This window comes from Xiphophorus maculatus, chromosome 20 (genome assembly GCF_002775205.1).
Source record: "Xiphophorus maculatus strain JP 163 A chromosome 20, X_maculatus-5.0-male, whole genome shotgun sequence".
Taxonomy (NCBI): Eukaryota; Metazoa; Chordata; class Actinopteri; order Cyprinodontiformes; family Poeciliidae; genus Xiphophorus; species Xiphophorus maculatus.
Window position 1 is genome coordinate 28,373,542 of NC_036462.1, and position 144,179 is coordinate 28,517,720.

At 40.1% G+C, this 144,179-nt stretch overlaps 1 protein-coding gene and 1 long non-coding RNA gene across 2 annotated transcripts; both read left to right on the forward strand.

Moving 5' to 3' along the window:
* The first annotated feature begins 23,134 nt into the window (after positions 1–23,134).
* Positions 23,135–90,906, forward strand: suclg2 (succinate-CoA ligase GDP-forming beta subunit). Its single transcript, XM_023324616.1, has 9 exons — positions 23,135–23,262; positions 49,914–50,055; positions 75,815–75,914; positions 77,498–77,588; positions 79,785–79,937; positions 82,909–82,998; positions 84,908–85,004; positions 88,788–88,949; positions 90,683–90,906. The coding sequence occupies exons 1-9, from the start codon at positions 23,179–23,181 to the stop codon at positions 90,904–90,906; spliced, it is 1,143 nt and encodes a 380-aa protein (XP_023180384.1). The 5' UTR covers positions 23,135–23,178.
* A 35,632-nt stretch (positions 90,907–126,538) lies between these two features.
* Positions 126,539–138,043, forward strand: LOC111605849. Its single transcript, XR_002751857.1, has 2 exons — positions 126,539–126,994; positions 137,112–138,043. It is a non-coding gene; the product is annotated as an uncharacterized LOC111605849 (long non-coding RNA).
* The last annotated feature ends 6,136 nt before the right edge of the window (positions 138,044–144,179 follow it).

The following is a 144,179-nucleotide window of genomic DNA, read 5'->3' on the forward strand; positions in this document are numbered from 1 at the left end:
CCCAACCACCGATATTCCTGACTCAATACAAAGAAATAAATACAGTAAGTCACGTGATGTCCAATCCACTAGATCACTGAGCGGAATTGCCATTTCCATTTTACAAAGGAATTTTAAAAAGCATTACCTGGCTGTTAATGCTTTGAATACAGCGTGCAGCTGCTGCTGAGTTACTGTACGCAAATACGTAGATGCAGGCACATAAAGAAAAAAAAGGTGCAGATAATATTGGTAGGAACTGTCCCCGTCAGGCCAAAGTTGGTGGGAACATGTCCACACCAGGCGTAACTTCAGGAAGTTACCTCCTGCTCACAGCGATACCGCCTGTGAGCAGGAGGTATCGCTGAATTCAACAGTGACCAAACGGGATCCTTTCACAATAAGTTTGGTTTGTGATGTTCCAAAAGCACCACTGTGGTCAGATCCAGCACATACGATCATCAGTATCAGCCAGTGTTTGTAGTCGACCTTAAAAAATATTAAGTCGTTCAACCCCTGTTTCTGTGCTGTGGATGGACCGACTGGGGTTTCAGTTTTCTTCTGACTTTGGGGAGCGCTGTTGGACCTACCTCACTAGTCTTGAGCTGCTGTCGGTCTGAACTGAGCGATCGGGGATAACAGTCAGGAAGGTGACCAAGAACCTGACGGTCACTCTGTCAGAACTTCAGTATGCCTCTGTGGGGAGAGGAGAACCAGTTGAGTAGAGCACACAATCCTATGTTCATAACTACAATCACTTAGCAATTAGGATAAGAATAGAAGTACATTTATCAGAATCTTAAATCAAGACTGATTTAAGATTCTTTGTGATTCTCAAAAGAGAAAATGTGATAATGATTCACCTGGATGTGGATTTTTAGACCACATACAGTAAAACTTGTTAAAACTGTAGAAACTGTCTACTTGTCAATTTCATCACCTACTTTCTTTTCAAAACTGTATAGAAGTTATAACTCAGATTATCAGAAGAGATGAAAAGGACATATAATTTACATTCACAGTAAAACCAAAGATTATGCAGGCTTCTTTGCATTTGCTGGTGTTTTTCTGTCAGTATTAAAGCTGAGCTGTCGCGCTTTTAATCGTTCCCCTTGAGCCGACCAAGCGCTGTGGCTTTTACACTTCACACAGCATTCTACGAAAATTAGCCTTCATAGAGGAATAATATAAATTATGGTACAGGCAAACCCTCTCGCAAAAGCAACATCCAGATAGACCATTTACTTCCTTTCATTTCTACAGCCTAAACCTTACTGTTAACTTTACCCTAACCCTAACCAAAACTCAATTCACACCTTAGTCTTAAATCTGACCCCTGACCCAAAAACAGCGCTTCAAGGAGCAGTGTGTCCCCACAACGTAGTATCTGTCAGGAAAATGGCCCCCACAAGGTATTAGAAACAAACGCACACGCCTCTGCCGCCACCTCTCCTCCCGCATATTTTTAAAGTACATAATCAATAAACATCGATAATAGCAAACTGATAGAAAAAAATCCTTACCTGATAATATTTTTGAGATAATTGGCAACGTAAATTCACGGTGAAAGGGACTTCAAACTGGGAAAGTGTCGGGCTCACGACTGTGGTCTTCGGATGAACGTCCAGACTTAATCCGGTTCAAACTGGTTTTTCTTTTAGTGCAGTTTTATTGTTGCATTACTGCCCCCTTAAGGCCAAGAGAGGTATCGGTGTGCTAAATTCACTTAACTAAATTTTGTTGCGTTCACACAAAACAAAATAGTTTCGTTAGGTTAACATGTGACAAAATCGTGTTATCTTTACTAGAATTAATTCATTAATCACAACAAGCACATTTTGTATGTGTTAACGTGAAATGAAATATTAACATAATGTGAAGAACTGCCCTGTTTCACTTCTATGAGGGCATGACAGCACGCTTGGCTTGTTCAGCTGCTGACCCCGCTCATCATCTAGCTTCAGGCTCTTCCTCTTCGAAACAAACAATGGCATCTTTCACCCTGCCTCTTCAAGCGGTGGGCTGCGGACTGGCAGCTGTCCTGAAAAAAAAAGGGGGGGGGGAAATCCAGGTCTAATAAAGCATTATGTGTGTGGGAGGGCTGGCGAGTTTAGGCGAAATAAAAAAGCACGAAGTGATAAATTTAGCCTCATGAAAGCTGGAGCTTTCAGATGGTGGGACGCTGTGGGTGTTTACGAGAGAGGGATGTTTTCATTATACCTCCGTTACACGTTATTGTAGTGACTGTGCCATTTTCCAATTTATTAGTACATTTATTTTTAGAAAGGCCATTCGTGGGAGAAGGAGCTATCTGATAGCGGGGGCCAATGTTTACAGTAGTGTTTGATATGGTGCTGGCAATCGCCATATGTTAGAAACTGTGCCTGAAATAGAATCATTGAAGCGCAATATTGTTCTAAATTATGAATGCTCAAGTACAAAGAAACACATTAGAAGCACTTAACTGAAGATTAAAAATAAATCATCGTGTGGGCTGCTGCTGCTGTTGAGTTCATGGTCTCCAGAAAGCCTTCCTAAAGAATGTGATCCGAAAGATTCATTTCTAAGATTTTATCGGATGCAGCACCCCTTGCTTTTATTTGCAGCTCTTAGAGAAATATAACCAAATGTTGCGACACAGAGTTGTTTTGGACCTTTGCTTCAGCTACTTTCTGTTTTGATTGCTTCATTGTTTCATTATATCTTGCAGCATCCTGTGTTAGCTCAGTTATTATTGCTGGTGATTTTTTGATTTGTTCTGTTAGATTCAATATTTATTTCTATTTCCCTTCAATTCTCTGTTTTTGTTCTCGCACTCAGCCTTACTTTGCTCCCCTTCCCAACTCTGTTGATCGTTTTCCTCATCAAGCAAATCATTTCGTCGAGTTCAGTTAAACAATTGACGTCATTTATTTTGTAACATTTGACACAAATCTTTACCAGGGGTAAGACAAGATTCAAAAAATGTTTTATAACAGGAGAAGGATGTCTAAAAGAAAGAAAAAAAAACAATGTGTAAGAACAACCAAAAAGAGTTTTTGTATATCAGCATGTTAGTACATTTTTGGAATTGCTGATGTTAATAATGTGAAAATAATTGCACAGTCAATGATGAGAATTTTTAGCGTCATTTAATGTGGAAATACTGTAAGGCTTCATCTGGTGTTGGGGAAACTTAAATGATTGTTGGTGTGTACGAGAGAGGCAGGAAATGAAAACATCTTTTATCTTCTACCTGCTCCTTTTCAAACATATTGTGTAAAATTGCATGACAATTTGTCCTATTATTATTCATTTCTATTTTCACTTTTTATCGTCTGTTCGGAATAAATAAATCATATTCGTGGAGCCCCATAAACAATAAAGGGATTTGTACAAATAAAGAAAAGAGGTATTGATCAGCATTATGTAGTACACTGTGTTACTTTCTCTACTGCTATCACTGCATTTGCTAGAAGAAGCAAAAAAAAAAAAAAAAAAAATCATCATTATCATACAATAGCAAGAAATGCTTTGTGTCATCACATTATCAGTCCTCTGTGCCGTATGCGGTTCAGTAACAAAAGCTGACTTTGGAGGTGCACAAAAAGGAGCAAATCTGAGGAAGACCCAGTGAGAGGTGAAGCATGAGCAGCAGGAAGAGAAACTCACGGACTGCATAAACACTCACAAAAAAATAATAAACAAAAAAGAAAGAAGAAAAATATGATAGCAAGGAACTGGAATCCAATTTAGTGACCTAATCAGAGCAGTGCTGTAGCAGAGAGACGGACGGAGCGGATCTGAAAAGGTGTCTGATGGAATTCAGCGAGCGAACATCAGCACCCGTCTGTCCCCACGTCACCGAGGAAACCGAGATGGAGACGGTACACTGGGCTCTGAAAAATCTTCAAAGAGATGGATGTAGTTTTTTTTTTTTTTTTTTAAAGGATAAGGTCCATGGCTGACAATCATGCACCGTTAAAGAAAAGACATCTATAAAATGACCACTTTTCAGTGTCTAAAGCTACTCTTTTCAATTTCCCAAAGCATGCAGCCACTGGTTTTATGCCAGCGTGAAACAGAGAACTAATGTTTTTTATTTTATTTTATGTCTATTAAGCCAATGAAAGGTTCGAGCTTTAACAATAACAGCAACAGGCACATGTGGTTTAGCTCAAGAGCACTAAAAGCAATTGTTTTCTTTAAATTATTTCACTGATATTGCTGGATTCTCAGCATACTTCGTTTCGCCGGTGCGATTTTATAGAATCCACCAAACACCAGTCGCTATAGTACAGAAGTGAAGGCAGAGACAAGACTGAACTTGTTTTGATGAGCCATCTTCCGGTGATGAGATGTCTTCAGGTTTGACATCGGCTGGTGTTTCATTAGATCAGCGGGAGGGACGCCGCGTTGGGTTGTTTTCCTGCTAACTGGCTCTCATCATTGAGATTCAGAAACATTAATTTCGCGATCCGAGCAGGTCCCAACAAGCTCACGCTTCACTCTCTGAGACCGCTCATATTTTCTTCCTCTCTTCCTTCTTCTGTTGTTTTTGTAGGTCAACACTCAGCTCACAGAACCCAGACAGCAGGTATCTGCTTGTCCAGCGTGAAGTGGTTTGGTCGGCCGACTGAAGCCTTTCCAAGTTACACCGAGCTGAGGTCCAGCCAGGCAGCTCTCTGACCCCCAAGATTCAAATCACACCTCTTCGAACATGTACAAAAATGATTCCTGACAGAAGGGGATGTGCTCACTTAATGGAGACGCTAAAGTTTGACCAGGTCTCTGTCTAACATAGCGACCGTCATGCTTTTCGAGTGTTGTCGTGTCGCAGCCGCAAATTTCAATGTATTTAAACAGACACAAAGTAGTGCTTATTTGTAAAGTGGCCAGAAATTAGTATTAATACTTTTTTTAAAATGTAGGTAAGGCAAGGTAAGGTAATTTTTTTTATATAGCACATTTTCAGCAACAAGGCAGTTCAAAGTGCTTTACATAAAGTCGAAGGAAATACAAACAAAACAATAAACCAAAGGAATGAGAAAAAATAAAAATAAAGTATAAATTACATTTTGGTTCTCCGTGTTTGGTAAGATTAGTGAGGCATTAAACTATGTTGATCTAAGGTAGTTTCTCTAGATAAAAGTATTAGGAGTTTCTCTGGATTCTAAGTTTGTTCTATTTCCTGTTCTGGGTTGTGTGAAGTATATGAACTAGATGCTCCTGTTCTGGGTTGCTAGGCAGAATAAGAATAGGTACGCCAGGATTTTCTCTGTACAAACTAAACTGAGTTCCTCTGGATCTCTTTGTTCTAGGTTTGATTCCTGTTCTGGGTTGAGTTTACAACTAGAAATCTGGAAACTTTCTAGAACCATTTTTTTTTTGTTATTGTTGCTTTTCAATCTGAGTCTTTTTTTTTTTGTTTGTTTTGGTGTGTCTTTACCAGGCTTGACTGAAACCTTTTTCTGTTACTTTTTGTAAAGTTGTTGGAGATCATCCCTGACTTTGACAAAGATTCTCAGTGAAATTATGAAAAAAGGGCGTGAAAGATCATGCCTAAAACTGTGCCAGTATTACATCTAATTTCAGCACAGTTATGTGTCAAATCCTCACCTCCATTAAATAATTATTTTACATTTTACTATGCTGTGGATCTCTGTGGGTCTAACAATTTCCTCTTTGATCAATGCTCTCTTTCCCTGCCTGGCCTATCAAGTTGGGTGGGGAGCCATATCTTTTTTTAACCATTTTTTAAATAATGAAACAGTGCAATGTGAGATGCTCACGGCTGCTTTTAGAATCTTAACACCCTGCTTCAATCTTTTCCACAACTGAAACTGTGGTTTGTTACAAACATTTCTGCAAGGCACTCATCTGGAAGTGGGAATGTTCATCTCACTGATAAATCCGTTTTAATGTTGTAGCGCAGATGAACATTAGATGACACAGAAATCCGGTTTCTGGGGTACCTTCACGTACAATTAATCTTTTCTTCTATTAGTTTTGCTTATCTGCGGCCCTTTATGCTAAGAAGCCATGTGCATAATAAGTGTTCGGTTCCGTAAATACGAAGGACGCTTATTTGGAAGTGTGCCTGTACTTATAAATTTATTTATTACGCTTTTAATCAGGGTCTGCATTTTCTGGCTTTCTGGTGTTATTAAAACTGACCTACTCCCCCGACTATCCTGAATTCGCTGTGATTCTCCCCTTCATTAATCAAACCAGCACGGTGTATTTTCAGGTTGCTTTGAACAAAAGGTTTTGGTCCAACACACTCCGACTTATATATCCCTCCCTCATATTTCAGCTGCCGCATGACACTTTTTTTACATTTGGACTTTATGGTTATGACTCCCTTCGTCCGTGACAGGGGTGATTCACCGTCTAAGTGCAACAGCGAGTTCAACCTGGTTTGTTGTCTTGGGGCTGAGTGTTGAGAGAAGAAGTCAACTTAAGCAGCCGTCGAACGATGCTGGACACGACCAACCCCGAGGAGGCGGGTGAGCTCTTGGCTGTATTCGCTGATCATCTTTGAAATGCAAGCAATCAGAAACTGGAGGTGGAACAATATTGTACTTTGATCCATGAAGCGCCTTTGTACCTGGATGACGGCTGAAAGAGCCTGCTTGTTGTCGTGCATCCATTTCTCCCTGTTTTCAATTAGTTTCGAATGTCAATAGATGGACGGAGGTTTTACCCGCTATATGTCCAGTTTTATCGCTTCTTATCGTCTGTTACTGATTTCTCTCATGGGTTATTATTATAAAATAAACCTCGTCAATGCCAAAAAAGCAACAATGATGGATCTGTAGGAATTTCCAGCAAGTACTGGTCATGTTTTATGCATTAACAATGTCTGTAACTCTCCGTTTATAAATAAGAACAGATTCAAGTTTGTATTTTCTTCCAAAAAGTGCATTCAAGACTGGTTAAAATCTCCCAAAACACTTTCTGGGAAAACATGTTGAAGATTTAGGACCTATTTCAAAAAAAGATATAAGTAGAATAAAAAATAAAAGCCTACAGCGAAACACAGTAGTGGCAGGATCATGCTCTGGGTTCACATTTCTTCAGATGGCCCTGGGTTTTTATCAAGATGAATGGAAATATGAGCAGTTCCAAATAGCTGTCAGTTTGGCCTCAAAACTGTAATATTTAATATTAGCTTAAGGGTATCTAAAGGATCCACAGTATAAATGCGAGTTTTCACACCAGATCCAATCAATCCATTTTTAATACGTAAAAGTTTCCACATCTGTCCTTACGCTTGCATGCCACTCTTACCAACAAATCTGAAAGCGTAATCGTTTGATTCGGAGCCCGTCTCGTCCCTGCGCCAGAACTTCCGGGAACGCTTCATATTAATGTTCTTGTAAGCAGCTTTCAGCTATCATGAAACCAGATCATATTTCATGATTTTATTGAAAAGAGAGCCCATTTGAGTTCATAATTACCTGTGCATTGCGCCTGGGGTCCCTTTTTCCTTTCCCCACTTTTCTGATTTATGTTCCACTAATCTTCTGCGCGGGGTGTGAAGGCAGCCAGTGGCTGACCTGGATATCACCGAGCATTATAAAGCACTACAGGGAGTCTCAGGCTTTGAGAAATTGCGCCAATGGGGCCAGTGCTGTGAGCATACATCTATTGTTAATACGTCTTCTGCCCTCGGGGCCCCCCTATAAGGGCACGTTAGGGACGGCGGCAATCTATTCACTCCAACTTACTGTCAGTGACAGAGCAAACAAACAAACTTTTAAAAGCCGGAGCTGTCTTGAATTCTCAGTTGACTTTTTGTTATAACACCACCTTTCAAAAAGGGTCCAGTTAGCCAGTGGATAAATTGCTAATATTTCTTTTTTGAGGGGGTGGGGGAAGGGGTGAGATTTTATGTGACAGACCAATAAATAATAGCGCTTAATTATGAAAGGGGGGGGAAACTATATATGGTTTTCAAATAATAATAGATAAAACTAGTCTAGCAAGCTTTTGTGCTCCTCATTAAATAAAATCCAATGCAACAACCTGCTTAATAAATGACCTCATATAAGTAAATAGACTCTGCCTGTTTGTAATTTAACCACAGTAATCACAGCAGGGCTTCAATATCCCAAGGTCTGAACATTTTACAGAACACTGTTCAATCGACAGAAAGACATTTGTAAATCTACCAGTATTGTCCAAAACACCTCCACATGTTCACTCTGGAGGAGCTGCAGAGATCCACTGCAAGAATCCACAGTCTTACCAAGTATTTTTGTCTACACTGTAAAACATTTGAAGGCGGTTTATTTTGAAAATGAAAGTACACCTGCTGCCTTGAAAATGAAATTTAAGTCAACAAGAAAATTGTGTTGGTTTTAACTCAGAAATTAAAGTTCATGAAGTTCATTTAACAACAAGAGACAAGTTGACTAGACATTGTTTTTTTTTAGTTCACTAACTTTGTTTTGTGAGTTTTAACTTTTTATTTATTTTATTATTTCACCATATGCAAGGACAAAACTTCCCGTCTTAGTTAAAGAGCACACATTTCTCTATTATTTTCGCTCACAATATCAAGTTAAAATAACTTCTTATTTTACTTTATAATTTTATCATTTAAATTCTTGTTTCAAACTGAATGAACAACATTTGAATTTTGAACAACATAATGAATTTTATTGAACATTACAATAAATTCTGCTCAAAAACATTTAGTGTGAACAGGACATTATCCTCAAGCTTCGCAAATTGAGAATTGCATTAAAATTAACATTTGTCTTAATAAAACACAAGAGTCAGATCAGTGTAACGCACTTCCATCTCAGGATGCTGCTAAGCATTCTGGGAAATAGTTCAAATCCATCCATCTACTTTCTGTACACCCTATTCCCTTAGAGGGATTGGGAGGTGCTGGTGCCTTTCTCCAGCTAACGTTCCGGGCGAGAGACAGGGTTCACCCTGGGCAGGTCGCCAGTCTGTCGCAGGGCAACACAGAAACAGACAGGACAAACAACCATACACACACACACACACACACACACACACGCACACACACACACACACACCTAGGGAGAATTTGGAGAGACCAATTAACCTGATAGTCATGTTTTTGGGCTGTGGGAGGAACACGGAGAGAACCCACCATGCACAGGCAGAACATGCAAACTCCGTGCAGAAAGACCCCAGGCCGGGAATCAAACCCAGGACCTTCTTGCTGCAAGGCAACAGCTTTACCGGAAATAGTTCCCACTCCTGTCTTTTTCTTCTTTCATTTTTTTTAAGCGTTAAACTGAAAACTCCGGTTTATTCAACTCTTGTAGTTCTAACAAATCTTTTTTTTAAAAAGTTAACACAACTTACTACTGTAAGTTTATCTTTCACAAACTTAGGTCCAAAATCTAAAATCGCTAAATTTATTTCACTTAAAGAGTAGAAGATAGCAGACACAATTAAAAGTGGCTCAAATGTTTTACAGTGTCGTTTATGGTGCAAATATCTTAGTGCACTTGAAATAAGATAAAACTAACTTTAAAGTAACGCCTCAGCGAGATGTTTAAGTTTGTTTTAAGTTAATAATTGAGGTTTTTTTAAAATCATTCAACTGGTAGGTAATTATTATTTATTTATAACAAGACGTTTTCCCTGTTTTACGTGAAAGAAATCTGCCAGTGGATCTAGTGCTTTTTCATGCGTGTGTTTTTGCAGTGTTTACAGCTCGTCTGGGAGATTACTTTGACAAGACAACTCCTTGAATTTGACCTTTATGAGAGAAAGGCAGGATTAAAGCCATTGTTGAGAGAAAGAATTAAGAAGTCCCATTTGCGGTTTCCTACCATAGGGACAAAGCAACCATGTGGAGCGAGGCGTTCTGGTGAGATGACACCAAAATGTGACTTTTTCAATCATCCAGAGGGGCACTTTTCTCCAGCAGGGACAGGAAATCTGGTCATTGTAAAGAAAACCTGCTGGAGGTTGCAGAAGATTTGATACAGGGGCAGAGTTTCCCCTTCCTCCAGGAGATTGAGTCATAGCTACATTGTTAAGTTTAGAATCAATGCAGTTTCATGTTAGAATGACCCAGTCAAAGTCTTGATGAAGATTAAAAAAATGAAAAGGGGGGAAAGGGAGTGCAAAACTTGAGTATAGATGTTTCTCATCTGACCTGGTAGAGCTTGAACAATGATTTGGCAGAATTTCCAGTCTCTAGATTTGCAAAAAAAAAAAAAGTCTAGCCATGCCCCTAAACACTTGTGAGTGTAACTTTACAACTAAATGTGGTTGCACCAGGAGGCTGATATATTGATGCACACCACACTTTTAAGATTTGCATTTCTAAAAAATATTTGAAAACCACAAGTACGATTCTGGTGTGAAAAAATATGAAAACGTTCCACCTTGAAAAAAGAAAATATTTGAACCAACTTAATTGAATTGCTTCAATTGGTAAAAAGCAGCTCAATTAAATTTATCCAACTTAATCAATTAAGTTTATTTTATTATTTTATTTTAATTAACTTGACAAATTTAAGTCAGTCCCACTCAAATCATCTAGTTTATGTCAAATAAAGCCTCTTTTATTTAAGTTTTTTTATGACTCAGACAGCCTTTATTTGAGAGTCATTAAACAGGAAAGTGGGTAACGAAAGAGCGGGAAGACTTAAAGGTCAGCAGGCCGGGAATTGAACCTGCGACGTCCGGGTCAAAGACTAAGGCTTCCTTGTGTGTGCTGTTTGAACCCCTGCGCCACAGTCAGTGCAGGATCTGTCCCTGGTGAAGCTTTCATCATGGAGTCAGACGAGATACGAACACGGCATTGAACTTGAATGTTTCAAGTAAAGTCAAAGTAAAAAGTTTCTCTAAGTTAAAATTTTGTAACTTTTAAGTTAATTCAGCACAACAAAAAGTACCACTAAACCAAAAGACGTAAGTGAGATTAATGGAAATAAGTCCACAACATGAACTACAGCCCAAATACACATCTTAGCGTGCAGGGGTGGGGGAAGTTTCCAAATGGACTGTACAGAGTTTACTAGCGTTGTAGTTTTGACACATAAAACTATTTGATGGTTTGGAGTCTGGGTTAAAGTGGAGCATCTTTACTTGGGATCTAATTGTTTTCCTCAGAGTAATTTGCACATGAGGGAGAGAGTTCCAGCTGTGATGAAAGGGAAGTGATTCATAATTCATGGGGCTATAAATGCGGGGAGCAACGGGCTAATGGGCAATATGACGTTATGCAATGAAACTGTGCATAATGAAATTTGGGAATATTTTGTGACCCCTGTAATGAGAAGCAGGATTTTCTAACGAATGCGGAAGTCAGCCTACATGTGTCGAGTTTATTTAATTTCGCTTAACGACGTGCCGCGCGACTGCAGAGGCAATTATCGCGACGCTCGCCAAGACGTGAACACAAAGCGAGAAATAGCTATTCTCCGCTCGTCATCGTCGGGGGGCTGCGATAGAAGGGGTTGACTTGAAAAGCTCCATTGATGTGACACTTAAGACACCGGTCAGATATCCTTTGCTAAAGAAATCATTAAAACCAAGAGATAAAAGCAAGGTAGAGGGACAGATTGGAGAAAATAAGGGGAAGACAAACAGCAAAAGAACAGGGCAGGGCGGGTGAACGACGGGAAGAGCATCCTAAGGAAGCACAGCTGCTTTGTTCTCATGCCACACACAAGAAAGGGCCACATCAGTGATGCTGCCTGTTTCCAGCAAATCGCATAAAAGTGAGGGGGGCGGAGGAGGGAGAACTCAGTAGAGAAACGGGGAGAAACTGAACATAATCCATTTGGGATTCTGGAAGGGACTCAGTCCTTGCTGTCATCCGTCCATCGTTTCCAGGAAACACAAAGAGCATTATGCATGAAGCCCAGAAGGTCTCGGAGCGCGAGCCGTGCTGTCGCGCTGCTCTACCTTGCAAAGTTGCTCCGACACAATTGCTCCAGGATCTCACAATGCCGCCATAACACAATGAATTACATCCAGATCAATGACGGGGTAAGAGGTGATCATTTGCACGGCTTTTCATCCTCGACCCAACAGCCTCCCCCCACTTAAAACTTTTATTAAAGAGTGAAAATGTAAGTCACCTTTCAGGTGCCACATTGCTGTTCTCAAGGGTTTGAGTTAAAAAAAAAAAAAAAGAAGAGAAAAGAATACGACATGGGGAGAAAGTTATATAAGATATTCAAATGTGCTGTGTCCTTTTTCTTTTGAAGTCTTAAAGTGCTTGTCTGAGATATTTTAAATTTCTGTGGGTTTTCTCTTGAGTGGAAGTGCAAAAACTTCTGATTCTGCTGTAAAGTTTAGCAAAGAGATACAAAATCAGGACGTGGCAATCGTCCAAACGTTGTTCCGGTGTGTTTTGCAGATAGTGTAAAACTCACAGCAGCGAGGGAAACTATAAGGAAAAGATAAAGGCTAAGTCAGATTACATTGTGAAAAAGCAGTGTGATAGAGCTGATGGTGAAACAGAGTCACTTTCACCTTCACATGTGTTTTTATAAAATGGTCCCTTGCAGAAATCCCAAGGTTTTAGAGAAGCCTGGAGAAAACCAGTCAAGGCTTCGAGCTCTTCCTGGCATGGTCAGGCTGACATGTCTTAAATCTTAAAGGGACATATTTTGTCTCCTTTATTCTGCATTCATCTGTACGGTTAAGATATGCAGAATGAAAAATGACTCATGTCCAGGTCCAAACAGAGCCAAGAACTCTGATTTATGCAAAAGTGCATTTACATACCGTACGGACCTATATTTAAGGTTCAGCGAGATGCCTCATGAAGGAAGAGTAAAATTACATGAAAAGCATCTGGTCTAATATAGTTTCATAGCTAATAGCAGTGCATCACTCCATGTCATGGTAATCACCATAATAGAGAACAAATACAAATGTAGCAACATTTGTTTGACCACAAAACATAAACGGTATTTCAATCCAAGCTTTTAAAAAAAATGCAGTTTTCTACTTGAATCCTTTCACCAACATGAGTGCCAACGTCTCACTGTCAGATTTAAGGGCGAAATACTTACTACGCGAGTAATAAAAAGTCACTTTTGACATCTTACATTAGCGCCAATATTGTAAAAAAAATCTTTGCAAACATTTCTAAATTAGCACCACAAAATCTGTAATTTTGAGTGCAAAAAACCCCCAAAAACAACTGCCAAATTCTGGAGAGACTGATCAGTGTGGAAAGAAGTTCAATATTATTTAATTTTAAGAAACACTTATTGAAGGCTGAAACAAACAGCTGTTTATTAATATTTTAACAGTTTGATGGGTTTTATCAATACATTCTGGCACAACCGGCCACTTAAGAGCATCCAGATTTTTATTATGGCTCAAAATGAAAATGATTTTGACACGTCTAATGTGTTTGAAGGCAAAAAAAAAATTCTTTTTCCTCTTCTATCAGTTTCTAGTATTAAAAAAACAGTACTATTGAAGTTTGAAATGATAACCATATGGACTGTAGTTGGTCTCTGGAGGTGATTGTAACCTTGTTTTAGCACCCAGCATTGTGCTGTGGGCTTCGTTAAAGTTACTGCAGTACATTTCTCTGCTTGTGTCCTTGTTTGTGAAAACATGTTTGTCTGTTTAGAATGACTTCCCCTCCACAGTCCAGACATGCAGGCCAAGAGAATTAATGAACCAAAGTTGCCCTGTAGGTGTGGCCGTAGATATGCTATTCCCACTCTTTGTTGCTTTCACATTCAGATACAATGCAAAGCTTTGAATTTGTTCTGATGGCCAAAAAGTTTAAAACACGACAGTTAATTGTGTTCCCACTTTGCATCTTTTGGTTAAAAGTAGATGTAAGAGATGTGAACTAGATGGAAACTACACTAAATGTTATTGGCATACAGAGTGTGAATGCATGCTACTTGAAATACAACATCCTAGTGTAATCAAGCGGCCTTTGTGGCTGTAATATTGCAAACCCTGAAATTGCAATGAAGATTGGGATTTGATTCGTTGTGCAGCTGGAACCTAAACTCTGGTTCCCATTAAGGCTGCAGTCAGGTTGTATTTAGTCTGAAAAGTGTAGATTTAGCGTATTACCAAAATCAGGTCCACATATTCATTTGAGGTGCAAACGTAGACGTGAGTTAGCTGAGACCGGGAAGTGTGTATTACTTCTCAAGCTGCAGAAATGAGCCTTCTCATTATGTCGTCTAAGTCTGTGACAAAGCCATACGTCAGCTTTTAGGCTTTTTCTCCTAATGTGTTGTTGTCACTGTAGCTTCGTTTCAGTGTTACGAAAGTAATTTGCATTATTCTGAGTGTTGCACATAGGGAAACTGCCGCCGCTAAGCGAATGCTAATTCGTGATGGAATATGTGATTCACTCAGAACAATCACCATTTTTCTTTTATAAATCCACCTTTAATGTCACATTATTAGAAAATGAAAAAGGTGCAATAAGCTGCTTACATATCTGCGCATAACCTTAAACTAATACTTTGATAAACTACTGTTTGTTTTATGTCAGCATTAACACTTCTTATATAGAAGTGAGAACATCTCGACTAGGTAACATCTGCCCACTCCCACAGAGGCCTTTCAAATCAATAGTATTGTGAAAACATCTTTTTTTCCACGGTCACGTTTAGGTGACCTCAGAGACTTTATGTCAGACCTCGCAACGCTGATGTGGCCATTGCAGAACTTCACAATTCATCTGGTGATACAAAGGGTCAGGAGGTCGAAAGCATCACTGAAAGAGCTACAAAATTTTCTGGCAAGTACTAGTTGTGCTGTACTACTACTGATAATAACTTGCTGAATCCTCCATATGACTAGACGATGGTTACAAAGGCCATATAAGCGTGGCTCAAACACTTGTAGAAGTTGTTTGGCTTGATGGTCTGAAGGAACAAGCTAGAATGTTTGGGACAAAATTTCAAAAAGCATGTTTGGCATTAAAACAAAGAGCAAACCTTGGTGTTGGCCACTGTGAAACACAGAGGTGACAGTGTTATATTCTGGGGTTGCGAGTTTTGGAATGGACTAACGGGGGTCCAGAACAAAATCTGACAGCAAATCGGACACTAAATGTTCTCACGGTTTGTTAGGGTTGGAAAACACCTGCATTTTGGAGTGGGCGAACATGAATTTCCTGATAGCACGTGTCTCATCAAAGGTGAAAAAGGCTAGAAACTATCTATGATCGTTTCAGCAGATATGAATATGTACAGGGCTGTGCCCACTTTTGAGAAGCATTGTGCATTTGTTTGCGATGATCTTGAGCAACTTTAAAGATATAAAAACGTGTTTAACGGCCGAGCTTCACAAGAGGCTACCTTACAGGTGTCGCTTAGCATTCAGCCCTGTCCCACCACAATGCAAACCAGCGAAAGCGAATATTGGCTTTGTGTCAAAAAGCTACTTTAAAGTTGGATGTTTTAATCTTCTCGCTATTGGCCTGGTGAAGCCTTCCTCATTATTCCGGTCCCAGCCTCCATCTACTGAGGGTATTTCCACAAGGTTAATTAGTGTAGGGTCCCTTGAGGTTCCCTCACTTGATGTGGGCTTAGGATAGTGGAGGTGCCTCAAACAAAAACAAGGTTACTGGAGCCGTAGAGAGCACCCTCCTCCTTGTTCCCCCTTCCACCTATATCCACACAGACAACCTTACCATTCCTGCTGTAAACTTCTGGAGGGATAGTTGTTTATCTTGGAAGCAGGAACTGGAGGTATAAGCTATGAAGGAGACATTTGCATCAGCTTGAGGTCAATCCATAATTTAGGTAATGGTTCAGCTGGCGATGGGAAATGGAGTTATGGTAAATAAGCAGCTGCTTTTCTCAGCAGTGCTACGAGATGAAAACCAAGAAGTTGAATCATTGTGTGTCAGTGTGCAGAAAGAGCAACAACGGGAAACATTCTCGCGACCGAAAAATACATTTGGATGTCATTTTGCTCCGGAAAAACCATTTCGGCAACTATCATCCATCAGCGATCTTGCAGTGTATGGGAGCTTTTCTGATATGGGCAATAATGTTCTATTGAGCTAATCTGAGGCCCACGGGTGCATCTGTCATCCTCTCCCAAGAGAAAGTGACAGTAACATAAGGCTTAAATCAAAGAAATAACACATGGAGTAGATGGGGGGGCCCTCCGAAGGTCATCGTGTCACAAATGACTTTGCATCAAGAGTCACACTCTGAATCACACCCTTGAATAAAGTGTATCTTCGAGCCAGTCCCCACGGCCTGCAGCTGAGCGCACTGCGCCTCGCCATTTATGCCCCTGCTATTTCTGCCTCTTCTTTCCCTCCACCTCTGTGACCTTCGTCAGGAGGAACATGATTTATCACACCAATATCCCCTTCGGTAGCATCCTGATTGCTTTGATTTCTCTATTGACATCTTCCCACCATTCTGGCCGCATGCATTTTTCACACTTGTGAGCGAGCATCTGCAAATAGTGTCAAGAATGCACTCTAAAATAACACCTGGCATGCCAGCGCACGCCCTGAGCCTAATGGGCAGCTATCGTGTTTGCTTTACATGCTGCAGATTCAAAGGCTGACCCAGGCCGGCTACTTGAAGAAACGGCCTTCAGAGGGACTGAGATAAGAGGCATCTCGCAGCACCTGTAGGTTCGCAGGCGGAGAGGTGTTGAGGTGTCAGGGGTTTGTTGCGGGGAGGAAAAAAATGAAAGGTGGGAGAGGAGCGGCTGAGACTTTTAAAGCCTGACCCGGTTTTCCTTTGGTGACCAAGGTGGCGCGCAGCATGGACTGAGAGGCTTGTGAAGGAATGCAGCTCCTCTTACCCTCATATGCACATCTAAGCACTCTCCCATCCCCTTTTCCCAGCATTGCCATGACGCCTCAGACTGTTTGCATTCATGTGTAGAGGGGGCTTGTGCGGGTGCGTGTAGGTGTGTGTGTGTGTGTGTCTGTGGGTTTCCGCGTTATCAATTCAGTCCTCGCCTGTGCAATGAGCCATGCTGTGTGATACGGAAGCCTGGAGAAAGGAAAAAAGTAAAATCCACGATTGAAGCCAACATTTCAGATGTCACCTATGCTCATCCTGTTGAAGTTGAGAGTGTGTCAGCATTTGTTTTCCTTTGCGAGAACACAAGAAAGCCTCTAAACCCCTCTCCTGCTGCAGTGCGCCAAAGCCCCCTTAAAGCTCAAGATCTGCATGGTGTTGCGGCTTTGCAGGAGCTTCCAAGGGGCCAACCGTAGTGAGTTCAACTCACACGCATGCGTGATTAACAGATCAGTCGCCTCCATTAAAAGCTCCTTTCATGTGATATCATGTTATTATATCACGCCTCCTTTGATCCGAGATGTCAATTTCCATCTGGGGGAAACTGCTGCAAAAACCTGAAGAAACATCACACGGTCGTACACCCGGTACTTCACAAGCTCCGTTTGATGCGTCTGTCTCCAAGCATGGGACTCGTCGTGTTATTCCACAGCACATTAATGGAAGGCCTCCAGCTGAGCGTGGCTGACAGGCATCTGGGAGGAGAGAGATAGCGAAGATGTGGCAGCTTCTGTCATTGTATTGATTCGATCTCAACCACTGACATTCAGAGCAGACACAAGCGAAGCTCAAGCAATTTTCTGTTCTCTTGCCGGTATGGATTTTAGGATGGAAAAGTGAAAGTTACGTTGAGGTAATGCCTCGCCCTTCTGGTTAAAAATTAGGTTTATGCCCTGCACAAACCCTCTGGAAAGTAATAGGAGAAAAAAGATAAAGAGATATTCTAGGCTTATGCATATGCATGGTGATGACATTGTCAATTTAAAGGGCTAGCACGGAAAAATGATGACTGATAATGTTGGCCGTCTGTCAAAGCAGAAGATGTGCTGAGCGCAGGGTGGCAATGACCCTTCTTCCCTTCTTCCCTCCCTCCCACCTTCACGTTCCTCCTCCTGTCCGATCTCTCTCTGCTCTTGGTGCTGGTGTCTTTGTCGCCCATTTCAATTTCCTTGTCATGCTGTCTGCTTTCTGTCTCTGTAAGCTGCTACATTTCTTTGCTTGTTGACTCAGCAGTAAAGTGCTGTAATTCCTCATCCCCTCCATTAATTTTCTGTTACTTTAGACAGAAATATAGGACTTTTGTCGGTTAGCAAAAGCCCTGTAAATCTATGTGCAAACACGCAGTTAATGCAGAAACACCCATGCTTCCTAAACTTCTTTTTTTTTTTACTATTTGGACATGTTGCAAGCCTCTGTGCATATTAGTGGGATTTCATGGGGACAAGCCAACACACAGTAATGATTATTGTGAAGTAGAAGAAAAAAATTATTTTTTTCCCCACTGGATGTGTTTTACTTTACCACTTTGGCTCACTTCCTGTCTCACTCATCACATTTTCACCGAAAATCCAAACAAAATAGACTTGGGATCTATTCCTTATCGGACCGAGACGCAGATAAAAATGTGAAGAAGTACCTTTTGTCACTATCGTAGGTGGGGGTTTTTTCCTGTGCTCGTATTATTTTTTTGTTACAGTTGTGTTACGTTAAATTTTTCATTTCCTTAGATCCATGTTTGTTCCTGTTACTTGTCCTGTTTTCCATTGGCAAGCATTACATTTATTTTAATTAAAAGTAATTTTTACTAACATCATGCCTGAAACGGCCTCTGCATCGGAAACATGATTGGTACCTCCTGTCTGAATTCATTTGCTTTCACATGCACGCGTGGATGTGCCCTCAATCTTGCATGCGCTGCATGTACTTTCATCGTTTTGACCTTTTGCTTTAGTTCCTGTGGCCCATGCATTATATGTGCATATATTCACAGAGGTCAAAACCTGGAAAGCCGCTGTTTGGCCCCTTCTGCTCTTTTTAGAACATGAAATATCAGTCCACGCTGAATAAAATAGACCCACTGGTGCGCATAGAAAACTTGTGAATTCCTCTCTGTATGGTGACCTTCTCCGCTGTCCAGTCAGTTCTCTTAATGAGACGGGCCAAACCTTAATTTCCTTCTCTCAGTGACATTTGACGGGGTTCCTACGGTCAGGAGGTTCTGTACAGGAGTTTCAGCTGAGCTCATAAATGGGGTGTGTGGCTAACAGACGAGCCAAGGAAAGCAAAACCTCCCACACAAAGGGAGGGGAACCAGCAATGAGGACACAGCAAAGAAACTAGAAGAACCTACAATTAGAATTAAAGTTAAAAAAAGAAAAGAAAAAGTGACAGAGAGCGATGGTACAGCCATCAACACTGCAGTCTGTAAGCGCCAAGCTGTGAGTCCTGTGAGCTGTTAGCCAAGCCTCCTGCTGCTGTGAAGGTGAGAGCGAGGAGGCGGAGTTCGCCACACAGTCTGCAGGGATCAGTGGCTCTTATTCTCTGCTGCTTTGATGACTTGCGGCTTTGCCTGGGACTCGCAGTGGATTATTGGCAGGAAACCGCAAATTAGTTGCTCTGCCACCACATTAGCTCATGTTCCTTTGGAGAGAGGAGCGAGTGGAGGACAAGATAGGACAAGTGGGAGTTAGTGGATGTATGCTGTTGTATTCAGCGGGGGCCACCTGAGAACGGCTGCGATTGGCTAAGCAGTGACGATGCAACCAGGCATGAAAAAGATGCTATTTTGTTCTGTACAAGTCAGAACAATATATAGCTCTGTGGCACTTTGCTCATTTTCTTAAAACAATGTGCTATGCTGGAATCTGAGTCAGCCTCTGCTTTCTTTATAGATATTTTAATAATAAAAAAGAAGTAATATTCAAGCAAGGCAATCAGAGGAAGTAGTTCTTTAGGATTTCTTTAAGGCTTTCAGATCTGGACAGAACTTGAATGTTATTTTGGTTAATTTTTAAGATTGTTGTGGTTGAAACCTGGAGAAAAGTCTGTGATTTGAGGTTATATCAGACTTTCCTGGAACCTAAGAGGTCTTCACCCTGTTTTGAAATCTTTTATATAAATAAAAATTTGAAGCGTGCATTTGCATTTGTAAGGATTTGGTTGTTTCTGTGTGTTGATTGTTCCCAGCTGTGTCTCGTTTCCCTGATTACCCTCTGCGTATTTAATCCCACCTGTGTTCCTCGTTGGGTCCTTGTCTAATCTGTCTAGTGTCTAGACTCTAGACTGTCTAGTGTTTGTATCAAGTCTGTTAGATGTCCTTTGTTTCCAGTTGCTACCAGTTTTGAGCCTTAGCCTTCTGTTCATTATGTGCTGCCTGGATTTTGGACTTTGTGTATCCGGATTATCATTAAATCATCAATTTCTTCATTCTAACCTGGGTCCACAGCGTCTTCCTCACCACCTCTTCACCGCAAATCATGACAGTATTCTGCCCCCTCTACCACCAATACACCTAATAAAATCCAGAGTGTAGTTTTATCTCGGTACAAATCCAGCTGATCTGTGAAGGCCTTAGAGGCTTGGTAGACAAAGTTAGTGAGTAAGGCAAATCATGAAGACCAAGAAGCACAGCAGACGAATCAACAACATTACATAGAGGTTTGTTGCCTCTTTTATATCTGAAGATTTAAAATTATGTAATTCACATTGGACAATAAAACATTGTTCTATAAGCTTCAAATATCTGAGTTTGAGCCGTTTCTCCAAGATGAATGGCCAAAAGTTTGTCTATAGATCTGCAACGATGATGAAAAGATTTGTGGCTATTGATGGTTTGAAAAGTTAGTGCACTAATTACATTCAAATTAATTAGAAATGCATGCCATGCGCGCCATATTTGTGATAGCAAAAATATTTTATGCATCATTTCACTGAATTTTTCACACACAAAATTCAGGTTGACCAACTTTGTGTTGGTCAACCTCCTTAATTCCTAATGGGTTAGAATTGATAGTCACAACATGCCAAACAGGGGTATGAAGACTTTTTTTTGCCGTTATATATCAATAAATATAGAATGCCACATATACAGTCATATTCAATAAATTAGAGTTATGCATTTGGGTGAAGCTTATTTGTCTGACAATCTTTAAGCAGGTATTAAACATAGCTTATGCTGTTTTTAATAGTTTGATGTTATATTCTAATTTTAAATGTCTGTAAGTAACTGTAAGCTGAAAATCATCAGAATTAACACAAATAAAGGCCTTCAAACATCCAACCGTGTGTAGCTAATCTATATAATGAGTTTCACTTGGTGATAAGAGTTCCTGAAACAAATGAACTTTTCAATAATTTTCTTATTTATTGAATGAGCCTGTACATATGAGTAAAGTGAAGCGGAACAGAGGAACAAAAACTCTTGAGATTCTGAAATAAACCCTCGGCTGGCGAATCGCTTTGGCTTCAGCTCAGAGACTCGCTTTATTCTTATGCAGAGCCTGCTACTCTTCACTGGCACACCGAGCAGTTTATGCATTCAACAGGATTTGTTAACATGCTGAAATATTATGCCACAGCAGCACTTTTCACTTCATTTGTGCTCGTACAGTGATTATGTTAAACAGGCTTGCAGCCAAAAGAATTTTTTTTTTTTCCTCTCACGGAATATGGATCACCAAGTGTCAAAATGCACTCGCCCTAAAAGAGGAGAGTCGAGAGTAAGAAGATCAAACAAACAAATTCTCTCCCGCCTGCTGTTAGACTGGCTCCCATCTGCGCACGTTGTCGAACTTTCCTAAGGTTTTATCATCTGGGCTTTGTTGTTTGATCATGAAGAGGCTCAGAGACAGATCTCCTGGATGTAGCTGTTCATCATCGTCTCCTCCCCTCCATCTTGTCCTCTGTAGCCTGCTGACACTGATGGTTTCTGGGCAAGTATCTCTCTCTCTCTGTCATAATCACTGCTCTTTATGATCGCTTTGCCCTCTCTGCCCTTTCAAGATGCGGCATGTAATGAGGGCTCTGGAGGACTATGTGAGTGGGCTATTTAGCTATTCAGACAAGATCGCCTCACACATCCCACGCTCTCCAACTCGACTCCCTACCAAACACCTTTCAGCTGAGCGCAGTGATTGTTTGTCCTGAACACAAGGTCACACGCCGGACGGAGCCGGAACGGCTCCAGAGCGGCTCCAGAGCACCAACATCCATGACGGGGCCCTTTCAGTACCTATTTACTTTATGTAAATTAACGTCAGTGATGAAAATGGACGCTTTGGATGTTTCAAAACCGTTATAGATGCAGAAATATTCAATTTTATTGCTGCAGAGACAAAATAAAGGTCGCCTACCTCAAATACAATGTGGTAAAATAGCAACATTTTGCCGTTTTGTATTTTATGTTTAGAAATGTGATAAATACATGAACCTTGTCTTCATAATCAATGTTTATACATTTCTTTTGTGGATGTTTGCATACGCAGCATAAAAGGACACATTATTTGTATTGTATTGCTGTCGGGGATGAAATCAGACTAAAGTTTTCCTGTGATATGTCGACAAAAAGTGCCAAAGCTGTCTCTCTGCTAAATACCAGAATAATAAAAGACAGATTTTCTTTGTTAAATGTTTTTTCTCAAAACGTCTAGAAACAAAATCTTGCTGGAATTCTGACTCATTCCTCCTGATGGAACTGAGTCAAGTTTGAGGGTTTGCGCTTTGCCCTCACACATTTTCTGCTTCTTTTTCGGGGAGGAATTTGGGTTTATATAAGCAATATTGAGCTTTTTCCAAAATCTTTTGAAATTAACCTCTGTTCAATAATGTGTTATTTGGAAAAATTACAACTTTTAAGCAGATTTTAAACTTACTTTTTATTAAGCCCACATTTCTGCTTTAAACACCCCCCCACCCCCCAACATTTTTAATTGGCAAATGTAATATTTTAATCATTAGTTGTTTGCGTGAAACCCTCATCATTTATAGTCTCTATATAATGGACTTTTCAGGATAATGTATAACATATTACATTATATTATATTATATTTAACATATTGAAAATGACTGTATATCAAATTTTTTCCCCAAAGCAAACTATTAGCGATATTGCCAGCATTTGCTTACTCAAATGACTAACAAAAGTGACAACATTTTGTTAGCAAAAAGCAAACTATACTAGACAAATACTCTCACTTTTTCATCACTTTACAGCAACATATAACCCACTACACCACAGCGTGCACATTTCAAATACCTAAGCTTACAGTACATTGGCAGTATTTACCAGTGTTGTCACGTCAGACCTGCGTGAAAGCGGTTCCCTCCATAGGTTCTCTCTGCTTGAAGCCCCGCCCACATCTTCCGGTTGCCCTATGAACGGCTCCTTGTTGACGCACACGTGGTTTCGACGTCACTCCTGTCTCCGGTATTGCGTGTCAACATGGCGGCTTCCATGGCTTCCCAGGCTGCAGTTAGAGGACTGAGGACAACTGCGACAAAGCGCGTCCTGCTGGACAAGCTACAGGTAGCAGTGCGGCTTGTGCTTGTGACGGCGCGGGTCTGTGCTCCCGCAGGTTGTGCGTGGCGTGTAGGGAACGTGGGGTTGCGGGGTTATGCCTCTTCAGCAGAGTGACAGACAGTAAAGGCTCTCTTTTCCCTGCAGACTCCTGTAATCGCTGTAATTATGCATGTCCTGTTACAAGTACTGTACCGCTTGACAGTATCATAGTCATTTGACTCGAGCTTGTCTGAAGAAAGTCTGAGTCCGTCCCCGAAAGTTGGAAAATTGTAGGCGTGTGTAAGACTAAATTAGCATCTTAAATGCGTTGAAAATTTCATCCAATTAACTTAGACCTTTTATTTTGAATAGAGGCAGTACACATTTAGATATGCATAAGACTAGAGCTTTTAAATTGAGCTGAAGATACAAAGTGTACCTGCACCCTGCTTCCAGAACAAAGGTCAGAGTGGTGGACTATAACCTCATTTCAGATAAACCTGGAGTACAAAGGTTACCTTTGGTCTTCCGCCTGTGAACGGCAGGAAGCAGATAGGCCTAAATCACTAATGCTGTCAACACTGCTGAACAGAGCAACAAACTAGCTGCAGTCTATTGACTTGCAAAGAAACAGTAGAGAACAAAGTTGTATTTCTGCTGTTTTCTATAAGTTTAGATTAGAGGGCTAAAAGTATCAGAATTTTCAGCTACAAACCTCTCCAAGTTTAACTTTTCCCGCTGTAGCTGTCATTTCATCTATAGTAGACATGGCATGGTATTATGAGTTTCACTTCATATATCACAGTGTAAATGGTGTTAGAAAAAATTAAGACGTTCATCTCTCTTAATTGGTCCATGTACAATCATGTTGTCTAACATTTATTTATTTTTAATCAGCTGTATTTTTCCAAGTGCTTCGTACAACATAATACGCACAATTATACCAACAGCAGAGTTCTAGAAATTGATCTTCTAGAGCATTTATCAGTTGCAGAGAAAATCCTGCAATGGGTAGTTGAGAGGCATTTTCCAGTGATTTATTGGTTGGGCGAGAGTGGCAGATACCCTCTACAACCATGTTTGGATTCTTATATATAAAGAAAATGTCTCAAGTTAACATCAATATCAGCCAATTTTAGTAATTTTTCTTAACAAATCGGTTTATTAGTAAATCTGAGCCGATATCAAAAAACAGTGTTTATTTCTTGCTCGTGTTTCTGAAGGAGAGAGAGTTGGACATGTGGTATTTGTTTGTTCATGTGGTAGTGACGCAACGCAGGATTTAAAGGTGTTTATCTGGCGCAGTGTGGTTGTCTTTTTTTTTTTTTTTCAGTGCTAAATGGTTACGTTAAGTGTAGCGGTTTTTGGCCACTGCCATCATTGTTAATATTGGCCCAAATTTTGAGATTGGTGCATCCTTATCTTAAGTAATGGACAAAGTAAATCAATGTCCAGAATCAGGCAAATTCCAAGTTGTGTGTGTGTCGTGAGACCTTTAATGTGGATAACTGCACATTTACTTTGTAAGCGAATCATTACATAAACTCTGTCAGGTCACCTCTGTAATGTCTTGTTGTCTGTTAAGGAGGAAAACTCCTCACAGTCCACACCTCCACGTTACATCTTCCTGGCTCATCTGCCGGCTGACTGCTAAGGAAGTGTTGTTTGTGGCTGTAAATATTTCCAGATTTGAGTTTCCTTTAAGTGACGGAAAAATATTGTAACTGCTTTTTTTCCCCCACAGCCAACGGATTGACAGTGCAGTTAGGTTGGAAATCGGCAGCACTCTTACTTCATGCTCCATACAGCTGGAGAAAACTACTCCAGTCCTGTTTTTCTATCTTGATAAAAATACTTTAAACTGCTGAAATGCTATGGCAGAATTAAAACTGAATGACCTGCCCATATCTTGTTTGTTTTACAGCTTTAGTGTGTCTGAGTCAGTGCAGAAGTCTTCAAGACAATACAGCGAAGCACTACTTTTTCCACTCTAAGAAGAATCAAATGTTATGTTTATTTTTAATGAAATGGTAGGCAATTATTATTAATTTTGCCCACAAATATATATGAAGGCAAAGCATTTATTTTCAAATTGAAAAGAAAAGTCCCGTGTTGTTGTGGCTCCTGGAGTATCTCCTCTCGTGCCCTTCTTGACTGCCTCTGCTCCTTCCTGCTTGCCAAACACAGCGCTCTGAGCTGTCCCAGGGTGTGTTCTTACAAACAGCATGCTGCTGTTGCTGAATCAGAAGAGCGAGAAGGAGGTGGTTGTGTGGTGCAGTGGCTTTCACTGTGCCAGGATATCCCTTACACGCAGGTGTTGATTCAGCTCTCACGCTGCCCCTGATGCTGGCTCATGAATGTAACTCGGAATGGGTCTGTTGCATTATTAAGAAAACAGCGCAGCACCTTGAAGAGGCAACGGTTGCACCTCGTTCAGAATGTGCGGCAGGAGATATTATTATGATTACTCCTATATATATTCATATAGTGACAATTTTTATTTTGAAAATGAAAATTTTAAGTTTTCATCTTCAAGTTTTAAATGAAAACTTAAAATTTATATGTTTGAGTAAAATGAACATTGCTCTTTTATTCTATGAACTACTGACAACATGTCTCCGAAATTCCAAGCAAAAATTTTTTTTTATTTACTTACAGGAAATGAGAAATGGTCAAAATAACACAAAAGATCCAGCGCTTTCAGATCTTAAATAATGCAAAGGAAACAAGTTCATATTGATTTAGAAACAACAATACTAATCTTTTAACTCGGGAAGAGTTCAGAAATCAATATTTGGTGGAATAACCAAGAGGATTTCTATGGGGTTCAGTGCAGTGGGCTCTTAATATTTTGATATATATATATATATATATATATATATATATATATATATATATATATATATATATATTGTTATATACTGTATATGACATGTACTTAATTTCCCTGTGTTTACAATATCTAGTTGTGGTGTAGAGCTCTTGATGATGTTGATTTTCACGTATTTCCAGACTTTTTTGTGAATAACGCTGAATTATTCTTGATAAATTTGACTTTTTGTGGATTGTTTTGTAGAGCATATCTAAAATATTCAAAAGTAAATGCTGCTTGGGAAGCAGAAATACGTTGACGCAATGCTACTTGACAGGCTATTGGCTGGCATTTGTAAAGCAGCCAATCCAGAGGCACCAATCTTGGCACTGATTGGCTGTACTACCAGGAGTGGAGCTAAGGAAAACTGTAGACGTTAGCTTCTGTGGTAGTGCTGCTAGCACAGTTTCCACTGCGTGTATAAATGTATATTTGGTGGTTAAATTGTTAAAATGGGAAGTTGCAAACGGTTTTAGAGAGGATCTCAAGTATTTGTGGATTTTATCTATTGTGGCCGACTCTGGTCCCTAACCTCAGTCAACACAGGAGGTCAGCTGCATCTAGCTCCATCCATCTTCCTATAAACTCTAACCTTGTTTGTCCTCAAAAACAAGCACGTTGTCACTTCCATAGGATATATGGAATATATGTTTAATTTATGTCTATGTGGCAAAAATAATATACTAATACACGTGATGAATAATTATTACAACTTAAATAAACAATACGTATATTATGTTGGCAGCAGGATGAGTAATTTTCACTCTGGTTTTTAAAAAGCTGTTGTGTTTTCACAATTGATTTATATGTTAGATAATTTACATAATTCTATGAACCCTGCTGTTTTAACTTAAGGTTATTGTTCCATTAGAATCTCATACTGGCTCTTGCTTTTAAAAACTGCAACTTAGTACTCTTCATGAATCTGCGGCGTATGACGCATTACTCTTATGTGTGCACTCGCAGCTTCATCCTTGGATTTGTTTTGTGGTCGTGCTCCGTCTTGAAACTCAGCCTCAACAAATTCCATCCAAATTTTAAAACCTTTGTTAAAAAAAAACTGATAAGGGAGCCTGACTTCAGCTATTATGTGGAAATTGAGCCACTCCAGTTGCTACTCGTGTATTGCTAAACTATTTTTGTCGGGTGGCAGAGTTATCCAGTGACTGCTGTTGAAGAAGCTGCAGCTCAAGGCTTCACTCTCAGAAGACATACTTCTGAATAAAAGCGAAATGGAGGGGGTAACGATTTCTGTCTTGACTCGATAAAACATGCTGTTACATCAGTTCTGTCACTAGCAATGGGCCAGAATTACAGTAAACTAGGGATGCACGACATTGGATTTTTTGGCTGATATTCCATATGCTGACATGCTAAAACTCATTTGACCAATAACTGATATCAATACCAATATTTTTTTTTATATACCTACTTACTGAAACTATGGCTTTCTCTATTGTGAAATTAAAGTACTGCATTATCTTTGTTAATTTAGCCTGCTAACAAATGCAAATGCTAAAGACAAAGACAATATATGTACTGTAAACTTTTAACTTTAAAGAAACTAATAAAACCTCATAAAAATGTGGCATTATTCTGGTTTTGAGCTAATATATATATATTTTTCACCTAGCAAAAAGAAGAAACATATATCTAGTTCCAACTAAATATTAGGTTGTCCTCAGATTCTAAATTACCTTTAGCTGTGATTGTGTCCAGATGTCTCTGTGTTGTCCTGTGATGGACTGGCGAACCCTCCAAATTGTACCCTGCCTCTCACTCTGAAGATAAGGCCCCAACTCCACACAAAGAGAAAGCAGTTATGGAAAATGGATAGATGTATGTATGCCCATGCTTATCACCATGCTATGGACAAGTTTGAATATCTGACATTTAAAACCACATCCTTTTGCAGCAAGATGCGGCTCAAAAGTAACTCTCGCAAAACTTTTAATCTCACTTCTGCCACCTTTTTGTAGCTGCTTGTCTCCTGAAAAGAAAGGAAGTCCTTTTGTCTCTGTCTCTTTCCCCAGTTTCTCTTTTTTCCACATCTCTTACTCTCTCTCTCTCTCTTTCTCTCTTTTTATCTCTATCTCTCTCTCATGGGGAAGGTGATAACGGTAATGCTGAGGATTTCTCTTTGGTCCACAGCACAGTGTCGCAGCCGCAAATGATTGGCAGCCAGGTATCACCACAATAGAATCAAATCAGCTCTGACAGTATGTCAACTCAACTGAGAAATTCAATTTGTGATGATTTGTAAACAGCAATGCCTGGAACCCGTCAGTATCCAAACAGTTAGGCTGCAGAGTACTCTTAAAGGAGTGGTGAGATGTTGTTGTCTTTCTCCAAACTCATAAATCAAACCTCCCCAATTCTTCGGTGCTGGGTGAGACAAACCTCAAGCTGTTTTTCCCCTGTTCCCCGCGCAGCTGGGACTATGTAAATATTTATAGTTTTTACTTTATGTAAGGTGTTCATGTCTGCTAATAATCCAGCGGCGTCGAAGTCCAGCCCGGTCTGACGGGGGTGCACGGGGAAAAGAGGCAGCTCGGGGGACTTAGCCCTGAATATTTCATGGAGGGGGTGGAGAGCCCTCTGCTCGCAACAACTTCTTTAGCTGGAACTTCAAACGGCGGCCGGTTTCCCCATCTGTTTCAGCTCGAACACATTTACATTTCCGCCCCGCAAGGGACACTAGAGGCCGTAGTTAGCTCTTACTGGATTTGAATATCACTCTCCAAGGTTAATAGCCGTTTCTGTAGCTGATGTGGTGCTTTGGCTCTCTCAATTATTTAGACTGGCTGCAGTCATTAGGAACTGTAACCAGCCTCCGAAATGAGGAATGCAGTTAGTGAATATGGCTGTACTACCTGCAGAACGTCTACTCTTATTCTGGTTTAGGAGCAAAGGGAAAAACCTGATTTAGATTGAGAAGTCATTCAACTCTACTTACGCTAGGTGTTTAACCACTTACTGTTTTAGTGGCCTGATGTTAGACCATCTGCTGTTTAATCTAATTCCAGCGTGTGTGGAAAAGTGTTGTATAGAAGTAGATGTTCATCCAAATCTCTGTTAGAAATTCTTGAATTTTAGTTGATTTCAAACCACACAGGGGCGGTATGAGAATCTATATAGCATGTTATTTTCATGCTATGTACGGTACTTTATACCCTGGCTATTGCCTTCCTACACAACTCTGATCGATTCTCATCTCCATTTAGTACTCTGTCTGGGATTTCTCCCATTGATCTCGATATTTCCAAGTTTCCGTGCTGCTGTAGAATTGTAGTCTGCTGTAGTTGTAGTTTTAGCAATGCTACCAGATATTGAGTTAACATTAACAGCTGTTTTGTTCGACGGGGCACTTGTCTATTCACAGTTGAGGATGGCTGTTCGCAGTGCAGGCAATTTCTGGTAAGCAGCATAGCGTCAAACTGGCGCATTGCATACTTCTCTGGCAAAAGTTAGCGATTGGGTAAAATGTCCACATCTCCAGCAAGCAATTGTTTCTCAATAGACGAAGGTTCAGACCCTCTGAATGAAGTAAAGTGTAGAAGAAGAGCCTGGTTTTTACCAGGCTGAGTACTTCAGTTTCCTCCCTTATTCGCACATTACATGCTTTGTCAGTCAGTCTCTCTTAAAGACCTTCAGTGGTGTACGTGTATATTTTTCCTATGTTTTTCATGTGTTACCCTTGTGGACCATCATTTCAGACTGACTTAATTTAAATCACTTTTCTACATTCTAGATATGGCAATTACTAATGAGAGCCACGTTTGTGGGTTAGGAGCTGCAGGACATCAGCAATTTTACATAATTGGGATTTTTATCACAACATATAATACAGTTTTGCTAATTGTGCATATGAAAATTCAGTGCTGTGAAAAAGTAGTTGCCCTCCAACCTTCATAATTTCTGGTCATCAAAAAACATTGGTGTCAAAGACAACAAGTAAATATTAAAATCAGTTTAAATATGTGTTAATTTTTAAGGGGAAAAAACCTACCTAAATCAACCTAGAATTGTGTACCATAGAAACTGACACTGAAACCTAACGATTGGATGTGCCAGCATTGGTGGCAATTACAGGCAATGAGTCTTTACTTTCCTCAGAAGCAATTTTTGCCCAAGCATTTTTGCTAAATAGTTTTAATTCAGTCACACTGGAGGGTTTTAAGCATGAACAGCCTTTTTACACAGCAGTGTTTGTACATTTACCTAAGTTGTACATAGACGGCTGAACTTTGACATAGTTACGATTCCTGCAAAAACCTTGTCCTTACCACCTCTTATCTCCCTTATTCACTTGACACTCTTCAATACAACTGTTTACACCCTTTCTCTTATTAGCTATGCTAATTGCTAAAATCCATATCTATAGAGACTCAACAGTCAGGTTTTCCTTTCTTAAGCCTGTCTGCAAGAGATTATGCCTGCCTTACCCAAAGACCTGCCAACGATGCAAATCTGGTTGATCTAAATCCCGGAGCCATGCTCTGCTGCTCTCGCCTCTATCTCTGCTCTTGTTCTATCCCCAGCTCTTTACCCGGCAGATGTCAAATCTCTCTGTACACTACGATGCTCCGGGCATGACCTTTAACTTAGAAGGCAAAGACAGAGGAAACTTGGCAACCTTTTGTCAGCGTGTCCTTGAGCAAACCACTAAACCGTCACTGCGACGTTTTTTTCTTACACATGCGTTCTGTGATTTAAGAATAAATGCCCTGGCTCTGAAGATGCAGCTTTAATAGCAGTGATCAGACTGGTCATTGCCATTAATTCAACAGATTCAATTCTGTTGTTATCCGCAGCGTTTTCTTTTTCTTTTTTCTTTTTTCTGTAAGACTGATAAACTTAATTAGAGAAGGGGGATGAATCATTTGTGTGTTTTTTTGTCTGCTTTGTTTTTTGCTACATGTCTGGCTTTAAATATTTCACAGGCATGTTTATGCAGAAAATCTGTGCCTCTTTGCCTTGTTTATTTGCTTTTATCATATGTCACGGTCACCTCTATGACAGCTCACTTACAACTGCGTGCTCGCCTAATTGCAAAATGGTCTGTATTTACGAGATGCTGCAAAGTGGCAGAGTGCCACCTCATTAACTGAGGAACATTCCACCGCAATCAGTACAGCAATGATTCTGATTGCCGCTGCGAGGACTGCCGCCTGTGATTCAGCCTGCGCTCGCAGAAGTGGACTCTAAGAGTTCCCATTTCAATCCTTCCTAGATGGTTAGCTAAATGGATAGGGAAAAGAGACGAGTTCATAACCCGAAAAAGGGGAACAAATCAATTACATTGAATTGTTGAACTGGCAATCTGTTAATTTCTTAGACATTTGATATTGCTCTCATAAGAAGCATTCTGGTTAATTAACTCTGCAGCCATTCGTCGTCACTAATTGGGTAGTGTCATTTCAAAGGGTTACAGTTTGGCCATGACGAGTAATTAGGATTTTAACCTCGGCAGACGTCTCTGAATTCTGCTTCATGAAATGGGACTTTTTTTTTTTCCTCCCCCCCTTTTTTTTAGGGCCTGACCAATGAGTTAGATTAGCAATTTAGAACAAACTGCAAAGGTTAATATAGGTGAAAGCAAGGGCTTTTGTTCAGACAGGCCCATTATTAACCAGCCCTGGCAGCAGATTTGTACTTGTTGTAAAACAGACAAAGAGATGCAAATTGTGTAATTGTTTCAGCTGCCAGCTCTGCTGTTCTTATATTTTCCTTCGGACTAAAGGTGTGGTTGTAACCCTTGAAGGCGTTGTCAGTGCCAAGCACAACAATAATGATTTATTTAACATTTGAGTGAGCAACACAACGGAATGAGGAGCAAAAATTTAGGAGATCATAACAGAAATGAGCTGGGGCTCAGTCCAAGCATCATGCACCTCTACCTGTTTTCGTCACTAGTTGTGGAGTCCTTTAGTATTTAACATATTAACAGTGGATCCGTTTTCTATACAACATGAAAATAGCCAGTTTGACCCCAAATATTTCTATAACGGGTGGCAAAAGAGGTTTTCCTCCCCAATGAAAAGCTCCGTCCATTTTTGAACTTCAAGATGGTTGCCTCTTTCATAGAACAGGTTTGTACCTTGTTTATAAATAGCCTGATGTGCATCTTCTTTATGCGTTTAAAAAGAAAGTTCCAAACTTGAGATTTTATGGGTAGAATCACTCAACGTTTGCTAGTCCTTTACCTGTTTGAGCATCTACCCTACTAGACCCCAGGAAGTTCAGTTTCTAATGTCAAGGCCTGGAGACTAAAGAACTCAAGCCCATTACATCTGTTATGGTAAAGCTTTTTATGAAAGTACTATTGGCAAGCTAAGAAGAGACTACTGAGGCACATGCTAATTAGCCAGCTAATGTTATGTTAGCTTTTCATCCTCTTAGATTTACTTTATAGAGATAAGAAGCAAAGAAGTGTCAATACTCTGTGCAATAAGTACATTCACTTAACTTGAGGTGCCTGATCATGCTGTTATGATCAGAAAGAACCAGGGTCAGCTGTAGTGCTGGTGTCAACATCTCCTAAAAGAGTGGATTTTAAACTGTCCCAGTTTTTGCTTTGATTATGTAAAACCAGATAAATGAAAATATTTCTCTAAGAGGACATGTTGGATGTAGGCCTGTTGCGATAAATAATAAATCAGTTAATCATGATAAATTCAAATGAGTTTGATTTTTACCCTCTTTCTCTCTCTCTGACTGGATAACCAAAAACTTGACTCTGGTGCGTTGAGTTACTCCTGCCCTTCTTGTTTCCTTAATGGTCTCGACAAGGAAGCAACAGACGACAGCGAAAAGCGTCAGATTTCCGTCACTCGGGGTGAACTCAACACACGGGATGGGATAGCAACGAATGTCCACAATCACTGAGGCGTTTAATCTACAAAATTTAAAAAGGCCAGCGCAATATGTTGCACACTAAGACAATTTGCTTAATCACTAAAGATATACTGCCCTTTCATGTCATTGCAAAGCTGCCATCTTGAAAAATGCTGCAAACATTTGACACCTGCTGTAAATATACACTTTTTCTCAACAAAAGTTCTGTCTAGCATGATTGCCTGTTTTCCCTGTCCGAGTCAAATGATTCATATACTTTGAAGGGCAAGTTTGTTTGTGGAGACTTCATAAAACCGTTTTATCTCCTTTTCGGTTTATTTTTGGATATTTAAATGTCTTTTAGTTCCACTGTTAAATGTTCTTTAGAAAATAGTTTATTAATTTTTGAGAGTGTGGACTTGCACTATGGTTCCAATTTTCATTATATTGGTTGAAAATGGGCTCAAAACAACAATATTATCGTTCAACACAATCATTTCTGGGACAATTTAACGTCCAGCAAAACCGGCAGGTTTGTACGTTTGTTACAGACAATACTGTGCCAAAGACGTCTGACATGGACCAGGTCGGGGTTGAACCAGAACTACTAGTTTTATTATAGCTCTTGCGGAAAAACCAGGCCCAGATGTGAAACATTACACAATCTGAATTTGTAAAATCAGTCTAAAAGATCCTGATCTGTGCTTCTTTACATAAAATCATTCAACAGAAATGGTCAAATCAATGCAGCCAATACTATATAATTAAAAATGGACAGCATCAGGAACCTTTGGGATTGGTTTAGGACATTCCAATATGTCCTCATTTTTTTTTAGAAGATTTTGTTGAGATCTCAATGATTTTGTAAATACTGTGGTCCTTCGTTAGATATTTGATAAATAAAATTGAGCTTAGTACTTCTTCCTCTTTAGTTATTGTTGTGCAATCTTGCTTTACTTCACTTTTATGAAACTAATTACACTTTTCGACCACTGCTTACAAGTCCTTGAGTTTTTGAGTGATTGACTGACAAGCGGCGTAGCATCGACTGGCTGCTGTTTATGGACCGGATCAGGGGTGATTGCCTGCTTTTTGACCTTCTCATGTAAATTACGGCTCTAATAAATTTCCGAAGGAGGCAGACCTTCCGTGTCAGATGGCCACTTTTTTTCGACATTGTTCCCCTCTCTCCGAGTGATAAAGACAACCGCTTTAAATTAGCCCGAGGATATTGACTCCGTAAGTTTAAGAGAAGGGCAAACGACAAAGTAGCGGCGTGACTTTGCGAAGTGCCAACATCAGACATCGCCTTTGCCGTGATGACACTTCTCACGGCGTAGTGCAGTTTGACATTGTGCTTCCTTCTCTCTACCAAAACACGACAACGCGCAATTTCAAACCTCTTAGGAGGAGAAGAAGTCCTGATGTTGCACGATGCTGTGCTGAATACCATATGGTGCAGCCAGGGAAGTGTTTGGAGAGTAGCACCACATACCATGACTTTGTCCTTCAGTGCCTCTAGTACGTCAGTACATCTGCAAAGAGGACATGGTCATCAGATGCATCTGCTACTGCGTCTTTCTCAGGAGCTGTGAGACGAGTTTCAAGCTTATTATTATTCTTAACTCTTTTTGCAGACTTCATGTGCCGGTTTTAATAATTTAATTCAAAACAAGTTTAATTATTTTTGGTTGCTGATTGTGGTTGCCGTTTTTAAATTATAATTTGAGCCATCAATCAAACAGATTTCCAAGAAAATGAAAACAGTTTTCCACCCCCACCCCACCCCACCCTCCCGCAACATCATTCAGCCCTATTTATCTTTCATTCCCTCGGCTGTTTGCCTCGAATAACCCCGGACGCCAACACGCTTAAACGTGATTGACTGCAATTAAAAATAATGTGGGTTAGCTGTTTTCAGAAAATTAGAAACTTTGTTAAACAAACGGAAATGGAAGACTAGATCGTTGATTTCAAAGTGAGTAGGATGTTTGCTTCTGGCATTATATGCAACTTCACAGAATTTAAGGAAGAAACAACAAAAAACTAATGTTGCCATATATATATATATATATATATCGACTATGATGTACAAGTCCTTTCAATCAAGACTTATTCTGCAAGCTTGCTTGTGAAAATTACATTTCTGTAATGTGAATTTATCTTCCCTGTCCTCTTACTAATTTGAAGCTTGCTATAGGCTTTAGCATCAAATTGCAAATTTAGCTCTAAACTTATTACTGTTTGGACAAGAAAACAAAGATTTGCTGGAGATAAGGATGTCTACAAACATACAGTGAAGCTTAGAGAGCTTTTTTTAAAAAAAAAAGAAGTCTCAACAACACAATTGAACATTCCTGTATGAGGCAACATTTCTATAAAAACATCCAAACTACTCAGTCAGGACAACAGCCCACATAGCTTAAACCAAATTCAATTTGCCTTTTGAGAATACGACTCCAAAGGCTGCCTGCTTCTTCCTGGAAAACACAAAAGCAAAGTTGGGTGCAGATGTTGATTGTGCTGTTTTTATCCGTCTCAGGAATACTTTTGTAACTCTCACCCACCAGATTTCGCTCACATACCTGGCTTACTTAAGCCTCTTCTAGATTCCAGGTAGCCTCTGGAGACTAACTGGAATCATTAGTCTCCAGTTAACCATTAACCTATTTCTAAATTGGTTATTAAACTGGATTGAATCATACTTTTCATCTAGGACACAGTACTAGAGCAGAGCTGAGAATCGCTCACTAGCTCTAAAAATATGTTAAGAGTAATTGCATCTTCACTGTCAGATACTTAAAAACACAAACAGTTGAATCGGGGAAAACGCAGATTCTGCTCTGGTCCACAGAATATTTCCCAGTCAAGCTTCACCTCTGCTTCAAGAATTCATTAAGAAGAACTCAGATAATGTAACCAGAGCAGGCACCAGATATGACCGTATTATATCATTTCTGACGGGTGCTTTTTATCGAGCTATTTTTATCCCCGAGCCCGAATATAATCCAAGAACCTTTCGTGAACTCCTGCTTTTCTCCTTCTTCAGGCGAACATCTTAAGACTTGGCTTCTGGAAAACCGTAACTGTCAACATGATGCCGCTTAAAGTTGTACCTCTATAGATTTTATAGTCCTTTTTATAGCTTGAAAATATATATACATTTTTACAGTCAAGCCCATAAATATTCATACCCCTGGCAGCTTTAGATTTAGAATAATTTTCATTCAACCAAGACGTTTGACTCTGGAAGGAATTCATATTCTCAAAAGATAATTAAATGAATTTTTTCCCATTGCATCACTATAGAAACAATTATTTAGCTGAAGTTTATTTACAATTAAATATGTAAAAGTATTTAGACCTGTCTCAGTAAACAATGGAAAATATTTCTTAATATTACACCAATCAGATCTTGATTATATTCTGACTAATAATCTCTGCTAATGAGCTTTAAGTTTTTGAGGTTGGAAGGCCTCCTTGCCATCACCCTAATCTTTTGTTTCCTTCACAGGTTTCCTGTAGTTTGGATTCAAGTCAGAAGCCGAACTTTAAAACACATACATTACCTCCAGTAAGAAGAAACGTGCTGGGAAAAATTAAAGGTTGCTTTAAATCTAAATCTGCACAACCGTTTAATTGTTTTGACCTTGATTTTTGTTGTATTTTTGTATTTGACTCCAGACTACCAGTAAGCTCTGGATAGAAATGAAACATTTGGCCATAACCTCACAGTTTTTGTTTTTTTTCCCCCAAATGTTTGATATTTATCGCCCTATTTAAAACAAAAGTAAACATAAGCTTCCACACACACCTTGTGAAAACCACCAATGTCTTCAACTGCTAATCAAAGCAACTAATACAAAATTTCCAAAAATTATAACCCAGATCACTATGGTTTAAAACCCAAACTTTTTCTGATTTGTTTTCACATGCGGCGAAACATTAATGCGGTTTTCCTCTTACCTCAATAACTTGATAGAGCCAGTTATTTGTCTTTGTCACCACTCCATGTCTCCCTCGCCAGTGTGTCCCACTTCTGCTCACTCGGATGCATTCATCAGAGCGATCTTTAAGTGCTTTTGTGTGTAAAAGAGTTTGCTGTGGATACTTTATCCCGTCTCAGGCCCTCAGCTCACAACATCGTGTTATTATGTACAGTGAATCATGCGTACCTTTTTCTTCTTCGTCTTTATAAGTCTCTTTTTTGTGCTTATGAGGGTAAGTAGAGCAGTGTGTAGGTAGTGGGGCTGTGTAGCGTCGTCTCTGGAGTGCCGATGATGATAATTACTGTAGAGACAATGTCTCAGGGGGGAGCCGGCCAGCTGCCTGCTTCGCTGCCACTCTGTCATCCACCACTTACTGTTTTCTGCCAGGGGAGACATGTAGCACTCAGATAATTCCTCTCCATTTTAGGCCTCAGCAGTATCATGACTTTCCCATCTATCAGCATTAAACAGATTCGAGAAAAGCTCAAGCAAAAACTGTGACCAGTCTGATAAAAGAGTGTTTTTCTTGTTTTCCCAGCTTCAGAACATTCCACTCTTAGGGTCGTCTTAATAATGAATAGATAATTACATTTGTTACAACTACAGAGATGGCTGGTTTTTGAACGACAGTGTTTTTAAGCAGGATGCAGTGATTGTTAAAAAGTATTTATGGAAGGGTGTTTTAAATGTACTTCATTTAAAGAAAACATACAGCAGTGGAAGAGATTGTTTAAAGAGAAATGAATGGTGCTGTGGCTGCAGTCAATTTTAGCGTCTTGGTGTTTCTATATTCTGACCAGTTAGGATTTTCAGAGCAGCAACAGAACTATAAAAGACGACAGGTCGACCAGGTCGCCTTCTTTTGAGGCTCTGGTCTCCAGTTAACGATTAATCTACTTCTAAATTAGTTATTTCAATAATCAATTCATCACGATTAATCTGATAAATCGTTTCAGTCATAATGCGCATTTAAAGGTTTTGGGGTAGGTGACTGTGATGTCAAGTAAATTTGTTCAGAATTGCTTGATGGAGTCTTTCCATAAATGATGAAGGACGATTATTGTTCGCGGTCTATTTCTTTTAGATTTGTTGTTGTAAAGGACAGAGTTTACATCATGGTAGGTCCCATACTGTTTATTTACATTTGCACACATTAAAAAACAAAAAAAGGACAGAACAGAACATTTATTTCTTTGCAAAACATCTCAAAACTTTCATTTTATTTCAAATAACTCAATTCTTTGTAAATGACCAGTTGGCTGCTTACTGAGCTCAATTTTTTTTGTTTTTCACTACTTGCAGAAGGAAATGTCTTGACTAGATTTATGTCCGTTACTCAGTGCTAAAGAAGGTAACTTTTAGCAGGACGTTTACGATCTTCAGAATATCTGGTTTGTCTGTTTTAACTTGTTTCTAGTGTCTCAAATTTCTTGGACTACCTGCATTATGCCTGAATGTCTGCTTAAACCTGACAGAACTGCCAAAATAATGTGATGCAAGTTGTCTGTTTTAAACTAAAAAAAAAAAAAAAAAAAAAAATAGAAAGTCAAGATGGCTTACAGTATTGTTTTGTTTTTCTTTTTAATTGTTTTCTTTTTTAAAAATTTTAATTGTGTTCCCCTATGAGCCCATAATGCGTTATTATGGGTTCGTATGGGAACACGATTGTTACGCCTGCTTCAGTTCAGGTTCATTTCTGGCTACATTTACAGGCATTCCTCCTGTATTGCAGTTTACAGGATCCCGTCTTTAAAAAGATCTGTCTTTGGATTTGGTACATCCAGTGCCCTAGGTTTATTTTCCATTCTCTTGTGTCTTGCCCCAGGTAACTCTCAGTGCCTGAGGGGTCACCTCAAGCCCACCTGACCTCTACAATAAGCAGTTAGTTTAGGATGTCTGCCTCACATTTTGTTTTTTAACTTTGCTCACACGTTTTTGGGGTGTTGGAGGAGCTCGAGCATTAGGGTTCTAGTTTGATGTGGAGCTGGTAATAGTACAAGTTTTGCTTAATGTATTATAAACAACTTTACTCTTAAAACCGTGCCTGAGAAATCAAGGTAAAATAGCTTAAAAATCATCCACTCACGGTAGAGTTTAAGACACATTTTAGTTTTTCTTGCTAGAAGACTTTGGATGTAAAAATAGTTTGTCCTCTCAATTCTCTGAAGGCCTTTTCTGAATCAGATGGAACCCCAGGTGACTGCATCAAGTACGGAGATCCCTCGTACTTGAACTGCCTGTTTCACCGTTACGCCATGCCCCTCCCCTCGGCAATAATCTAAGAATTTAATATTACAGTGTTCCATATAAGCAAATGTATGGACAAAATAAAATGACTTATTGTTTTGTTCCTGGTCCATTATCAATATAATAAATCATCTGTCCATAAATCAGTCGTTTATTATCTGTCAGTCCATCAGGTTCTTGAATATTCAGTCCATCCATCCTTAAATTGAAGCATTTGTTCATCGTTCCGCAGATAAACTTTGGCCATTCTGAAATTATTTGAAATTAATAACACTAAATTTATATGCAGGAGCTCAGAAATATGCTTGGCATGCTGGAAATTTCCATTTGGAGTAACTTTTGAGTGTATAACTGTGACCTGGAAAACGCTTCGAATTCATCTGTATTCAACAGATACATTATTTCTTAAAATAATTCATTTAATTACTTTAGCACATACTACAAAAGTAATATTTCCCAGTATAAATTCACATGTTCAGAGATTATTTTTTCGTCTGACCTTTTCTCTCTTCGGCTGAGTTGGTTTGCATTGAGGACAGAGCCTTAGCAATTTATGCAGCAGATGCATGTTGACTCACCCTGTTTTCCTAATTCAACTTAACAGCGTGATAGGTGAAAACCTCTGTGCTATTGCTTAGCAGATAGATAATTGTTTTTTTAGTCTTTACAATGAGTAGTTCAGTGTTTTGACCTTTTTATAATTTTACTATCTCAGCTTGAATGTCGGAGCTTGCTGTGACTCACGGCATTTAGTATGAGGCATTCACGATAGTCCGCAACACTTGTGACTCTTTAAACCCCATTTACCCACGACTTTATTTATTTAAAAAAATAAAAAACAAAATTAATTTCTTGCCATAAAGTTAAAAGTCCTGCACAACAAAAGCAGCATGCGCAGCGCCACATGACTGCGTTAACTGAACTGAAAGCCGCTGCATCAGATTCCTCCTTAATCTTTGTTGGTGAGGCTAGCTACTCGCAGGCAGAAAAACTGCCTTCAGCAAGAGCCTTAATGGTATTAAATCACTTTACTTGTCCAAAATTTTTTGCTCCCTCGCTCTCCAGCCAGAGAATAAAGATTCACAAATCAATTTCGCCTGCATATTTCCAGACACAGAGCCCCACTCTCTAAAAAAAAAAAAAAAAAAATAGAACAGAGCATTGTTGCCGGTGACCCACAATCACTATAACAGCCCACTTTTGCAAATTAAAGCTGCCCAAGTAATTGAGCCTTTTATGTCGCTGCTAAAAAAAAAAAGTCTCTTCCCACTGACTTTTAGTTACAGCTTTGCATGGTATCTTGGCTTCCGTAGGGGGGAAAAAAAACTTGCATTTGGTCAAAATCACAATTGGCAGGTCCGACCTCAAAGAAAACGGGTTGGAGCTGTAATGCATCTGTTATTTTTATTCTACATGCTGGACTGAATCTATCTATATATTATTTTGCCTTGTACTTTTAAACACGACTGTGGAGCAATCACTTAAAAAGTATGTATTGCATTCTAACCAGAATAGAAGAAGACATTTTTCATTATTTCTTATTTAATGTCAAAGTTATACTTGCTGCATTTCTGTCTGTAAGCCTAAACCAAAAAACGTAATGGATGGTGAGTCACAAACGTTGGGAGGTTGGGAGTGGATGTTGTAGGAGCGAAGGCCCTGTGGGAACCTGACAGCAGAAAAATGACTGTAGTCTGCAAAACAGGGAAATCCTGTTCTGCAACTCAGCTTGTTCTGACTGTGGGAACATGTTCCCCTTAAGTGAAGTAGTTGAAATAAATGACAGGCAGTAAAAATGTAAGCAGGACCATTTTGTCCAAATTCATTAACAGATTTTTTCTCTTTCTTTTTTTATTTATATTTGCATATTTCTGTGTTTCCCTACAGTTCTACAGTTAACCTCCTGGTGAGCCTTTAAACCCATTCATGATGCTTCGGAAAAGCCCTGTCATCATTATACTCTAAGAATGTTCATCGGGGGCTTTAGTAGCAAAGGTCTACATAAACTTCTAAAACAGAGAGTAATAAGTGAAGCTTGTGGGTAGTATATTTTAACAGATGAGCATGAAGACTTGACCTGCAGAACCCCCTCACGTATTCTTTTATGCAGAAGATGAGACTAGCGCATATCAGCATGCACTGTTCTTTTAAAGAATAAGCCGTTTTGGCTCTAATGAAGTCTCTGGAAAGCCTCTCAGGAGTGTTGAAGTGCAGAAACCATGCTAATCCAGTTTAGCACCGACATGACTGGTCTCTGGGTTGCACATTCAGAAATGATGACTCAGAATAAATACAAAATCTGACTTGATTATTTGTCCACTGAGGTTGTCCTGAATGGCTATTATGACGACCCTAGATTGGTTAAAGGGGGTTCAACGCTGGATTATAAGAGGAAAGTCATGGAAGGCACCAGACAAAAAAGGATTTTCATTTTTCAGAGATGTGTGTCTGTATGTGATGAATTTTGTGGTATATGAGAATGGATTTTTTTTTCTTCTCTTCTGTTTCTTCTCTTCTGCTGGGACTTGAGACCTCCTTCATATTACCGTCATGCCTCTAGCCAGCAAATGGATTTGGTTGATCTGTTGTTTGGGTCAATAAAGAATTAAAGTCTGACCTGGAGGACGTGGTGGGCCTTTTCTCGTGACATTTTCGAGCCTTGATCCATTTGTGTTTTGTACATCTGGGTGCGTATTATCACCAATACGGAGTACGTGGGTAGTTTTCTTGAAAAAAATGTAAAGCTATTCCAGCAGTAACTAGTTAAAGCTTATCTTTGTGGGGCGTTCCTGCCCAGAGTGGTGTGTGACATGAAAGACGAGGACTGCAGTTTGGGAAATTTATCAGTAACCTGTACTTCAATGACGTTACATTTTCTTTTATAGGTGAGTTCTGATGCTAAATTCAGAGATGGATGTAATTCAGTGAATCACAAAGCTTTGTTTGCTTGTGTTACCAGCACCACTTGTATTGCATTTATGTTTTTGGCTATCCAGAAAAATTAAGGATTATAAGTGGACTTCCAGATGGTTCATGCGCTGTTCATATGTTACTGTCTCCTTTTTCACCTAGACCCTCACACACACACCATACAGCTGTCCTCCAACATAATCCAACAGTGGGGATGACATTTAAATAGGTCAAGAATGTTGCAATGTCATTTCTAGCAATAAAACATCTTGAAAAGTGAATGCTGTTAAACAGTCTAGTATAAGAATGTGCATCTCTATTTTAACTGTTTTTCATTGGAGAATTAATTAATAAGTTGTAATAATTTATTCAGTGAGGGAAAACTTACGCCAACATACATTCTAAGTCTTGTTAGGATTTTGTTTTAATTTGTGGATTTACATTTTACATTTTTAAATGTTTGAAAGTGTTTGTCATCTGAACTAACATGATCTGTGCCTCCGAAGTTTTAGTTCAATTGGAAAAGAACTAAAAAAAATACATTCATATTGCAGCCATTCATGGCTTGGAGCTTCTCATGACATCACTTAAGAATGGCTGTGATGTCACTCATGACGTGAACAACGTTTTAGAGCACTTACAAATTATAATAAAAGATAATGTAGGTATAAAAAATATTTTTTCTGAGGTAACAGCCTGCGATGTCATCGATGACATCACGTCCGTCACTGACTGTCACTGATGACATCAGACCTGATGACATCTGTGCCTCTTCCTTTTAAGAAAAAGGAAGAGGCACAGATGTCATCAAAACGAACGTGATGTCATCGATGACATCGCAGGCAGTTCCTTCAGAAGTACTTGAATAAGACGACCACGTGGTAATGTGAAGGCCTGTGAAGGCCTGGGATCCTTCAAGGACCTGGCCTGTGAAGGCACTCGCACCGAACGTGGACGAGAGGGCCTGTGAAGGCCAGCGATCCTTCAAGGACCTGGCCTGTGAAGGCCCTTGCACCGAACGTGGACGCGAGGGCCTGTGAAGACCAGGGATCCTTGAATGACCTGGCCTGTGAAGGCCCTCGCACCGAACGTGGACGCGAGGGCCTGTGAAGGCCAGGGATCCTTGAATGGCCTGTGAAGGCCCTCGCACCGAACGTGGACGCGAGGGCCTGTGATGGCCAGGGATCCTTCAAGGACCTGGCCTGTGAAGGCCCTCGCACCGAACGTGGACGCGAGGGCCTGTGAAGACCAGGGATCCTTGAATGACCTGGCCTGTGAAGGCCCTCGCACCGAACGTGGACGCGAGGGCCTGTGAAGACCAGGGATCCTTCAAGGACCTGGCCTGTGAAGGCCCTCGCACCGCCACGTGGACGCGAGGGCCTGTGAAGGCCAGGGATCCTTGAATGGCCTGTGAAGGCCCTCGCACTGAACGTGGACGCGAGGGCCTGTGAAGGCCAGGGATCCTTCAAGGACCTGGCCTGTGAAGGCCCTCGCACCGAACGTGGACGCGAGGGCCTGTGAAGGCCAGGGATCCTTCAAGGACCTGGCCTGTGAAGGCCCTCGCACCGAACGTGGACGCGAGGGCCTGTGAAGACCAGGGATCCTTGAATGACCTGGCCTGTGAAGGCCCTCGCACCACCACGTGGACGCGAGGGCCTGTGAAGGCCAGGGATCCTTCAAGGACCTGGCCTGTGAAGGCCCTCGCACCGCCACGTGGACGCAAGGGTCTGTGAAGGCCAGGGATCCTTCAAGGACCTGGCCTGTGAAGGCCCTCGCACTGAACGTGGACGCGAGGGCCTGTGAAGGCCAGGGATCCTTCAAGGACCTGGCCTGTGAAGGCCCTCGCACCGCCACGTGGACGCGAGGGCCTGTGAAGGCCAGGGATCCTTCAAGGACCTGGCCTGTGAAGGCCCTCGCACCGCCAAGTGGATGCGAAGGCATGTGAAGGCCCTGGCCTGTGAAAGCCCTCGCACCAGCACCTGTATGCGAGGGCCTGTGAAGTCGTGTAAAAGTAGTAGAAAAAGTTGAGTACCTTTCTACCGTTTCTACTCTCTGCTCCTTCCATGCCTTGCTCTAGGGCAGGGGTGGGCACTCCTGGTCCTCGAGGGCCGGTGTCCTGCAACTTTTAGATGCATCTCTACTTCAACACACCTGAGTCAAATAATGAGGTCGTTAACAGGACTCTGGAGAACTTGACTGCACTTAGAAGGAGATTCAGCTGTTGGATTCAGGTGTGTTGGACCAGGGAGACATCTAAGAGTTGCAGGACACCGGCCCTCGAGGACCAGGAGTGCCCACCCCTGCTCTAGGGTGTCCCTACGCTCTTTCAGGTGTCATACTGATGTTTCCAGTTTTGTTAGAGCAGCCTTTGTCTCAGCAAACACACTCTAATTTTCTTTCCACAACTCCTTTAGTTCACGCAGGACTTCGGCTATCATTTCATTAGCTTCGTTAGCTTTTCTTCTCTAGCTAGCTGTATTGTTAGCCTGCTGCGGGTCTTTCTTCTCTTTGGGCGCTTTTTGTTCAGTTTATTGTTTACCAACGGTGTTTCTTGTTGGCATCGTTTTCTTATTTGCTGTTTTTTTTAAGGGGATGTCCAGAAAATTATGTAATTTGTCAGTTAATCATCAATTTGTCAATTAATCATCAATCTCACTGGAGCCTCCACCCAATGCAGCCATCTCAGAGCATGGCACCACTGGAAGTCTTCAATACTTATTTTAACTAATGTATTTTATTGTTTTGGAAAAAATTTTAATTTGATATTTATTTATTTTTTTTGCCAATGACTCTTTCATAATTTTTTCTTATTTTAAGAATTTTTAACTGATTTTAATTCTTTTCAATTTAATTATTTGTATAATAATTTTCATTTTAATTACTTTCTAATTACTGGTCAGTGGTTTTTATAGTATTTGCTAAATGGCTATGTGACAACAGACGAACCTCGAACATGTGAAGACAGGGGGCATTTTATAAACCTCATTATGATTTTTATCTGGATAAATCGTGTTCAGGATGCCGCAGCCTCTCCTATCTGTTTTTCCTCACAGCAATTGAACAGTTGGGTCTGCAGAAAAGTATTAAGAAGCCATTCAACCACAAGATTAACCAGTCTACAGCGGACCTCCACTACTCACGGGTGTTGGGGACGACAGGCGCCCACAAATGGCTAAAAGCCACAAATACTTTGTATCCTCTCTAAAAATGCTTATAGGTGCCTATTTTAATAGTTTAAACATTAAATATACCTTTATATGCGTTAACTGGAAACTGTCCTAAGACTACCGCAGCGTGACCAATCAGTGTCAAAATAATTGGCCGTTCTGGATTGGCTGCTTTGTAAATGGCAACCTATTTAAAACTTCAACAGAGTCTACGCCTCCAGCTCCAGCATACAGTCGTTTCTCACTGTATTTATAGAGCGCTCAAAGCACTTTACACTAGAGTCACATTCACCCAGTCGCACTCACAATATACACAATATACGATACGCAATTTGGGGTTAAGTGCCTTGCCCAGAGGCACATCGACATGTGGCAAGAGAAAGCTGGAATTGAACTTACAACCTTCCGATCGCAAGATGACTACTCTACCAAAGAGCCACAGTCGCCCTGTTCTACTCATCATTTATTGCCTGCTGGTAAACCACCTGCTCTTTGTAGCCCCTCGATCTGTATAAGTTTGACAGGCTCAGTTCTGCAGTCTTCAGAGTTTTCTCATTTTTATTCCTTGTTTTGTAAAAATTTTGACTCATTTTTAGCTTCCAAGTTTCATGGAACATGCTGACATGTTCCTCCTCCCCCGTATGATGGGACGACAGCACTAATAGCTAACTATTTGATCATTTCAAAACAGTTTTCTAGCATTGTGTGTTGTATCGCATCATAATCTTTGTTTGTGTGTAATGCTAATAACAAAAAGGATCTTTCAAAATGCAATAAAGGTTGGCTAATATATTCCAAGTTTCATGAATATACATTTTGCTGCCAGTAAGACACAGCCTGTTGAACGGAGTGTGACTGCTCTAGAAGCCCGCACCCATACAGAGTAGCTCCACCATGCTAAATATTTGCTTAAATAATAGATATAAAATTTTATGGTGCGTTCTGTGTTTACATAGCATATTTTCTTCTCTCCATTAAGTCTATGCAGAGTGGACCAAAACTGTGTTACAATAGATATAAAACTGTATTAAAATGTCTGTCAAGTCCTTCTGAAACATTCACCATTTTTGACACATATGTACTAGTGAAAAACTAAAAAGATCTATTATGTCCATCAAGTGAGTGTGCACTGGCTTAAGACCAGTGCACAATCTGCAAAAATAGAGAAATTTGTTCTTTTATCCAAGGCTGCTAGAATAAAGTTCTTTCTAGCAGGAACATAAAGAACTCCTCGAAAATCTTTATACGTCTTTCTAACTTCAGCAGACCCGCTTCATTTTTCAGAAATAGAAGGTTTTTCATCAGACATCACACAAGAAAAAAGGTTCTGCCCAGAAATGAGCCAAGAACAAGCATGATTTCCCAAACCAAGACTACATGAACGAAATGGCCATTCTGTCCCTGCAGCCTGAGGAGTAAGAACAAATTTAGTATGCATTGACCTTTTATGTTTTGAGTCTAATGTTTCCATCTAATTGTCATAGAAAATCTTAAGTGGACTCTTGAAATGTCTTAAAAGAAAAAAAAAGCAAGATGCAAATTAGACGTAATAAACAAGATGTTCAGCTTGCAAACTAGCATAAACCACATATTTGTCTCAGAAAAATGTAGAGTTCTCTACTCTGGACTTTTCTTAGAATTTCGTGCTGTTAGCATGCCACAGACCCAGCAGTGAACGGGAGCGATCCACCTCTCCTCTCTCAACCTCAAGTTCCTCTCTCCAGCCACTCTAGGCTGCAAATCTCCCCTCTGTGCTGGACGTTTGGACTGTGACATTTTCAATTTTGTGCTTCCAAATGAGCACAGAATGCCTAAGCAATCTTCAAATTCGGCACTAGCGGTGATACTCCGAAATGCTAAAAGAAGTCTGTTGAAATCAATGCGTTTATTGTAATTTGGATGTATGGATGGGGTCATTTTAGTGCTAAGAAGTCCCAGCTGTGAAGACGGTTTCTTTCTTTAATTACGTTTGGAAACTTTTGTAATTCCTTTCACTTGAACAAGAAGCCCAAGTTAAGTCAACGTAAAGAAATCCCAAAGCATGATGCTACCACCAGTGTGCTTTACTGTTGGCATGTTTGTCTTTCAGCAATATGCAACAATGCTTCATTTGGAGGCGCCTTTTGAATGTCCTGGATATGTTATAGTGTTGGTAAAAAAAAAAAAAAGAAAGAACAACATAGAGCTGTCTTTTATAGATTTTTGTTTCACGCTTTCAAGGTTTGTCCTTCTGCTTTAGGAACTGTGGGGTCAGGAGCTGGTCACACGGTACATTATTGTTCCAATACACGTCACTGTGAAAGTGTGAGCCCTGGTGCTATTTAGGAGCATAAATTTTACACTTTTTCTCTTTCACACACTCTTTGGCCATCAATGCCTTTCTGGTCCTGACTTCTAATGTTGCCATTTATTGCAGTCGAATGGGGCTTTAGAAACACACATCTGGGGCAAACTATCTTGTTTCCTGTCTGTATGTGTAGTGTTGTGGGTTTGGTTAATCCTATATGGCTGTGCAATGCATGATTCAGAATAAATGATTAAATTAATCATATGTTTATTGGCAATACTTGTATCCTTACTTTATGTCAATAGATGACAAATTCTGGCAAACTCCAGTTTTCCCTTCCTTGTGTTCTTATCCTGGATCCTTATGAATGCTGCTGTTACAAAGCAATTTTTATTTTCGTCATATTTTATTCTAAAAAAATAATAAAACCAATAAAACTGTCTTACTAATATGGGCACAAACTCCTTAGCATTGACTTTGTTGGGTCTCTAATTTATGAGGAGTCTTTCAGTTTTTATTTAGCAGCTCCTTTGCCTTCGTTTCCGCTCAATTCGTCTTCTGGTTTTAGTTCACAGTGAAGACGTTTCCGGCAGCAATTTGTTTTCTTGCACGTACATTTCAAATTTACTCAGACAAACATTTTAACCTAGTCTAGCTTTGTGTGAATATTTTAACATGGATTAAGATATGCATGATAACACAGCTTTGCTTTTTTTCTGAAAAAATTTGTAATTCGTGGCAAAGGTTTTTTTTGACAGAATATATTCAAGTCATTGTGTTACAGGCAGAAATAAGATTTTATTTTGGTCATGTTTGTGCTGAATTTTAAGAAGATTTTATATTAAATATTCTGCCTTATTTAACTTTGCTTTTAATGGTTCTCTGTGTGTATAGCATAGCATTGAGTTGACTATATTTTGACAATGTAAAACAAATTATGGACAACCCTGAGCATCCTCTTCATGTTCAATGCCATTTAAAAACTGTAGAGTGTCTTCAATCAGAGGCTTCTTCAGAACCGCTGTGATTCAGGCCACTACAGGAGATCCTCCTTGTCTTTAATTAAAGTTGTATAACATAACAACATAACAAATATTTTTGAATTGAATTGAAACAGTAATACTGTAACATACTTTTGGCTCTGAAATTCAATATTAATATTCTCTCTTCTGCTTTGAATTATGCTTTTGTGCTGCCAGTGAATCCAGTTGTTACTGGGTAAAAAAACAACAACCCTATGCCATGATATTGCCACCATTCATTTTACATTTTCAGTTTTCTCTCTCTTGGGGGCTACAATTACTTAATAGCTGGAACTGATCATAGTACTGATCAAAAGTAGCCCCATACCATGATGCTGCCACCACTGTGTTAGACATTGGTTGTGGGTTTTTGAGTTTACACTAAATCACTTATTATTGTCTTATTTGATAATGATATCAAATAAGACATGTGTTGGTATTCCTAGTTAGTACAGTATTACTGGTGTCATCGCCACAACAGAAAAACAAAATCTGCCTTTACCTTCCGTTTCTCCTGATTTGGACCAAAGTTGACTGGTATTTAGAACATCTCATAAGTCCATTCAACCCCAAAGCATGATGCTGCCACCACTGTGGCTGTGATGTGTTAGAGCAGTCTTTATTTTCTCTTATTTATTTCAGAAAGTATATATTGGTATTGACTGTAAAACCTTGTGGAGCAACACATCATAATCTTCTGTTTTGTGCTAAATGTTTTTTTATTTAGATTTATTATTTAAAGGATAATAAAGTTAAAAATAAGCAAATCTGACACAACACAGATCAGACTGAGTCAATTATATTGGATATATTCCACATCTGATGTTAGTTTGATGTTTGATTGGTAAGAAAACACAAACACCTGAAGCATCATTTACACACGAAAGCCTAGTTTATATTAAAATCCTTGTTTTGCTTTTAATTTAACGAACTTCTCCCTTCCTAACGATTCCCTAAAGTTTTTTTTTTTTCCTCTCTGGTCGCATTTGCGTGCATGCACATGTGGCTGCTTGCCCACTTGCCTGTGCGCTTAGCACTGTGAGCTGGTGCAGGGGGATTTTATCTCTAAAGCAGCCCATGTTTCTCCTTCCTATTACAAAGCCAATTTCTTTTTAATAGCAGCAACAGCTGGAGCTGACGGGGCCAATGTCTACTGGTGCAGCAAACGACTCCTTAGCTGTAATTGAGGTGCAGAACGCGGTTTGGTGGTGCATAACGAGAAACAACCCAACAGTTGGGAATCTTATCGCTAGTCGTGCTTTAAGTCCTGGAAAATATTTGTGTCTCATGTTAGCCGTTTTCCCACGAAGCGAACTTATTCTCCCGCTGTCTTGTTCGTCCTTCCAGTGCAGCTGGCTGACGCCCAGGAGATGGCTGAACCTACAGGAGTACCAGAGCAAGAAGCTGATGCAGGACAGCGGCGTGGCGGTCCAACGCTTCTACGTGGCCGACACAGCGTCTGAGGCGCAAGAGGCGGCAAAAAGACTCAGTGAGTAGATTATTCCAAAACGGTACACTGCGCGCACAATTATGAGGCAAAGTTTTATTTTTAAAGATTCTTATTGAACTGAACAGCTGGAGTCCTCTGAACCAATAAAAAATATCAAAAAACCTCAGAAGTGAATATTTAAGAAAGTACATGGGACTTTATTAAAGAATATCTGGGTGTGCACAGTTATGATGAAGCAATTACGATGTGCAAATTTAAATGAAAAATATAAATTTCTTTTGTTGATTTTTATTTATTCAAGTGGTTATAATGACTCAAAATGTACAATTAATCATTTCTAACAAATTCAGTGACCAATAACGGCAATCCTTATTTACTAAGCCAGTGGTGCCCAAAGTCGGGGGCCTTCATCCTGCTTCTTTTAGTTCTCTCCCTGAACTACAACCTCTTCAGCAGGACATTGTTCTTCTTAGGCCTTCTAACGAGCCATCATTGGATCCAGGTGCGTTAAACCAGAGAGAGAACTAAAACATGCAGGATGCCGGCCCTCCAGGACCCACTTTGGGCACCACTGTACTAAGCAAAGTCCCTCCATTCATGGAGTCTGTTAGTTCCTGGATGTGTTGACAGCCTGTGTGACAACCACACACTGTTAAGAGAGCAGAACTGTTTTCCTTCTCTGTAAAAATCTCTCACAAGTTCTCAACAGGGTTTAGGTCAGATGAGAAACGTGGCCTGTCATTATTATTTCATGTTTAAGACCTTCAGCCATGAAATGGAGTACTTTGTTGCTTGTGGCGGAGGATTGTCTTAATTAAAAATTAAGCTCTTCTAGAAAGACGCAGACTTTTACCTTAATAGGTGTCATGTAAGTCACTCTTATCTCATCGGTTCATAAAACCTATAAAACGGTTTGTCTTCAGATATTTCCTGGCCCAGTTTTGACAATTCAACTTATTTGCCTTGTTCAGCGGCGGGTGTCGAGTTTTAGCCTTCCTTAACTTGGCCATGTCTCTGAACACTGTTGGAGAATAATATCGTCTCGCTAATTTGGTTCGTAATGTATAAGGTTCAGAAAGAGTCAGTGAGATGAATTCATCAGTTCCATTTATTAAGACCGAAATGCTGCGCTGGTTCCTCACTATGTTTTCCTTAAGGGGCAAATGGCCCCTAACAACAATTTCTAATTCCTTTTGTTGGCCTCTATCCAAGCTATGCCCTAAAGAGTGTATATACGTATATATATATGTATATATACGAGCATCCAAGTAGCTAAAAGAGAAAGAGGAAAACACAGAACTATTTAATCCCAACAACACATTCTACTTAGAGATTGCTCAATCTTTTTAGTGGTACCACCTCGTTTTCCCAGATAAAAGCATGAAAACACTTCAAATTGCTCCCGGTCCGTCCTTAGAAAAAAAACGAACATTCATGTGTTATCATGACTGAAGTACTTGTTATTGGTTGTTTTTAGCAGAAAGCTGTTGTGCTCCATTTGGAAACTTCTGCTTCCCTATCATTTGGTAATTTTTCTTCAAAACCAATAGATTCATGGATTTCTTCAAAACCACAGGTTTAATTTAGATCAAAATTGTACTCTTTAGTCAATAAAATGTACAAAATATTGAAAATAGTTCATGGTGGTGAGATCAGGTCTTGACAAAAATCATCTGGAAAAAAATCTACTTTTTTAAATTATTTTTTTAAATAGGTGGCTGTTTATTTCCTTGTGACCTGGTATATATATATATATATATATATATATATATATATATATATGTATATATATGTTTTTTCTAATTGTAGCCTCCCGTATTTACTGAGAGATAAACCCGCTCTTTATTTATTTAATACCAATCCCGGCTTATTAATATCAAAGACGAAACTGCACTGCAGAATACAGTAGTGCTGTTTATCGTTCTTTTTGCTACCCGACGTGCAGATGGCTGTGTTTAATAAGGTCTGAAGTTTTATCAGGTCTAATCGCATCTTTTGTGCTGTTTATTTCTATGCATGAGCCAGGGTGTTTTGACCTTAGCGACTGTGCCCGCTCTGCTTTTCATCGCAGCGCTTCATCCGCCCTAATTTGTTGCACAACCTCTCGCATTGAGTTTCTCACGCTTTGCATGCGTATTTTATGATTACTATTTGTCTTCTTGCTGTTATTATTTGCCGTTTGTTGCCTTCATACACTTGGACAGAGCTGTGTGCGGAAGGAGCTGAAATTCTACTTGTTCTACAAGTCTGCAACAATGCGTTGCACTTGCACAAACAAAGAGGGTTTAGCATCCATTTGTATGCACCCACACACTGCGTTCTTCTCCGCTTCTTTACTTTCCCTTTTCTACTTTGCTTCTGACACAAACAGCGTATGTTCCTGCCCTTAGATTTTATTCAGCGTTAGTTTCTAAATACAGAAACCACTTTTTTGGAACCGTATCCAGATTGGTTTTCAGCCAGCGAGGTGCCACTATGATTTCCGCACAGGATTCCTGGGGTTCTGACTTCAGTGGTTCTGGTTGTGATGCAGAAAAAGATAAACTGAATACCATAAGGATTATATATATTTTCCTGACAGCTTATATTGCTGCAGGGATGAAACAGAGAGAGAGAGAAAGCTCAAGACAGATGAGTTACTAGAGAGCAGACAGCTTAATACAAGCCAAGCGAGACATGGGCAGATGGAGATCGTCTTTGAACAGCGATTTTCAGATGTTCCCACAGATTCTCTGTTGGATCTACATCTGGCCTTTGACTGGTCCATTTTGACACGGTAGTGTTTCAGGATGAAGATATTGTGTTCAAATTTATGTGCAGTGTTCCTATTCTACCACACAAAGAATTGTGGTTATAGACCCGAAAAAAATCTACTTTAGTCTCATCTGGCACTTTTTTCCATTGATTTGTTTTGTTCCCAACATGGCTCATGCCAAACTGCAAGTGTGTATAAACCAGCCCAGTTTAGTCCGCTTTAATTGAACTTCAGCTCATTTGCCTTCAAAGTCCGGTTTATTTGGGGAGGTGTGAATGCATACTGAAACTCTGATCCAGACCAAAACAGAAAACTCTGGTTCGTCAGCTGCAGTGAACTCTGGTGTGGTTCAAAGGCATATATGCAAACAGACCGGCACCACTCCAAAAGTAGGAGGTAGACTACAGTGCAAGGCATTCTGGGTAAATATAACCAAAACAAATTCATGAGCGGGAGAAATGGCCCATGGTCTATTGCCAAAGATGAATGAGAAATCCTACAACCACTAAAGTTTTGCCCAGTGTCTTCTCCAGAGGCTTTTATGTCATTTCCTTCAGTGGTTCTTGATACAGCGCCTCCACAGGCGAGGAAGGGAACAGATTTTTTTAAAGAGTTTGAGTCGTTTGACAAAGTGCAGTGTGAAAGTGAACCACACCAGCTGAAAATGTAACAAATGTGGCAACTTTGCTCCTCATTGTAATTGTATCTGTGAAAACACCTGCATTGTTTCCCCTTGGCTTTCGTCTTGCCACTGCTCCATACAGTTCAAATTTATGGGACACACAAACAATGGTTGTCTGATCGACGAGTGTCTGCAGCTCCTCCACAGGCATGCGAGGTCTATTGGGTGCTTTACTGAAGGATGCTATCCTTGGCCAGCCTTCTATATTTGCATGATTGCCCGACAATGATTGATTTGTTGAATGTCAGGATATTGTTCTGCAACCTAAATCTGCTTTAAGCTTCACCACGTCTTTATCCCCAATCTGTTCCTTTGGTTTCCATGTTCCTGTTTCTCCACTAATGTTCTAAGAAACACTTCAGCCTTTCATAGATCAACTGGATATATATTCAATCAATCAATCAGCTCACTTTATTTTGGTAAATTGTCAACATTAAACACAGGAAACAAAAAATAACAATAAACAAACCCATAATTTACTAAAAACGAAATAGGCTGAAGCCAAAGCTTATACTTGCCTACCCTATTTATATACTTAGCAGCCTATCAATATATCTTCACAATACATACAGCATATATACAGTATATATATATATATATATATATATATATATATATATATATATATATATATATAGTATATACTGTATATATCTACATAACAAAGTAAGATTTATCATTTTACATTTTAAGGCTCTTTTAAAGCTCACCAAGAAAGGACCAAATTTGAAATCATCATTCAATTCATTCCACAATTTCACACCAGTAACCGACACACATACTGAGATTAATTTACACTAAGGTGGACTCTATTTATTACTGTAATGATGCGACTTCTTAAGGCAGTGGGTTGTACTGAATGCAAAAATACAATGCACTTTTTAGATTTTATTTGTAAAAAACAAAAGTTCAAAAGCTCTGTAAGGAATTGTTGCTTGAATTGAGTCTGAATTGTCTGGGATTATTATTGTTTTGCATTGTTGAACTTTATTGTTACTGCATTCTGAGCTCAGCCGCTTTGAGCTCAAACCTTTGCTTGTAAGACATGTTAATCTCCAAAAAAAAAAAGAAAAAAAAAAGCATGAGACTTGTTGAACAGCTCAGCATCAGGTCTTAATTGGAGTCGGAACTGCTTAAAATAAGGAATTGTTGACAATTCCCTGCCAAGCTGTGGGGAAAAAACATGTGTTAGAGTAAATGTTTTCAGTGTCAGTTACCTTGTCCAATAATGCGCCTTGGTTCGCCTGGCGTGCCTCTGCAACTTCCTTGCACTTCTGCAACCCGTGACTACAGCTGGCTTGCTAATAAAGCGTGCAAATGAGCATCCACAGATGCTTCACTTCCTCACGCTCGCACTGCGTCTGTGAACGTTTCCTCTTGGGCCGTGTTGGGTCGCTCAAAGATGCATCAGAGAAGACGGGGGGTGAGAAAGCGAGAGATTGATAACCTTTTCAGTTAGGATCAGTTGGGCCAACAAACGAAGCGAGAATGGCAGACCCGGACTCCCGGGGGGGAAGACGGGGCATGAAGCCAGCCCTGGTTGAAGCTCCGTTTACCGACTTCACCCTGTGGAGGACATGAGGCTTTTCTCCATGCATGAGATGCGTCTGTTTGGGGGTATCTGAGCCGACTCAGAGCAACTCAAAGCAGATTTATGGTCGGTGCCGGCGTCCTGCCGTCAGCTTCTGGCTTCTTGTGCACACACCACAGTGAACTAGCCAAGCATGAAGACGCAGAGATGAATGGGATTCATCTCTTCCTTTAGGCTCACCAAACAATATTCTCCGTTTTTTTATTTCTTTTAAACTCTCTCTTAACCATAAAGCGGTTAAGGTGGTTAAATTGTATCGCACAGAAACATTTCTCTGGTCTTCAAGAAGTCAAAGATCGATGCTTTCTGTTACCGTTTCTAAAAAAAACCTGACAGAGCCCTGAGTTTTCTATCAAAACTTTAAACAAACAGAGTCCGACATGGATCATTGATTTCCCTTTTAACTTGAATGGCATGTCTAGGAGGGAGGTTTGCAGTGTGGCAGATGGGTGATGCGCGCCCAGCTAATGGCTCATGGAAAGAAGGGTTTTGATTTCGGCGGCGCCACACTGGGTGAATCCTTCGGGGAGTTATCAGAAAGTCTGAAGATTTTGTAATTCGCTCTCCGCCAGGACGCTGCAAGAGTGGCAAACTAACCAGCGCTGTCCGTCCAAAATCAATGACCCACATCCACCCGTCTCGCACTTCAAGCTTTTAATCTTTCCAGTGGGTGTGTGTGTGTGAATGTAGCCGAAGTGGTCCGTCTACAAGATGATATGACCCAAACTTTTCCTCAGAGGAAAGATATTTAAAATATGTTTTTTTCTGTTACATTGCTGTGTTATCAGCACACTTACCTACCCTGATTGAGTACTGCTCAGGCTAGAAAACGTCTCACGACGAGAACATTGTTTCAGTTCGCATCGTTTTGATATCAGCCTAATGTGATGGACAGACATTTGTCCGGGTTTTTCTTTTTTTTTTTTTTTTAGAGTAAACGTTATACTGAACGTAGGGATGAACCAAGCACCTCCTGCTTGGGCTTCAGGTCCCAGATGTTAATGAAACAAGTGTGTCCAGCCTTTTAGGTCAGAGGTTGAAGTAGTTTCTGAGCAGAGAAGAACCTCGTTCTTCCACTTCCGTTTTTTTCTTCTTTTCACATCGATCGGTTCAACGGAAGTATCAACACTTTGCAAGAATAGAGCAGAGATCCGGATTCATCAGAAACAAACAGCGATATTTCTGATCACATTTTAAAGTGTCATGTAGCTTTAACCTGGATCATTTAAGACACAGGTGTCAAACTCCAGTCCTGACGGGCCGCTGCCCTGAAACTTTTATATGTGCCTCTGCTGGACCACCTGAATAGAATAATTAGGTCATTAAGGTTCTGGAGAACTGATCTACACAAGAAGGAGGTAATTAAGACATTTCATTCCAGTGTTTTGTACCTGTGGCATATCTAAAAACTGCAGGACAGCGGCCCTTGAGGACTGGAGTTTGACACCCCTGATAAGACAATACAACACAAATATTAATTCAAACATCCATGACAGAATCAAAGCAACACTCCAGATATGTTTTTGATGAGGGAAAAACATTGTAACATAGATAGCAAGCTCAAAAAGTTGATTTTACATAACACTCCCCTATCACTTTGTTAGGCGACAGACTTTTCTATCACTATCACTAACAAAATAATACTAGCTGGTTAAGTAGTGTGTGCTCCGCTAGTCAGCTGTTTAACACATAAGCAGCTTCAAAGCTTAAAAAAAAAATAGTTGGTGTCCCTGTTAGTTTCTACACCTGGATTTCTGTATTTTCTACACGCAGGAAATATTTTCAAGATGGCGTCATTTGTCTTTCTTTCAGCCTTCTTTCCGTCAGCTCACCAGCAGTACACAGAAACAGGTGGGGGAGGTGAAGCTCATAGATCATATGCTGCTCTGCACTGTAAAGAGCTTTTGAAATCACCAACTGTTGTTTAAAAAAAAGCGTTCCCGTGATCCTCTGCAGGAGCTCCAAATGCAACAGAAGGAGGATCAAACATGAGCCAGAGCAGGGGTGTCCAAAATGTGGCCGTTTGTGGCCTTTTGAGTGATTCTGTGTGCTTCCACCATCAGACAAGTTAAAAACTCAACAGACAAAATAAAATCTTAAAACAAGACAAAGAAGTTCTTGGTACAACACAGATTTCTTATTCATCCGCCTGGTTTTTGCATTGCTTTTAACTATGTAGTAAGTAGAACTACAAACATCCAGCAGCTTTTAGTCAAAGCTGGCTTGGATGCTTTAGTTTTGTAGCCCGCGAGTTCTCTCAATTTTACAATTTTTGGCCCTCAGAGCAAAACGTTCGGACACCACAGAGCTAGAGTAAAGTTGAATGATGTGACAAAAGGACTTGGTTCTTTGGTTTAGTAAAACCACACCCGGTCATTTGGTGTTTGTTCGTTTTTTTAAAGTCAATTACACATCGGCCCTTCAACCAGCTTCATTTCCAATTTAGTGGGAAATTCAATCAGTCAGTTTGTAATTACAGAAGCAATTCACACTAGCTATCATTTCCAGGCACTTCACAAGACAAACGTCTAACTCATAGCTGTACAGAAATAATCCGATCATGTTCTGTTTTGTGAAAACATGTTTGCTCTTTTTCCATACCTGTAGACTTCCTCAAATCACTATTTGGCTTATATAACTCACAATATTTTAGTTACTACAACATTTAGCTGCCAGCAACAAACGAGAGAAGAATTTAAGTTCTGCTGCATTGCATCAGCGGCACCAGCATCCCATTTTCTTCTCATAACACTCCGTTTTCAGACCGAGGAGGGCGCAGACTGCAGTTCTGAAAGCCAAATATTTCCCTGTTCTTGGTGGATGCAGGGTTTTAGTCGCTGAACAGTTTGGAAGCGTATTTGTTGTATTTTTGGCTGGGCCGCATGCAGCACAGCCCATAATCCTCGGATGTCTCTTTGCCTGTCTGAAAGCAAAGTCTCAGACAGAAAGAGAGAGCGAGAGACTTCTTCTTGTTTTCGAGCGTCTCTTTCAGAGCCTGAATACAAATGAAGACTGTTCAGCCACTTTCACCCTAATGTGTGAGGTGCCTTTTGGTCAAAGGTAATATTATATTGAAGGAAGTTAACTTTCTTTGAGCTTTTTTCCACCCTCAGCTCTCAGCAGGCTGCAGTGGATCGCTACGGTTACAGAAATATTTTTTCTAGTATTTTTTTTTTAATTTGATTCACACAAATGGCTGGTGCTGTTTGGCGGTAGCTAGATTCAGAATATGACCTTGTGACTCTTGCATCTACTGTACATCGGCCCTTGGGTTTAAGAGTTAGCACAATGCTTACTGTACTGCGCAATGTGCTTTTTAGTGGAAAACTTTCCATCACTGACCATGGTTTAGTAGCCTGCAACCTCCAAATGTTAGGTTAGACATTTTTATTATTGTAGCTTCAATTATGTAACAAGCAATATGCTTATTTTATTAATGATTTTCCCTATCCTTTAAAATATATATGTATGCTTGAATTTAACGTTAGTTGCTTGTATTTCATATGATGCTTTAAATAACTGTGATTTTTACCATGCCGAGTTATGACCGGTATCTATTATGCTGTCTAGAGGGCTCTGATGTGGATGTAAACATATTTTTCTTTCTATTAAAGTTGTTTTGTTTTTTTAACAATGGCCATAAGAAGAACTGAGCAAACATTCTCTTAAATAAAAACAGGGGAAACCATTTTTAAAAGTAGGAGCTTTCTCTCAGCTCTAAGGTTTTACATGTAGTTGAAACCAGAAGTTTACATACACTGAATGCATATATATTTTTTGTCACTCTCCGAAGTGAAATCAGACCTAAATCTTTGTTTTAGGTCAGTTAGAATTAACATTATTGATTGTGTACCAGAATTGGCCGAGGGCGCTCCATAACCCAGCAGCATCAAGGTGCATCTAAAGACGTATTGTACGTCGTTGGATACACGACGTCTGTATGATGTACACTTTTAAAAAACACAAAGTCTTTATGTTGACGGTTTGATTTTGAAACACCTTATTCAAATATAGAGGTGTTTTAGACATCTAGAACACTTTTACAGATGAAAAAGAATCTTCTGCTTACATTTGATCCAGGTTCTTGCACATGCACGCAAATGAACTTGCATCTGCGCTCGTATACCTGCAGCCTGCTGCAGCCACTTAGTGCGTCGCCACCTGCTTGACAGATGCATCTGTTGAGCAAATCTTGATGGATTTCCAGCCTGAATTCTGAATCAAAACCTCATTTTCCCTCCGTCTTCTTGTTACAGACCTCTTTACGTCTCCCGTATCTGCTGCCTCCTCTGAAATCATTCATTGACAAAATGGTGATGGAGGGATTTGTGGCTTTTTTTGCTGGCTTATCTTAGCGGTATGCTGGCGCTGTATGATGAATGTGGGCAACATCTACCTGCGCAAATGTTCGCCTCCTATCTAATGAAATAGGGGTGAGGAGAATCGTGTTCTTTTGCTGTTGCTAATCTTCTTGTCCTTTTTTCGACGAACTGTGCCGAAGCTGTTTTATATTAATGTTGCTGCTGCGCTTTTTTGGCTCGTTTACATTAACATCGTTTTCAAATTCCTCATCTACCTCAGTTGGCTTCTGCTCCAGATCTTCTTCCCCCGAAGTTTCTCTGCCAGAGTGACGAATATCACAAGAAGGAAACATTTTCATTTATTTTGCTCTGCCATGAATATTCAGTGTAAACAGTTTTTATGCATGACTGTCTAATCTCATGTGTGCTTATTAGAAGGATAGTTAATTTGATATGTTGGCATGCTGAATAATTGCAAGCTACCTTGACACGAGCAGACTCTTTGAGGTAGTATTGCAAATTCAGGATGTTCTGTTACTGTGAGGGAATAAGACATTTACTCATGGATCTGCTCAGGCTCTCAAATGCTACAGATTGAGCCAAATGTTAGAAAGCGGAGAACATTTCGGTTGGGGTTTTCTCTACTCTGTGTATTGATTTGTTGGGTTTTGTTTTGTGACTCGACTGCAATTTGTAAAGTGAGTCTCAATATAAAAAGAAAAACAAGTTAATTTGCTTTTATGGAGGATTTTACGTTTTCTCTGGCTGTGAGTTTCTACTAGCTTTTGATCACTGCTGTACATTTAGAGCGTGATCCATCACTCTCATTAAGCTAATTAAAATAATTAAAAGTAGTTTGGAAGCTAAGAGTAGCATTTGTTTCAAGCAGCGGACCACAGGCTAGCTACCCGAGCAAATAACACTACAGATAACCAACTAATACGAGACTGTAAGAGTCCCTGTGTTACCATAGCTACAGCTTTAAGCTATTGTCTCTGTAGCTAAATTAACCTCGAAGCCAAATGAAAATGAAGCATACATAATAATATTAATTTGTTGCTCTATAGTAAATGCAAATTGATTAAAAATACCTCAAAAGGAAAAAGAAAAAAAATTGTAGTCCTTCAGTGTACAATCATTCTCTCCTTTCATTGAATCATCCCTCCTTTGTAACCCTGTCATTCTTTCACTGCATCATACCTCCTTTCTTCCTGATTTCCTTGTCTTATGTCCTCATGTCCTACCTTAATTTCTCCTGTTTTTTTATCTTCACTCCTTCATTGTTCACTTTATTAATTTCTTGCCTCTTTATGCCCTTCTTTCTTTTCATGTAATAAATTTTGCATAATGTGTCTGAATGTGTTTATTTATATTCATAAATAAGATTAGATAATGCATTATTTTTTAATGTGTTGTTAAAAGTCTTTGTGTGTTTGTGGATGCAGTCGTAATAATTCCCGTGGAACTCCTAAAAAATCAGATTTAATGATTGAGAAGAGTCTGGCTCTTTAGCTTTATTCATGGCCCAGTTTTTTAGACACTTCTCAGTACTTGCCCAGTGATGGAGCTTTCATCAGCATAATTTTCAATAGCATGTTTTATTAAGGCCAACCCGTTTCAAAGAGATCTGTGAATAAGCAGCGCACAAGTGATTTTTCTCCTCATTTTTTAACGCCATTGTCAGATCAGACTGTGGTTTTTGGAGATTTTTTGTTTTCATATACTCTGCTGTTTTTTATTATTTTTGTTTGCTGACCCAGGTCAACAGTCACACATGTTGGAGCTAATCTAGTGCAATTAAAGAGGAGAAGAAATTCAGTCATGGCAGGTTTGTGCATGCTATCCGCGCTTGTGGCCCACTTCTATTTCAGATAGCAACAAACAAGTGTTACTGTCAAACATGGTTAAAGCACAGAACGTAGCCAGAGCAACCATCGCTGTATATCCCCTCCCATCTCATGCACACTGTGCCCACTGGAGCCTCCTTGTGCTCTCCAACATTTCAAGTGTCTTGTAAGGCCACTTTCATCTCCCCCCTTCAGAAAATGAGACAGTCTCTGGTGAAAAGTGCTGACAGTAGCAGTTAGCGTTGAATAGCGCTAGCTGAACTTTAGTTTCTGCCTTCGTCTGAAGTAGCTCCAATAGCCGCCTGTCTTATAAGTTACGTTTGTGTGTATTTGTAACCAGCTAGGAGTTATGGAGGTCCTTCATCTCGCTGGTCTGCTGGACAAAGGAAATTCAGGCAGCTGCTCATTTATCAAAGCAACTGATCCTACATCAAGCAAAACAAGTATATAAGCTTCAAAGGATTATTCATCTTTTGTGGAATATAAGAGATTGCATTTGAATTGCTGCTGCTCTTTTTTTTTGTGTTCGGTGCCAGCCATTCAATTCTTCTAAGTGGTTATGATTGCGAGCTCTACTATTTCCAGAGTAAACACTTGGCCCTCCTTGGAAAACACCATTAGCGATGAGAGAGGTTGAATGATGTTCAGTTCAAACTGTACTAGCACTTCCTGGCAATCTGACTTTAACCCACATTGTTGTGCGCACTCTATAAGAAATTCAATTGACAAATTTACTGCCGTTAAAAATCTCGCCTCTGTTTACGTAGCCAAAGTTTGGAACATGTATATGGTAATAACTTTCTCTTTAATTGGTTTCAGTTCAAGAAATGAACTGAAATGTGTGTCTTATCCACACATCCCGCCTTTCCCTTTTCATTGACTTTGGTACCACTCTTTGTAAAAACATCATATCTTCTCCACTTACCCCCATTTCAGATTTATTGTTTCCTAAATACAGTCAGTTGTATCTTCTACTCTTCTGTGGAGTAAAGGAGATGACTTTGGGTTCCTGCGCAGTGTAGAAAAGTATGAAATGTAAGTAAAATATTTCACATACATTGCAAAGTACCATATATCATCAATCATGCAACTGTCTGTCGTTTTATCCCTCTCTCTCTGTCCATCCGGCCGTCCAACTACGGCCATCCAACTGGCCGTAGTTGGACGGCCTTAGTTGGATGGCCAACTACGGCCAGTTGTTGGCCATCCAACAACTGGACAGACTGTTGGACAGATCCAACAGTCTGTCCGTTTATCTATCAATCTGTCTATCAATTTATCTATCAGACTGTCTGTCATCACTGTCTGTCTGTCACTAGAAGTATATTCTTTTAAATTCATAGTACATCTGAAGTAACTTTAAATGTGTAGGAACCCTAATCACCCTATCCTTCTCTGTGTTGGCTAGCACCACATACATGGCTGTCTCTTTTATAAAATGAACATAGTACCCATTTGCCACTTGGATCACATTGCAGGAGATTAATGAACAAGTGCAGTGGGTTAGATTGAGTGTGCGGCACACGACTCTCACCTTCCTACTCGCTGCAAGGCCCCTGCTGATGGACGGAAATACTCTCATCTCTCCGTAGGGCCGGCCTGTCACACTGAAAGACTGATGTTGGGCAGCAGTTTTTCTTCACGCACCGCCTGCCAAGATCGTACTCGTAGCACGCAGTGAGGGTAACAGAAGGGTGGAGACAGTGTGTTACAAAAGGCTGCCTCGCCGACCTACCAGGCAGAGCAGAAATCTCTTCCAGGGTTTGCAGCTGATAAAAACATGTGCTACATAGACTTCTTCACACCAAGACCAGACAAAAAGATAGGCCCATCGACAGACATCTTAGGCTGAACTCTACCTGGCTTAGTTATCCCTTACATGAGCAAGTGTTTAGGTGTACCCTGGTAAGCGAAGTTCAACGGGTCTGAAATTGTCTTACCGGATGTAAATGGGCTTTGCTGGGTAAAGCAGGCTGTCTCTCAAAGAGCTGATTTGTGTAAGCTGCTTAGTGTTTCCACCTCCTCATTACACATCCTAACCTATTCATGTTGTGGCTAAGACGTTGAATTATTCCTCACTCATCCCCTTTGTCGTATTAAGCTGATTCTTATATGCTAGTGGTTTTGGACATGTTCTCTTTTGTTGGTGTCACTTGTTATGGTCACTACATAATGGCAATACGTCAGTGTTTATCCCTACAGGTCAGACTTTGCATTAAAATTAATTAAACCTGTGCAATATGCAGGTACGCACAACATTATTCATACACCTGACAGATTTGGATTTTTAGTGATTTTCCTTTTACCAAGAAGCTTGTTTCTAAATATAGGATCTATGCTTTACATGTGGGATAAGGAACAAGTTAGAACAAATAAAATTACTAACCATTTATGGAAAATATATGTTTTTACAGCAACCAAACCTTTATAATTGTTGTTTTTGATGACTGACCAAGTCTTTGAGGTTGAAAGGCCTCATTGCCAAAACCCTAATCTTTGCCTCCCTCCACTAATTCTCTATCAGATTCAAATCAGGACTGGCTGAGTCACTCCAAAATATAGAAGTAAACAGTTAAATTAAAGGATGACTTTATCAAAATTTAACTGTATAGTTTGTCCTTATGTAAAACAAAATGCACTTTACTTACTGTACTTTGCTTGAATTGGTAATAACTCCATGTTCAGAGTACAATTATTTGTGATTTCTTGATATTTTTTATTCCCGTTGGTCTTTACATGGTATTTATTAGCTATTCTATTGCAGCAAAACCCCTGAGTTGAATGTCGAGGACAGAGCACAGATTTCTGGATAATTTGCCAATAACAATGCCTAGAGGCTGGTCATAAGGAGGACCAGGGCAGACTGGAATGACCAGATTTATTTCTTTATAGATTTTCAATTACCAACTGTTTATTCTGCCTCGATGCACAAAATTGCTGCATCATCCTCCATATTTCCCTCAAATGATCCCCGGGCAGATGGACTTGAATGTGACATGGTTGCTGGTTCCAGATGGGCTGGTTTGAGTATTTAAAGAACTGCTGACCTCCTGAGATTTTCCTGCTTCTCGCTGGTTTCCAATGATTGGTTGAAAAATGGGAAAGCCTACATAGAGGCACTTGTGTGGACGAATAGGGAGGCTGATTCTACATGACCGAATGGCATTAGTAGCTCAAAAAATACTCGTTACAACCAAGGTGTGAGGAATATTGTCTCTGAAGTCATAACACATCAAGCACAGAAGAAGTAAAATGCCACACTGGGTGCAACTTCTGTCAGCTAAGAAGAAATAAACCAAGACAAAGACACCAAAACTAAAAGAATGTGTGGAGGACATGCATGGAGATGAATCAGATGGATAATGTATAAGAGAAGAATAACTATACCATGTGCTCCCACACATTCTCAGATATTTTCTTGGAGAGTATTGAAAATATTCTGAAACTGCAGCTTGGGAAGCTGAAACACCAAGGCATAATGCTTGTGTTTGCAAAGTGACCAATCCAGGAGTGACATTTTATTTTTTTAACACTGATTGGCTGTGCCCCCAATAGAAAAAATACAGAAAACTGTAGATATTATCTAATGTGGAAGTTTTGAGGTGGTTTCCACTGTGTGTACTAAGATATATTTGGTGTTTGAACAATTAAAATGGGCAATAATGAGCATTTTTAGAGTAGGTCACAAGTATTTGTGGACTTTAGCTATTTGTGGGCAGCCATCCCACCATAACCCTTGTGAGTGCCAGGGGTCTACTGTAGACAGTTTTGAAATGGCCTCAATTTCTTAGGAGGATCGTTATCTTTGGCTCTGTTTGCTTCAGACCCAACATCAACGTTTGGATTCATCTTGGCTTGTGCCTCATCAGAGTCATATTTTGGCTCAGTGGTGGAACCCCTTGTTAGTGGAACAATACTCATCTCTTATCTCAGATTCTTATGCATGTCAGTTATATTTTGCAGAGAAAACCTCTGTTATACTGGATGAAAATGTTACAAAACCAGTGTTGGGAATGTCAAAAGTCGCTCATCCAGCCCATTATGTATCATAGCGGCCATCTTTGTGACAATGTTTGTTTTTAACCGTTATCCTGGATGCCGAATTCAATCCTTACTGCTCTGAGAGCAAAGATCCAGATGCTGATTCCCATGTAAGAGTTTTCTGCTTCACAAAAAAATCTTTGGATAAAATAAGTCTCAATGTATGAGTTTTTAAAAAAAAAGATATAATCGTACAGTTGTTGTAGAAAATGCACCTCTGGCTGTTTCTCTCAAGTTGAAATCAGAAGTTGAGGAAAGCACAGAATTACAAATAGGAGCATAACATGTACAAGCACCTTTTGCTTTGTTCTAAGAAGCTCCAGCCATTAGGCACACTTCATTACTCATCCATGGAAGTTGCATTGCAAGTAGTCCTTCTGCCCTTTGATGCATCAGCAGAATGTTGCAGCAGATGTTGGTGGTTTTTTTAAATATATATATATTTTTTCTTCCATTGTTCATGCTGAACTAATGGAAATTTGTTCGGTCAATATTGGAAAACGAGCAGCTCGTTTACTGCGGTGGGTTTGTCCATAGCTGCCGTTTCCCACAGTTAAGCGTTTCGCGATGCCGCCCGTGATAGACACATGCGTCTCCCTCAAAGCAAATGAATGTCCCTGTGGATATCGCCGTGTGGTCATTTAGCACCCATCATCCACAACGCTATCATCGTTACTGTCACCCCCTCCGGTTGCGTTGCGTTGACAGTCTCTCCGTCATGGGTTTTGAACTGTGGCTCGCTCTGTCTGAGACCTAGGCCACCTTGGGTTGTCATTAGAGGTGCCTTCTGTGTCTGAAATGCAGGTGGACTTCTCCCCTAATGAGGACTCAGCTGTCATGCAGGCAGGGAGTGCAGGAGGTGTCACATAAAGGTGTCACTGTCCGTCTGGGACACTGGTATTCTTTCGCTTTTGAGTAGAGCTCAGACGGCATTGTTACAGTTGACACAGAGACAGACAAATGGCTTGTAGATTTACCTAGACGAGACAGTGCTATGGAAATGGTAATGATAACGTTTAGTCATGGCAGGACAAATAGCTGTCTTTGGTGTTTTTGGTGTTGAAATAATTTTTTTAAGCCCGTTGTTATGTCCTCAGTCCTGATCTTACTTGCACAACAGCAGCAACTCTGGCTGACCTTCCACCTCAACCATACAAGCAACAAATGTACTTTCCCTCAAACCCAGAGCTCCTTATATGCAAACCTGTTTGATTTTATTTTACTTTCCGCTCACTGCATGGATAGAGAAATATGCTTGTCTGACCTTTTTACAATCTGGTAACGTTTGAAATGGTAAAGGTTTCTAAAAAGCCATGTTTGAGTGAGGTAGAAGCAACTTCACAACTGTGTTTAAATATAAACCGTCACACAGACTGCTTTATAATTAATCTTGACCTATTCTGTGCTCTGGGTTTAACCGTACTTAAGTGTAATTAAAATACAATGTGTTGGCGATGCTATTACACTGATTACATTTACACAAGTAATTGTTGACCTGCGTTGACCCTCTAATATATATAAAACAGAAAACCATGCAGACGTGCAGTTGTTAGCTCACATAATTAAATGAGCCCCAGGTTGTCACCTTTTTTTAGGTTGTTAATATCCTCCATCGCCTTTGGTGCCTTTTACTGTTATGGGTTTCATTTTTCTTCTATTAGTGCATCACTAAAAAGCCTCATTGCAATTTGACAGTAAGCCTGAACCTAATCGTCCATTTTGACATCGTAATTGAAGTTATTTAAAGAGATGCCATTCGGCAGTAAATGAAAGCAATTTAAAATGGAATGAAAGAGGAACGCAAAGCTACTGCTCCCTTTAGCCTGCATGTGCCCTTCCACAGTAAACAAATAAAACAGAGTTCCCCTGAAAGAACTTGAAGCTGACAAAAGTTTAACGGCACCCTATTTGTTTGTTCACAATTTAGCGCATTTCAGACTTTGCTTTTTCATTCGCTGAGTTATTTCATGTAATGACAATAAAAATGGACAGAAAAGATACCAATCTGTATTTGAATCACTCTTCCTGAACAAACTGCTGAAGGTGTCTCTGGTTCGAGTGTTGTTGAGATTATATGGATTTAAAAAGGATCCATTGAAGGAATTATTCCATGTATGTCTGCCCCTACTGTTTTGGCATATTTTATGTATAATAAACAAACAATTTTTGAAAAGAAAGCATATTTATTTGTTAAAAGTAACCCCATAGCATAATACTGCAAGCATCGTATTTCATTATGGGTATGGTATGTTAGAATAGAATAGAATAGAATAGAATCACTTTATTCATCCCAGCAGGGAAATTATTTCGCAGTTACAGCAGCATAGAGACAAGACACACAACAACCACCACTGAGTAGCAATTGTAGACAAAATAAAAATAAAATATAACATGCTGTCAATATAAAAAGCAGCTTAGAGCAGTCCTTGCAAAGATTCAAAAAATGTAGATACAATATGTATATGTAAATATATGTACAGCAAGTGTGCCACAGTGCAGTTGTGCAAAATTGGACTGATTAGTGCAGAACAATGATTTAGCTTTTATTGTACAGTGAGATGGCATGTGGCAGGAAGGATTTCCTGTATCTGTCCCTACAACAGCGGAGCTGGAGCAGCCTATGTGAGACGGTGCTCCGCTGTCTGTCCACTATGTTGTGGAGAGGGTGCTGTTTATTGTCCATAATAGACAGAACCTTCTTCAGTGTCCTCCTCTCCACCACAGTTTCCAGGGACTCCAGCCTTAGTCCCAGTACAGAGCCAGCTTTCCTGATGATTTTGTCTAGTCTATTAGAGTCGCTGGCTCTAATGCTGCTTCCCCAACAGCTCAGGCTCAGGCTCAGTTCAGGTTGCACATGTACATTAGTCTGTTTTAATTTGAATCCTGTGAGAAATTGGGAATTATTTCAATTAATTGTAATGATGCTAACTAAGTTGTCTGTAGATTGTTTTCTAGATTCTAGACATAGCCGCTCATGGTGGCAGCATGTCAGAGTAGTTCTGATTTGTTCTTTCACGCAAGCTTTTATTCATAAATATTTTGGCTGAGAAATGATGTGAAAAGATGTTTTTGTCTTACCTCTTTAATTTCGGACAGTTTACATGATGTGCTTTTAAAACTGGGAGTTGATTATTACCTGAATAGCGGACAAAATAAATGAACTATGGCCTCCAATCCCAGAGGAGTTTAAAAGGAGGCTTCATGGATGCAGAGAGAGAAAATGGAAGTTCAAACCGTCTTTTCAATCGATCACAATCTGTAAGGATCATATCTTCAACTCTGATGTCTTCCTGCTGACATTCTGACTAAATGGCCAGATGGAGCTTTAAAGGAGAGCGGCAACAGCAAATGAGGTGGATTAGCATCGCTCCAACAACTGAATGGACATATCATCCAAGACACATTACTACAGAATATTGCCTCAGGTGCCTGGATATTGAGATGTTAGCATGTCATACAACAACAGTCTTCAGATGCCCCTTCATATTCATTCAAAACTGCCAGAGATTCTTCTTGCCCACATTAACTTTTTGAGGATGATTTGAGTTGCAACTAAATGGATTTTTTCTTTGGGATAAATAAAGTATCTTTGATCTAAGGCAATTTTCACACTTTTCCGCCTTTCTCCCAAAAAGTCCTCTGATATTGCCCAGTTTTCTACTTCTTCTACAACACACATACTAGTGAAGAGCCCACCCTCATCTTTTCCTTCCTCCGTTGCAGATGGTGGACAGATCTTACCGTCTCTGGATTGGCCCTCTGCCTAAACTTTTCCCCTACCAGCCAGCATCTCCCTCGTGGCACAGCCTCCACGGCTTAATTAAATATCATTCCAAAGCTAGCCGCGGTGCTAGCCGCCATTGGGCCCCCTCGGAAAGAGAGGAGGGTGGGCCAAGAGAATCGGTCTTTTCTAGCTGCGCGCTAAATGAACAGGGTGAAAAGAGAGACTTCGTATCGAAGTAGCATCCTCTCTGCCAGCTGCTGTCACAGGCGAGCGGGCTGCGAGTTGATTTGCACTCATTACGGGGAAATGAGTAAGGCCCGAGGATGATGGTCGCATTACTCAGAACGCATGTGATGTGATTGGAGATGTTGTGCGATGTTTAATCTCCTCCCCTGTGTCCCTAAGAAACAGAAAATAAATGGAGATGAAAATCTTGTTCTACATCTTCACAGTGGGCCCTCGCATGATCCAAATGGAAGTGGAGAACTGATTATGCAAGATCCCTTCCCTTACACCCCCGAGAAGAAGAAGAAGGAGGAAAAAAAAGATTCTAACTCTGTTAATAACCGGAGCCCTTTCTGTAGGAGGTATTTGTAATTATAGCAGCTGCATCAAGTGAAATTGTTCATTTATCCGGCTTGTCTTCGCCTTGCGCTCGGTAATGGAGGCGCGCGTTCACGGAAGCACCTCGGACTGAACGCGCATTTTATTGTCGTCTGATGGAACACACATCGGCGTCACCCTTCATTAGGCTGACCTCGATGTTTACGGATTTAATACTGCATGTTTCCGCTGCATGAACACCCTGAGCGCCGACTCTCCAACAGCTCTCGCTGGTGTCTTTACTGATTAAATCCAACCATGTGACCTTCTCTGCTCTCGTACTTTGCGCCATCTGAGTCGAACATAAAAGCCGAACATCTTTGTGATTTTTTTTTTTTTTTTAACATAGTGCTGCTTCTTTTTTCCATCCACCCCACACTTTGCTCCACGCTCATTATGGACCAACCTCGGCCTCAACGTTAGAGGCCAGCTCTTGTCTGTCACAGCAGCATCAGCAGGAGCAGCTAATGGTCACCTTGCTCTTTACCATGCCCCATGTTCACTGTGATCTTTGAGGACATCATTATCTTCTCCATGCATTTCCACAAAGCGTGCCGTTTCTTAAGCAGAGAAATTCTTCCGGTTCTGCAACAGAACTTTTGCTTAATTTTTTTTGTGTTACAACCACAAATTTCGATGTACTTTTCAACATAAAGTAAGGCATTATTCTGAAGTGGAAGGATAGGAATACATAGTTTTAAAAGAAAATAGATGAAAATTTAAAAGTATGTTCTGTTTTTGGATCCAGTTTTATTCTAATATCTCATTTAATGTAGGGCTGTCCCAATATTAAAAATATTTGATACCGTTGTCAATGCCGTGGCAATATTTTTTAAAAGGAACAGGTTTCTTTCTAAATTAGGAGAACAAAACCCAATCAATTACAGTACGACAATGCTTTTTTTCTAATAGGAGTAAAAACAGGAAGTAGGAGACAATTCAGCCCTTCTTTTGAAACCCATGTAATTTAAAAGTGTCACTTCCTCCTTTGGCATGACAAGAGCAGACATCACTTAGTATAAGTGTTAATTATTGAAATGTACTGTATTTAGTCATGCAGTTGTTTCATCATTGCTTAATTAGCCACCATATACTTCTATTTGCCTTATCATTTTCTGTTGATAAATGTTACCACTGCCTCAGTATAACGGAGAGCTGCGTGGTCGGAGGCTTTTCTCTTAGGAAGTTCATCTCGCTTAGGGAGCTCAAACAGAAGACTGTCATTTTACTGTCTGTGAACCGAATATATAAACTGACATCCTTAGTTTATGTCATCCATGAGGTTTACTAGGCTACTTCACAGTTGCAAACATTACCTCAAACCCCATGCTATAGTGTTAGCTTGTAAGGTAATTTTGTTTATATAGCACCTTTTCAGCGACGAGGAGGTTCAAAATGCTTTACATGAATTACAGGAATTAGAGGAAATGTGGTGTTGGCGTAGCTAGCACGTGGCATCCCTTAGCGTTTTGATCTTTTGCTGTCTGTATTCTTCATGAAGATGGTACATCCAAACAAGGCTGAGGTAGCCTTCCACGCACCCTTCATACGGCTACGGTACTAATGTGAAAAGGTTGAAGGGGTGTGAATGCTTGCGCAAGCCTCTGAGTTATCACACAGATTGCTTCTCCAGCTCCCATTTATAATTGCTGATTTGCCACGTAATAAGCAGGTTTGCCGTCAAACACTTGTGCAGCAGGAGTGAACACCTGCCTCGTTCTCACCCCATTACCTCTCTTTACACGTTACATAGTGGAATAATATATTCCGCATATCTCTGCTTTACAATCATCTGTGTCAGCGTGTCGGATCTTTTACCTTCCCTTCACATCCCCAACAACCCGGTCTCCCTGTTGGCCTAAATATCTTTGTTCTGCCGCTTGTATCCCTTTTTTTTTCTCTTTTCTGTTATAGCAGAAGTCATTTCCTCTGTGCTGTCCCCGTCTTCTCCTCATGCCCGCAGGACACTCTTCCTCATCTTGCTTTGAACTCTTTAATTTTTTGCATAGTAGCAGTTTTTTTTACTAACATATTTATTCATTTATAACTCCTTTCAAAGGCCTTTGCATATGAATGCACCTTTATTCTCCCACCCGTCTCTCTTTCTCTCCCTTAGCTCTCCACACAGAGCAGGCCTTACTTATACAGTGTTGGTTTAATCCCCGTCGCCCTGTCATAGACTATTTTCTCTGGTTTCTTTTCAAACTACAGCAGCTCTGAGCTCAGACAGCATTTTTCGGCTCTCTTGGCTTCTCAGCTCCTAGACAGTTTTCGCTGTGCCAATTTTTTCATTTTTTTTTCCCAGCGCAAAGTCATTGAAGCAGCTTGTGTGTGTGTGTGTGTGTGCGGGTGTGTGTGTGTGTTTTTTTCCAACCAACAAGGTCAAGGTGTCTTTCTCACTGCAACAGATCGTCCCTCTTCTGCTCTTTTCACACTGATGGGATTCGTCTGACAGTGGTTGATTCCTTCCCCCTCTCATCCGAATAATCATTACTTAGTTAGATACCATCTTTTATCAGGAGTCCTTGGTCCAAATGCAAAAGAAGATGATTGTCTACGGAGGTCTAAACTGGGCTGAGGGAGACTCCTCTTCATGTGTGTCACAGCAAAATGAAGCCATGCTGGTTATTTAATGAGGACAAGGACATGTGAAACCATCCAACATTTGATAAGTTGTTTTTTTTCCTCCTTTCCATCCAAAGACACTGTTCTTGCACCAAATTAACCCCTAATATGGTTGTTGTTATGCAGGTAGTCATGTTAATAGCAGAAGCCCTCTAAAAAGGGAAAACTCTACAACAAAGAGCTATTATTGCTTTAATTACTACAAATTTTTTCTACGTATAGTTGGATTCTCATGATGATTAAAATGAACAGTAAAGTGTCAACCAATCAACCATCCAGATAAAAAGACAAGACGATATACGAGAATCAGTTAATAACAAAAAAAAAAAAAAAAATTGATCAACATTTTTGGGAAAACTAAAGAAACCCACTTTGGTTTTAGAACCATAGTGAAGGTTCACATATAATAAACAGTGTTTTAAAGAATCTGAAGTTGTAGAAAAATTTAGGCCATATTTAACTAGTCTGCTTTCACACAGTGAAACTTGACTGACATCCTCTTCTGAATCCTTAGAGTTTAATTTGATGTTGACTGTTTTAAGTCTTCTGGGACTTGAAGCCTGAAGTCCGGAGTCTGTCGGCCTCTGGGAAAGCTTCCCACAAGGTTCAGGATTTTGTTTCTGGTAATTATCTAGTAGGAGTTTTGTGAAGTCAGACACTGATGTGCTAATTCATCCCAAAAGTATTTTAACTTTGGGATACAACACCTTTGGTTGATTTATCAGAATACCTTTCTATCTTTGGGTCAGGGTTATGATTTAAGGGTTAGGACCCAATCAAGTTCTTCTGCACCTAGAACTTTAGTACTCTGCATTTTGCACTGGTTCACCATAATGATGACACAGGAACGGACAATCCCCAAACTGGTCCCATAAAGCTGTAGGCATTGAAACCGTCCAAAATGTGCTGGCATGCTGCAGCAATGAGAGTTCCTTCCACTGGAACTATACTGGACCATTCAATGACACTGTGCACAGCCAATCTGCAGCAATATATCTGAGCAAGTATATTTCATGACTTAACTTATTGCAAAAGTACCACTTCGCCTTGCTGGAAGATGATAATGAACTGTTCCTTCAAAATATTATCTAGAAACAGACTGCCTGATCTAGCTGCTGTGGCCATGGACAGTCCCGAAGGCTGATTCAGTTCTTTTGGTAAGATGACACAGAAGTACTGAAATTACTCATTTCACTTGGCAAACTTTTTCAAATGACATGTGTTCAGTTTACTGTATCTTTACATTTTTCAGCTAGAGAGGATTAAATACAGTCCAAGTGTATTAAAAACTGTACAACAGACGTGTAGTTTCCCACTGCTTGGAAGTTCAGAAGCAGATGCTAACTGTAGCATCATTGGCGACTCTTCTTTAGCCTGCTACTGTCAATCATGTCAAGTCGGTCTCTTTTTCGATCAGCCATCCAAAATGCTACCATGCAAATTATTTCAAAAATATTGGAGTCTTTTTCAACATTATTGTAGCTGATTGTTGTTGGCCAGTCTCGCCTTGATTTGCATCTTAATTGGTCGACTCTACCAAACACAGGGTAACTCGGGAATCTCTGTTCTTATGTCAAAACAATAGTTTCAAGAGCAGATAGTTATGGGGATTGAGCATAAAGCCTCCACCTTCCTCTGTAGGGCTTGTAATAATATCTTGTAATCTCTTTCACCAGACACAGTCACATCCTGACAGCAGTTTGCCAGACAGTCTTCACTGTGACAGGAAATATTTAAATAAATCTAGTTGTCATGCCCTTTAGATGTTGTTCTACACCACTACTCACCAGTGTTTGCAGTCGGCTCGTTTCCTCTTGATCAGTTCTGACGGGTGATGACCGGGTCAAGCACTGATTTTTTCCCCAGTTCAATAAATACATCAGACTCAAAATATATGTATATATTTTTTTGACTTTACGCAGTAAACACATGAATACATTTTCCTCTTTGATTTAGCTTTTGTTTGAAGTCCTTCTACCTTATAATTGTGGAGAACTTTTACTTATTTAGCAACCCAGAACAGGAGCATCTAGTTCATATACTTCCCTCAACCCAGAGCAGGAATTTGAACAAACTTAGAATCCAGAGAAACTCCTGTTAGTTTTTCTAGAGAAACTATTCGTTACCTTAGATCAACATTTAGCATTAAACTCAAGACCTGCAGAAATTCCTGTTGGTTTACAAATCTAGAACAGACTTAGAAAGTACCATCTAGTTTTATCAGAACAAGAATCCAGATAAAACCCCTACTAGTTTATACTTCTTAAACATGGAGAACCAATATGTAGTTTAATACTTTTTTGTTTTCTTTTTATATTTTGCCCTTTCCTTTGCTTTGTTGTTTTGTTGTATTTCTTTCTAAGTTATGTAAAGTACTTTAAACTGCTTTGTTGCTGCAAATGTGCTATATAAATAAAATTACATTGCCTTATCTAAAATGTAGATAAAAGTGTGGTAGATAGGCTTAGAAGTTAATAATTTAAATCATTTCTTCATTTTCTGTTGTGTTGAAAACTACTACCTTTACCAAGAAACTATCTTTTTCTCATGTTGGCAACTTATGTTAAAAAAAAATTACACTAAAGGGTTTCCCAGAAAAGCCTTGCTAAGCCTGGTGGTTGGGTGCCAGGGCAGTCACTCATCCAGCAGCCAGTCGTGTTTTGAGTTAAAAATATTTAAAATTGACAGGAAATTAGAAAATGTCACTTGATAATTATGTGTTATTGAAAGATTGACAATACCTGAACACCAACTAAAAAGTCTTAAAAAATGCAAACATTTTAAAAAGACTTAAATAAGTTAGCAGTGCCTTTCCTGGTGGGAGCACAAGTAAAGCCTGGTGGCCCGCCAGGCTTATGTTGCACTGGGGGAAACCCTGCATTTATTGAAATGAATATCATTTGCTCAAATAAGCTTTTCATTTTACTATGTGTTGTCCATAACCTGTAAAGTAAAAGCCTGATCAGTAATGTTTGAGAGAAACCTCTACTACAGTCACAAAATTAAGATCAGAAAGAGCTGCCTTGCATCCATACATGTTTCATACTGTAAAGATTTGTAGATTTTCTGCCTCCGAAATATGATAAAAATATGCCGTTCAAGGCATCAGTCTGCAACAGTTTTTTTAAAATGACGCTGCTTTTCATTTTACGCTTAATGTCCTACAACCACAATAATATTCTAATCTAAGTAAAATGATTTCCATACAGGGTGACTGCTTTTCTGTGTTTTTGCTGTTGCAGATTTAACAAAAAGCCAAACATCTACATTAGTGTTTCTGATCTATCAATGGTAGTTTTGAAAATGTTTTGTTAATTTTAGCTTCCCGTGCCTTGAACTCAACACCTCTGGCGATATTTGTAATCGCATTAACATGGCGTAGCTATGATGGAGAGTTCTGAACAGGAGTGCAAACTTTTTACTCTCTCATAATCTGTATTCTTCTCTTGTCTTCTTTACACCCCTCTGTTTTCCACCTCGCTTCCCTTTTCAATCCTACAGACAAATAAGTTACCGGCTCAAGGTGTTGTCTGAGGGGATAAACCCATATCTTAAGTGATCTGTCTAACTTCTCCTGAGTTTTTATTTTTTTCCCCCCTCCTTAATATGTTCTCTGTCTCCTGTTTCAGATGCCAAGGAAATAGTCCTGAAAGCTCAGATTCTGGCTGGTGGGAGAGGCAAGGGTGTGTTCGACAGTGGCCTCAAAGGGGGAGTGCACTTAACTAAGGAGTAAGTGTTCCCTTATGTGCTTTTCAAAACTGAGAATAACTGTAGGAGATAGATTCATGTTATTTTCCCCAGTGGCAGCAGCTTTTAGGGTGGGCTTTCTGAAGATGGTACTTAAGCACAAAGACACTGTCAGGATTTCTTTTGCTGCAAATATTTCTCTTCCCTTACTCTGTATTTTTTTGGGGGAGGAACTCCTTTTAATTAAATGGTGAAAAAAGCAGCTTAAAGGTTAGCTGTAACACTTTGCACCACCAAGTGTGCTGAATGTGCTCCTCCAGTGACGGCCTGAGCAAAAATCTGCATTTTCTTTCTTTCAGAAATCTAAGCTGCAACTTGAAAAAGCGTCTCTTTTCCCCTATTTTCTCCCAGCACCTGAAGAAGTGTCTCCTTTTTACCAATTGTTGCTACCACTTACTGTGGCCTTAAAGGCAAAAATAGAAAAAAAAAGGTGATTCATGACATTTGTCGCAGGCGTGCATCAGCAACACCTTACCTTGCAGTTTAAAATCTTCCTAAAAGTTGTTTTTTTTTTTTCTTAAGTGAGACACGCTGAAGATCATCGTCCCAAGACAGTGACATGAGAGCACCGTTCACACCGCCGCCATTTATCAAAGAATGAATGCATCCCCCCCGACCTCCAGCTTCATTTGTATTCTCTTACTAAACCAGAGCAGGCTTACAGAAGCAGCTCTGGTTTGCTGGGAGCTTTTAGGCAGAGAGAATAAGGAGAAGCTCATTTACAACCATCTGTATCAGAGCCCTCAAGAAGTAGTCACTTTTCTTAAAGGGCCGGTGTTAGTACGTGCTTTCCATGCACAGTGCCGTTTTTGTAGCACAATTTAGCATCAACGTTACTTTAAGTTGTTATAAGAATGCTGTATATATCAAACATAACTCGCAATTTGACGCATTGATATTGGGCCTCTGTCTCTTTAAGAACGTCAGCACAGCAATGCTCCTCTGTTATGCAGTTTACACTGTTCTTAGGAGCGTTGGACTGAGTAGTTAGCATAAGCTGAACAGATGTCTTTCATATTCTTTTTTTAAGAGTTATCCTTTTTTCCACTTTACAATAAGGCACCGCTTTGTGTTGATTAAAAATAACGTTTTCACGGGGGGAAAAAAATTATGTAGTTGTAGCTCGTCCTGCACAAAATCAGAAAACACAACTATGGCGACATCACTAGCAATGTCGCTAGTGATGTTGCCCCTCCACCGCTGTGTTGGTTGTGTGAGTTTCCAGCTTGGTGATCTTCAGCAGCTGTGTCAGGTTTGAGCGTCTACTCCAAGGAGACCCCCTGAGGGGGCGAGGTACGAACTCATTACGCTTGGACTAGATTGTTGTTAGAAGGATTAAGCGCACCCGACGTCGCAGCGATGATGTAGTTGTGACATGTCGCGCGGCCCTAGTCGCAAACTTGACAAACTGTGAAAACTCAAGGAGCATAAACACCTCGGCGAGGCAGCGTATGATGTAGTAATCCCCAGAGTGAGGAAGAATATGTGCAATGCTATTAGGAAGTCGTAAAAAGCGGCCATTATGGTGATGGATGTTGTTTTAAGCGCCGTCTCTCCACTTTCAGCCCCGCAGTTGTTGGCGAGCTGGCTAAAAGGATGCTCGGCTTCAACCTGATTACCAAGCAGACGCCCAAAGATGGAGTGAAAGTGAAAACGGTGAGCCAAAGGAGGAAGAAAAATCCACTTTTCTCTTTCTTAATGTTTTTATTATGTTGTTTTTTTTGTGTGTGTGTTGTTTTTTTCTTGACCTCGTTTCTCCGAGTCCAGTAATGCTGCTCTGTAATATGAATGTCTGGCTCCGAGTTCCCTCTCCTGCATATAAGCAGTAGCTGTCCGCTGTTGTTTACTGCGGGTTTGTGCTGCCTGGTGTTCAGGCTTGTTGCATAAATTGAGCCAGGCCCAGTGTGAATTTAAAGTGTTTGGTAAACAACTGTTACTATGTGCCACTAACAAGCTGGAATATGACTTTTATTTTTTATTTTTCCTGCTCGTTCGCTGCATGCAGTACCTCCTCACAGCAGACATTTCCAGGTGATGAAGCCCTCTCAGTTTTTGCTTAGTGTGTGTGGCTCCTGCACTCCTCTTCTTTCTCCTTTCCCCTCATCATCCTTCTTCACCACTACTCCTCCTCATTCCTGCTGCAGAGTTTACGGGTGGGATCCAGTTAGCCTCGGCTAAAGTCACTCAAACAACTTTGAGTCTCAAAGGAACGGCAAACGATCTGTTTTGTTTTTTTTAATTAGTTGAGCTAGAGTAGAGTTGTCTTTTTGTCTGGACATCCACCGTACTGCTTACAGTGCAGGAAATCAGACAAGATGAATCTTCCTACAAGAGCTGTAGTTTTGCTTAAAACAACACCTTTCTGATGGTTATTGTTGCTATTCTTGCGTTGAACTCACACCCACCTGAAAACAGGGCCCCGTACCTCTGCATTCGATTTGCCGACATCATGACACTGATTGATGGATGACAAGGCAGGGAGGGAGGGGAGTGTAGGTGTCGGGTGAGGAACACCACAGGATGACACAAAATCAGACTTATCAGGGAAACGGCGATCGGAGGAGGACCGGGGTGAAAACATGTGTTTGGTTTGTGAGCAGAAAACTGAAATGAAAATGAACTCCAGAGACTTGTTTCAGTGACTGGGGACGGCAGCGTTTGGACAGGGAAATGGAGGGCCAAGTCTTTTAACATGAAGTTTAGAGAGAGCTGTCCATTCTCATTCACACGGGAGAGAAGTGGAAGGAAATATCCTTGTTCAAGCAGACATCGTACCAAGAAAACCCACTCCTCCTTAACCGATGCGGATGGTGTCCTGTTTGCTTTTTCCCTCCCAAATGCCCTCTTTCCTTCTCTTAGTTTTTATCTGTTTGCTCCTTGATTTGTGCAGTGTTTCTTGAAAGGTCCGACTCATAACCCGTGTTAGCATGTGGAACCTACCTTCTTACAGTACTTGTGTTGTCTAGTTTGTTTGGTAAACAATGAGAAAATGTTTCTCAGTGAAAGATAGAAAAATCCAATTGTAAAGTCACTTAAAGTGGGCATTCCTCTTAATTAGCATCTGCATCTCAAATAAGAGTAAGAATAAATAGAAAAAAAAAAAGATTTTATGAATATAAATGCTTAGTTCTGGTAATTATGTTTTTCAGGTAATAAAACAACAAAAATTCAGCTTCTAATTATTTTATGATATTACAGAATGGACAAAAAAATGTATTACAGACATGTTGGCAGACAGTCACTGACATCTTCAACAAGGCATAAAAGATTTCTAATCTTACTGTGACAGAGCGCCTTTTCCCATACATATTAATAGAAAATTGAGTGGAAGGAAGAAGTGTGGTGTGGAAGCAATCAGCCTGTGGGACTCGGAAGCTTAAGTTGCAGACATACCAGTCCATGCCCACTCTTTCTTGATTGGGATTTTCTTCATAACCATATTTTAACATAGTTTGATAGAACACTCTGTGAACAGTCACAGCTGATGTTGTACAATCTGTCACAGCAGTAGACCATATCCTACAGGGCTACTGCTGTAGGATATGGCTGTGTGTGGTGAATCTTGAAGAACTCTTGAATGAGCTTTGTTTTATTTTTTCCTTCTACTGAACCTTCATGAATATGCTCAGGTGCAGCACTCTGTGAACAGCCAGCTTCTGTAGCACTGACATTTTGTGGCTTATTCTCACAACTTACAAGGAAATAAGAAAAAAAAAAGAAGTTAAAGTTTTTTTTACCAAGCTGTTGAAATAAAATAACATCTCAATGACGTTCTGGTATATTGTGTAGAGGATAAAAACATGACGCCACACTGCTCTGTCTGCCACTTCACGTTTTCCTCTTCATGTCCAGGTGATGGTCGCTGAGGCTCTGGATATAAGCAGAGAGACGTATTTTGCCATCCTAATGGACCGGGCCTGTAATGGTCCAGTAATGGTGGGAAGCCCCCAGGGAGGGATGGACATCGAAGAGGTGGCCGCCTCCACCCCAGAGCTCATCTTTAAGGTACGTTACTTCTGGTTTGACAAGATATTGACAAGAAGTCTAAATGTTTTTGCAGAATTAGAAGTAGTTGTTGCTTGAGTGTTTTACAAAAGCATCCACTGACGCTTAACAAGATTGTTCCTTTGGGAAAACTAGTGAGCATTTAGCGTTTTATTTCGATTTGAAGTTGGACCAAGTTACCGAGCTAAAATTTAAAGAGGGATTTCGTTCTCATCCGGTTGATTCTTGTGTCTCTACAGCGGCATGTTGGGCCTCAATTTAAACAAACGGAGACACATTAAAAAGGCTGTTTATGCTTTCCATTGCTTCTCATTAATCTTCAATGGGAGCTACTTGGCAAGTCCCTGCCACTGTTAACAGATGGACAACTTTAAGCACCACATATGCCTTCATCTTGTCACATATACTCATGCAACTTCCAAGGTCAGAGGTCAGTGCATTGTAAAGCTTTGGCTCTACATCTCCGATGGAGTGTTTTCAGACAAAGATTATTTTTGGTATGAATGTTTTTTTTATTCTTATTATTTTTAAAGGGATTAAAAATGTTTCATGAGCTTGGCACGAGATTAAGTTGTTTTCACCATGTTTTTATTTTTCTTGGCGGACATATTTAAACTAAATTAAGCTGGATGATGAGCATCGGGTTACAGCTTTGAGTAATTTATTTTTCTTTTTAGAGTTGCTTTTAGGTCCAAACATTAGCTAGCTGAAGCCAGGTGTTTCATGTGCTTTTTTTTTTTTGGTAGTAAGCTTTGGACGAACATGCTGTTGAATTTTAAACTTCGCTCCATTCAAAGCTTTTCTGTCCTACTTTAACTCTACTTTAATGGCCTGATTAGAGAAGTGCCGGGATGATAGCAAACATTCAGCAACTCTTGGTTGTGCTCATAATTACCATTTAACAGTCAAGTAAAAGATCTTTGATCACCATTTTTCTCTGGCTGTATTTTTCAGATGTGCCTCTTTATGGCTTCAGAACCCTCCGGTTTGTGCTCTTGGTTTTCCACATCAGATCTGTACCTTCACTGAACGTGCTGGATTGTTCTTAACCCACAGCTTTCCTTTCAGTCTGTTTTTAAGTATCCAATGTTAAACTCTGTCTGCAATGAGGAGCCTGTCTTAATTATCTATAATAACTTTGGCGGATAACAGACTACCTCCAAGTTGTAGAAGCATTACAAAGATCTCTGATTGCACGGCGACATGCCAAAGCCTTTATAGGGTCTGGACAAAAATAAACTGAACTTTTCTTTTAAATTCACTCTTCTGTCTGAAACTAATAACTGAGATCTCCAAAAATCTGATTTTTCATTTGTATTTCACATATTTGTGTGCATGTAAGACTGAAACAGGACTGAAATGCATTTATTTTAGGGCTAAAAAAATTTACCTTTCCACTGTATTCCTTCGTACAAAGTAGATGACTTTGTATAGTGTGAATTAACAAATAAGCAAATGAGAAAAACACACTGGAAAATGAAGTCAAAGAATTTCTGATTTTTTTAAAGAATGGTCCTGTTGAGAGGTTGTAACCAGTCAGTACCACGAGAAGGTGACGACATCTAAAATTTTGATGTCAATTTTTCCAAACGACCCCCCCCTCCCAAATAATTTAATCAACAAAAAATTATTATTAACAAAATTCATCATTTGTTAATGATAAATTGCCTGTATTTTATAAATACAAGCGAATAAAAATGCCAGGAGTGTGAGTTTGCAGCAGTGGCCCTCCACATCAAACCCCATGAAAACAGTTTCAGAATAAGTTGCAGCAAAATTCTCGTTTTGTTCCTTTTGGACTTTGCTTCATCTGGTATATCTGGTCACATAATAGCATTTATTCCAGTGTCAGTATAAAAATTAAGTTGTCAGCTAAAAGTCTAGAGGAGACAACACAGTAAGATAACTTTGGGTTTGCCTGGCGATACCTCCGTCTACACACCACCTTTCCACTTTTCTTTTAATATAAATTTTCTTAAAAGTCAACAAAATAATTTAGTTACGTCTCGTCAATCTACTTCTTGTTTTAAAAAGGTAATGAATGGTTGCACTCTCCCTTATTGATGGCCCAGGTTGGATGTTCTGCTCCTTCCTTTCCTTTTCCTGTTTGTGACGTCTTTCTTCCATTTATTACCGTCTTAATGATCCTTTGCTCAGTTGTTACTGTCTTGGTTCTCTCTACCCCTCATTACCCTTTCCAGGGCCGTTTCCAGGAGCAGACATCCAATTCATTTGATTTAAACACCACATCTACATGTCACACAAGCGAGTGCTTCCCATAACGCAGACAGTAAACATTAGGTTGATCACACAACAGTGTACGGTGTCCGGATATAGTTTAGCAATATGGATGCTTGGGTTTCCAGGGAGATTACTACTACACAAGGATTATCTGGAAAATGCTAATAATGGTGGAATTGGATAATATGTGAACAGTATTGGACAAATATGGGTTTTCACTGACAAAATAAGAGTTACGCTAACCGTTACAACGATGATCTCAATGGAATGACGACCGCAAGCGAGACTTTATTGGTCGCTGCAGTTTCCAGTTTGTGTGATGGGAGAAATTAATACTTAAAATTGATGTTTGAAGCAAAATGACACATTTACAAAACGGGGGAATCACATCTTTATAAGTTTAGCCCACACAATGTTTAGCTTGTTTTCATCTGGAAAACAAGTTAAGCATCGAATCAATGCGGCAAAACAGGTAAAATGCCACCTACTAACCCATATGTCAACATTATGGTTTTATAAAAGTGGAGACTTACTGACCATCCTCTCAACTGAACCAGGAAACATCTTTGATATCTGCCATGCAGAGAAACAGGACAGACATAAGTTCCCTTTCTAAATATATGACAGGATGGCTCTGTTTTTGTTTTGGTGCTTTTCTCCCCTCTTCCTCTCTCCCTTTCTTCAGTTGTTTCATGTCTCTTCTCCTTCTTGTGCTGTGCTGTTCCTCCAGGAAGTCATAGATATATATAAAGGCGTGCAAGACGACCAGGCGCTTCGCATGGCAGCTAATTTGGGTTTCAAAGGACCTCTGCAAAGACAGGTAATGAGCCCACCGAAGGCTTTAAAGCTACAATGCTAAGAGGCGGCAGACAGATTTTGCAATTCATGTGCGCATACAGACGGGACGGGTTTGCATTTGCAAACACGCCGTCCTTCTTTTGTTATTAGTTTCCCACGGGCAACACGTTGAAGGGTCATTACAACGGACTCACCTGCCAGGTGTTAGATGGTTGTAGCTGGTAGTAAGTCAGGACACAGAGATAGATTTGGGGAGCCGACATCACTAATGACAGAACCAGCCACACGGTGATTTTGGGATCAGTTTATTTTGGGACCTTGCGGTTAGCTGGACATCCTCCCTCTGTAACATCTGGTCTGTGAAACAAGAAGGTTTGTTTTCTTTTCAACCCCAACTTTTAAAATTCACCTTCATTTACCTTCATCTGCCCATTAAATGAGGGAAGACGAGCCCAGGCCTCGCAGTCCAAATGAGAACGAGCGCCCAGACGAGTTGATTTGAAACTCTTTGTCTTATGGCATCAGGTCAGTAATTTGTTTGCTTTTCAACGGGACAAAAGAATCTGATTAAGCTGACAACTACAACACATGAAGCACATATAAGTTAGACAAACTAGAGTTGAATACATGTTTGCTTTTGATTGTGCAATACCCCCGTATGCCCTCTTTTACCCTCCAATCCACTCCTCCCATTATTTGTGATCTTTTCCATTTGCAGGGTGTTGAAAGGGCATTGATTTTGAACAGGCACGAGGGAAAATAGAAAAGGATTGGGTAAATGTCTGCATTGTTAGTTTGCTTTTGCCCTGGCTGCCTCCGAGTCGGCTGCCAGACTCTTTCATTCCGATAAAATAAAAAACTTCAAAAACTTTTCTGCTTCCAATAAGCTATTTGAGGACAGAAGAGATGTTCGGTGCATGCCAGGGCTGTTTTTTTTTAAAGACAGGAATAGAAAAAGTCTTCTGCAGTTTGAATAAGGACAAAATTGTGGACTTTAGCTGTGGAATCAGTTTTGCTTTTGATTGCCGTACTCAAGCAGTTTAAAGAAGAAAGGTTCAGTCATGTCACATACATCTTTTCACAGCCACAGACTTCTGTGTATTTTATATGGACTTGAAATGCGGTTGAATAGTGTGTAATTTTAAAGTGGAAGTAAAGTGACACACAGTTCAAGATTTTATTCACAAATGAAAATGTTACAAGTGTGGTGTGCATGTTTTCTTTTTGTTCCGGATGCCCCAAAATTACAATAAAGTGGGACCAGTCACTCTACTAAAAGTCAGCTGGTTAGTAAATTTAATGTCATTTATCTCACAGTGGGTCTGTGAGGTCTGCACATTTTGTTAGAGAAAACAAACAACGTTAGAAGAACAGCAGAGATGAAGCTTTGGAGACGTTTAAAGCAGGACTGGCTTATAAGAAAAAGAGCACTCTGCACTTCTCAGACTTTTATTTGTAAAAAAAAACAAACCATAAACCTATGTTTCACCCTGCCCTACTACAGAATGATACACTTCTATGTATTAGACTGTCACATAAAGTCCTACCAAAAAATAAAAGTTTATGTTTGTAACAAAGTTGAATCAGGTTTTTGCAAGGTGCTGTTCGGACTTAAAAATCCAAGACATTAAATCAAAAGCTACAATATGTTGCAGCTGCAGAGATGTTGCCATAATCCTATACATGTAAAATAAAAATTGAAGTGTGTTGATTTGTCCTCGATTTCTTGCCTAGCTGGTCTTTAAAGATAGAAAATTAATTATTGTCCACATGTACGCTTTGATGTAGAACGGGCTCTAACGGGGGCGATGTTGGGAGCCGATTTGCCCTGTTTTCACGCAGCTTGTGTGCAGAAGTCGAGTGGCCTCGGTGGAGGCTGAGTGCTCCGAGTCAAACCATCAGGTAATTATTGTCGTCTGTGGACTTTGCAGGCAGCGGATCAGATTAAGAGGCTCTATGATCTGTTCCTGAAAGTCGACGCCACTCAAGTTGAAGTCAATCCGCTCGGAGAGACTCCCGAAGGACAAGGTACCGTGTTTCACAGAGAAACGGCTCACTGTTCGTGTGTCTTTTGCATTTAATTTTTTTTTTCCATGTTAATGATTTCCAGAATTGTATTTATTTTAGTAAAATAAAATAAAATAAAGTGAAAGAACACAGCGAGTTGCAAAGATGCTATCGTCTCAGGCCTGAACGCGTTGCAGAATGTGAAGTGTGCTCTAATTGCAGCACACTGACATCAGCCACTTGTCAACATGACTTTATCTGCTTCAAAATACAGATGGCTTCAGGGAGCAGAGCTCTGTATTTTCACACCATGCTGCTGCTTCAGTTCTGATAGTGATTTTTAAGCTCATCCAGAAGTAACAAAAAAAGCAGCCTCTCATGCTTCCCTGGCGAACCACAGTCTCAGTATGATTCAGAAAACAGTCAAACAAATAAAAATGAAATCTATCAATTAGATATGTTTCTGGGAAAAGGGAATCAGGGTAATTCCAGGTCCTGAAAACGCCTGGAGCTACATTTAGATTAGTAGCAGACATCAGAAGAGTTCTTTTAAGTTACTATTAGAAATAATTTACATTTTTCTCTGATATATTTTCCTATGTTTCTAAAACCCAAAGCCAATTTATTATTGGTATGTATGGATGTTCTGGGCCAGACTCCATAAACCCCATTAAGACCTCAGTAATTATCAAGAGTTTAGTCACTTGAGTGAGTAATAAAGGAGGAGGCTCCAGGAATCTTCCTTATTCCTTACACATGAAAGGGAGATTAGGACAAATTGAAATTAAAGGTTACAAAACCCCTAAAATAGGTTCTCTTTATAACAGCTTGCTTTAGCCTCTTACCGCTTTAATCCACAGAAGCAACTATTGAAATGATGCACAAAGCATCTGGCAGAAAAGGAAAACGACTCGATGATGTTCAGCGTGTTCTAGCTATGAGCTGAGCCACACTGCACTACACTGCATTCACACTAGCTCTGCTCGGTTTGCTTTAATCAAACTGCTAGCCACTAATGACACTGACGTTGGCGAAGTACTACATTAAATTGGTATTGTGCAATTTTCATAAAATATTACCTAGGAAGAAAAACCCAGGCCATCTTTACGAGCAACATTAAGGGATAAGGAAGACCCGCAGCTTGGCATTTAGCTTTGTCTTCTGCCCTTGAACCCTTTTGTGTTTGGGAACATTTAGATAGAAGGTTATTTTCTGATCAGAGCAGCTTTCAATGGGTTACTCATGTGCTTCATCCTTAGAACATGCACTGCCTTTTAGGGTTCCCGTGAGAAGTCCTGACCAGGATTAAGGCTTATTGTCGCTGTCTCCATTATAACAGCAACTGCATTAAAATATTTATGTGTTGTTTTGATGCTCCTTGATTTTATTTGAATCTTCTTTCTCCCCTGTTCCCATTAACTGGCTTGTATTTGGAGGTGTGTGCGCGTATCTTTGGGTTTGTGAGTTTAGGTCGAATTCAGACCTTCTCTTTGTGACTGTCACAGTTAAGGTGTCTGTGAAATAGCTTTATGGTGTTTATGTTAGCATAAGAGAGCCGTGGCTCTCTCAGGGAGACGGTTTCTGCATCAGTTTAAAATAAATCCTAGACTGTCTGATTCTCCTGTTGTCTGCTAGCTGACCCAAAAAAAAAGTTGATTAAAAACAGACTTCCTGGAGATGTGCCATATTAGGTCCTAAAATTGCTTCTATTAGAGTATTTTTATTCACTTCTCTGGTGTATTTAAAGATCCAGCGGTGGAACAGTAACATTTTATTGCAACTACCATCCTTAAATTTCATGCAAGATCTTACTCTTTTATAGCTTGCAAATTTACCAAATTTAATCTACATGTTGAAATAATTTTACATCATTTTGTAACTTGTTCCCACAGTAAAAATCTACACAATGTGACTCAAATTCAGGTTAACGGGTTTATATTTCAGGTCCTCATCATTCATCTGACAACGACATTTTACCGTCACAACAAATCATGTCCGACCTTGCAACACTGATTTTTGTTAAACTTGTGCCAAACTTGCTTTTTTTTTAACATTCTTTCAAAGAAAGAAAGGAAAAAAGCTACATAAGATCAATTTTTATCGTCTCCAACGCTGAACAGATATAATGTGATGTGTTCTGTCAAGACATTGCAGCAAGATTACTTGCATCTTTAATGTTGCAGGCTAAAATCAGATTTGTGTTAAAGTGTACTTTATTTTAAAAAATATGAATAATAACAGGATAAAAGGTTTATGCGTAGGTATTTAAATATTTCTGTTCTGTGTGCTGGAAGGTCAATATTTAAGCATATACAACTGAGTCTGTGCATGTAGCCATTTACCATGTCTTAAAGAAAAGTATCTCCATTTTTAAAAATGTAAACATATTTAAAACCATAACTGTTCAATTGATTTTATTAATGTATATTTCAAAACTAAAGTGTATTGTTTGAAACAATCATACTTCAGTATTTTTCTTTCTTTTCTATAGCTTGTTTGTGTTGTATTTATCTGTAGCCTACAGTGTAGTTGCATAATAAAAAATTATATAGATTTATTAAAACCTTAAGATTTTGATTATAGGTCTAGATATTTTGTAACTTGTAAAAAATTAAAAGAGCTGTAAAGGAAATATTACTTTTTTATTTTATGCTAGCTATCCGCAAGCTAACATACTCTTGCTACTAGCATATTTGTCTCATAAGGTACAAACTCAAAGTATTTCAATCAGTCTTGTAAAATTTTGAATAAATACCATTGATTGGATATGAGCATCTGCCCTGCTTTAATTATCCATATTATTATTGAGTTTAAAGAACCTCAGAGATCCTTTAAGGAGCTGGAATTGAGCTCAATTTTAAGTAAATGTTTAAGTAAATAAATCAAACACAAATTATAAAATGTATTTGTGGCAACCATCATTAGAGTGAATCCTGGAACTTCAGGCTGCACGATACGCTCAAAAATAGCGTGCAAGAGAAGAAGCTAATGGATCAGGAAGTATCATCCATATTCACGAAGGGCCACTTTTCTGCACGTGTTTTAATGTTTTCCCATTTCAGTACACTCTATTTAACTAAGCTGGTCATTAGCTTTGTTCTCTAGGTCTTCATGAGATGTGGGAAAATTCTCTGTAACATCTAAACATGCGGAAGCAGGAACTCACCAAAAACTTACGCACAAAAGTACGCACCCAAAAATTTTAAACTATGAAATGATGCTGATTAGCAACATAATAGTTGGGGAATGAAACCTACCTGACACAAAATAGACAGAACAATGTAATATTTATTTATTTTAGGTGGTTTTATGAAAGTGTGTATATTTTTTAAAATTAAAGCCATATGAAGTTTGATAACAGTTTCCGCTTTTTACGCCGGAATACTGACTTCAGCAGACGACCAGAGTGCGTTTTGTTTACATTTCCACACAGCTTGACAGCATCCCACGTAAACGCTCCAAATCTGTGCGGGTATGCCATCTAAATATGAAACTATGTGTACTGTGGTTACATGTAGGCCTTGTTGTTTAGTTTTAAATTAGTTTGAAAACATTAATTTTTTTCCATTTACACGTCTACCAGCATCACAAGCACATAAATTAATGAGTGAAACTTTGAAATAACCACGACCGTGTCTCCCTTTGCTCAATCATCTAATGTTTTTAAAAATCATAATTAGTTTCCATTTATCTTGTTCAGTTCCTCAACCTTCTTTGCCATTTCCCAGTTTGTGTTTTTCTTGCCGACTCCATTCCTAACTCCGCCTTCACCGTCCTGTCTTTTTTGCCCACCTGTCTTCCTAGTGGTCTGCTTTGATGCCAAGATCAACTTTGACGACAACGCCGAGTTCCGTCAGAAAGATGTGTTCGCCATGGATGACATGACGGAGAGCGACGCCACGGAGATGGAGGCAGCCAAGTGGGATCTTAAATACATCGGAATGGACGGAAACATTGCCTGCTTTGGTAGGAGGACAGAGCCCTGTCACAGACCGCGTTCACCCCGACACACAAACACCAACAAATAACTGAGTCACTATCCGTAGGTGGACACCTCCTGGCTAATAGCTTTGACCGTCTTACAGCAAAAACTGTGGGGAGGGGAAAGTGAAGGAAGCCGGTGTAGCTCTCGTTTACGTTACAAGCAGCTTTCTGAAGACTCCAGAAACGAACGCTGCCATAACCAATGGATTTTAATTAGCCATAATCTGCCCAGAAAGTCTCCAGTGAGCCAGATTGTTAGCATTCTCATTAAAGGCCTCCTCTCTTGTCATAAATCAAAGCTTTTACAGTGTACAGCAGCACTAACAGGTGCTCTCGCTCCTTACCCCGTAGCCTCCTAAACACATTAATGTGTGTTAACACCCTCGTCACACCCGCTCACCTCCCCCCCAATTCTGCATCCCCTGCTTCCACTCTCTTAAAGTAACAACAGCTTTTAAGACCCCGCAGCTTCCTTGAGAGCTCCGTAAGGCACCAAAGTGACAGCTGTTAAAGCAAATTTCCCCTTTACTGAGACCTCAGTCAGAGGGGGAGCTTGCCAGGACGCAATTTCAGCTTGTGTAAACCAAATGAGGTAAGACATACTTGTGCCACTGGCCCCTGCACAACCCAGCAGGGTGGTTGTGCAGACAGTTAGATAAACGATGGCAGTCCGTTATAAAAAAAATACAGCTGAGTCTCATTCAATTGGAAATGTTAACTCTTTTTTTCTACTAAATGTATCACTAATAACTCATGAATTTCAAGCTTGATTTCTGAAACAATCCAAGTATGTCACACCTGTAAGGAAATCAACACAACTGAGTTTTTAACTTTTGTGTGAAAAAGATAGAGAAATAAATTACACACATGCTATGAAATGTATTTAATAAATATTATTAAAAAAAATTTATGGCACGTTCCAGATGTCACTTGTCTGAGTGATCTAGTCACGTTCATTGCTTAGATGTAATTCTGACTAATTCTTCCACATCATGTGTCATCAAAGCTTAAAGGTTCTGATGACCGCTCCTTTTCTCAACTATCTTCAGTTCTTTGCCTCTGTGTTTGGGATCAATGTCAAGACAGCCCCACTTATTTTTTTTTTTTTTCGAAGAACTATGAACGACGCCATTTCATCATTAATCATGATGTGTGCTATGACATCAAAAACGTTCACTGGGCTACTAAATATGAGTTTTGTCCAGTAGTGGAGTCTTGTGCAGTGAGAGTGGAAGAGGCCATGACAAATGAATGTATTACTGTAGTGGTAATTTTTACACATCTTCATAGAGAAATTATGTAGGAAGCACCTGGTTGAAGGTGGTGTGTGATGAAATTATGTTCTTTCTATTTTCAGATCATACATATAAATGTCTTCAATATTAGATTCTGAGTCTCTGTAGCTGCTGTCACTAGTATATTTTTCAACCTGCTAAGGTTTAAAAGATCCTGAGTTATTTTACTTTGCTGTTGAGAATCAACAAATAGGACTAAAGTAGTTGATATAATTATTATTTGCACTGACAGATTTCAATCGATTACCCATATCTCAATTTATGGACTAATTTATATTGATTTGAGTGCTTGAGTTGAATTCCAAGTCTAATATTTACAGAGAAAGTTATTGAGGTGTTCAGTACTTGTTTACTTCTGCTGATGTCTTGCTATGCTTTATATATATATATATATATATAATTTTGTTTTTTTTCTTTCAGTGAACGGAGCCGGTCTGGCCATGGCAACATGTGACATCATTGACCTCCATGGAGGAAAGCCGGCTAATTTCCTGGACCTCGGGGGCGGTGTCAAAGAGAGGCAGGTGTATGAGGCTTTTAAGCTGCTGACTGCTGACCCAAAGGTAAAAGCTAACTGTCAACAAAAGTGGTTTGCTTCTCTTTCTCTCTCACAGCTTCACCACATGAATCAAGCCCATCAGTGAATCCGCTTCCTTACATCGTCGCCTCAAACATTAAAGAAATTCAGCTTGATGACCTGTTACTATTATATAAGTCATGTTTCTTGTCAAAAAGGGAGGGGTTTTTTTTTGTTTTTGGCTGGCTATTGCCGTCATGCTCAGACAATAGCGCTCATTAGTGGGGCTTCTCGTTTGTCCATGCTTCACAGAGTTTGAACAGGCTTTTGTGTCGTCATATTTCATCATTTTGGTTGCTGAGAGCGGATGAACTCCATTCTCAGCTGCATGTTTGGATGTCAAAGGCTTGTTTCAATAGCCATCAACATGCGCCTATCAAAAAATAAAAATAAAAGAAGCACAGTCAATCAGAAGCGCGCTTCTGAGAGTCTAAGTGAGTGACAGCTTGGGCTGTTTTGCAACCGATTCGAGTCTATGTTCAGAAATCTAATAAGTCCAGTCTAAACAGTGTGAGCGTTGTAACTATACCGCACAGCTGATTGTGTGTTGACAGTTATCACATCACTAATTCCCTCACTGCTGTCACCCCCCGTATCCCAGCACTGATCTGCGGTTGCCTTTGGAGTCGGCGGCTCCGGCGGCCCTTTGACTTGTGGAATACAGACTTAAATGAGCTGGTAATCAGTCCAGCTTTTAAAAACCACCTTCCAGCAATAACAAACACTTCTTTGACTCGACAGCGTATGCGTTTCACTCTAATTACGAGCTGCGATAGCTTGTTTTCTGTTGTTTTCACCTCGTGCGCAAGTGTCGAAATGCGGTCTCAGAATCCCTTTACCATGTTTAGCTGCGATAAAGGTCTTTGAGTTTATACCCGAGCAAAAGAACAATTTGCAAACGGAGAACTTCACAGGTGTTTCAAATAATGAAAGCCCAGTTTGGTATGAATTGGGTGCCTTTGTATCTCTGAGTACTAAGCAGATGTCCAAAATAATAATAAAAAAAAGCAAGTTCTGCCCCAGACGCGGTTATTGGAACCTCTTAGGAAGACTCAAAATAAACGTATCGTTTGTTGCATCTCTCATCCTGAAAGTTCAGGAAAAATCCTTCTTTTTAATTCAAATTCATTTCTTTATTAGGGAAGAATACCATGTTATGTTTTTGCTGTTTAATTTAGAATAGTTGACTTGTTTTTTCCTATATCTGTAAGACAAATGCTTATGTACCTGCTGTGGTTCTGTTCTTTAGCCTCCACTTGTCAACTGTCCATTTTTACGCACGCTCTACTGTGGTAAAAACTAAAATGGTAAATTTTTAGAAAAAGTAGAACTAAGATCTTCCCCTCCCTGTCTGTTTTTTTAAAATAACATCATAAGTTTGTACACCGTTTTAATCCCAGATTTCTAAGATAAGTTATAATTCCCAACAATTAGGTGAAATGGAGGCGTATCTTTTAAGGGAGCACTTTGAACATTGATTCTTAAAGGGGCCGTATTGATCTATTTCTGCAATTTCGAGCAACATTAAACACTATGGGAATGCCTGGAAACCAGCCACCGGTTCTCAGAGTAGAGACGTAAATTTCACGATGATCACATCAAGTTTACCACAGTCCGATTTTCTTCATTATTTTCATGTATATTTTGCTAACATTACTCTAAGGATATATTATGGATTCCCAAAAATGCAGAAACGGTGCACTTTCCCATAAAAACATATTCTGTACTTTCTTATAATTTCAACTAAAGCTGGTAGATATTTAACTGTGAATTCTTTTTTAAAAAATACTTCTCTAATCAGCCCTTATTGCCTGTCAAATCAGATTTCTGCTCTTTCATCGATTTGCCCTTCTAATTTAAAACTCAATAATGGAGCAACAAGAATACGGTGGTTTGAAAACGACATGCAATCAACAGGAAAGACAGGGTCTCACTCGTCACTCCCTCCCCATATGGAGGGTCGTGATTATTGTAATGAGCTTTTAAAAATAGGTTGGATATTTGCGGAGAGAAAATGATAGAAAAAGCGGGAAAAGGAAAGAAACTTCCCCATGGACGAGAGGACCTACCCTCCTGTTCCTTCGTCTCATCGTGTCCTGGGCCGTCTCCCCAAATGCAGATTGGGAAATAAGCCTCCTGTCTGTCCCTCCTGCTGCTGTGGACGGAAATAGCAACAAGAAGCTCCTCCCTTCCTGGAGGAGAAAAGTCGAACAGGATTGACATTAAAGAGAGTTGGAGGCCCCATTAGCATTTCAACCCGGGTAGCTGGGAAACCTGCTCTGATCTGCACAGGGAATGTTAATCATTTCACAATTTGAGCAAGCTGCTCATTTGCATTTATTTTTTGCTTCCTTTCTTTCTTCTTTACTTTTTGTTTTACTTAAAAATAGATGTTTAAATCGCACCGTGGATTTGGCGAACTCAACAAATAGAGGTTTGAAGAGTCAATGAAGTCGCTTTATCACCTAGTGATCAAATTACGAATGACAGTTTATTTTAAAGTGCCCTCAACTCTTAAACTTGTATATCAGATTTATTAGACATTTCAATTCGCCGAGTAGTTCTCTAATACTGACTCTCCGCCTTTACACACACACACACGGCATCCCATTTTCAAAGATATTTTATTTAGGGATTGATGGACTTTAATATGACATATTTTTTCTAAAGCACAGTGGCGTAGTTGGTAGCACTGTTGCCTTGCAGCAAGAAGGTCCTGGGTTCGATTCCCAGCCAGGGTCTTTCTGCATGGAGTTTGCATGTTCTCCCTGTGCATGGTGGGTTCTCTCCGGGTACTTCGGCTTCCTCCCACAGTCGAAAAACATGACTGTTGGGTTAATTGGTCTCTCTAAATTCTCCCTAGGTGTGAGTGTGTGTGTGAATGGTTGTGTGTCCTGTCTGTCTCTGTGTTGCCCTGCAACAGACTGGCGACCTGTCCAAGGTGACCCCGCCTCTCGTCCAGAACGTAGCTGGAGATGGACACCAGCACCTCCTGACCCCACTAGGGACAAGGGTGTTAGAAAATGGATGGATCAGGATGGATCAGTTTGACTATAAAAAAACTTTGATAAATGTATGAACGAGTTTCCTATTTCTCTAACCCTAGATATGGTTTGCAGGTGTTAGAAGACCGACTTTGCAGTTGTATTTATGTGTAGAAGCAGGGTGCTGGATTGAATATACAAGGTAACTGGATCAATTCCTTAATTTGAACGGGTGACTCAATACTTCTAGAAATGTATTGTATGCAACTAACTAATGCATACAATTACATTTCGGATTACATTTCCTCAGTATTACATGCTGTCTACTCGTATTTCACTTTGTGCTATTTACCTCACTTACTTCTTGCACCACTTCAAAACACCCAGGGGGCATTTAAGCTCCTCATCATCCTACTTAACATTGTACAGCATTCATTAATAAAAGTCTTGTGACTAAATCATATGAGCAATAGAGTTCAATCAATTGATCATTTTCTTCCATTAGAAAATTTGCAGAGCTGACTTCGTCACAAGCATAGTGGATACCACAAAAAGTACAAAAATAGGATCTGGGGAAAAGTCCCGAAACTACTATAACAATTTTATTTGTTGTTTTTATCGGATAATGTTATGGTTTCGCTGGTAATGAAGGTATTTTTGTCCCTACTAGAGCGTCCTACATCCAGCAGCGAGGTTAACATTGTTAGGAAAGCCGAAACCCGAAAACCGCCTTTAATTTGTTTTTAAGGATATATCTAACTTGATAAATGCATCAGCAGACTGAAAATATCAAACATTTTGTTCCTACTGACGATAAAGAGGAGTTTGCTTAAGGTCTAGGACATTTGCAACAATGTTTACTCCATGTTTTTGTCTGATTGGTTGATAAATTACCTTGTCGTCTTTTTCAGTCCCTTTCCAGCTAATTGCAATCAAGACTTGTGTACAAAGTTTCCTTAATTAATAAACGTCATAACATTTAATGGATAGTGTCTCAGCTGCTCTTACCGCAGTTCTCTCCTGAATTTTTCATTTATATTAGTTTTATTCAGTATATCTCGGATAAATGTATTGTAGAAACTTAGTATTTGTCTATTATTTATATTTTGGTGAACGTCATTGTTGGCGCGTAGTATTAGTTTGTTACAGAAGAAGATAAAGAATTGGGTGCCTCCTATAAGGATAACCATTAATGTCTCGCTCATTCTTGTTATTGGCCTCTGTGACGTTTCAGTCACAGCGAGATTCAATCGATTTATGCCCCATTTAAATCATAGAACCCATATGAACAAGGAATTGGCCTGCAATAAGGCCCAAGTGTGGTGACCATCACACAAAAAAGCAGATATTTTGGTATCTGTCGTCTTTGTCAGCCACTGTCTCTCCGTCACACTTTGTTTTTGTGTGTGTGTGTGTGTGTGTCTCTGCCTCTTTCTGTCTCTTTTCCCTGGCTGTCAGATGCTGCTTTGATGTCTCTGGGTCATTGTGCTGAGAGGAGTGGAAGTAATATTAGCGTCTGCAGCTGCATAACAAAGATGAGGCAGGAGATGACAACGCCTTCTTTTTCTCTCTCAGTTCACCTCCTTAATATCCTCCCTTTAAGCATCTATTACTGTAAAGATTCATTTTTTCAAAAAAGTAAATGGGAAAGGAAACTCGCGTACATAGTGGAGATACTTTTGTGACGCTACATGCACAGGAAATAAACTCCAAAATGTAATGAAACCGAGGAAAAGGAGAAAATAAAATGACCGGAAGCAAAGTTCTTGCTTTAAATTTGTGAAGCTTTATGCGGCTCGGTTGCCTCCACCAGACCATTCAGCTTTGTTTGACTTGAGGCCCCCCCAGCCTTTTTATGCGAAGACGTATTTATTTTCCATGCTGAAATAAATAGCTGCACTTTCTTCATATCCGCGTCTTGAACAGTTTGTTGACAGAATAGCTGAATTTATTGGGGTTTTTCTCAGATCACCTGTAGGCACAGAGCAGGAGCAGCAAAGCTATACCAACAGCCAAATGACCTTGTTATTGCCTCGTGCCTGTGCCATAGAGGAAGTGGCAGATGGATTTTTTTTTGTCCAGCTTGACATTTATGTTGTTCTCGAGGCTTAGGGCTGTTTTTTTTGTGTTGTTGTTGTAATTTCTGTGGGCTACAGTATATGATGGCATTCCTTCAGTTCACCCCCCATATCAGCCATTCTGCTGTTTAGTCCACAGTGATAATGTAACTGATACATTATTTAAAGTAATGTAAGAATAAACTTCAATTCTCATCTTTTATCGCCACGGCATTGAAAAAAATCACGATTGTGAAGCAGAGGGGCTAAACCGCAGCATTCGTTTCTTCCCCTTTAAACTCGTTTTCTGTTCACGATCATCAAAAACGTCATCTTTCTGAGGCAGAAGCATTCTGCAACCGGGGGAAACGCCTTATGAAGACGAAGCCGTTCAGAACGGTTTGTTCTGCTGACGTCGGCAGCAGAGTCTGGGGCACGTTTTCGTTGCGTGTTTTGTTGGGAAAGCTCAGCCTCCCACAGCTGCTCTTCAGTGCGTCCGCAAAAACAAATTTGAGAAAAAGGAGCGATGACGACACCAAGTCGATAGAGACAAATCAAAAGGCAGGTTAAATGTGTTGTTTTCCAAGCTGGTAGCGCATTTAAGAACATTAAAACTGGCAAATTGACACGGCTTTATTCAATACGGTACGTTGAGATCATTGTGAAAATATGTTATCGTGTGGAGTTGTTACTGCTGAAGGTTTCATGTTGCTACATAATGAAAGAATGAAACAATTTCAGCTGTAAAGTTACTTAAACAAATACAGTTTACTCGCATCCAAACAAACGGTTTCACCTCAGCTGTCTCTGTCATGTCGAATTTTGTATAATCAATCTTCGGCAGCAAGAATAAGTTGGACGGATGCGACCGCCGCTTTAGCTTTGTTCTACTGTGGCGATTCGCTTCTGTTTTTTTATTTTTGAAAGGTTCTGATACACTTATCATTGGTATGAATCTCATGATGGTTTTAATGATGTTTTCCATTGTGCTTTATCCAGGTTGGAATGGTTATACATTCTAGTACCTTAATATAAACTTTCTAAAAAAACCCCAACTTGGAACATCTTAAAACTAGTTTTAAAAGCATGACTTGTGTTATTGTTCTCCACTTTAAACATCTGACCCAAACTGTCTCTCTCTCTTTCTCTCCAATGAAACAAAGGCTCGGTAGATTGTAGACTAGAGAGTGGACTAAGAGGATTGTGACTCAGGAAGAAGGGATTTCTCTAAAATCACACTAAAGCGCTGTAAGAATCTGCCTCCGTCCACACGGATAAGCCAGTTGTCTTCTAGAGTACGGTCTTACGATGAGAGAAGACAAAGATTGAGTTGTTAGGCCACAATGTCCGGAAAAATGTTTGGAGGAGTCAAGACGAAGGTTTTAAACTAAAACTAACTGTACAAACTATTCAGCATCAGGTGGTAGGGATTTATTTCCTAATGAAGGAGCATCACATTCTTTCTCTTCACCTTAAATTAATTGTTTTCATGCTTAACAAAATTGGGTTTCCTAAGAGGACAGTGATCCCTAAGTAGCTTTTGTTGTTCCTAATGGATCAAGCAGGCTAACATTACACTTTGAGAATATGTCAAACCTCGACCCAAGCTTGAAGTGAGACAAATCTTCAGACATGTTGGTACAACTGGTGGATAGTTTCTCTGCATTTTGCTGAACATTTAACCGAATATCAGTTGAAGTGTATGTACATTTTTCAGCCCGCATGTCACATTGTGATGAACTCCATTACAGTCATCATAAATTTAAACATTTTTTTTGTTTGTTTTTATTATTGTTTTCCTTCACTATGTGTAACTTTAAAAGGTGCCTCCCACAGTTCTCTATCCCCTGTGGCCCTGAAACAAAATGGCACACAATTTAACTTCTTTCCATCTCAGTAGCTTTGCTTTGCCTTACCTTGTGGTCCATCTTTAACCGCTTTCCTCCTCACGGTGACACTCCAGATCCCATCATCCTGTCCACAGGGCCAGATTCTTACTGTTTTCCTAAGATTACCTTTCTACAGAATTTTTTTTTTTTATAGATGACATTTGCCACTAGTTATTTAGTGGGACGTGACTGCACATTTATACCGTGGAGTGTCAAAATGCCCCCATTAGTGCTCTCATCATTCTGTCTCCTGCTTTTTGTTGGGTTTGTTTTTACGTTGTCTATTTCGAACTCTCCTCCTCTCTGAACTTCTCTCCCTCCTTGTGCCTCACCTTTTTTATCCCTGTAGCCTTGCATCTTGCTCGGTCCTGTTACGCGCAAAAACGAGGAGCTACTCTTAGTTTCACAGCTGCTAGCTGAATCCTGCAGGAGCTTATCCCGCTGCCTCCGACGTCGGAGCCCGCATCTGACGTGCTACGACGTTCCAAGGTGTTGCGGGACGGAAGAAGCTCCACTCTGAGCAAGTTGGGCTGCGAAAGTTGCTCTGAACAACAACAACGCCGACTTGTCCTTGAAGAAACGAAGGAAGAAATAAAACAACTATGTGCTAAAAAGCTATTTCCCTGATGCTTTAAAGCACATTGTTCTACTGGAAATCACACAGCCCTCTTACTTTCACCACAAAGACATGTAATTAGGTGCAAATATGTGGCTTGTGTCGCCGCTGCTCGTATGCACATGCGGCCCACCTGGGACCCGCATCAACTTTTAATCACAAGACTCGCATGTGATGTAAAAGTCCTAAGCCGTTTTATTTTGGAGCCGAGTGAAATCACCTCTCTGTCTGGAGCCGCGGGCCTGTGGGAGATGCTGCTCCCACGTGTAATAAATACAAGCAGTACAAGCGAGAAAGAGAAGAAAGCAAACTACCCCGATAATGGAGTTCATTCTCGGCGTGCGGAATATAACACAAGTACTAAATAGGGGAGCAGCCTTTCGGGGACGCATACTTAGTCCAGCCGACACACTGGGGCTGCCATATTGAGGCCAGGCTACAAGAGAAGTGAACATTGCTTTTGACAAGCAGACAGTTTGTGTGTTCTCGGGGAGCAGTAGCTCTGGTTGCTGTATTTCTCTCTCTTTTTTTTTTTTTTTCTTTTCAATTACGTGCCGTGTTGGTCATTGTATTGGTTTGCCATTACGGGAGGAGGAAGGCTGTACGTCTCATAATGGTTTTTCTGGCAGATTTGCTTACAGGGCAGTAAAATCTAATAGTGACCGTTATAGGGTTGGCATTGTGCGCATTGTCGTCCACCACTGTACATTTTAAGATTAGTGTTGTGTTTTAAGCCAGTCCCGTAATAATGCTAACTCTCTGTTAGTCCATGAAACTTTCTCACTTCGAGCGTCATAAAATTCTACATCCCAGTTTACTCTGTGCATTTATTTAGTTTTTTTCCATTTCAGATGCAGAAATTTGTTTCTTTCTGCAGGTTTCTAGCTTTTACATTCCAGCCTTCGAGACTGGAAGGGTAGAAGTTTATGTCCCAAGCTGTGCCGCTTTACCGAAACGCACGTCTACTGATTGATCCATCATGAGTACGGGCATGATTAGAGGTTTGGTTTGTTTACACACATCAAAAAGTTAAGGGAAACACTCCTGCCCGTACTTTGCGATACTGCAATTTTCCTACAAAAACACAATGATTAATAAAAAAGCATTTAGTTTAGTGCAATGTATTTACTTCAAAGCATTCCCATTTATCCTGATTTATAATTACTCGTCTCCATCCCGACAGAGCAACATGGCAGTGGCTTCAGAGCATCTGGAGCTTGTCAGGGTTCATGAGGAAAGAGGAAAAGATTAATATGCGCAAATTTAAAGAGGAAATATCTAAAGCAGTCAGCAGCATTAAATAATTCAGCTTATCTTGGACGTATGATCAAAGCTAGTGTAAAATAACTAATATACAGATCTCTGTAGATGGATATAGTTGTATATGTAGATATATAGATATGATGTATAAACAGTTTAATTTGATTTTTCTGGGAGTAAACTTATTTTCCTCCAACCTCTGATATTTTATGCTTAATCTAGTGTGGAAGTATCTGTATTTTTGCATAATTTATCAATTTTGAGAAATGGTGTTGAATACACTGGTGGTGAGCTGCAGTACGGGGAAATGCAGCATTGTGAGGATGTGTCAGCTCTGACTTCAGCACTCTGACAAGTACAAAAACACAATGAGTCACTTTGTAGAATGCGTATAAATTATAAACTATTGCCTTGTTGGTATAAATATCTTAATGGAGTTATCTTTATAAATATTTTCTATCAGCGCCCTTCATTTTACATTCACGTCAGTAACTTCTGAGCATGTTTCACTGACATAAAGAAAGAATGATGGTCGGTCCGGAGTATGATGATTACTACGTGAGAACTTCCAATGTTCTTCTCGAAAATGCATAATAATAAAACGGAAGATTGATGGAGAGCTGCTCTTGCCAATTGATTGTGATTAATGTTCGGGAATCAAAGCAATAATGTCCAATTTCCACCATTCTGGGAGGGTTCAACCGGAACGTGAAGGGCAAGCACTGTGAGTCTGCACTCTTTGCCGAAGGTTAATCTAAAGAAGAGATGGAAATGGGTAGAGATGTAGCCGACCTGTCGGGTTGATTTGCCCTTTTGGGAACTAATGCCTTGTCCATCTTCTTCTCCATTTGATCTGCATTAGAAGGGCACAGAATGCTTTTAAACACTTCTGGCTTTTTTTGCTGCCTCGTCAGTCAACAGAGTTATTACTTAACCATTATGTTTGAATAAAGGGCATAGATTGCTGATGTATTCACCCCACCTCATCACCTTGTCTTGGCATCAACTTGTCCCCATTTGATTTTCACATAACCCTACACACACAAACACACACGCCTGCACACATGTACAGTCAGAAATGGAGAGAGACAAGTCCCATGGTTATGTCTGATTGAGCTTTCCCCTGTCTGCCATTCCTCATTCTCTTGAAATCAATAGAGGATCTAGGATTGGAGCTCAGGCTAATTGAGCAGTGCGCTCCTTGTTCTCTTATTGCTGCCAGGAGCATTTTGTCATCACGGCACCTGGTTCACACTTTGGTGGTTGGGTAGAGGCCGGACGGGGGGAGGGCACCAATACGGCCTTTGAAAGCTGCAGACAGGGGATCTGCATGTGGCAGAGCAACTTTTTGTCGAGGACTAAATGGACATAAAACTTAGACGTCTGTCCATCCACACACCTTCCTCTGTCATCGATTCTCATTTATTATCTTTAGATTTTCAAAATATCATCAGAAGTAGCGATTTCTGGGCTGGTTTTGTAAAAAAATTAAATAAAAACGAAAGTTTTACAGGGTAATTTGTTTCCCAAAGAATCCTCTTCCAGTATTAAATTGACACCAGTTCTTTGTGTTTCAATCACCAAAAGCTCTGGATCTGGCTGTCATTTGGCACTGAAACAGCTGCAGTCTCAGCACCAGCTGTTTGCTGGACCAGTTGGTACCGGGTACCATTGGAAAAGGAGGTTACACAGAGATGAGCTGCTTTGCATTGCAAAGCGATGTAGAGTAGACTTGGTGAGATTAGGCAACGAAATTGCAACATTTGTTACATTTTCAGCTGGTGCGAATTGCTTTCACACTGCTTTGTGTCAAACAACCCAAACCATTTGAAAAGACCTCTGTATTGGCTACTGAGCTCAACTTCCTCCCTCATGAAAGGGAAGCAAAAAGGAGTGTTGTCAGATTTTAGCGGTGGTAGGATTTCTCGTTTGTCTTTGGCAAAAGATCACAGAACATTTTCCCATTAGCGCTCGATTCACAAGTTTGTTTTGTTTTTATTTACCCAGAATGCCCTGCATTATAATGCACTTCCTCCAGTTTGCTTGGCATTAAAAACTGCACCAAAGTTCACCTCAACCTAACCAATAACTAGGTTTGTTGGCGGATCATTGAGACCATTGCATTGGAGTTTGATTGCATACTCACACCTCCCCATATGAACCGAACTTTCTAGGCAAACAAACTAGAGTTCAATTAAAGTGGACCAAACAGGGCTGATGTGAATGCACTCTAAAATATGACTAGGGAAGGAAGCATAGCATCCATTTGCTGATACTGAGTAGAATAATTGGTGTGGTTAAACTTTTTCTCTTTCCTCTGCCCATTTGCAAAAGTTCTGACTAAAAGGCAGACAGGATCAAACGTTTACTGAGGCAGACATTTAGAGTTTTGTAAAGATTCCTTTATAGAACCTGTTAGAAACTGGCCTAATTCTTGTACTGAAACTGGTTTGGAGGAAAACGCCCCAGCTGTCACGAACTCTCTTGTTTCATGTGTCGTCTTGTCTTATGTGAGGCCACTCAGCGATTCGAGTGATGAGGCCATTTGTGCTCCCTGAGACATTCACTGACAACAAAACGCAGCCCTTTTTCTTTGCTACTTGACTGTTAATGGGTTTGATGGTCTTCTAAATTTGTTTTTTAATGATTGCATCACAGTTTAATTGCTTTCTAATGTAAATTAATTAGCTCCGTAAAAGTAAGGGCTGTTAGCGGCGTACCAAAGCCTTACCCTGGTATCTGTTTGGCAATACTTGCTCAAAGTGCATCTTGCATCATTAGCTGACGTGTTAGACACTGTAAGCACATTCCCAAGAAATGCTTGTACAGCAATGCCATAGTATCACCACATATTTGTGCTGGGGGTAAGAAGATTAACTATCTGTTCACTGTTTAAGAAAAAAGTGCATTTTCTGTTGCTTTTACCAACGTAAATGGAGCTGTTTCACGCCCCGATGAAAAGTTGCAGAGACACATAAATGCTTGATTCATTCAAAATGAGTACAGGTACATTTTTCTCTTGAATACCCAGACATTTCTAAATATTCCAGCAAGTTGTCAAAATCCCAAAGCTGTGCCGTTGAAATATGAAATCTTTCTGCCAGCTGTGAGGCCTAATTAGCTGTTCTCCGCACAGTATCTCTTTAATTGTCTTCTCTCATCTCAACAGCTTCCCTCCCAGTCTGTCTTGTTTCAGGTATTTGTTGCTTTGTATAGCGAGACATGCCTGCAGCGGTACAGCGAGAGATTATTGTCACTATAATTGGCTTTTCCAGGCCCGATTTGATACGAGCCTCTTGTCTGATCCGCGCAGTTCTTTATTATCGGCTGTAATGGAAAGACAATGAGGCTCACATGAAACGCCCTCCTGTCAAATCTCCTGAGAGATCGGCTCTTGCGTTGTGTTTTTACGCTGCCGGTCAGAATAGATGACGTTCGTGTGAAAACACACATGCATTATGCCTCCAGAAAACAGTCTGATGTTGGCATTACACATATAGCTGCAGTGTGAAGCGTGTACGGCTGCGTCTTTTGCCTGGATTTGTTATTGGAAAATGTGCTGAAAAAAATCAGGAATTGTCTTTATTTTTTTTAAGAGTCTAGAAATGGAAAATGTCTGAGTTTCCAGACATTTTCCTTTATTACTACATTGTCTAAAACATAAAATTTTATAAGCTTTCTGAAAAATAACATAATTTTTCCACTGATTTATTTGTAGTCGATGCCCTTTATGTTCTGTTTGCAACATCTCAACTTTTGACTAGCGCATCGGTTCTGTTGGCTTTTGAGTCAGTTTTACAAAATAAGATGCCCGTTTCACTATTTTTTAGTCTTTAGCTATGAATGAATCCATCTTTAAACAGGAGCTCCACACTTTAATTGACTCTTATTCACACACCAAACAAAGCTCTGACCCTCCATTTGTTTTAAATCTTTGTAAACAAACAAAATACATCACAAATCATAAACTGTTGAATTAAAGAAGCTGAATCTAGTGAAGAGTAACCCAGTCAATCTACACTTGTATTTCATTACAGCACATCATTCAAATCTAAAGTTATTTTAAGTCTGTACTTAAAGTGAACCAATGAGGTTTAATTTCATAGCTTGAGTAACAATATTTCTGTTTATTGCCTTTGATTTCAGTACTTCCCCTCTTGAGCCAGAGGCGTCTGGAGCGTCCAATCTGGACTAATGTAAACTTTGCATTTTCTTTAGAAATACGGGTCATACAGTCCGACACACTTGGAGGGCAGGACTGTATGAGGTACTGTGTGAAGCTTCCAGAGTCTGTGATAATTTGAGGAGCCATGTCACCTGCTGCCGTTGGCCAACGTGGCTTCATCAAGCCCAAAGTCAGAGCAGGAGTTTTCCATGAGAGTTAGAGGATGCAGTTGCTTGCTTCCCTTTGCTGATTTTGATTTGAAGCAGGACTTTGCATCTGCCCACACTGCCTAATATACCAGTGCCTGCTTTAATGACTGTTGTGTTACTGTGCTTGATTGTCAGTAAAATGACCTAACTTGAACCGCACAAAGAATCTGTGGAGCGTTGTCAAGAGGAAGAAGAGACAGCGGAGCCAACAGACGCCCCAAAGGCTTCTTCTTAAGGCAATCTGTCTATTCTTCACACCTCAGCAGACCCACAGGCTGATCCTCCTCATGCCACGCTGCATTGATCACTGATGCAAAAGTATATACAGTCAAACATTGAGTATGTCTATTGCACAGTAACTGGACGCACAGGTCCACATTTCTGCATTCTAAGTTTTATGTATTTTATGAAGTACTCTAATTTTCTGAAAAACTTAAATCTGGAATTTTAGTTGTGTAAAAAAAGCCTCGAGCAGGAATGGAGTGCATGTGCATTGCAGTACATGGTAGAAATTTTTCAGCATTTCTGCAATGCAATATTCAGATTTTTAGCTTGTATTAGCTGTAAGCCATTATAATAATAATAAGCTAAAAATAGAGCAAAAAACAGCTGATACATTTTCATAGTAATAAATAATAATAACGGTCCAAAAACTGAGACACCAGTAAACTGTTAAAGCATTACATGTCCAGTGTTTGTTAAAGCAGCCGGTTCATACACCTGAATTGATGAGATGCTCTGCGGGGCTCCCAATGTGTGTTTTCTTTTTAGTGGCTTTTTCTAATTTATGCTTGGTTGAATTTGAAATTGAGGTCTTCTAAGGTTTTCCAGACATTGAAGAATTTACAGCGAAATCGCGTTTTCCCATATTTGCAAATTGAGCCAAAATTCAGCCTATTGTTTGTTTGGTTTTTTTTTGGAGTTTTATACTTAAATATCCAGAATGTTTAAAAAAATCTAGAACATTTCAGAGGAAAATCCATAATAACCCTGTTCTTTACTCACTCATTAGCATCACTACATTCATCATAAGTGGCAGCTGGTAGAAAAACCCGTGTTGTCAGATTGCATGACGCAGCTAAATCCCTCGTTTTCTATCTGGGCTTACATGATTGTTGCTACAGCAGCCTGCCTTGTTCACCAAGCAGCTGAGGCAATGTAAAACACGGCTCCGCTGCGCTATTATCTCAGTCACCATCAGCTGCTGCTGCTGCCAAAAGAAGATACAGATGGACAGGAGATTTGCGCTGTGGGGAAACTGAGATGTCCTCTAAAGGCACAGAAAGTAGTTTTTCTGTTGCTGATGGAGCGCACTAAAATTTCAAATGATCCACACAACAGCATCTGCCACCAAATCAAGTGTTCATTTTCGTCTTGGCTCTTGTTGTAGTTTTGTTTTCTTTTCGTTTCCTCTGGTGCGTTTGGATATGGACTCTTTCAGACCGATGTAAAAATAAAACAAATATCCTCACATTTTCTGAACCTGACATGCTCGCTCCATTCTTCCGAGTCTACGGGCGGTAGGCCATTCGATTTATAGACGTTTTTGTTGCCAAGGCGACGAACTCAAAGGCCTTTTGCTCTGATTTATTGTAATCATTAAAACGCACCATATCAGTGCTCTAAAATGTCACAAAATCCTTCATAAAGGGAAGCGGCTGCTGGATATTTGTGTGGATCAAAATGTGGACAAGTGTACCCAATGTTCTCTGCTCCTAATGGATTCTTAATGGATCCTGGTGGATGACTTTGTTAAAGAAGCTCAAGTTTCTTTTCCAGTACACACTCCAGTCCCCTATTTTGTATGTTCTCTGTTCTCTTTGATACAGTTTGATTTGATTAAAAGATAATGATGACATTCAGGTGGTACTCTGGAGGATCTGAAGGATGTACACAGGAAATATGATGCTTTTCATAGAAGCATCAGTGTAGCTTGACCTGAGGGCAATAGGGGAGCTACAATTTCATGGGATTAACCTACAATATTGTAGCTCAGGATGAGTTGGCTATGATTTTATTAAAACATTCTTTGATGTTTGACTCAGACCTTTTGAAGGGATATTGTTTCCTTTCCTGACTGGTTTTAAAACATGCTGCAGACAGTGGGCTTTTTATTGAGATCACTTGCAACTTACATTTAGACTCAATGTCCCCCCCAACAACGGCATATGACCCTTTTGTGGAGCCTTCAGGAAGTTCTGAAGGTTGTTCTGCATGTTGCGGCAAGAGGGAATAATTAAAAGTGCTTCACTATATAATGCAGGGTTTGACCATGCTTACATGTTGTTTACACCCAGTTCTGGCTTAGGGGTAGGGTTAGTGTGGCAGCTGTAATTGGGGTGATAGATTGGGATGCAAAGGTTTCCCTTGCACCTTTGTGCAAGGTATCCCCTACAAATTGGGATACCTTTGTCTCAGTTTTTATTTTTTGTTATTTAGACATGTCTTAGCCGGCAGTGTGATGCTCAAGATTGCTATCCGAGTGCCAAGATCAGGCCCGAAACATTTTACTCTCACTATATATAAATAAAACGTTATTTAGTAATTTCTTTTTGTTTATACAAAATGTCATAGACACCAAGATTTAAAAGAATGGATAAAAGAAATGGAAAGGGTTGAAAAGGGAAAGAAGAAGATAGGAGTAGATTGAAGAAGCATAGAGAGAATACAAGTCAACAACCCAAGTCTGCTCCGATATCTGCAGAAAGAGAAAAAACTACACTGACAAACCATAGCAACAAACGTATGCTAATAGAATGATACGTACACCACTCAAATGTACAAGTTAATACAATGTGTATTCAAAGACAACCGTAGCCCAACTTAAGGTGTTTCTAATAAACACTTGAATCTAAACATAATCACGACTAAAATCATAAAGGGAAAAGAAAATAACACATCAATATTTAGGAGAAGGGCTTTTTGTGGCAGATCTTTGCTGCGCTGCTAGAATTCAAATACTGTGAATGAGTTGAGTGGCTAACTAAATGTTCGCTAACTCAACATTAGTCTCTATGACGCTCGTAGCAGATGTAGGAGAGGGTTGCTGTTGGACATTTTTCTAGAATTAGTGAGTAAAAAAACTTACTCAAATTGCCTTTCTTGCACAATTATGCAGTCCAAAGTACAGCAACATTAAACACTGGATGCTATGTGATAGTTTTAATAATCATGCTTTACTTTGATTGCCTTCTGCTCATGGCTACTGTGACACAAAGATGATTGCTGGATGATTATAAAATGCACTAAATATAGTTTTAATGGTAAATCAATTTTCAGCTAACTGTACTGTACTACTGCCTACCACAGTCATTAAAACTAATGAACCAGTGATCTAGGCTACATTAGGTTTCTTATGTCAAAAGTACAAGAGCAAAAAACTGTGATGCATGGAATATGCCTTTAAGACATGTATAAATAAAGAATAAATAATAATTAAGAGACTCTCAGACTCTTTGTTTTAGTGGCTTGTCAACACTATCTAATCGTTGACAACCTAAGATCGCCATATCTCGTATCCCTAAACCAAACTTGTCACTTATTTGGCCCGGTGGAGATGTTCCAACGTATTTCTGTCCAGTTTTAGTGAGCCAGTGTGAAATGTAGTCCCGATTTCTTGCTCTGAGCTGGCAGCATTGGCTGCTGGTGTGTGTTTTTGGCTTTAGTTTTAGGTTCTGACTTGAAGTTTGACGCGTTGTGTGTTCAAAGATTGTATTCTGTACACCTTTATTGTAAAATCTGCTCTTTTGAGCTACGGCTGTCTTTTCATCATCTTGAGCCGGTCTGCCTGTCTTCCTCTGACATAAACAAGGTGTTTCCAGTCGCACATCCTGATTATTTTTCTTTGTGTCAGGCCATTCGCTGTAAGCCTGATAAATAATTGTGCTTGAAAATCCCATTAAATCAGCACTTTCTGGAATAGTCAGACCGTCCTGCCAGGTATCAACAACTGAACCTTGTTCAAAGTCACTCAAAGTCCATTTATTAACCATTCTGACATTTTGCTTACATTTCAGCAAGTCGTCTTTAAAACGTCTAGATGTCTGAATATATTAAGAAGCTGCCATGTGTTTAGCTCTGCAGTATTTCCTTTCTGTAATAAACAATTGAATCAGTGTATCTAATGAGTGTCTGTTGAGCGTATGCTTTGCCGTAACTTAGTCTGACGACAAATTATAATTTTTTCAAGACCTCCCTATCTCGACAGATTGTGTAAGTTGGTATGTTTGACGTGACATTAAGAAATTTGTGACCTGCTAATCTTTGGTAACATCTGAATTTTTAAATTTGATCTTCCTGTATGCTTACACTATGGTAACACTTTATTTGAAGGGATGTGCATATGACTGACATAACACCTGTCATGAACATGGAGGAGTCTTTATGAATGTTTATGACTCGGTAAATAATGACACTTTTAATGTAAAGTCACTTTAAAAGTTGCATTAAAAGTCAATAAAAGGTGCAAATTTGCATTATTTGGTAAGTAATGACACTTTAATGCAAAGTTGACACTTTTAATTGACTTTTAATGCAACGTATAAAGCAACTTTGCATTAAGTGTCATTATTTACCTAAAGACACCTCATGACAACAGTCATAAGTGAGTAAATATCTAAAGTTTACATGAATTTAGTAATTTACAAAGATATTATTCGAGCAAAATAGCTCAAATCCCTTCAGATTTGGGCTACTCCTGCCAAAAGTGACATTTGCAAAAAAAAAGAAAGAAAGAAAGAAAAATCCCCACCTCTTTGTTTTTTGACGAATGTTGATTTAGGCGAGAACATTTAAAAGTTTTAGAACAAATATTTTACATTTCCATGGTGTGCTGCGTCTTCAAAATGTAAAGCTCGTTGGTTGGCAGCAGTAAATAAAAGCCTGCAGAGACATTTCCTCCCTGCTGGTCTGGACGGTGTCAAGTATCTGCACTGATAGATGCAGCACTGAAACGGCAGCTCTGAACTAATCGAGTCAAACGAAGGGAGGGTTAGCATATGTGTGGGTTCTGCCAGCCACGGCGATAAAACTCCACTCAATTCATTTTTCTACCCTCGCTCCATAAATAGGTACGGCGCACCTTTAAAATCAGCAGCGCGTCCCACACTCCTCCCGCCCTCGGTAAACCAGCGTGTGAGGTGCCGCGCGCCTCTGCTGTCCCCACCTCTGCACATAAAGTCTTTCAGCTGGTTAAGAATAAACTGGAGCACTCCCATCCTACCACTCTATCAAGCCGCCGTCCTGTACACCCAGTCAACCACAGGTGGCTCCCACTTGCGTGTGCGCGTGTTGACGGGTGTGTTTGCGTGTGTGGCGGCGAGGGAATGGAAGTCGTCTTCTGCAAGATGAGCTCCAGTGATTACAGCCTGAGACAGTTTTCTAATTATTCTGTCAAACATCAATCCTGTGGGCTGATGCAGGCTGTCCTGCGACCTGATGGACAATGTAATCACTGCTAGGACAAACCCCCACTACACTCTTCCACCCATTTTACACATCCATCCAGAACTTCCCTCCCTCTCCACTCATCTTCTGCAGTATCTCATTTTGCTGTCTGTACAGTGCCTCAACAGAACCTTCACTCATGCTTCTCTGCCGCGGCTCTGCAGTTCATTTTTCGTCCCCGCAAACTGTATTTTATCCAGATTCTTGTCCCAAGTTTGAGCACCCATGCCTGCTACCAGGAAAAAGGCTTAAGATAAGTACTAGTGCAAACATGTGGGAAGGTGGAAACAAAAGAAAAAGGAAACTATATTAATTATGTAAGATTAGTCCTGAGGCTCAAACAGAAATACGAGCCATGTTGTTTATAAAGCCTCTATAAAGCATAGTAAAAGTAATTTTGGATGTAGAATATCATTCAGACACTTGAACGGTTGTTTCAGTGGTTGGTAAGGAAAACAACAACAAAAAAAGATAACTAGTTTAATTTCATAAAATTAGTTAGATGGCTATGAACAAGAGTGGAGAATAAACAGTCTTCACCCACTTTGAAATAATAGCATGAACAAAAACGTCTGACTACCTGACGGATTTTTAACAGCCAATAACCAAGACTCCAACACAAATGTCGAACTTTATTCAAAAAAACTGCCAAGTAAAGTTGTGCTCTCGAATTTAACTAGAAAAATGTATTTAGGGGAAACTAAGTGAGCAAAAATGTTTTGATTTGTCAAACAAAAAAAATTAGCTCTGCTATTAGCGCCCTAGCTAATTAGCAGAAGTGTGACCACTGCTGATGGACAAGAGTTTTAAACTCACTAACTGCATCCCCTGAAGATACGACAACTCTTTTACTGGAACACAGTTAACCTAAAATACATTGCGTGTCGTCCACTAGAGGGCGCTTGTGTTGGCAGCCTCCCAACTGATTTATCGGCAGCTTGTGTGTATTACCTGGCTGTGCCACCATGCCACTGCTATGTGCACCGCATGCTTCAGAATATGAATACAGAAGAAATGCATCTGGTTTCAATAACCCGTCAACAAATGTTGATAAAGTAATTTCAAACCTCCACGTGGTCCAATTAGCAGAATCATTCCATCATCACACAATTTAGGTTCCCCGTTCATCATGTATTTAAAGGTGTTGTAAGTTAATCTACAGGGTAATAATTACGTTTCTGTGAACTCAGGAATGTGGAGAGCACATCTCTGTGTTGGATGTTGGGCTGTTTGCAGTCATGTTTTTGCTGAAGGAGTATGTTTGGGGTTTTTGTTTGATCTTCATAATAATTTGATGAAATATAATTTGTTCCCACACAAAACATTAAACTGATGAAAAGTTCAGAACATTTTCTAATGCATACGTAGAGTAATAGTGATTATGGTTGATCAGTTTCACAGAATAATAATCTAACATAAATGTAATCAGCAAGGCTTCTAGCATTACTCCGTTTGATTGAGCCTGACCAGTTGCTTCGCAAATAGGCTTTTAAAAGGGGGTATGATGTAAAATTGTTGTTGTTGTTTTATTTTTACGTCATGTTATAATGTTATCCTTTCATCAAACACATGCCCAGAGTGTTGCTTTGAGTCACTCATGCATGTTAGAGAAATCCTTGAACCTCCCTTTGAGAATCTTTTTAGGGTTATCCCAACGCTTGCTCATACAATTTATGCTTCTTACCTGGATCTCTGTGTTGGAGCTTCAGGTAAAGTCAAATTTGTTTTAAGTTTTTGACACATAGAGCATTTTCAAAACAATTGAAGGCAATGTGTTTGCCCGATTGTGCTACAAAATGGCACCATGTGCCAGGAAAATACAAATACCCCCCCAGATCTCTAACAAATTGCTTTATTTCATGACTGGAATCAACTACAGCATTGTCTCTAATGTGTTAACCAAGTATCTAAATCAAATGCTCTTTAATAAATCGTTTCTACGACAAATTTAGTGTTTGCTGAATTTGTTATAGAAAGGTGGATACTTTTGCATTTGTAAATATATTGTCTCATTTACATTGTAACATGGAAGCTAAAAAAAAGAGCTGATACATTTTCATTTGACTGAAAAATGCTGTTAAAATGTTGGTGGAAAAAAAGTTTCAATTTTCTTCTTTTGTGAGACTACAAACTGATTTGTTTACAGAAAGTTTGCCATTATGTTGCATCACTTTTTAACAGCACTGGGTAAGCACTTTGGAACAACAGGTTCTAGTTTCTGAGTTTTACAGGGGAATGTTAGGAGATGTGCGCCAGGTTGTGTGGATCCCCGCTTGAAGGATTGCATTTCTAAGTAAAGCAACCCATACATTGGTCTGACACCTCAAGTCAATTGAATCACCTTCTGTTAGAGTTCAAAAGTCACATTATTTGTTGAGCTTACTTGGCCGTCATGATATAGAGAAAGCCTGTAGTTGTGACCTCTATCGATCTGAGAGCCGGTCGGCCTCTTCAGTTTCTCCTGAGACTTTTATTGCTTTCTTTGATCCCTCTAATGCCTGAGGAAACCCGTAAGGGCTAATTAATATGCTGTTCTCTGCTCTTCAGCTCTATCAAAAGTCAGCCGGGAGCGTCCGGTTGATTCCCTTTTCCTGTAAGACGTCCGAGAGATCCTCTATAAAATAAATTCTTCTTTTCGGTTTAATGAAACTTGAGATTAGCTTTCTTTTTTAATTATTATTATTATTGCTGATTTTTTTCCTCTTAGTTCAGAAAGAAACCAGCAGGAAAAGTGGGAGTCAATAAGATGTCCCATCAGTTTTCGGATCCATATGTAATCAAACTTTAATTGTTCCCATCTGTTGTGAACAGGTTCGTCTGTTTGTGTAAATTTAAAGCTCAGTTCTGCAGACCCGTTAGGAACCACATGGGGAGTAGTTGAAGGCTGACAAACCAAAGTGGAGAGTGAATACTTTCTGTTCAGTTGAGTTCTGAATTACACATAAAGACAATAAATTGATCTCTGAGGAGGCTAAGAAACAAATCATCGATCTTGTAGGAACTTTCCTTGGCCTCTCTCTCTTCACTTGTAACACTGACAACAGCTGCCCACTCTTTTCATCTACTATTACCAGTCCAAACATTTTTATGTACTGTGCTGCTCTGTATGAGCTGTTTATTGTGTCGGGGGGTTTTTTTGTTTTTTTTACCTATCTGGTCTTTTCATGTTGGCTACCATTGCCTTGTCTCACAGTTTAAAGGAGTCACTCAGTAACTTCAGCTTTTCATGTATTCTGAGGAAACTGTTGCACTATGTTGCTGCAAGCCTGAATGAAACGTATTCAGATGAAAATTGCTGTAAAAGTGCCACTTACAGTATCGTGAAAAGAGTGAGGTCCGAACTGCACTTTGAAATTGGCACATTTTTGCAGACATTTTTTTTCGTCAATCCTTCTCAACTCATGCTTTTAAAAAATCAGCATTTAGACTAAACGTAATGCCATTCCATTCGAATAATAAAGTATTATAAGTCACCATCACTCTCAGACAAGTTGTTTCTAAAAGACAACGCATGACGTCGCAGTTATTGCTACTAGATCAGTTTGTGCTGATGCAATGTTTGGCAGGTTGATTATTCGGCACCTGAATTGCTGCTCTTTGGTCTCACGGGAATATAATTAGTCAAGTTGATGAACTCTCACTGCCCGAGATGCTTTATCTGAAATGCAGTCAATAACCTTACATCAGACTATGAGCGTTCTGATGGGGCTCGCTTCTCAGATTAAAAGCACCTTTGGAAAATTACAGCCTTCAAACCGGGGCACAAGAAAAGCATGGCGGCCCGCCAGGCTTATAATACACTGGGAAAAACCCTGTAAAGTGTTTCACTTAATGAATTGAGTTGCTAAAATAAATTAACTTTTCAATAATATTCAAATTTTTGGAATATGGCTGTAAATGACTGTAGCATGGATCCTATCGCCTTCTTGTAAGTACGGAGATGCATTTTAAAATTATATGAAAAATGTGGGTTAATCGCTGTCTGTCATTACATTGATGATTTAACGTTGATCTTTTCTAACTGTATGCCATCCCACTTTCATTCAGCCTCAGAAAACAGTTTTAGAAACTTGTTTTAGATTGTCAAAAATAAAACACTTCTACGTGGAGCTAGAGTGCTGCCTTCCAGAGAAACCAATTAATTATATGGTGTGGTTTAAAGTATTCAGTGGCAAAATTGGATTTAGCTGCTGCAAATTAAAACATATGGAACTTTACATCCTAAAGACATGTTTTTAATCTATTTTATAGATTCAGGCCTTCACGCTTTGTCACTAAAGATAGCTAGGTATCATTAGCATGACAATGAAAGCTCATCCCATGCTATATAATGGCTTCAACACATGGAAATGAAAGCATAAAGTTGATTGTCCCAAGCAGTGAACTTTGTGGAACGCCATGGCAAACTGTGACTAACAAATCCGTCACCAGTCAATGAGTCTAGTTCCAACCATTAGTAAAGCAGTGGGTTGATTATGATGAATAAAAACATCTACAGATTTTCTGTCACATATTATACTGTCAGGACAAAGTAATAGTTTTAACAAATATGTAAAAAAAAAAAGAAAAGACATTGGGTGGTTAAACTTAGAATGATGAGGATCTATGAATGAAATACACAATGAAACATAATGTTTAAGTCAATAGTGAAGTGTGTTGTGTGATGCTAATGTATGGTTGTATTTACCATACTCACTTCCTTTGTGAAATTCAGATTTGTCTTTTACTTCTCAGACTTTAAGATAAACAGCTGAGCTTCATATCTTGTATGGAAATGTTCATCTTGGTCTCTGGCCTCGCTTCTTCTGCGCAAGTTAAATGTTAAGTTATTTATTTATTATTGGAATGCCTTTCACTAAAGGTGAGCAAACGGTCCACGCATTTTGGACATGTAAATAGTACAGAGGTGACGCACACAAAATAAAAAAAGTTGGGGTGATGATTTGCCTTGCAAAGATCACCCATCTGCCCTTTCCATGGCTCATTGGCTCCCAAGATCAGGTGCAATCTGAACTGGAATCATTTGGATAATTGACCTTCTGTGTGCATACATTAAAATAAATTAATTTTGATTGGCCGTGCAGCATTAGGAACAAAGTGGGAAATGTTGGCACTTTTATATTCAGCTGCTGGTTTGTTGTACCGGGTCTCTGAGGTGATTAGGTATGCTATTCCCCGACTGTCGTGCATTCCTTCAGTCTAATGAAATAATTCTTGCTCTGAGCAAAGCAGCCTAAGAGACTACACAGAAACAATGTTGAAACTCTTAACTCAGACGTCATGTGAAGTGGGTGAGAAGATCTTTCTATATCCTCCTGAGACCCAGAAAAAAAAAAGTTTTTGAATTTTTTTTTTTTTTTTCACTACATGACTCTTTGGAGTGAAAAAACATCACTACAATTGAAAAAGTTTCAAAACATGTTATTATTTATTTATTATAGTATGTCCTTTGGAGAGGACATCGGGACTCTCTTGTGGCAAATATGAACACATTTTGAGGCCCAGGATGTCCTCTCTAAGGACCAACAGGATTTAACACAGTGGCATGTATGGTTTCAGAGTTATGAACAAAAAAACCTATGTCCTCCACAGAGGACAAAAATGTATTGCTGGGTCTCAGGAGGATATGTAGCATTAGGTGTGTGGATGGTATGTTTCTTTTTCTTTTAAACATGCTAAACTGATATTAACCATCATCTTCTATCCCTTCTTTCATTCTTCCAAGGGTTTTTTTCCCAATCTTAACAAATAACCTTGGAATACCATTGAACGTACCCATACTGTGTGTTCACACTGGGCACACACAGCCCTGAGTGTGTCACTGCTGTCTGATGGACAGCTATTAACCCTTGGTGAAGGGGTTCAGGAATATTTATGTCTGCCTGTCAGTAATGACACGACTCCCTCCAGGAATGAATAATATGCTTACCCTACGTTGGCTCCAATTGTTGAATTCAGTTCAGCTGAACCATTCACAAAATGGTTTGTGAGTGTGTGCCTGTCAGTTGGCGTGTGTGTTGGTGAGTGTAAGTACATAGAAGGGGTTCAGGGAGATTGTGATACCCCGAGGTGAGCAGCAGGAGGGGAGTTGTACATCCCTCACTGATATCTGACAAACCCCCTGCTCTGCGGTCCTCTCTCTGCATCGTGTGTGGCGTCTCTCTCTTTCCTGTGGACTTTGATGTGTCGTGCTTCTCTAAAAGTTTTATTAAATTTGAATAAGAAACAATGAAAACCTGGATACATTTGATTAAGATCACGCCGGGTGTCAAACTCATTTTTGTTTTGGGCCGAATCAAGATCATGACTGTTTGTAAAGGGCCGGTTGTGCCAGAATGCATTGATAAAAACTTGTTCAAAAGCTGTTGAAATGTCAATGAATTCTTAAAATTAAATAATGTTACTGAACATCTTTTCAGTCCCTCCAGGATTTCGTGTTTGTGGGACTAATTTGGAAATATTTGCGATATTTGCGCTTATTTACGACGGTAAATGCGACTTTTTATTACTCGCTGTATAGATCATGGGCTATAATCTGACATCATCTAAGACTGAGGCACCTGCTTACCACAAGAAATCTTAACAGTGTTTGAGAAAAATCTGCAATAAACTCCCAATTGTTGGTGCAAAAAAAAGTTGTTGATTTTTGTGTGAATTTTCATGATAATTCTCAAGAAACTGGAGGGACTGGTTGATATAATTTGGCAGCAAACAGGTAAAAACTGCATTTATTTGATTGATAGCATAATATTAAAGCACACTTAGTGTTTAGTCTATATAGGGGGCCACAGTTTTGTTTTCTTTATTTAGTTGGTTTCTTTCTCTATTTTGAAAGAAGTTTCCATATTAAGTAGTGCTAAAATCAGATCAGCCCTACTGTTATGAACACTTTGCTTTCTAGATTAAAAGACAGTTCTTCTTGGGACAATAACTGCAGATGTCTTTGGGTACTAAACACCTGCCTCAATGTGGGCTTTTGAAATTCTCCAGTAGCCGTTCTCGCCATCTCGGCTGTATGCTCAGCACCTGCTTCAGTGACTATCCGAGCCTATCGGGGTATGCTAACAATTCCATGAAGCCTTTCAACATCAAATTGATCCTGTGCCTCCAAAAATAACAACATGCGCAGCTGTTTTGTATCTCCATTACAAACGATGTGCAGCGTAGCAAAGCATGTCTTGCAGAGCTGACTTTCAGAGGCTTCAGATTCATATAACAACTCCAGTGCAAAAGCGACACGGAAGCTGTAGAAACAGCTGTAGCCTTGTACATTTTGATGAGAATAGTCCTCTAGCTTTGAAGACTTTGAGCAAAACGGTTGGAAGAAAGAAGGTTTCATTAAATATATTTTTCACAAATACCCAGTTTTGCCCATCGAAACCAAAAGATGAACAGATTTTTGCGTTTGGATTAGAGCTGCACAATATGAGGAAAGTCTTTAACTGCGACACTGTTTCAAAACGCCTCTGCTTGAAGCAAATATTGACCTTCGACCTGGAAGGAACATTACACCTTTTCCCCTCAGAGTCCGAGGAACTGACTCTCATGCCGGCCGCCTCACACTTGGCTGCGAGTCGCTCAAGTGCATAATGGAGGTCATGGCCATTGGATGGCAACAGAACTATGTAATCTGTGAAAAGTAAAAGTGAGACCCTGAAGTTTCCCATACCTTCTTCTCCATTACTGCCAGTGCCCAGAATAAGCAGGATTTCTGCAAGTCTATGTAAAGAAACAATGGTTCCTAGTACCTGTTGAGCGCGTTTCTGAATTTGGATTAGAGGAAGACAGTGGATGAGTTGATGGATAGACTAAATAAAAGTACAAAGAACTGTGAACTGTAGAAATCTGAGTTTAGAAAAGTGTGAAATTCTTAAATGAAAAAGTCATTATACCTTGGATGAATATTTTTATGTTGTATAACTGGATACATTTAGATTGTTTCTTTGAAGGCCGTGCTGTGACCTGTGCTGTAACGTAGCGTTTGACCCGATCTGTGGCGCAGCACAGCTGTCCTGCATATCAGACGTCTGAAGATTGGTGAGAAAGACATTTAATCTCCGAAATGGAAATCTCTAACAGCGTAATGGTTATTGTTAATAAATGTAAGTATGTGGCTACTTGTGCACCAGGTGAGAGTGAGAGGTTGAGACTGAAACGAGCTTTTGTTGAACAACACAAGACTTTGTTTTAGAGTGGCTGTAAAAGAAATTTTTTTATAAACTCCATTGTGTTTTTTTTTTCTCTTTTTACTTGTTTTGTTTCTCCGGAGGAGAAATGTTACCATTTCGTGTGACAGCTTTGTTTTTAATGGAACAAAACTACACATTTTCTCTGCTACCCAACAAGGAGAGGGTTCAAGAGTTTGATTAAATTATGCATGGAGTGAAAATGTGGAACAAGTTATCACAGGCTTTGTTAGTTACAGGAGACTGCAGCTTGACAAGGACTAGGTTTATTTGGATAGAAAACAAAAGGAATAAAGAAGGTATTTTTTCCACTAGACGAGTCCTGCACCATTCACCTCCCACAAAGAGTAACGACCTATTTTCTGTTTCTTGTCTTGACAAAAGCATTGCGTGTCAACTGAAAGTAAATACAGTGATGAACGCAGTCGTGAAGCAACCTGACGATTCTCGAGTGATTACATACCGTTGCAACAGAGCGCCGAAAAGAAAGCGAGATCAGTCAGACGACTCTTGCTTGTTTGTCCTTCATTTTTAAAGGAAAAGAAATTAAAGAATTACCTTTGGAGAGAAAAAGGGGAAAACAGGAACGATGTAAATAAATCCTTTCAGTCAGGACGCATTGGAGCATTATTATTTTTTTGTTTGCTTGCCACGTAACAGTTTTTATTTACTCTAATTAGCATTATTTGTGCCTCTCCCACCTGTCAAACATGTTTAGAATGATTTTAATAGGGAAGCCTGGCAGTTAGTGAATCAGAAGGGGAATGATTACAAACATTAAACACCACATGCTGCGAGATTTTTTTATCTCTCGACTGTCAACACCAAATGGCGCGGACTGGAACAGATCTGATCCCATTTGGTCCAAACCTGCCATTATAACCCAAATTATAATTATTAGTGGCTATGAAATTACAACATGTACCCTGCTGCTAATTTTGCAGTTGATTTTATTTATTTATTTATTGTTGTTGTTGTTGTTCTTTTGGAGCGTCAGTCCTAGCCCCTCCCACCTGTGCAAAATAGTTCAGCTTGATTATCTCTTGCTTCTAAAGGCTTGTTAAGCAAAGTGAAACATTGTGCTCAACTTTTGTCCCGCATGCTAAGGCTTAGCTTGACTCCTGCTAAGCCCCGATGGGCAATGCCCGACTCAATAGAAGTTAAGAAAGGCTGCCTTATTCTTCTTTTCTTTTCTTTCTTTCCAGATAAGAAGGTTAGTATGGCTGGTTAAACACAGCCGTGATGAAAATGTCACAGCCTTTAACCTCACTAGTTTTCTCCCCTCACATTTTAAAGTAAAGGCCATCTCCAGGATCTATTCCCTGATCTACCAGACGCCACCCTTTCTCAATCCATCCCCCCTTTTTTCACCCCCATACCGTACGAGCTCTTATGGCAGGAAGAAAACTATTGTTGCACCTGATTGGGTTTCTATTGACTTAACTGGGGATAAAAAACAGGAAATCAAAGAGCATGTGGGTTTAAATGTGAGTGAGAGCTCAGGCAAATATGCGAGTACTCAAAGATTTGGATGCAGGTGAGCATGTTCATTGATTGTTATTGATTTATAAAGGTTTTTGCCAACGACTTAGTTGGGCAAAAGGTTTAGATGAGCATTAAAACAATTTTTATTCAACAAAGAAGTTTTTTCTGATAGTGAATGAGAAAGGTATATGCAAAAGATAAAACAACAAAGGAGTACTTGATTTGGAATAATCTTTTTATTTACATTTTATTTGAAAAGTTCCATATTCACAATAAGCTTATTTTTGTTTCCAATCAAACCCTTCTGATAACTGCTGATGAGCCTTTTGCATGATTCTACTGGTATTTTAATTATTTATCTTTGGTGATGAGGTTTTGAAGTCTTTAGTGTTTATTTAGATAGGGTTAGGCATTAAAATATATCTCTCCTATATGATTATGCTGGGAACAAGGCAAGGGGAAAATCAGTTTTCGGCAAGTCAAACACTAAACAAATTGTATTTTTCCTCTTCAATAAGCGTGTCAGCTAAAAACTAATTCTTTAACATTTGTTTTGTCAAAAACGGACTACTGAACATCAAACAGAGTTGGCATAAGTTAGTATAAATGGCACAAAACAGCACAATCACCCTGTAGCATTCCCTGAAACCCAAAAGCCCGTGTCAGCTTTGAGTTGTTTAACTCGGCAACAACAAGGGAATTCTTGTATTTAAGCAGTTCAGATGTCCAAAAACTGCTAAAATATTATGACATTTTGAAATGATTAACATCCTGTGTGTCCACCCTGCATCAGTTAGACAGCTAACCAGATACCGGTTTGCGGATTTTTAAAAATATCTTATAGTGAAACTTCAGACACGACTGTTTGTCAAAAGTGTCCGCTGCCAGTGACAAGGCCAATCTTTGACACAACGCACAGTCTGTCTCTCTGCAGTCCCAAGAAGGGACTGTCATGCTTCAACAGGCCGGATAATTATTTCCCTTTTATCCTCCTTTGGCAGGCCAATCCTAGCCTTCAATGGAAGGCAATGGCTGCACCACTTCCCATCACTTCTTTGCTTTTCTTCACCATCTCTCTTCTTCCATCTGTTTCACTTCACCTCACTCTTTGACTTCAACACCCTCTGTTCCCTCGTCTTGTCTTTACATCACTCTCTTTTTCTTGATTTGTAGCCTCAATAAGAATAGATTTGATCTGGCAAAAAACCTTCTTGTTGTGACAGTACCGAGGCTCACCGAATTAGATTCCCATTTATAGATCTGTCTTTCATTGAGAGCATCGCTTTATTGGCACTCTTGCACAATAGACAAATTGGTTGCTCTACTGCCAAAATGAAGAGCCAGTTCAAAGTGGACATTGTTTTAATGAATTAAACAGGTTGTGGCTGAGCTGTATTTTGTTTCCAGTCACCATAGGTAGTTGTTTTTATTGCTTTTTTAAGTTTTGGTGTCTTTGTTCATCTACATATACACTTGCTGACCTCTTTATCAGGTACGCCTTCTGGAGTTGTCAAAACAAATAGCAAATCAGACAGTCAGTTCACTGACTTTGTGCAATCGGCATCTACCTGTGGTCATGACAACCTACAGAAGTCAAAGCCAGCGGTGGGATGGGTAAAAAAAAATTAGATTTAAGTGACTTAAACTTGGCATGGGTATTGGAATCACTGGCAGCGGACACTTGTCTGAGTATTGTCCAAACTGCTTTATTGTCTTAAGATCATAATACAATGAAGGAAGCTTAGAAAATGAAAGCAGTACTAACAGCAGTGGCCTTTTGTGGCGCATTAACTGCAACTTCTGTAGAGAAGTGTGGATGTGCCGTCGGAACCAGGAGTGACATCTTTCAAAATTTCAGAATGCCAAGAAACTCTTTTGACTTAACTTGTCAGCGTCTCTCCTTAAAACTGTCTCAACAGAACACTCATCTCTGATTTTGTAGAAAATGCAACTTGACCGATCAGGCTGCAGACATTTTGAAAACTACCAGATACATATCCAATTTAGTACCACATATGGAAGTGGCACAAGTCGGATGGTTTTTAGTTGAAAGATTGGAATTGGGCCATTCAGACCGAAGACTGAAGAAATGGGGATTTAGTCACATTTACCTGCTGTGTGAATGTTGTTTATCTTCCAAGAATTAAGGCAATAAATAGTGTGTCCAATGCGGTGCTAGCAAAGTGTAATGTTTTATAAAGTTGGCTGTGAGTGTAAGATTTGAAGTGCACTTGGTTTAAGCCTTTCTTACTTAGCGCAGTAACTTTAATTATAAACTAAATAGAGGCCATTTGCACTGTTGCAACAAACTAGTTTATGGAGCTAAACAAGAAGAAGAAAAATAAAAGTAAAGACGACAGATCATAGATAAGATATATCTCTTCTTTGACCAATTGGCAACACCTTCTAATCCTTCGCAGTCTAACATATCACTCACGTCCTAATTCAGAGGTCTCAAAAATATTAATACCTCTAGCACACGTGCCCTTTAAAACCTGTTCACAAACCCACACCTGTCTTTTCAAACCAAAATCTGTAATTAACGGATTGGAAAGCTTGCATGTTAACCTCTGCCCCCTGGGCTGAGCATTGAACCCGCTGCAGATCATAGAGAAATAAACAAGGCCTGCCAAAGCAGGCGGCGACTGTACAGGCTGTCTCCAGCAGATAAGACAGAACAATAGCCCTTAATAGGCCACAGAGAGACACACACATGCACCCATCTTCAGTGCTGCCTTTTCCTCCTCCTATCAGCTTCCTGCTAACAAAGAGAGCAGGGTGCTTTTCCTTGTCTCTCCTGCAGAGAGATTAGCGACACTTAACAGGAATACGGGCATGAAAATGTGTATTTTCGTGATAATTCAGGAACACAGGAAGTCGTGAAGGAGCCTTGTAGAAAGAGACAATGTGTGTATTGTCCCTTGAGTAGAAATCTGGAGGAGAAAAGCAAAAACCTGTTTGCTGCTCGCAGCATCAATTTTATAAAGACTTTCCTTACCGTACAGTGTTACTTTCCAATGCACATTTGAGACAATGCAGGCGGCAGCTGATGTTCAGTTATGAGATGAGACTAACACAAGATGCATCGCAAGACACGTCTCACGAAAGCGCCCAGGCAGGAGGGCAGACTCACATGAGCATGTCAAATTGTTTGGGCCACATTTCTTTCTTGGCCTAAATGCACTTAGTGGGGCGTATAAAAGCAGGCAGAAAAGCTTGTTTCTCTGGTGAAGGCCCTTTTTTTTCTTACTCGACGCGAAAGAAACCTTGGCATGGCATTGGAACGCCAGCAGCGGTGATCTAATTTCGCAAAATTTGAATCATTTCACCAGAACCCAGGTAAAAAAGAAAAAAAAAAGGCAGGAGCTCATTCTGCGAGTGAATGAAAGCACAAAGATCCGCTGAAAAAGAGCGAGCTGGCACATTATACTGTACCTGATGCCTTTATGCCGAGCTCTGATGAAAGGAACCTTCCCTGCTGCCAGCTTAGCTCACCTTAAATGAACGCCTTTAAGGAAAAGACTGTTCTTCTGTAACGGGGAGGTAAAATGCGCCAGAGTTGGATTTGGAAGGTTTTTCTGGTGGATTGAAGTGTGCAGTGCTGTTTCATACCTTGAAGCTGGATTTCAGAGGCATAGAGAACCCACATGGAAGAGAGAAAGTTGGGATTTTGATTGCGGGAGATGAGAAATTGGCTCTAAATTTGCCTCCTATTGTCTTGACCATCTTATTATTGAATCATTTTAACCCCCATATAACACTAGTGGACAAGTGGAGCTAAATTGATATACACAAAAGATTATAAATGCAAGCTTGTGTTGTGTTGCATCTCTTCTTGGACTAGGCGCAAGTGGGAGACCATTTTTTCTAATCAAATATCCGCTTCTTTGTAGACGTCTCTCTCTCTCCGCAGGGAGAATAATGTTCCTTGGCTTGTACCTTCTTGTAAACCGAAGACCGGGTGGACAAATAAAACAAACTTACAGCAAAGTACAACTTGCTCTTCCCTACATCCATATTTCTATAGACTGCATTTACGTTTGTGCCAAGAAGCATAAATCATGTCCTATGTGTCATTAATATACATTGTTGTCAATGGGAGACGCATGAATGGAAGAAATATGGTGCTTCCCAATAGAGACAGAGTTGAAAAATGGGCTGTAGATATGGTGAGAATAGAACTACTCCTCATTTGGATGCATATGGTGTCTAAATCTCTATTGCCCCCTAGTGGGGAAGCTTGTAATGGCCCAGGTCTATGTTATGTTGTGTGCTTTATGTATTTTTTTTTAAGTTATATCCCATATTGTGTCATATCTATAACATGAACATTTGTCCTTTTTTTTCTAAGATTCATTAATGAAAAGCCTGCAAATTGGATGGTCTGTTAAATTGTTTAATTCTGTGCATTTGTGGAAGAAACACCGCCCACATTTATTATCACAGTTTCATGAACATGTAGTTTGGGAAAATGCACTTTTACTTCAGGTGGTTAAGTTAGAAGTCAGTTATGTACACTCAACTATTTGTTGTAACCACAAGATTTTATGTGTCAATATGATTTTAGGTGATAAACATAAACACAGTAGAACATAAGTTTGCAAATTGGGAGAAAATAATCTGGTTTCTATATGTTTTGATGAACAGAAATCTAAAAAGTGTGTCAAATATTGTGTTGTTTTATCACTGATTTTTCAATTGTTTGTAAGTCTGAACTTTGGCACAGTACCAGTCATACTCATGCCTGGTACCAATATCGTACCAGGCATGAGTTTAGGATTTTGGTTACTACCGGCATTGCCCTGTATTTAACTCTCGCCAAACATCCTCAAAGTATGATTCTGCCACCACCATGTTTCAAGGTGTTCAAAACACTTTTTTGAATGAATATCTAAATGGGCATTTATAATTTCGTCTACACACAGCACCTTCTTCCGCATGCTTGCTGTGTGCCCTACATGGCTTGTAGGTAAACTGCAAAAGTGTTTTTGCGATTCATAACCTTAAGCAGTTCTGTGTTTTGAGAAGTCTAGATTATAAGCAAACGAAGGGAGAATGCTAATTTCAGTCTTTAGGGATTTGACTTGGACTCTGAAAATATTACTTGCTTTGAAGTCAGAGAAGACTGATATCTTGAGCTCATGGATTTATCTTTAGCATTTTGATCTCCAAAGAAATCAAATCGCAGGGAATATGAGACTTAGATGCTTCAGTAAATTAAAAGACAAGGTGAGAACTTGTGAGTGATTAGATTATTTTCCATAAACTCGTACGCCTTGCTTTTTGGTTCAGATGTTGCCAAAAATATGGTGCAAAAATGTGCAATTCTTTGCTTTTATTTAGTCTATTTCAAACTATTTTCTCAGAATTTCTTCATCATGCATCGAAACATCTGAGTCATGTTTGTGATTCAAGGCTGCCATTAACCTGCCTTTTCACCCCTGTTTTTATTCATGCCTGGTTGCATCCGCGCACTAGAAATTCAGTCATAAAAAAAATTAACAGCTTCCTCAGACAGTAGTGCGAGTCTTTTTGGTGCTTCCCCACCTCAGAGTTACTCTCTGAGCTCTCTCTGGGTCTTGTGTCATCCTCCACTGTCTCATAAGAAGATGCTCATTTGGATAGCATGTCGAGGACAATGCCACGGCTGTCGCTCTGATAGCAATCCAAGTCCTTGATCTTCTCCCCCCGTAAACATCATTACCGCATGCTGGAAACATACACATTCACAACAGGCAGGCACACGGGCGCACACCCCCACAAGCTGCTCAGCCAAATCGGCGCTAACAGATTAGCAGTGATTATAAACAAACACGGAGGATTAATCCTGTGTGCTCTAAGTCTACTTTTCCACTGAGCTAGCCAGGGTAATTACAAAGTGCTAGATTGTTAGTGTAATCGCACACATACACACTCCGGCTGCTTGTGTTTGGCTGCTCGGTGATATCAGTCTCAGCTGCTCACTTCATGAGAAACTTTAAGATCCCTTCACCATAAGAACACCAAAGAAGGCTAAAGTAAACACACGGCAGATGGCGAGATTGTTTAGCACGACTTGCTATTTGAAATTCAAAAGGTTTGTCCTACCGTATCCATGTTACGGATACGGTAACATGGATACCGTATCCATGTTACCATAGTTGGCAACAAAAATGAAATCAACTTCTAGAATTCTGAATTATGGGTTTATCTTATATTTGTGGTGATGTGGTTTTGACAGCTACATTTCACATCGTTATTGGGTGTATTCTTCCTACATTTTCTCTAATTTTGAGGCAGGATCTTTAAAAGTCTTAAATTAAACACCTTCAGTGGTAGGCCATACAAAGTTTGATCAAAATATTAATTACACTAGGTTCTCAGTATCATGTGTAGCCTCCTCTGACATTGTTGAGGAGGTACTTCATTGTCCTACAGTGTAAAATGTGCCATTCTTCTTGGCCAGAGAAACTGTCCTGCTAGGTTTGTAGATGTCCCACACCCTTTCTGTTTTCAGAAGATAGGTCAAACAATTTTCTATATATTTTTTTTAACCCATTCCTGCTTTAAACTCCAAGGTATCCTTGGCCTTTGTGGTGCCTTCTTTGACTTCATCATCATGTTTGCTCACCACTGTTCACCTAAAGAAAACCTCTAAATGATGTAGATTGAGACTAAAGTACACACAGGTGGACTAATGACTACCAAGGGGACTTCTGAATCTAACTGGTTGCACTTAATTTTTAATGTAAATTTGTGTATGATTTCTTTTGTTTTTTGCTTATATAAATCTTTGGAGCCATTGTTGTGTAACCAGTGCTTGTTTCATCCGCCATGGCAACCCATCATCGCGGTTAGAATAGCAGTGGATGTTTAACACACTGCATTGTGTTGCAGTTTTCATTAGCGGCAGTGACAGTAGCAGTTGACGCAGCACTGATTGGCTCACCTTTCACCTGCGTATGCTAATGCCACTCAGTCCACTGTGTGTGGAAAGCTGTGGCTCTCGCTGACATGGGGCCAGTTACTGCTTACCTTAATTGTCAAGATCCTACTTAGTTGTGTGTCCAGAGCACAAAGTGAAGGATGTGTATTTATTATAATTTAATATACAGTTTCTAGCTCAAGGCTTTTGACCTGCTCCTGTGACCTGGCTGTGTGCGGAGGCGCCATCGCATGTTTGACATCTCCCCAAAAGTAGATCAGTGATACTGAGGTGACCTCTCTAGAACCTTCACTATTTCTGCTGCAGCCAATGACGGCTCAACCTGTTGTTTTTGTTTTGGATCATTTTCATGCTAGAACATCCAATCATGTGCTCAGCTTTATATCTGAATAGTGCAAATTTTCAACCAAAATGTCTACATCTCCAAAACACCAGCCTCAGCATTGATCCACCGCCATTTCATACTAGGAAGATGCTTTCCATAATAGGCTTTGTTGACTGCTCTACCAATCCAGCGTTGATGATTGTGGCCATAAACATAACTTTTGATCTCATCACCCCAAATTACTTCTGATTGTTTTTAGCTTGTTTCTGTGCTCTTCTGCTTTTTAATGGTTTTCTTCAGGCAACTTGACCATCCATGCAGACTGTTTTTTTCTTCAACAGTCCCTTTTTTTCCTGTACATTGACTAAAAACTGTTTTATTAAATCCAAACGCTCTCGTCATCCTCAGTTAGTTCATATGTTGCGCATTAACTTGCAAAAACCCCTGCATCGCCGGCTTCCACGCTAAAATACCTTATCTTTTCACAGGTCGAAGCCATCTTGGTCAACATATTTGGAGGTATTGTCAACTGTGCCATCATTGCCAACGGCATCACCAAAGCCTGTCGAGAGCTGGAGCTCAAGGTCCCGCTGGTGGTCAGGCTCGAAGGTAAAACAGTATCTCGTGCACTGACACGCCAACGTTTTTCCTCGTGCTCCTACAGAATACGGTTTACACCGCATTGATTTCCCACCAGCCAATATTAAAAGCACTTCACCGTAATAGAAAATTTATATGAATTGGAAATGATGGCGTCTTAGAAAACAAAACAGAAATCCAACAGCCTCCTGTTCTCTACGTCTCAGGTTTTGACCGTCTTTAAGATCTGCCATGCAAACAGATGAATTGTTCAGGAAGTTCTGATTCACAGTCCAGACTGATTTGCAAAACATACTGATGCCCCTTGAACATATTTCCATTATGTCCCATTACAGCTACGCATTTCTGTCTGTTTGATTGGGATTTTACGATATACAAACACAGAATAGTGCATAACTGTGAAGTGACAGGAAATAAAACGCTGCTTACAAACTGAAATGTTTGGTGTTCATTTCTATTCAGCCTCCTATTGAACCTTATCAGTTTTGCACATCTGGAGATTGATGTGCTTTGTTTTCAAAACGGCTCCAGCTCAGATTTGCCGTAGTGTCTCTGCTAACAAAAATTTTTACGTTTTGCCACAGATTCGCAGTTGAATTTCGGTGTGGACTTTGACTTGGCCATTCTAGCAGGTGCATCTAGCTTCACATACTCTGTAATCAGCTTTGCTGTTTCTTTTCTGACGATGCCCCCACCATGTCTCGCTGTTGGAACGGTGTGTTCAGAACGATGTGCAGTAAACAACGTATTTTGCATGTAAACCACATGTTTGCTCCACATGTTTGCTGTGTCCCTACCTGGCTTAAGACCAACTACAAATGGGATTCTTATGGCACTTCATTGTGTAAATGAATACAAAACTTTGGAGCCATTGTTGTGTGTATGACGCCCTCATTGCGGCCCGTCGTCGCTGTTAGAATAGCAATGCATTTTTCACACACATCACATTCTGCTTCACGTTTCATTAGCGGCAGTGACAGTAGCAGTTGACGCAGCACTGATTGGCTCACCTTTCACCTGCGTATGCTAATGCCACTCAGTCCACTGTGTGTGGAAAGCTGTGGCTCTCACTGACATGGGGCCAGTTACTGCTTACCTTAATTGTCAAGATCCTACTTAGTTGTGTGTCCAGAGCACAAAGTGAAGGATGTGTATTTATTATAATTTAATATACAGTTTCTTGCTCAAGGCTTTTGACCTGCTCCTGTGACCTGGCTGTGTGCGGAGGCGCCGTAGCTGGTAATGGACAGCTAGCTGGAGCACGACAGTCAATGCACACATTTTCAAAGTGTCAACATTGCTTTCAGTCACGTTTGTCTGTAAAGTAACTTAGATGTAGCATAATGAAATAAAATCACAAGTGCGTTTTAACTTTAAATGGTAAACGGACTGAACTTATATAGTACTTTTCCCAATCATTTTGACCACTCAAAGCGCTTCACACTAGAGTCACATTCACCCAATTCAAACGCTCACACATTTACACACCGATATGCATATCGGTGCCTTGCCCAGGGGCACATCGGCATGTGGCAGGAGGAAGCTGGAATCGAACCTGCAGCCTTCCGATCACAAGACGACTACCCACAGAGCCACAGTCGCACTTTAAAGCCAAACGGAGGGGAAAGAAGCTCTGCTGGAACATTCCTCCGTGTATTTTAAAACCGGCTGCGCCGCTGATTAAGCACACGGTCGAAACATCCAGTTCATTTAAATTGTTACCAGAGAGGAAGGGCCCACTAGTGCCACGTTTGGCTGCAGTCGAAGTAACCAAATTAGCAATTAAAATTGCCTCTCAGTAAGTTGAAACATTTCTCATATCAGGGCTGCGTAATTCAGTCTGACTTGCAAACGTGGCAGAAGGTCAGCTCCGTCTGACGCTCCCGACCAGTGCTCTCCTGGCCTGGGCCTAATCCAGGCTTTAGTCGTGGGTCATTACATCGTGGGCTTCAGTGTTGCAGAGAGGATTGGTTCAGAATCAATCAGCTCAGCTCGCTCGGTCAGATGCCGGGCGGCGAGGACTGCCCGGCGCTCTTCAACGGGATCAGAATGGATTAACGGGCGCACTTTTAATTGGAAAGGCTCTTTTTAAAAGACGGCGCCTGATTGCACAGGCGGAGAGTTATGTATTCCCAGATGTAGAGGAGAGGTGCCATGTGGTCAGGGTGCTATTAGGGATGTATTAAAGTTTGTGTGGGGGAGGGGGTGACTGTGATCTCGCCATTTTATAGTCGTTTAACAGATTCAGCTCAAGGAAAAAAAACCCTGAAAATATTTACGCATGTGTGGTGAAAAATATTGGAGGCATAAATAGGAGGAGTTCCTCGAGAAAGTGCAGTACTGCCCTCTTTGGCTACAGCAAGAAAATGGACTCATTGCACTGTGAGCAGACTGTCTGCTGCGATTTGAAGAGACAATTTTCCCTTTAAGTAGTCCTCAGGGTCCAGGGGAAAGAGTGACTGTGTTCTCCAACCTATTGACTGACTGAGCCGTTCTGTAGGAGGCTGTCGGAGAGCAGAGGTTTGATTTTAGCTTAAAGGTGTCGCCTTGTTTATTTAAGAAGCAATTTTGGATCCTAATAAGGTTAAAACGGGACCTTCGGTAGAATCCGAGCCATTATTCTTTAAATGGCCGTTCTGCACAGAGTGTACCAACAGATTCGGCAAATGCGGCTTTCTGCATTTAGATTATCGGACTAAATCCTGTGCGTCTTAAATACTTTTTTTTTCTTTTCCTGCTGCTTCTCGCTGCTGCTGCTTCTGGCTGACACATTAGGCTTTTTAGAGTTCGCCCAAAACATGATCCCGGAGATTAAACTGCCAGTGTCAAATATGTGGTTTAAATCCGGTCGACTTAGCTGTGCTACTTCTTTCTTAAACAGCGGTCTAGACAGTTTAAAAGACATGAAAACTTAAATTAATGGCTGGCTAGCACTTCAAAGGAAGGAGCTGCTGCAGCACTGAGGATCCCCCTGCTCTGCCTTCAAATGAGAGGCATTTGATGTTGGACACATGAGGGCGGAGGGGGTTCTTCATCCTGGAACGTAAAGGGAATACGCTAACTGCTTGGTGCTGAAACATTATGAGATACAGCAATCATATTCAGAGTCGAAGAATGTAACTCTGATATGAAGGAACTTTCTTTTTTGCATAAAGATTAGAGGTCAGCAAGTATGGGAACAGCTACTCTCTCAGTGCTAGACTGTTGGGGCTCTGTTGGTTATTATTTAATTGTTAATATTTTTTAAGTGTTTATTCTTTCTAACATGATGGGCATGTTTTATGAAGTTGAGTTACTTGACCAAGCCATTGTTGATGTAAAATGTTCGTCCAAAGCGCCACTCCAGTCAACCGAAAGTTTTCCAAGTAATGCTACAGACATTTTAAAAAATTGTACAACCTGACTTGGACTTTTTCGGTTTACTTTTTTACATCATAGAGCAGAAAAAAAAGACATAATTTTCCAACTATTTTTTATTATCTGCTAACTTTTTTGCCTCTCGGAAGTGGAGGGGTTTTGAGTTCAAAATTGGGGGGGGAAACGTTCCACACAGTTAAAATTCCAAAACAGAAATTTGGGATTTTTCTAACCAGCCCTGACCTTAAAATCCAACATGGCTGCCATGCATGTAAATGGTTACAGCTCCTGTGGAAAAGATTTGCAAGGACTGGAAATTTCATGTTTCTCGTCAAATTTTTCACTGTGGCTACAGGACATGTAGCTACATGCGAACTAGCTCCCAGAAGCCAGTTTAGCAGTTAGCCTGGTTGCAGAGAAAATTCACTGGAAGAATTGTATTTTCTCTGTAAATGACACATGAATTCTGTGAGCTGAAGCTAAAACAAGGAGACACGTTAAAGCAGTTTTACTAGAAATGTGTTAAAGAAGTTTAACCATGAGCAAAAATAAAAATCTAACCTTTTGACAGATTTAAATGGTGTTTTTTGCTGAAAAGAATGATCAGGTAGTTATTCTTCGAAGAGCACAATGATCTCAAAGCTTCCCCATGCATTTCTATGAAAAAATAAGTTTTAGCAAAAGTTAGCTGTTTAAAAAAATATTTAGAAAATGTAAATACACTAGACAATGGGTTAGAGATCATATCGGATGAAAGAGGTATAATTTAAAAATCTGAATGTCTGAAATGGCGCAAAGAATGCATGAGGAAATGTTGACCAAAAGGATCTTGGTTTAGTTGGGTTTAATGTTATCCGGAGACCGAAGCTCTGAATTCAAAGGTAAATTGAACACAACATAAGGAGCCACCAGCACTTGATGGTTCACTGTTGTCCGCTTTTGCTATTTTTTCCCACCAGTGGTCCTTGCACCACCGTTTGAGAGTCACAGACTTGGATTAAGCCATTAATTTGATTGAGAACGGATTAACCGGAAGATGATGTAGACCTACTAAGTGTTCCTTGTTTCTACTGCCAACATCCTCACAAAATCCAAAGAAAAGAAATGATCTCAACTTGCTTTTCTGTCTACACCAATGCACCTCAGATACATTTATGAAACTGACCCAACTTTATATTTTTTCATACTTGTCAGAGGTGAGTTTTCCCAACAGATGTCGGCGTGCTAAGACGGAGTTAGTCACAGTTTTATGTTCGGTGGCATCAATTGAAGTTCTGCTGTGCAGGAACTGGCACAGTCCCTGGCCTTATTATGCTCTTTAAAAGTTGGCCCGTAATTAACTCATGGATTAAAGTGACATTCTCTCAATTGTCACAAGTGAACTTTCTAATTGGAGGAGAGCTCCAAAAGAAATGTGTTGTGAAGTGGCAGAATGTCACACAGCTAAATACTAACTGCAGATCTGGCTTGGTTTGTTTCCGGCTCATATCACTCTGACTCAATAATTAATAAATCAGAGTCTGAAGAGTTTAAAAAAAACACGGTTGTAGCTTTGAATTTAAGTGGTTTCATGTTCTAAATTAAGTTCCTTTAGCATTGGAGTTTGAGTATTCCCATTTATATTAGCAGGTAGAGGTGGATCTCAGTTAATTTTATCAATAACGATGAGTTATGGATTAAAAAAGTATAACTCGCATTTTATGCAGATGCATCCAGCGTTATGTATTTCAAGCTTTTATTTCTGCTAAGTTTGACTATTGCTTTGGGAAACCCAAAATTAGGTAATCAACACTAAGTCCAATCAGAAATAATGTGACCATTTTGGTGTATCCTAACATATTAATGGAAAGTTCAGTCAAAGGAAAAAGTGTGGTTGAAAAAAGGTGCACAAGTGACAGGCGGCACTTAAAGCAAAGTCCATTCGTGAGTATGTGGGAGATTCACAAGGTGTCCACTGCAGCAGCAGTCGGTTGTTCAAGAGCAACCATACGCTGACATATCCAGGTTATAGGCTACAACTGTCGCATTCATTTTGCTAAAATACCCAGTAAAGGTCTGAGGAGCCGCATCATTCGGTTTCATCTAGTCCAAAGTCTCCACAGAGATCCACCAGGACATTTCAGAGCTGCTGACAAGCATTAGGGAGATCGTGATTTCATATTCTAGCAGGGTTTGTAACCTGCCCATACTCCCAAAGATACCAGAAGATGGCTCGATAACCACGACATTACTGCACTTGGTAGCCTGGCGATATCCTGCGGTAGGCATCGATCCCAGGTGTCGTTAAAAGGAAGATGAGAGACAGATGCACAAACATTGCGGACGAGCTGAAGGCTCTCATTATATTGTAAAAAGTACTTTAACTGTGTAGTACGTTGCCATGCTTTTCAGTAGGCTGATGTTTTTCACCCTGGTTCTGTCCAAACAACCTGACCGAGACCCACCTTTTAAGGCGGTCCTGGTACGCTTCCAAACAAACTGGTGTGAATACAAACCGGTCCCAACGCAAACCAGCTACAGGAAATCTACTCTGTTTTTGGACTTTGCCGAACATTATAGTAAAAATAATCCCTCCTGTGTTGCTAATGCCACTGCTGCACGTACTGATTGTACTGGAGTCGCAGCCAATCCGCCCGTTTTCTGCTTAGCGGTGCTGCTGGCGGCACATTGTGGGTCAGGAGGCACAGAGCATCTCGTCTCGTTCAGCTTGCAGCAGCTTTTGCCGACGCCGTTCCAAAATTAGAAATATCCCACTGCGAAACCTGCGTTTAGTGAGCTGCTATTGACAATCAGAAAACTATTGCAGTTGTAGCAACAGCTCAAATCCAGCAAGCAGGACTTCCATGTTTGTTTTTTTCCAGGTCTGTGATATATATATATATATATATATATATATATATATATATATATATATATATATATATATATATATATATATATATATATATATATGTATGTGTCATATATCCCCCTCCTGTCACTTCTGTCAGATGGGAGCAATGATGATGCTCAAGTTATAGTCCGCTTGCGAAAAAGTGAAACGTGAAAGCAAACCACACCAAACGAAAAGACTTAAAAAAATTTATAAATAAAATATCTTATGTATTATTTTTATCTTTCTAAGAAAATAATTTTTTTGTTTTTGTATGAGCTCTGGCCCAAAATCATCCAAATAAATGTCAACTTTTTGAAACAGTATTAAGTAAATAAACTTGTCAATGACTTTGTAATTTCTTGAAATCTACATCCATGAACACAGGCATAATGCTCAGCGTGCTGCATCCTCTCCAGCCTGTGAGTAGTCCTCTGGCAGCACCTAGTGGCTGCAGGTGAGAACTCACATGAATAAACATGGATCCCCCTCCACTGCCTCCTCTCCTCCTCCTCCACTCGGTCACTCGCTCCCATCCAGCGGGGCTCCGTCTTCGCAGCCGCCGCCGCTGTGAGCCATCAGTGCTCCCTACCGCTCGCAGCGGCACTGCAATCAGCCGTCACGCACACACGTGCAGCAAAACGCGGCACATAAATGCATGACTTTTCCCCCTCTCCCCCGCAGATGTGTCACTCCCTGCCTGCCTTCACACTTTACACGGGTAGCACAGGTAGCGCAGCTGCATCGTCGGAACAATGTGGCACGCGCCACTGCTGCTCATAAATATTTACGGTTTGGGAGGGGGGTGGTGGAAAAATGTTTAAATTATTTCACTCTTTCCCTTTTCTTATTTGTCTTTTTTTTTTTTTTTTTTAAGGAAAGCTCCTATATAATGTATTTGCAGTGACAGCTTCTCCGCTTGTGTTTTTTGTCCACTGTTGTTTTTAAGCTTGTTGAATTAATCATCTGGCAGATAAGTCTGACAGCAGAGCATCATAGATCCATCAATCCTAGAGCAGCTCATTGGTCAGTCTCCTGAATGTAAAGCAAGCAGCTCTGCAGTGTTCCTCTCTCTCTCTCTTTCCGTGTGTGTGTGTGTGTGTGTGTGTGTGTGTGTGTGGGCGTGAGCGACAGCGTCAGCAATTGAGACACGAGTACACCCGGCCGGCACACCGTCCGTCCGCCGCTTGACGAGAAAACGACTCGAGACACCCTATCCCCCGCTCGCGTGTCAGAACAAGGTCTCTTCCTGCTAGCGTTCTAATTAATCACATCGCCGAATTGATTGTTTTGGAGTGTGAGCTCGCGGAAAATGTGTATGGAGTGACTTGTACGCCTGGACAAAAGAGGTGAAATATTAGGCGCTAAGTGGCGCTGGTAATAGAATTCCTCATGAAAGGTCTATTGATCAGGGTGGCCGGGCCTCCGGAGAATTCACGTACCGCCCCGTTTTAATTACACGCCAGCCAGGGGGGCGGGGGAGCCGAGGTCAAGCTGGGAGCGTCTGAGCTAGCATAAACCTCCTCCGTAGGTCTGACCAAAGCCAGGGCGGCTTAAGCTGCAAGGAGATCAGTTAATCGGGTATTGATCTGGTAAATTAAGTGACAAATGAATGTGAAAATTACACAAAAAATACTTTTTTTCTTGTGCTATTAAGCAGATAAATTAGTTTACCGTCATAGGGTCACTCTGTTACCAATCCCACTGCTGGACCATTATAACGCGTGATGATGCTTTGATTTAACGAACAGCCTTCCCACCTGCATGATACTGCCACCACCGTGTTTCACAGTGGAAATGATGTGTTCATATTGGTGTTTTTCAAAGTTGGGGCCAGGGCCACTAGGGGGCGCTGGTGGGGATTCAGAAGGATTGGAGGGAAAATATGGGGGGTGGTGGGAATGCAAAATGAAAATAAAAAAATAATCTATTAAGTGTTTTTTTTATCTTAAAATCTAATCTGTTTATCAATGATTATTGTGATAAATATGTTAAAGTAATTAATTGATGTTCATTGCTCATCTTTCTGATTGGCTGATTGTCAAATTTATCAGGTGGGTAAAAACCCTAAGAGCTAAAACCAGGAAACATCAGGCAGCATTTATGGTAAACGAATGAAATTATTACTGAATAGTGAACGAAATTCAGGGGAAAAATACATACTAAAGGTTGCATTTTTTATTTTACATATTTGGTAGCATTGTCTGTGTGTTTACTAAATGCGGTCCCTGAAGAGAAGCTAATGCCTTTTGGAGCGCCCTGGGAAAAAATGGAAACGCTTGGAAACCCCTCTTTTGGAACAGACATTATTTTGCGCGTCACCCAAAAAGTTCAGTTTAGGACTCCGAGTTCTTTCCTCTCCTAAAAGCTTGAGAAGTGTAAATCCCTGCGGAAGGCACCGTTTACATGAACCGATTTACTGCCAACAAATTGTTTATGATAGTTTCCTGCTGATAAACATAGAAATCTCCAAATTACTTAAATGAGCAACGTCCTACTGCTCCACTGAACCTCACTTTGACAATTTGCACAAGGAAAAGTCAGGGTTCACCATCTTGCCTATGAACAGACGGAGATTCTGATTGGAGGATAATCTCAACCCTTCCTGGAAGAGAGTCGTCTTTGTTTGTTACAACAGGAGATCAGCTGATCGAGTAAAGAGCTGTTGATCAGATGAGACTCATTATGTAAATAGAAGTTTAGTTTTTTTTCCCATTGTGTGTAGACTCAGTAAATGCCAAGCAAACAGCTGGATCTTCCCGCCTCCGACAGCAGTCACTGGGGCATCACTGCTTCGTTTGACCTTTTGCTCCGTTGCGCTCTCTTTACCATCCCCTCCCTCTCGCCTCTCCTCCCCGCTCTGTGTTGTGACTCTGCTGTCAGGTTTGCATTTGGCTGAGCAGCGTGCGGCCCATCCACCGTGCCGCAGCGGCTCGGGGATTACCCCGCATCCCTCCAGGAGGTTTCTGGGCTTTTTCTTTCAGGTTCACCGAAGGCTGTGATCAGCTGCGTGTCACCCAGCACCTGCTCTCCCTGACCTCGGCGCAGCCAGGGGAGCATCCGCACACACACACATTACCGTAACACTGCTCTGGGATCTGAATGTCCTATCTTTGGCCCATGGAGTGATTCCTTCTGAGGAGCTCTTCCTCTGTTTATCTTTTAAACTCCAGATGTCAGATCGGGTCAAACCTTGTTAAGCAGCGTGTCTGCGCATCCTTGAAAAGAATGAAATTCCTGTATCTAAACTAAGGCCTTAAAATGTCTTAAATCCCTCTTAGAAAATGTAAGCCGGCCTTAAATTTGTTCATCAAAGTCTTAAGTTTTGTTGCTTCAAGACTATTTGATCTTGTGTATTTAGTTTTCTGTCAGGCAAAATATTAAGTTGCATACAGACATCTTCACTGCGTCATGACTCGAGGTGGTTGAGGCTACTGGTAGCTAGCTGCTATTATACCCCTGTTAGCTAGATAGCTTTTTGCATCTATCCTGGGTAAGAGCAAATTTATCCCCAGTTGACTGGACGGCTTTCATTTTTCATCAACCCATATGAGGCTAGATGCATTCTTTGCCCAAAAAAAAAAAAGAAGAAATACCCTTAAGCTAGGCACTATGGGGGTTAAGGCTGTAGAGAGTCATATGCAGTGAGAAGCACAAGCAGACCCCAGAAAGTTCACAATTTATGCTATTGTACTATAGCAGGATCTCCCAAACATCCTCCATGTCTATATATTTTATTCAGTTTTAATTTTCATTCAGGGTGGCATTAATTAGGTCTTAAAAAGTCTTGAATTTGACTTTTTGAAACCTTCAGGTTCTCTGTTCAGAGCCATTTGTCTGAGTAATTTCCCATGATGCCTCTTTTATTTGGGTTTTGCTTTTTTCTCTCTCTGTCAGGCACCAACGTTCACGAAGCTAAGAGGATCCTGACCGAGAGCGGCCTGCCCATCACAGCAGCCGACAACCTGGATGACGCCGCCAAGAAAGCGGTGGCCGCCATCAGGAAATGAGAGCTTCTGCCAACATCTTCACACTTTCCTCCCCCGTGGCTTCCGTCATCACCAGCGGCCTTTTCTATCCACAAACCTCCATTTTCTCTCATCAACATCACTTTTTATTTTTAAAAAGAGTTCTCACTTCCATATTCGTATGGAAAACCTTTTCAAATTATTTTACAGTCATGCTATTTGTTTTTTTCTAAATGCAACAAATTGACTGCTTTTAATTACTTTAACCATCGTTTTATCTTGATTGGAGAAAATTCCCACCGTTTCTTTAGGAGACATCTTAGGAGTTTCCAGAACCTCCGACAGAAAATGGATTGACGTTTATCACTTTCATTTCATTACATTCCATTTTCTAGTGGAAAGAGACGCATCTCTCTGGATATTATGGTGTTTATGTTAATTTTTGTAGGGAAAGGAAGACATTTTTGTACTTCTTAAGCACAAGAAAAACTGTGAACTCTTCCAATGTAACGTAAGCTAAAGGCGGCAAGACGTTTGGTGCAAACTGTTCCCTTCAAGGCTCAGGTTAGATACAGCGCCTTACATGTGTCTCGGTTGAGTTCCTACGTCATGTCTTTTGTTTAAAGTGTGTTAATTCCATATATTTGTGCCTGAGGATTGAAGGTTGAAAGGTTTGGATGCTGACATTACAGCTCGATCATCTCTAAACTTTTTGTTTTGTGTTTTGCTTTGTGAAATGTTGAAACTACAATGGGGGAAATGTATCATTTTATAAAATCATGAATGTATATTAACAACTAAAACAAAGGTTGAAAGTTGTGTACATAATCTAAGAGATTAAAAACAGATATTTCAAAGTGACTTGTGTGTTTTTGGAGGTTGACCCCTCTGTAAAACAGCCAGCAGACAGAAACGTTGGGGAGGAAACATATTATTACTACTGACTCTACTTTTTTTTTTTTGCCTATTTATAAAGAAAACAAAAACGTGTTTGCAGAATCTGGTCGAAGTGTCTGTTTGAGAAAAGAGCTCCGGCGTTTTGTCCTTGAGTTCAGACTCTGTTGACTCCAGGACAGACAGAGCATCCTTCATCATTTATCTGTAGTGCTTTAAGGTGCAGATGGTTATTGGCATCCCTGATAAAAAAAGGGGGGAAAAAATGTGCAAAAAGCCTTAATAAATTCAAAATGTATTCTTTTTACTGCAGAATAATCTCACTGTGAAAGTTTTTGAACAATCTATCCTTGAATTTGAGGAGAGGGGATCCCAGGTTGTGAAATTGGTAAAACTAACGACCACTGTGAAATAAATACAATCTGAGATTTGTTCATGTTATTTTAACTCAATGTGATGCGACTCTTTAACAGGCTTGGCAAAAAGACAAACTATGGATATCAGCATATGCATATTTATCTAGGAGGTCACTTTTAAAGCTACATGCAGGTTGTTTTTTTTCTCTCTCTTTATTAATGACCCAGAGGTAAATGAGCATCGTGATGTGAAGCTAACGTGTAGTTTTGGGAGTTTTATTCAAGCTGAGAATAAAGCGGCACATCGCAGCACAGTGAATACACTTGTCTGTCTGCGTGAAGAGAGAATCGATACCAGTTTATACAAACTGATTTCATGGGGAGGAAAAAAAAAATTGCAACCCGAGTGCAACACAATAGGTTGCTTGTTTGGTATTTCCACTTTATCGCATCAGACGGGCAGAAGGCTTCGCAGAAGAAATATTTATAAAATGACCAGAGTTCAGAATGAAGCACGCCAGTAAAAGTGCATTTTTAAAGCTGCAGTGTGTGACTTTTGTAAACTATTTGTTTTTTAGGTGTTTGTTAAAAGTGTCACCGTTTAACAACAGAATAGCATCGGACAATCTGTGAAAACGTTTGCCTGCTCTGCTTTCTTCCTGCAGTCCAACAGCCATCTGCAGAAATACACGGCTCGGTGGAAAACAACCCATCAGAGCCAGGAAGTCTTTCATATGGCAGGTGATTTGAAATAAAAACCCGGAGTGCTCAGTAAGTAAACTTAGAATCAGTCTTACACCAGCTTATTGATGCCCAAATCAACCCCAAAATCAATATTCTTCCAAGTCCACCTCATAAGTACTACTGTAAAATAAACTTTCTTTCAATAAGTTTGGCATCATTTGTTTTAAAAAGTTATGTGTTTCTGTCTCCTCTTGGCCTGTTTGTGAAATGCTTCAGGAACAGATTTCTGCAGCGCTTGCTCCAGATTTTCAGGCATTTTTCACACAGGCGTCCAATTACGTGTCCAGAAGGTCAGCGAGTGAGACGATGTGCCAGCAAGGCAACAAATGTTTGGAAAGATTTCTCAGCACGTACGAGAATGAATGAGTCCTCTGGCGTCATCCTCTTGTCCGCGGTCCACGTGTCGCTTTCTAATGGGTGGAACGGGACAGGGCGATAACGAAATGCGACTCAGAGCGGTTTCTGGCTGATGTGTGGACCTGACGGTCATCAGGTTAGAGCTTTTACGCAGCTAACAGCAGATATTTTCTGTAAAATTTACTCTAAAATGACACTTTAACTTTATTTTTCCACCTTCTGACATTAAGTCAAAAACCTACTGATCAAGGTCAGCTAGGATTGCATGTTATCCATTTGCAAAATAATACAAGCGTCTTTCAATAGTTTGACAGATTTTGGTTCCATCCCAGGCTTGTTTGGATTCTTTGCCCACACATTTACTGTGAATGGTCTCTCCAAAACACTGACTTATTTGTTGTTGTTTTTTTGGGGGGGGGATCAACAAAGTTATCATTTGAAAGACCCATTGGTGTTTGAGGTAAAATTTTCATTAAATCTGACGACACCGTGTCTCCAAGAATATCAATTTATTTATTTTTTTGTCGCTGGGTTTGTTTTCAAACTGTAATCTGGGCTTTTCTGCTGTTTTTGGAGTAATGGCTTCTTCCTCTCTGAGTGGCCTTTCGGGATGCAGAAGCTGCTTCCCTGTGAATATTGACGCTCTTTTATTGTTTACTGGCTGTCAAATTTCAAACCAAAACTCATTTAACCACATTAAACTCTGGGGAACAGAACCTGTAGGAATGCAACTCCAATTACAGTCTCTAGAGATAAAAACATATATATTTAGAAAGGACAACATTGCAATATGGTTCAATTATTTCTCAGCAGTTTGCAGTTTTTCTTAGTAGAACCTTTTAAAAGTCCGACCTCTTAAAGTGTTTCCCATATTTTCCAACCTCCATGTATGTGCTTATTGGGTTTTTAGATCATCAGAAATAGACCATTCCACTGTGAAGTGGAAGGAAAATGAAATCTGGTTTACTGTTTGTTTTCACAAAGAGAATTCTGATAAAGCATCGTTTTCATTTTGTCACCTCGAGTCAATACTTTTCTGATCCATTTCTAGCTGTAATTATTAATCTCCCAGCAGCTTTCTCTTCCACGATTGGCTTGTGTTTAGTCTCAACTGACTTTTTCCATCAACTCTAACCAATTTTTCTGTCAGTAGCAGAGAAAGATATGCCCACAGCGCCATGTTTTCTGTTGGGATGATTTGATTTTAATTATGTCATTTATTTCAAACAGGCTTTTAAAAACAAACAATCAGAAGCACAGAGAAAACATGTGCTTACATAATCAAGAACAAAATTATTTCTTTACCACTGCGTTTCTGTTTGAAAAGGAGCAGGAAGATAAAATAAATTACCTACCGACTCAATAATTATATGTAAAAAGAAAAAACAAAAGGTAATTACAACCATGTTATGATGTTCATGTACCTGTTCAATATATTGTGCTAAAGAGCCAACAAATGAATTCTACTTTATAGACAAAATGTGTGGCGTTTTGCACACAGCCTAAAGAGTCCAATGTGTGTCCAAATCGCTTAAAATATGGCTACCAACAAGACTCTCATGCTGTTATTTTAGCAATGGCTGCCATATTTTATGTCAGATATATTGACGACTAATGCCTGTCCAGGTTTTCCCCACCTGAGCTGTGGAAATCTGCATCTCCTCCAAAGCTCACATGGTCTCTGTTGGTGCTTCTCTGATTGGGTTCAGATTTTTATTTATGTGTCATTTTCCTTCCACTTCAGAGCCGAGAGCCACTCTGCGATGTTTCTTTCACATAAGATCAGGAAAAAAAATAAAAAATACATTAAAGCTCGTTGTGGTTGGATTGTGATAAAAATGTTTCCAATTCTCTGTATTTACCTCCAGAGGTCTGTGTCTGGGTTTTCTTGTCCAGTTTTACTGAGGGAAACAAAGCACCGACAACCATACAATTTTGTTCTCTCCTTCAAATTTAGCCATAAAAAATGATGAAGGCAGCACAAAACCAAACAAAAGTAACACAAACGATCAAGAACACGGTTCTACAGAAAGTCCTCCCTTTTCACCAAGGATCTAATCAAAGCTGCTTCAGGCTTACTGTATCATTTTTAGTTCGTTTTCAAATGAGAACAGGATTCTTTCCAGATGCGAGAGCACTTCCCATTTCCTTTATCCACAATTCAACAGATGGAACTTCTGTGTGTTTTTTGTTGTTGTTTTGTTTTCCAAAATATCAGAACAAGCTTTTCCGTTACGATAAAAAAAAAAAAAACTAGACAAGAAAACCATAAGACAACAGTCGTCGTTGGCATTTATTACACTGTCTCTATGTTTTCTCTCTCATTCCCACCCTGCTTCCAGTTTGGAGTTCACAAACACACTTTAATCTCCCCAGATCTCCGGCCTTCATTCCCCTCTAATGAAGCCTGAGTGCGGCGGCGTCCCCAGAGAGGACTGAAGGGAGGCGACTGTCCTTTATAGGGCGGTTGTGTGAGACAGAGAGTTGACTGAGACCTCTTCCTGTCAGACACACTGACTGTGTGATGGATTATCTGTCAGGCAATCTGAGAGGACGCCCAGGCTCACAGGATCGACTGCCACCTCCACGAATGACACACACACACACACACACACACACACACACACACACACACACACACACACACACACACACACACACACACACACACTCACACACAGACCGAGCCCCCACTGCGTTCACCAGAGAGGAGCTCTGGGAGAGAAGTCCGTCTCTGTTTCAAACTGGAGCTCTCAAACTGCGGCGGCTTGTGTTGTTTCACTCAGCAAAGTCAAGGAGACTCCAAAAAAGACGCCCTCTGGTGACTCTTTCGCGCACTTGCTCCGCATCCAAGTTTATCCCCCCCACGGCCAGAGGCGATGTGCGTCACCGGGATAATGACTCTGAGCTTATTTTTATTTTCGAGGTATTGTTTTTTTTTTTTAGCATTTCTATCACAGGGAATCATCTGGAGAGCAAAGAAATCTGTGTATCTCCGCGCCGCCAGCCAGCCAATCCGTAGAAATGGGGCTGAAGGGTTCAATAATTGCCTTATTTCATGCTCTTCCCTGCGTGTGTCAGAAATATCCCCGCTGATGGATTGGACGGAGGAATTTAAGGCTTGTTAAAGAGCGGGCCTTCTCGGGGGGCCAACTGATATTGTTTAATTCAGTGTCGAGCTGGAGGTCAGAACGAAACGTGCACACTGATTTACTGAGCAAAATTAGTGCCGCTCCTTCATATAAATATAGATGAGGAGGGAGAAGCTGTGGAGGTCAGGCTAAAGACTTCCAGCGTGCAGCCCCCTGCTTTTAACTCGGGAGGTGAGGGGACAGGGCCGGTGTCTTAAATGACCCATTTGCATGGGCTGCTCCTTTAATTAAAGCTGAATTATTATTCTGCGGGAGTTTCATTTTTTTTTTTTTTTTTTTTTTGGTAGCTCACTTTATTTGTCCCTGTAATTGTGCTATCTCAATACACTAGTAGTTGTTTTTTTTTTTATTTTTTATTTTTTTATGTGCGTCTGAATTGATGTTAGAGCGGTAATTGCCACTTTTGCGAAGCCGCTTTCGGCGTTTAGGCTCGTTGGGGGAACCGGAGCCAGCGAGAAACACACTTCCGCATGGCGGGGTCAAGGCCGTCTGCGAGGAAGTATTGGATGTTTATTGAGTCATTTGGAAGCAACAACTGTGAACATATTAGTTCATAAAAATAAAAATAAAAAGTAATAGTGGGATGGATTGCCTCGGGCTATTGTGCTACATCTTTCAGGGACAAGGCTCAATATTTACAATTTTCCGCCGGTGTGTCTGTTGACCAGGCAGAGGACTGATAAGGAGCTGGACCCAGCGCTCAGGTGGTCGATTCTGTGCTACATTAAGAGTCAGAATGAAATGTGTTGGCTGGATTTAAAACTACAGACATATTTGCCTTGCAAAAGCATTCGCGGCTAAAAGTTTTTTCTCATTTTGTCACGCTATGGCCTCAAACTTGAGCGTAGTTCGTTGGGAAAACAACTTTGAAAATCATGTCATGTATCAGTGTTTCCTACGAAATAAAGTCTAGTCGCTAATAAAGACAACCCGGTAGACTCAGTTCGATTGGGGACCAAAATTGCAACATTTGTTACATTTTCAGCTGTTCGCTTTCACAATGCACTGTCAAATTATCCAAACTCTTTGAAAAACCTATTCCCCTCCTGGCCTGTGGTGGCGCTGTACCAACAACCACTGAAGGAAACGACAAAAACACCTCAGAAGAAGACCAGAGCCACTCCCTTCTTCACAAAACGTGAACAAAAACGTAGTGGTGTCAGATTTTTAGCGGTTTTAGGATTTCTCATTTGTTTTTGGCAAAACAACACAAGCCTTTATTAGACACCGCCGTTTGTTTTGGTTGGATTTAACCGGAATGACCTGCGCCATAGCTTACTTCCTGCGCCATAGCTTACTTCCTACGCCATAGCTTACTTCCTGCGCCATAGCTTACTTACTTCCTGCGCCATAGCTTACTTCCTGCGCCATAGCTTACTTCCTGCGCCATAGCTTACTTCCTGCTTTTGGAGCGGTAGACATGCAACGCAACATTCTGGCTTTTATAGAGGCCTGGCTAATATACTGGGAAACACCGGAAGAAAACCTCTTACC

What these genes read in the sequence shown, in the direction of transcription:
- suclg2 (XM_023324616.1), top strand. Translation starts at nt 23,179, where the DNA reads ATGGCGGCTTCCATGGCTTCCCAGGCTGCAGTTAGAGGACTGAGGACA. An exon ending in GGAGTGCACTTAACTAAGGA is followed by an intron (nt 75,915 to 77,497) that starts GTAAGTGTTCCC and finishes CTCCACTTTCAG; the next exon opens with CCCCGCAGTTGTTGGCGAGC. An exon ending in ATGGAGTGAAAGTGAAAACG is followed by an intron (nt 77,589 to 79,784) that starts GTGAGCCAAAGG and finishes CTTCATGTCCAG; the next exon opens with GTGATGGTCGCTGAGGCTCT.